Genomic DNA, 143,464 nt, shown 5'->3' on the forward strand with positions numbered 1-143,464 from the left:
GAAAGGTCTTTCTGTTGGTTCACTCCCCAAATAGCCACAATGAACGGAGCTACGCCGATCCAAGGCCAGGAGCCAGGAGCTTCCTCCCGGTCTCCCATGCGGGTGCAGGGGCCCAAGCACCTGGGCCATCTTCTACTGCTTTCCCAGGCCACTGTAGAGAGCTGGACTGGAAGAGGAGCAACTGGGACTAGAACCAGTGCTCATATGGGATGCCAGCGCCACAGGCGGAGGATTAACCTACTGTGCCATGGCGCCAGCCCCATTTCACTGCTATCTTTACAACAGTGAGCTTACGCCACTGTGTCCGTATCGTGGAAACCCGGGAGTTGGTCAGCTCCTGATCAGCTCTTCCCAGCTCTGCATTCAGTGGTATCACGGTGGAGCTTGATCCTGGCCGTGGGGCTTATATTGTGGAGAACAGCAAACACTACAGCACTTCCGTTTCGGAAGACAGCAAACACTCTAAATCAGAGCTCTCTATCTATGCCCGGGGAAGTGGGTTGTTAAACACTGCCAAGCGCACCCCGGCAGCAGCCCAGCCGATCTGCAAGCTCCTCCTCTTCCTCGCTGAGCAAGCATCTGGGGTGTTCTGTGCTCCCCACTGAGCTGCTTGTGTGCCTTCCCCACCAGCGCCGTGGTATCCCTGGCATCCACAGTGGTGCCTGGCACATAGTAAGCCCTCAATAAACAGCAGTACTCACTGAGTGCGTGTGGCCGTGAACGGGCAGCCAGCATGCCTGCATCGTCCCTTGCCTGACTCCTGCGTCCCCTGAGGTGCTGCACACTACGGACCCAGCCTGCTGTTCAGCCTTTCCTGTTCTCCCTGGGACCGGGGCTATATTTCCCCACCTCTATTCTTGTCTGCTAGCCATGGCCCTCTGCCCCGTGGACCCTCCAGAAAGGCTGCACACACACACAACCTGGACCTCACCATTCAAATCCTCTGGGGCTCCTGCAGCAGCCCTAAGAAGTCTTGTGCCGGGCCCTGCACCTGGCTCTGTTTGTACACAGGTGGGTGATCCTTTGGGAAGAATACAATGTTGGTGGTCACCTGAGGCTCTTTAGAGATGCTTCAGGGGTTTAACACCTGATGTGCAGGTGGGAAACAGGTGCTCAGAAGCTCCCTCTCTTTCTCACATTTGCAATGAATTAGCTCTTATCTATTTATGTTTTCTGGTGTTGTATTCTTGCAATCCTGCCTGGTGGTGCTATAGACAAAAGTCTGTTCAATTAGATTCTCCTCTTGACGCCCTGGATCCATGCCACCCCTCCTCTCTGCCGTGCTCTGCATGTAGGAGGCTGACCCGAGCACTTCCCCATCAGGACCCCTTGTCTGCTCTGTTCCCCAGGTGCTCAGTGAACGGGAGGAGCCGACAGGAGAGGGGAGAGGGACGAGCGACAGTCCAGGTGTCCTCGCCCTGGCTGCCTCCCTGCCGGGCTGTGCTCTTCCATCTGCGGCTGCCTCTCTCTTCCAGCCAGGGTTTTCCTTTTCCCTCTTGAGTTCCCTTTACCTGGCTCTTCCAGTGGTCACAGTGGTGACGGCTTCCCAGTGTTGCTGGCCCATAGACCAGCAAGCACCCCCCCTGTTTCTGGTGCCTCCGAATGCTGCCCAGTCTGCCATGGAGGTGTGCCGATGCCTCTCGGCACTGCCCCAACCCTCACAGGCTGAAGGGTATTCTGACCACCCCATTCCCATGCTGAGATCCTAACCCCCAACGTGATGGGAGGTGAGTAGGTCAACAGGGTGGAAATCACATGGAATCGGTGCCTGTGTAAAGGAGACACAAGTGGAAGCTGGCAGCCAGCACCCGGAGGGTGGCCCTCACCAGAATCGACCATGCTGGCACCTGATCTTGGCCCTCCAGCCTCTGGACCTGTGAGCCCTTTTGACATTGCTGTTGTTATTATTTTAAAAAAGATATATTTATTTATTTGAAAGGTAGAGTTACAGAGAGGCAGAGGTAGAGAGAGCAAGGTCTTCTATCCACTGGTTCACTTCCCAAATGACTGCAATGGCTAGAGCCGGGCTGATTTGAAGCCAGGAGCCTGGAGCTTCTTCTAGGTCTCCCATATGAATGCAGGAGCCCAATGACTTAGGCCATCTTCCACTGCTTTCCCAGGCCATTAGCATGGAGCTGGATCAGAAGTAGAGCAGCCAGGACTTGAGCCAGTGCTGGCACCGCAGGTAGATGCTTGACCTACTACACCACAGTGCCAAAGGACTTGGGCCATCTTCTACTGCTTTCCCAGGCCATAGCAGAGAGCTGGATTGGAAGTGGAGCAGCCAGATGTTGAACCGGTGCCCATGTGGGATGCCAGCACTGCAGGCAGTGGCTTAGCCCACTATACCATAGCACCAGCCCCAATATCGCCCAGTCTTACTGGGACACATTCCAAGGCCTGCAAGGCCCCTGGGCATCATCCCTGCACCCTTGCGCCCTCCAGTGTGTCCTCCATCACCTGGGACCCCTCAGCACTGTCTACCACACTCTGAGCCCCTCACACCACAGCACTGGCCTTGGCTGTGCCTGCCCTCCTCCAGACCCCTGCTGCTGCATTCAGTAGGCAGCTGGTTGCATGGCAGCTCTCTGCTGAGGTGTGTGGGTGCCTTTGGGTCTGGCACAGAGCCTGGCACAGAGCCACGTGTTGCATCAAAGTGATGATGGAAAGGCAGCTCTTTCCTTCAAATGCAGCAGCCTGTCTCCCCAGGATGGTGAAGTCCCCGGGCACATGGGACTGCCGCTGAGGACGGTGCTGCTGGGAGAAGAGGAGGTCACTTTCTCTGATTCCCCGACGTGGGCTGACTGGCTGGACACTCAAACAGGGCCAGGGCCCCTCATGGGAAAAGCCCATGCTTATCGGTAGACAGAGCAGTGGGAGTTACTGCCAACACGTCAGGGTCGGCGGTCCCTGGCTTATTATTCCCCAAAGCCAACAGAGTCGTGGACAGGAGCAGAATCGTTATTTGTCAAATGCGTTATCTTGTTTAAGGGAGCAAGGTTTGGAGATACTAGGAGACAAGCCATTCTTCTAGGAGGGTCTGTCTCAACTTCTATCCGAAGCAGCACATTCCAGGACAAACCATGCTCAGTCTGCTCTGATTCCTCTATGGTTACTCAGTTGCTCCAGTTTATCCTCTCTGGGAAATTCTGCCCACACTGTGGTCCTCATGGGGCAGGGAGTGGTTGGAGCAGGAGCCAATCTGTACTGCAGAACTGTGTAGCATCCGGGCAGCTAGCTGGTCCCCCTCTCCGCTCAGCACCACCGGAGAGGAGGAGGAGGACTGGTGAGGACTTGCTGGGATGGACCTGGCCACACTGGCGTTGGTCCCTACTTGGCATCCTCCCATCTCTGGGTGTGCGGGGTGGACTGGGGTGGCGTCCTCTGCTCCAGGCGGTGTGGTCTCACTGGTGTCGGCAGCTGTCCCGAGACCATGGCCTGAAGAATCTCCAGGGAGGGTTGGACAGCAGCAGGCCCAGTCCCACCCAAGAGGCCCTGGCTTTCCTGGCCTGGGGAAAGGCCCGGCACTGGGACTGACCACACAGCAGCTCTGGGGATCTGTCACACCACCCGGCTCTTGATGAGGGGGCCAGGGAGCTCCTTCATTGTTCTCCAGAGTTCACTGTCCAACCAGGCCCACACATGGTATCCCGAGTGTCAGTGACTGGTTTGAACAGCAGCGGCCAAGACCATGAGGTCCTTCAAAGTCAAGTGCAGAATGAACAAGCGGCCCCTCCGCCCGAGCCCAGCCTCAGTGAGGCTGAGAGTGTAGTTACCACCCAGGCCGTGTACTACATGGATAGTCCAGAGAAGCCAACTGGGAAGCCTGGCGCAGCCCAGGGAGCTGGCGTGAGGGAGCTGCAGAGAGCAGCCCCGTGCTGGGGGGTGGGGTGGGGGTGGGGCTGCAGCTTTCAGTGCTCAGCTTCCGTCAACATCACCATGACCCAGCCTGACTTTTCTCTGCTGGCCTCAATTTTATTAACACACGCACAAGAAATAAGGTAATAAAACACATGTGGAGGGGCTGGAGTTATGGCACAGCAGGGTAACCAGTTGTTTATCGTGTCGGCACCCCACATGGGTCCCACCTCCCCTCTTTCCTATCCCACGCTCCTGGGAAAGCAGCAGATGACGGCCCAAATGCTTGGACCCGTGCCACCCACGTGAGAGACCCGGATGGAGTTCCAGGTTCCTGGCTTCAGCCTGGCCCAGCCCTGGCTGTTGCAGTCATTTGGGGAGCGAACCAGCAGGCAGATCTCTCTTTCTCTGCCTTTCAAATCAATCTTACAAAGCAAACACATCTGACCCCAAAGCCTGAGGCTGTGCCCCTTCAGGAACCTGCCTGCTGCAACCAACAAGAGCAGACACAGGAGGCTGAGGTCCGAGCCGAGGTCAGAGGGGGGAGCGCTGCCGTGAGGACTGGTGCCACAGCTCGGTTTTCTTGTCCATCCTCAGGCAGGCTGTGTTCCCTGCAAATCGTGGGACTGGGGGCCAGCATCCCATTCCAGTGCTGGGTCGTGTCCTGGCTGCTCCACCTCCAACCCAGCTCCCCCTAACGTGCCTGGAAAAGCAGGTAACTGCTTGGGTCCCTGCCACCCACGTGGGAGACCTGGATGGAGCTCCTGGCTCCTGGCTTCAGCCTGGCCCAGCCCTGGCAGCCTTCTCATCTTCCCGCACCCACTCCGAGGGCTCCTTCTCACTTTACCCCGCCGCACTACAGATGTCTCTCCCAGCCAGTGCCGCAGCAGCCTGCGTGCCGACTCTGACCCCACTGCTGACTTGCCACCTGCCCTCAGCCCCTCGAGGGATCGGTGCTGCCCCTTGTGGCAGGGTGCGCGCACCACGGCCCCTGCAGTTCCACCTGGAAAACAGCGCCCTGGAAGGATGGCCCTGCCTGGCCCCAGCCTCCCACGGCAGTCTCCCCTTGGGCAGCGCGGCGTGGCCCCAGAGAGCGACTTGTGCTTCCACCATCAAGGACGTGAGGACAGCCAAGGGAGGCCAAGCGTGCCGGCTCCAAGGTCTGAGACTGCGCCGAGGGGCGGCAGCTCTCCCCACAGAGCACGCGGTGGACGGCGGGGGACCGTGGACAGACTTTATTAGAAACGCTCCTCATTCGCGGTCAGATTCACATTGAGGTGGGGGCAGGCAGCGCTGCCTGGGGCTCTGGGATCTCACTGCTGTGGCCACGTCCGGCCAGACGCGAGTGTGGGCAGAGTGCGCCCGGGGCATACAGGAGGCGCCAAATGGTGGCGGTGGCAGCAGTAGCGGCGGCGGCAGCAGCAGCATTCCCAGGAGAGGACCAGGCTCCCGGGCGGCTCCCGGCGGGTGGAGGATGTGTCCCCACAGCCCCCCTTCCAGCGACAAGGCCTCCCCCATGGCTCCCAGGCTGATAAATAAACAGCACATCACACACACATTTGAAACAAGGAACAAACTCGTACAAGTCTCCTAAAGTGAAAAAATAATTCGCTCAAAGAAAGCTTTGTGACAGCCAGGCTGCACCCTGAACGGGCCCCGGAGGGCTCCCCAGGGTGAGGACACGGGGGCTCGGCTGTCACGGTGCCCCAGCCCCCTCGCCCCTTAGCACCTTTGGACTTCTGTGCTCCTCACACTCCTCCCTGACAATGCACACACTGCTGAGAATCCCCTCACCGAGCCGCGGGCCCTGGCGCCGGTGGCCAGGGGGCCAAGGCCGGGGGCTGGGGCAGGGCGCAGGGAAGGGGTGAGTAAACCATGTCCAGAGTCCAGAGAGGGAATCCGCAAGGCCTGAGCGGGGCTTTGTCCCCTCGCCAGTCGGCGGCTGCCCTGGCGAGGGCGGGGCCCCTGAGGCCATCTTCCCCTGGCCCTGCCTGCGACCGAGCGCCCAGGACAAAGTCTCCTGCCCCAGCGTTTTGTTCTTTCTCTCGAGTGAGGAAACAGGGTCTGTGGTCAATATGGGCGGCCGCCGTGTCCCTGCCGGGGTGCAGGACTTCCACAGGGAGCAGGCTCCGGCCTCAGCTGCTCCGTGGCTTCCACGCAGGAGTCCGCCTTCCGGGCGTCGGCACTGAGCCGGCAGGCTCCTCCTCCTTCCCGAAGTGGGTAGCAGGCCGCGGCCTCTCAGAGCGCTGAAGTCCTGGGACAGCCCTTCCGGAATGCACCGTGTGGCCCTGAGGGTCGGGCCGTGGCTCACTGGTACTGCAGGTAGTTTTTGAGAGACTGAGGCAGGGGCAGGGAGCTGATGTCCCGCAGGCGCGGGCGGCCCAGGGCAGAGCGGATAGATCTCCGGCACAGGTCCATCAGCGGCAGGGGCTCGGCTGCAACGAGAGGGCAGTGGTTAGAGTCTGCCCGCGCCTCCCCAGCCCCTTCCGCTCTCACCGCCCCCGCACAGGGTCCCGGGCTTCTCCTCGGCCTAGGTCAGTGTCCTGTCCGTCAGACTGAAGAATCCGTGAGTCAGATGGGCGGGGAGTGGCCAGCAACAGTAAGGAAAGAAGGGGCGCCCACAGTACGGATGAGCGCGGTCCATCAAGAGTTGTGTCTGACACAGGTGCTTCGGGCAGCTCGGAGGAAAAGTATTGACCAAAAGGTTTCAGCTGCGGCCTCGGGCGGCTCTGTGGGGGCCTTCCTCTTCCTCAGGTCAGGCCCTGAGGGGGCTGCCGGCGAGCCCTGCGGTTTCCCTGGGGCTCCCTTGCTCTGCCAGGGGAAGGACACGTTTTCTTCCAACACCCAGTTCTGGAAACACTCATAAATTAAGATCTATAAGCAATGGCGCCTCTGGTCACAGGACCGGCTGCACAGAGCCCCCCTAGCTTCATCGTGGACGTGCTTCCTAAGCTCGCTCTCTTCCCAGTTTCCGACTGGCCCTGGAGACACAGAGATAACTAGGCCAGGGCAGGGGAAAGCTGGAAGTGGGGCAGGGCTGTCGGGCCAGAATTTTAAGTAGGTGAATACTGTTAATAGAGTATAACAGAGGCGGAAGGCCCTGCGTGCACGGGGACAGACCCTGGCAGCTCCTGTACGAGACAGCTGGGTGAACTCTTCAGAGAGAGGCTGCCCAGTTGAGTTTTAAAGGGTGAACAGGAGTGCACAGGCTAGTGAGTGGAGCTGGCCTCCGAGGCAGAGAGGCACACACTGGGACAGGCCAGGGGTTTGGAGGGAGAGGGGCAGTGGCCAGGTGGCATCCGCTGCATGAGGAATGAAGGGCGGTGGTCACGTGTCCGCTGGTTTCCCTCTGAGCCTCCAGGAACATCCTGGCACCCAAACCTGCAGCTCACTACTTGATGACAAAAGAACCAGTGATATTATTTATTTATTTATTTATTTATTTTTTGACAGGCAGAGTTAGACAGTAAGAGAGAGAGACAGAGAGAAAGGTTTTCCTTTTCTGTTGGTTCACCTCCCAAATGGCCACAAAGGCTGGCGCGCTGCCGATCCAAAGCCAGGAGCCAAGTGCTTCCTCCTGGTCTCCCATGTGGGTGCAGGCGCCCAAGCACTTGGGCCATCCTCCACTGCACTCCCAGGCCACAGCAGAGAGCTGGCCTGGAAGAGGAGCAACCGGGACAGAATCCGGTGCCCCGACCGGGACTAGAACCCAGGGTGCCAGCACCGCAGGCGGAGGATTAGCCAAGTGAGCCGCTGCGCCGGCCAGAACCAGTGATATTTTAAAAGCATTCTATGGGGCCAATGTGTGGCACAGTGGGTTGAGCTGCTTCTTGTGATGCTACATCCCGTATCAGAGCACCAGTTTAAGTCCGACTGCTCTGCTTCTGGTCCAGCCCCCTGCTAATGTGCCTGGGGAAGCAGCAGAAGATGGCCCAAGGGCCTGGGCTCCTGCCATCCATGTGGGAGACCCAGATGGAGTTCCTGGCTCCTGGCTTTGGCCTGACCCTGCCTTGGCTGTTGTGGCCATCTGGATAGTGAACCAGCAGATGGTTCTCTCTCTCTCTCTTGCTTTGCCTTTCAAAAAGTAAATCTTAAAAAAACTCTAGAATATTCTAAGATACAATAAAACTCTAAAGTGGTAAACATTAAGAGCTGCGATAGCAATAGGGAAGGGAATGTGCTCCAGAGTGTGTTTCACAGGGGCTTTCATTGACTTGAGCCATGCAGTTAAAAGTAGAGCTATCAAAATTCAAGTCGTACTTGGCACATGCACGAGAGTTTCTACTTGAGGTGAGATCCCCAGGCTATGTGCATGGAGCATTAACAACATCACTTTTACCTCCATAGCCTCCCTTAACCCTCACAGTGAGGTTGCAAGGGGAGGCCTGGCCATCCTCTGTTTTTAAAAAAATGTTTGTTGATTTGAAAGGCAGAACAATGGTAAGAGAGGGAGAAACATACACTCTCTCTCTCTCACACACACACACACACACAGAAAGAGAGAGAGAGAGAGAGAGAGAGAGAGAGAGCAGTCTTCCATCCATTGGTTTACTCCTCAAATGTCTGCAATAACTAGGACTGGGTCAGGCTGAAGCCAGAAGCCAGGGGCTCCATTCTGGTCTCCCACATGGTTAATAGGGAGCCAAGTACTGGGCCATCTTCTACTGCCTTCCCAGGTGCATTAACTGAATTAGAAATGAAGCAGCTGGAACTCAAACAGGCACTCTGATATGGGATGCTGGCATCAAAAGTGGGGGCTTAACTGCTGAGCTACCACACTGGCCCCCCCCCATCCTCTTTTTTCTTTTCTTTTAAAAGATTTTATTTATTTATTTGAGCGGTAGAGTTACAGAGAAAGAGAGAGGGAGAGAGGTCTTTCATTTGCTGTTTCATTCCCCAAATGGCTGCAACAGCCGGAGCTGTGCCGATCCAAAGCCAGGAGCCATGAGCTTCTTCTATGTCTCCCATGTGGGTACAGGGGCCCAGCCCATAGCAGAGAGCTGGATCGGAAGAGGAGCAGCCAGGACTCGAACCAGAGCCCATATGGGATGCTGGCGCTGCAGGCAGAAGCTTAGCCCACTGAGCCACAGCACCAGCCCTATCCTTTTTTTCCTAGGTGAACCCCTGCCTCCACAAGTCACACAGTCAATGTGCCCAGGCCAACACTTGACCCCTCCTTCAGGCTGTCCCAATCTCTCCTCCAGAAGCAGCCCTGCTTGGACCCCCTCCTCTCTGTCTCCCATCTAGCTCACTACTGGCCACAGGTTTTCACCCAGTAAATCAAGCATCTGGGATCCCCTGGCCACCCCTCGGTCTTCGGTAACCTGACAGAAGCTGATCCAGCTTCCATGATCTCCTTTTAGTTCCTGTTGCACCAGCGCTTGCTTCCTTGTCTGACTGAGTGTGAGGAAGAAACTTCTTTAATGAGCAACTATTATTCACCAGGCAAGGTGAGGATGCAATACAATCGTAAGTACTCTTTGCTGAAGGCCCATCTTTCTTGTCTGCATCAACTCCCAAGCGCGCAGGCAGCAAACTCATCACAACCACCCCTGGGGTGGGAACTGCTCTCACCATTCCCAGCTTAAGGAGGAGGAAGGTGAATCAGGCAGGGCACGCCACTTGCCTACCGACACGCAGCCAGGAAGTGCGCCAGGTAATTGGAAGCTGGAACTGTCTTACATGCGAACCACATTTATTGGGCATCTGTTCTGCCATCCTTGCTAGGTTAGGTTTAATCTCACGAAATCTCTAAACAATCGCCTGGCAGAGATTCCTGCTTTAGAGAAAAGGAAACTGAGGCTCCGAGAGGCGGCGAGGCGTGGGAGTCAAAGAGCCCGAAAGCCTGCACTGAGGCTGCCTGCTGCCTCCCTGAGACGCCCTGGCAGAACTGAAGGAGTCTGGGGGCTCGGCCTCTGACCTGTAGCTCCGACCTGTCCCAGCTCACCGCTGCCCACCGCTCCCACACTGCTTGTCACGGCATCCAACCTGAGCAGCAAGTCCACTGTCCATCTTCACGCAGGGGAAGCCCCATCAGCCGTGAGCAGGATGGAGCCACGGCTGCATGAGGAAATGCATGCATCGCCCAGACGTAATTCTGAGCGGAAGAAAAGTACATCTGGTGTGAAATCTCTACTGTACAGCGTGCAAGGGCAGGAGATGAAGTTAGGGCAGTGGCAGGGGGGGTGCAGGGGAGGGACACAAGGGCCCCCGGGGAGTGGGTGCAGCTCTGCCTCTTGCTGTGAGTTCTGGCTCTATTAGCGTGCCCCATGTGTAAACACCACCTAGATCCTGTGCCTTCTGCATGTGGCTCACACTTCAAAACCAAGTTTCCATGAAAGGAAAGAAGTCACCGAGTGAGGACCTCAGCTTGCTCCCACAAGCCAGGCCCCCGCCTGCCTGTCCTGGTGCAGCAGAGTCGGGCAGAGGGGCTTGGAATCCCAGTTCTGGCTCCCACCAGTGGTGGCCCAGTCCCACTGGCTCATCTGCGTGGAGACACATCCGTCTTGTCTGTGTGACCAGGACAGCCACACCTCCGTCCCAGGCTGCTGTGACAACGCCACAACCACAGCCTGCTCCTTGCCTGACGAGTGTGCCTTGTCTCAGGCCGTCCACCCGAGAGGTCGCTTTAAAAATAGCCTCATCCACAGACGGCGGCTCCCGATCTGCCTCGGCTCATCATCCTAGCTGACAACACTGCTCTGCTCTCGATGAAGATTCAGCGGAGCCAGGACGCTATGTCTGGTTCTGGGCTAAAAATATCACACGGCAATCATTTCTCCAGTGACCTGAGCGTTCCTTAATTCCACAGCATGACCCTGGGTGAGCCACAGGACTTCCCAGGGACTCTGTTTTGCTGTCAATGAAAGGGAGGTTAGCTCATCTGGCCATGACATCTGTGTCTGTGACGGAAACGGGTGGAGGGCTGGGCACAGGACTGGAGGCTCGAGCTGCCTCCCTGGCAGGGGTTGGGGGACACCAGGACACCCTCACCCTTCATTTACTTTTTGAAAAACAAAGCCAACGTTTTAGGTCAGGAAGTGAAATTCCTTGTGATAGTTTTAGACAAGGGTTGGCAGATGGAGAAAGGTCTGAGTGACAGCCCTGAAGCCTGAGCTGCAGGAGACCAGGGCCTGGCTTGTTTTCAGGAAGAGAGGTGAGAAGTTACACGTGCGTGCAGTCATGGGCACATTCACACACGGTGCTCACCACTCACCCATGTGGCCGTCGGGATATCACATTCACATCTCTGGCCCCATCTCATGTGGCTCCTCTCGCCCCGAACTCCCTCCCCACACTGCTTGCCAGGAGCACACCTCTGCTTCAGGACTCGAGGCAAGTGTCAGCTCCTGCCCTGGGCCTGCGGCTGCCCCGTCAGGTGTGAGCCCATGGACAGCACACCAATGGACGAGCGTATCCGACCTGCAGTGGTACGCTGCCTGGAAGACTCCCAGCCCTGCACCGAGAAGCCCTCCCGGCCAGCAGGGACCTCGGCTCACATGAATAAAGCAGCTGGAATCTGGGAGTTTCCTCTTGACAAGTTTTACTGCTTCCCCAGCAAAAAGGGGTTGTGACTAGGGCTGGGACAGAAGCAGCATCTTTGGATGAACTTGGCGCCAGGGACATTCATCAGCACAGACGGTCCCCACAGCCCAGGTGGGGCCGCATTCTTTCCTGGGACAGACGGCTATCAAGTTACTTCGTGTGCACAGAGGAGTGTTGCTCGGGAAAACAGCCCTAAACAAGGCCCGGCCTGCCCTAGCAACGGCACAGAGCGAGGACGGGGACCTCCGGAGGGGAGAACCCAGCACATGCGGTGCCAGAAAGACTCCAGCTCAGTTTCTCAGTCGAGCTGGGCCCCTATCTACTCTCCCTCCCAGCAGCTCCCTGAAATAGCAGGAGAGAGGTGTGAAGGACACGATAGCAGCGCTGGGAAACAAGGACAGCGGTCAGCAGGCTGGACATTTGGGTAAATTCCAGGAGGGCAGAAAGCAGGCGGCCAGGTGGTAGAGAAACTAAGCAGAGAACCTGGTAGCCCTGGCTCTCACCAGATGAGCTCCAGAGAGGCCCAGGCTCCATGGAGCAAATACTGGGGGACCTTTTCAGGAGCTGTCATCCCAACCCCTGGGGCAGCTGGTTCCCACCTCTGCCCCAGCAGAAGTCTGAGTCCAACCTTGGTAAAGGTGGGCAGCCTTTGCGAGTCACCTGGTCAGTACTGAGGTCCAACAGAGAAATCGAATAGGATTCAAGCAAAACCTTCTGTGCAGCACTGGTGGGAAAAGAGAGACGCTTCCACTTGGATGACGAGCCGAGGGTCCGGCCCACGCACCAGCTCCTTGACTCAGTGAAAGGGGTCAGAGAGTATTCTCACCTAAAGCCTCCCACGCCTCTAGACAGCCACCTGTTTGGCTGTGCAAAAGAGTGCCTGCCTACCTAGTGTGACAGTTCCTCAAGGAGGCACGACGACAAAACGAGAGAGCCCACCAACAGGACAGCACACGCTCCCAGAAACAGAGTAAAGGGAACGCTGAGGGGAGAGAAGGAGGATTGGGGCCCTGCGTTTCTCTGGCAGCCCCCGGAGTGCTCGGGGCCTCCTCACTGCCAGCCTCAGCCCTCACACAGTTCTTCCCCCCCTGCAGCCGCCACTCCAAACACGGGAAACTGCATCCCAGCGTCTTCTCTGAGAGCTGCCTCCACCTCCAGCCTCAATGGAACACAGCATGCTCTCCCAAGACACCCGTGCCCTGCAGCCTTCTCTGGGCCCCTCGCCGCTGCCCCTGTCACAGAGGAAGCTCTGTCCTGCCAGCTGCTTGCGGGAGAGCCTCCTGCCTGTGTGCTCCCAGCACACGCCTTGGCTTTTCCTCTCTCCTTGCTGGTCATCTCCTGACTTCAGCCCCTCGTCTGTTGGGGCTTTGGCTTGGCCTCCCGGCCCCCTCTCCACCCATGCCTGCCACCCCTGTTGACACCTGTGAGACAGCTCTCACCACGCAGTCTAAGCCTCAGGGACCCTTTCCTCCTCCCAGCTGCCCACCCTGGGCCACACATACGCCTCAGCATCACCTCTGCATGCCCATCCCCCCATCTGAGTCTCTATGACTCCCCCTCAGGAAACCTGCAGGCCTCAGAGCCCTCCTTCTGCTCACCTCGCTGAGAAGGAGCCGGGGTATGGGCTCAGGCAGCATGATGGTGCCACCAGTGAGGGCCAGTGGAAGTGCGCGGCTGGAGACTGGGAAATGGAGTGAGTTCAGCTCAGCTCTGCTCAGCTCTGCTCAGGGCCTGCAGTGGACCTGGCCTCCCTCCTGACCCTGCTGTACAACTGAGCAGCACGTGCCTGGACCGCCAGAAGCCCGGGCTCAGCCAGCAGCGGGCAGAGTGGCCTCACCTTCCTCCCAGCCCCAGCGTCTATCAGGGTGGAAAAGGACTTGGCAGGATGCCTCAGGCGCCCTTCCACTGGTTTATGTTTGGCCAAACAGAAATCACAGTTCATCCTGGCTGGACCAAATCAAATTAAGTTTGATAGAAAAAATGCACACGAAAATGTGAATGGGAAAGCAAGTGATGCCTGTGAGATAAACACAAGATGAGCCTTGGAGACAGAGCCCACGTTGTGCCTCCTGAGCTTTGGACTGAGGCAAGGTAGGCTTCCTGGGGGAGGCAGGGCTGGGCCGGGCCCGGAGGACAGGTTGGCTCTTGCTTGCTGCTATTATCAAAGGCAGTGCTGGCTGCTCAGAGGCCTTACTCAGGTTTACCCAGTGAGGTTCACTTTGGCTGTGGGTTCACATTAGCATTGTCAAAGGAACAAGGGATCTGGCAACCTGAACCCCACATCTAGAGCCTTCCTGGCCAAGGTCATGGCAGGGCTGGAGCTGCAGGTTTGCTGCTCACTTTGCTGCCACCCCTCCCCCCCCGTTAAAGCCTGATGAGTGACTGCTACTGACCCTCTCCCAGCTGTGGGGAAGAATGGTGGTTCCTGGTGGGTACCAGGAACTCAGAGCCTCCTGGGGATTGGAGGCCTTGGCACCTGTTGGGCCTTCTGAAATCCAAGCAGACACAGGTTTGAGAAACCTCTGTGTTTGGGTTGGGGAAGGAGCAAGGAGGGGACAAAGGTCCATTCCTGGCCAGCCTCTGGGGGCCCAGGCTGGGGACTGGGGAGCTGTACTGGAGGTGAATCCTAGCTCAGCCTCTCTCCACTGCAAAGTCAAAGCCAGGCTCCTCCAGCCATAAACGCTTCTCCAGGAGAGGCTGGAGGGATACCAGAGGTCCAGGGCTGTTTCAAGGATAGACTTCGGATGAAATCCCACCTGCCTGCTGCTCATCACACAGGCTCAGTCTCCTCCTGTTGCTATAAAAAATACCTGCGACTGCACGGCTTATAAAGAACAGAAGTTCATTTCTCACAGTCCTGGAGGCTCTGCAGGTTCTGTCTGGTGAGGGCCTGGTCTCTGCCTCCTCACATGGCAGCAAGTGGAGGAGCCAAAGGAGGTGAGCTGGCTCCTTGGAGCCTTTGAGGCAGATTCCTGGATACATTCACCTGGCAGAGCCCTGTGACCTCATCACTTCCCCAAGTCCCTCTCTTCTGATGGCTGCACTGGGGATCACGTTTCCATGTGGATGTTGGAAGCACACACACACAGGCACCATCTCCTGACTCAAGGCTTGCCTTGTCCTGCGGGAACATGGGTGGACACACAGGGCCCCAGGGACTGCCAACAGGCTGGGGCATTAAGAGAAGGCGTTGTGAGGAACTGTGAGAGCCAGGACAAGGGCAGCTCACCCAGCCAGGCATCCAGGATGGCTCCCTGGAGGAGGCCAAGGAGGAGGAATTAGCTCAAGCACAGGCACGGGTGTCTACTGCTCCCCAAGCATGTCCCTAAAATGAGTGTAACACTGAATAAAAGTTCAGAATTTCCCCAAGTGATGCTCTGAGGAAGGCACAAGCCACTGCTGGAGAAATTCTAGTCTATTTAGAAGAAAACAGCGAGGCTCCCACTTCACTGGGAGCAGGCCCTGCACTCTAGGGGTCTCAGCCCGTATCTGCTTCAGCCACAGGATGTTCATGGGACAAGTCCACTGCATGCCACACTGTGGTGGACAGGACAGGGCTGCGGCCTCTGGGGACACTGGACCCTGCAGTACCAGACGGAACCACCCAAGCCGGGACCTCACTCAGAACTGTATGATCCCCATCAGGGGCCGGAAGGGCTGGGAGGAAGCGAGGATGGGGCCACTTCCCAATGACCCCATCAGCCTCCCCTCTGAGCCCATGAAGCCTGGGGCATGGTCTGCTGTGGAAAACTGGTGGCCATCGGGACAAGGCTGCACAGGAGAAAACGAAGAGGCTGAGTTCTGTTTGGGGGCTGACAGGAGGGGCACACGGGGTGTGGGCAGCTTGGCGGGACAGGTGCCAGTGAGCCATCGGGGACACGATGGGGGAAGAGGCTCTTCCTCGGCGTGCCACAGTCTGGGCCAGGGGCTCTTACCCGGCTCTCTGGTGTCGAGAGGCCCCATGGCCTGCCTCGGCCAGCGGGGTGGGAGCTGGGTTCGGGTTGGGTCCGTGTGGCTCAGGGTCCAGCACTTCCACTGCTCAGCCAGTACAATGTGTGATCGAGCACAGAGCCCAAGCTTCGCTTTCACTTTCCCCTCGGGAGGCCTCATGCAATTTCTGTCCTGGTGGGGAATCCTGTAAAAGCCTCTTCTGGTGCTCCCTGATGCCCCAGGAACTAGTTCCTTGCTCTCCTAGTGCCCACCCTGGGCATGGGGGCAGCAGCCCCCTCTGGCTTTCTGGGAGTCACCACTTCTTTCAGAACGAGATGGAACCAGGAGTGAGGGCTCTGTCCTGAGGGTCCAGCTCCCTGCTCCACCCTCTCTGCCCCAGCTGTGACAAGCCCCAGGACCTGGACCTCGCTCCACTTCTGCCCCACCAGAGGCCGGCAGGGTGGGGGTGGCCCTGGCTAGGGAGAAGGCGGTGGGACATGGGCACCACAGAGACTTGGAGGCAGTGGGTTGATGGTAGCAGGCCTGAGGTCCTGGGTAGTAGCCAGGAATCTTGTGGTCTCTGGAGCTGCGGTCTCAAAGCTGAGCACTACCCTTCAGGCAAGGGAAGGCAGGGAGGTGACGGGGCTCAGGAACCAGCAGGCAGAGCCTCGGCTCCTCTCTCAGCCCCTGGCACCCCGAAAAAGTCCTTCCTTCTCTGGGCTTCTCTCTCCCAGCTGAGGCCACTGAACAGCCATCTGGCTGGCTCTGAAATGTGGCAGCTCATTTCGTTCCCTTGTAGTGAGCCATGGAGCCCCAGTCTCGGGAGCATCTTGGTGGGTAGCAAGAAGGAGCCAGAGCTCCCTTCTCAGCCGGTCTTTCAAGGCTCTCTGGGGGCACCCACCTGCTCTCCACATGACCTCCGCAGCCACATGGAGGAGGAACTGGAATGTTTCTTAAAACCCTCAAAGCAAACCAAGTCACATCAAAGTTCAGAGGGAGCTCGATAACAGAGGTAGGAGTGGAACCCCAGCCCTTGCTTGCTGTGGTCAGAGCAGGGCCAGTCCCTGGAGAAAGCTCTGGACAGGACCCAGCCTGTTGACTCCTGGAAGGTGGCATGAGTTGACTTGGATTCACACCAAAGGGTAGACTGAGTACACCTCAGGTGTTGTGAGGAGGCGGGCAGGGAGACCTGGTTTCTAGGATTTTCAGCCCTCTGATTTGGAAAGACACAGAATAGTATCACTGCGACTTCAGCCACTCAGGCCTGATGGCACGTCCCACAACACTGCCCAGGTAAGTGCACAAGGGAAAAGCAGAGAAAGAGTTAACTTCAAAGAAAATCCACTTCAGGGGAGAAAGAAAGAATATGGCTCCACCCGATCGTTTACAACCACAGGTGTACCTGTGAAAGGTAGAACAATTAGTTCTTTAAATGGAAACATTAGGGCCAGCGCCATGGCTCACTTGGTTAATCCTCCGCCTGCAGCGCTGGCATCCCATATGGGTGCTGGTTCTAGTCCTGGTTGCTCCTCTTCTAGTCCAGCTCTCTGCTGTGGCCTGGGATAGCAGCAGAAGATGGCCCAAGTGCTTGGGCCCCTGCACCCGCATGGGAGACAAGGAAGGAGCACCTGGCTCCTGGCTTCGGATCGGCGCAGCACCGGCTGTAGCGGCCATTTGGGGAGTGAACCAACGGAAGAAGACCTTTCTCTCTGTCTCTCTCTGTCTATAACTCTACCTGTCAAGTAAATAAATAAAAAAAGGCTTTCTAACTCAATAATCATAAGATCAAGTAGATAAGAAAACTGACCAAGTAGAGAAAAGATGGACATTCATTCAGTGAAAAATTAAAAATAAATAAATAAATGGGAATGTTATGAAAAGGCCCATCTCCCCTTCCATTTTTGTACCCCTAAATTATGATCACAATGTTCAGTACTGGTGTTCCTGACACTTAAGGTATTTTTATTTTGGGGAGAAACTAAAAGGACACAGCACAGCCATGAAAATTGTCAAAATCAAAATACAGTCACTTTTGTGCAGCCTTAACCAAAAGTAAATAAAATCAACAAGTGAATGAGCTGAGAAAAGAACTTTGCACAAAGACTGTCAGGAGCAAAACCTTATACAAAAACCACTTTCACGGGCATCTGCCCGGAATGGTCTGTTCCACTCAGAGAGCACCTGGTTATCACACCTGGTAGCCAAGGCTCACTGTGTCACAACAGCTCATGTAATCCTCCTCTCCTGCCTTTAAAAACTTCCCCTTGCGTGAACCTGTTTGAATACGCCCATAGTTTATCATGACTCCCGAATTCCCATTGCTCTGGTATTCCCACACAATTATCATGATTCTACAGAGAGTCTCCAACTGTTTTGCAAGTTGACACGCTTCAGTTCAATATGTATGTCCCCAAATTGGGGACACTGTCACACGTGATCGATGTCTGTCCTCTGTTCCGGGGCCTGCGCAACCATTGGCTTTGCCTAGGAACCTCCTGGAAATGCAGGATTCTGGGGCCTACCCAGGCCTCCTGCATAAGAATCAGCAGTGAGGCTGGCGCCATGGTGCAGTAGGTTAATCCTCCACCTGTGGCGCCAGCATCCCATAGGAGTGCCGGTTCTAGTCCCGGTTGCTCCTCTTCCAATCTGGCTCCCTGCTATGGCCTGGGAAAGCAGTAGAAGATGGCCTAAGTCCTTGGGTCCCTGCACCCACGTGGGAGACCAGGAAGAAGCACCTGGCTCCTGGCTTCGGATTGGCACAGCTCCGGCCGTTGTGGCCATTTGGGGAGTGACCCAATGGATGGAAGACCTTGCTCTCTGTCTCTCCTCTCACTGTCTGTAACTCTACCTTTCAAATAAATAAAATCTTTAAAAAAAAAAAAAAAAAAAAAAGAATCAGCAGTGATTCTGGGCCTATAGGCCCAGTTCAACGGGTTGCCTCAAAGATATTCCAACACTCAGCAATGACATCAAGTTCTTCCTCCTTCTCCATTAGGATCCCTGTCCTTGGGGCCATGTCACCAGGCTCCCAGGCCTAGACTTTCAGACACACTCATGACCTCCAAGCCCTGCCCAGTCCTGAGCCCTTTCAGGCCTGCCTTCTGGACATGTCTGCCCTATCCCGGCTTTCTATCTCCACGCCCAGCCCTCTAGCGCCTTTCCGACTCTGTTAGGAAGGACAACTGCCCTCCGTCTCCTTGCCTCTTCCCTCCCTGCCTGGTACAGCTCACTGCAACCCAGCAAAGGCCTTTGAGGGGTTTTCAACATTCTGATGAGGAAACCTGAGAATTCATGGGACGACCCCAGTTTGAAACATTCTCTTCTGCCAGATTTCACTGCCCTAATTTGAAGTTCGGGGACCATGGCCTCCCTGCCCCCAGCCTCTGAAAAATCCTTGGCCACCCTGAATTGCTATGGAATCACGTCCCTGTGGACCATAGACTCCTGTGGGCAGGCACTGGGGCTTGAGCTTGCTGCCCAGGCATTACTACTCGAGGTCCATGGGAATGAGAAGTCTGGTGTCCAGGACAGAGGACCGGCAGAGATGAGCCCCCATCTCTACAGAGGAGCTGCAGCCCAGCTCTTGGGAGGCTGGCGAGAACTTTTTAAAAAAAAACTACCCCTTTCACTGTGCCCTACATTGGCCAGCGAGCCCTCCAGTGAGGTCCCCTCAGGCACCCAGAATTAGGAAGATGCTGTACCAGTTCCTTACTCTGGGAGAGGGATGTTCTTGAAAATCCTGAAAATCCTCCCAGAAAACTGTGCTCAACTTGGAGCTGCTGCAAGAGCTGTGTGATGGCTAGACACCCCGACCCTGGACGGGGCCAGCCCCTGGTCATGAGGGGAGAGCCTGGACCAGTGTGCACCGCAGCATGGAGCTTTCCAGCATCCCCTGGCTGCTTTGCCCCTGCGGCCCTGGGACAACCTGGCTGCCCTACAGATATATGGGCAGAAAGACATCCAAATGGGGTGAGCAGCTGGGGTGTTGCAGAGACAGCCCCACCCAAGGCAGAGCTGGGGCCCTCTGTGATTGCCCATCCTCTGGGCACAACCCCTTTTAAAGCAGAAGATGGAGTGTGGGGGCAGCAGGACTTGCCTGCCAGGTATCAGGTTACTTAAAGCTGCAGCAGTGAATCCAGGAGGGTCCTGGCACAGGTGCAAAAAATTAGGGCGTTCCACAACAACCAAAATGAAACAAGGCAGTGTTCAGGCACACATCTCTATGTGAAAAATCTACTGGCAACAGAGCAAAAGAAAACACAAACTCAGAGATATTCAATGGTCAAGGTTCTGGTCCTTGGGCTGGGTGGTGGATTGAAGGGGGTGCATTAAATTCTAAAGGAGTCAGCACATAAATAAGCAAATTAGAACGAAAGAGGGTTTTCAGAGGACTCATGTAAACGACTGTGTCTTACAACTATGGACTGGTTCTGATCCATTTCTGCGTATCACAAGTTCAGTGAAAAACAAAGAGAGCAAAAGCAAACATGGCAAGTTATGAACTGGCCTCACTCTAACTCAAACAAGAGCCTGGCCAGATGATTTACAGTTAAGTTCTAGCTGGAGAATAATAATACAGTCCCTCTTGCTTGCTTACAACTTGGCACTGCCTAGGGGAAGGTGGTGCTGGAAGGAAGAAGGAGCCCAGGCCTGGGGCTGTAAGTCCTTGATGAGGTCCTGGCTTCACAGGGTAGGGGGCTCCCGGCCTCTGCAGTCAATCAGTGACAGCTGTTGTTAGTGTTTCAGAGCAGGCAGAGTCCTTGTGACAAGGTAGAGAAGGAGGCAGCTGGAGTAGAGCCCTGAGGAGTGGACCCTCAGGTAGAAGGCCTCTACGCTGATGGCCACAGGCATCTCCCAGCAGAGGTCTGAGTGACCCCAGGCTCCAGCCCTATCCACCTGCCTGCTCTATGCTGCAGGACCGACCTTCCCATCTCACCAGGAAACCCAATAGTGTGGACATATCATCAACGTCCATTTGGGTGCTCTTACTGGACTCTCGGCTGTATTTTGGCCATAATAGCAGCAATAATGTGAAGAGTTGCAGCAAGGACTTCCACAGCCCCTTCAATGCCATGTGCCCTTCCAAGGACTTTACAGCAGAGTACTTCAAAAAGTTCATGGAAATGCAGATTGTGAAGAAACTACGCACGGATTTCAAAGTTCTTTGGTGCCACCATAAATTTATCTTTTAATTCAATTTACCAACAAACCTGTGAAGTGACCTCTTATGCCTCACTATACTTAATCTCTACAATAACCCAATGAGGTAGCTACTATTATGAAAGCCAATCTATGGGCAAAGAGATATTAAGCAACGAGCTCAAGGCCCAGGTAAGTGGTGACAATGGGATTGGAAACTGGGCAGTTCGGTTTAGGTGCTCTCTATTGCCAACTCTTCTGGGGCAGGGAGGTGATGGTCACTGCAAAAGAAACCTCATCTCAAGTCCTACTGACTCTGATACCTGGTCTCAGTGGCCCCATGTCATGACCCTCAGCCCTGCCCAATGTGGTGGTGCTGGCCCATTTTCTGTGCATTGGAGATGCCTGCATGGGCTGGAGAGAACCCTGATGCCACAAAGCTCAGCCACAGACTGGCAGGGAGACGGTGAGGTGGCCCAAAGTGAAAGGCCCTGCAGAGTAGAGGAATTTCTAAGGGGTCCGATTTGCCTGGTATCACCTGACTTTTTGGCCTGAAGAACCGAAGAGAAGGAAGCCAACACGAACTCCACAAAAAGATCTTCTCCACCCAGGCTCCGTACCAGAACAGCCCCCGCCCCCGGCCCCATGCCCTCTTCCAAAGCAGCCAGTGCAACGCTCCTCACTACCACTGAGGCCGACTGAGGCGGACTGGCTCCGCTGACTCCTGTTTGTGAGTAAATCACCGAGAGCAGGCAAACTTCCTTCCACTTGGGAAATGTCATCACCTTAGCCTCTTGCTAAGCAGCATAAGCCCCAGGGGTTTCATATGAAGGCCTTCTAATGGATTTATTGTGTTTGTTTGACCTTTCCAAGTGTGAGCTCAGAAGTAGGCCCAGAGGAGGGTGGTGGAAGCTTGTTTTTTCTTGACTTAAGCAAACTGATGAGTAAACTGGATTCTTGGATGGAGCCTGCCTAGTTTTCTCACCCTAGCCCCCTCCCTCCTTTAGTCAAAGGATCCAATTAGGCCCAAGAGAAAGCCAGTATTTATGAGATAGCTCCAGAAGAGGAAGGCTGTGTCTACTTAGTGGTAAAGGAGGAGGGCTGCAAATAAATATTTTCAGTGCATGAACTGCCACAGTACAGAATAATTCAGGCATTTTTGGAAATGATAGCTCTATTTGCCCTTCTGGTTTCAAGGCAAATGCTTTCTTACTTCAGGTAGCTTTTTTGAGTTAATAACCAGTGTATGCATAAAAACCATCTCAGTGCCATAAATATGTTTGTATTTTATTTTCAAATGTTTTCTTTTTCATTTTATTTGAAAGGCAGAGAGAGGAAGAGAGAGAGAGAGAGATCACTCTTTCACCTGTTGGTTCACCCCCCAAATGCTTGCAAAATTCACAGCTGGGCCAAACTGACTTTAGGAGCTTAGAACTCAATCTGGACCTTCTACATGGGTGACAGGGACCCAAGAACTTAAGCCATCATTGCTGCCTCCCAAGGAGTGCACATTAGCAGTAATCTGGATAGGAAGTGCGGGAGCTGACACTCAAACCAGGCACTGGTACGGAATACAGGTGTTCCAAGTAGCATCTTCACCACTGCACCCAATTCCTGGCCCTATATGTGTGTATTTCACATGTTACACTGCAAACGTCAAGGCCTACGGGGCCAGGCAGTAATCTAAGTGCAAGACAAGGAGCAGGGGTGAGCAATGGGCAGTGGGAGTGGTGTGGTCTATGGAAGCCTGAGAGAGTGCAAGGAGACCCCTATGTAGTCCTGGCCTGAGCTCTGAGCAGGACAGAGGGCCCAGTGGTACCAGGTTTCCTGCACATTCAAAAAGAGCTAGAAGTCTGGATTCTTATCTTACATTTCCACATAATTTTAATTTAGTATGACCAAACAAAATATTTTCAGGCCCAGCCCCAGCCCTGAACTCTGCTGGCAAAGCTCACGCACTGCCTCAGTAAACTGTCACCCACCCTCAGTAAACTGCCACTGCCAGAGCTCAGACCCGCCACAGAAGCACAGCCTAGATGGGATGCCACCAGTGACTGTGACACCAATCACGACATGGAAACAGCTAAAAAACCCACCTTCTCTCTCGGTGGTCTTGCTGTGGATTCTAAGCGTCTGACTGTGAAGTTCCAGCTACCTGCTGACCAAAAGCAGCTGTTTCTTCACACCCACTGGTCCATGCACGGGCAGTGAATCAGGGAAAGTGTGTAACCTAGGTGGTGGCGGGGGGGGGGTGGTGGTGGTGGTGGCCACAGAGTGACAGTCCACTGCTGCCACCACCACCCAGGTAATGTCCAATTCAGAGGAGCTCTGTGCCAGCAGCCATGCTGAACGACTGGCCTGCAGTACCTTGTGTGTTCCTCAGTGCCCTATGTGGCAGGGACCTCTTCCACCCTCACTTTGGGGGTGAGGCCGCTCAGGCACAGAGAAGTCACGTGGTTTCCGGGGTCACCCAGGTAAGGGCAGGCCATCGCCCCCAACCCCTGCCCCGGTGTATTCATCACAAGACAGTATCTGACACCAAAACGTAGAGGGATTTGGTATAAAATGCCAACAACATCTGGTTTTCCATGAAATCAGATGCTTTATTTCTTATTTTACTCCACATGATAAGGGGTAGCAGATGTTAGAGGTTAATAAACAAAAATGTACTGGTAGAGAAAAATAATGACAGAGGAAAATTAACTCTTTTTGTACGTGTGAACTAGGTAAAGGGGGAAAAACACCTTAGTTCATTCAGGTAGTGGGAAAACCAGTTTCCCAAAGGAACAAGTCCCCTTGACCTGGTAACAATAATTAACTGCCCAAGACCAGCAGCAGCTGTCCTGGCCGAGCCTGGTCATGTGTCCTGCTGGCCCTACCTGGCCCAGACGCAGCCTCTCTCCCAGCACTACGGCCCCATGTTACTTTGCAGCAAGGAAAACTAAGCACAGACGGTAAGCTACTTGCATGGTGTTGCAAGGGCGCACAGGACTGATGCCATGTTTTGTCCATTACCTGCAGGAGCCCTGATTTCTTGAGGATCTGTTATGTCCCAGATGAAATGCTAGGGGGTGGGGTGGAACACACTCAGACGCCCTCTGTTTCATAAGCATGGTTTCCTGAGGGTCACAAGGCACAGAGTGCTCTCTTAGTGCCGTGCTCAGAGTGACCGAGTTCACTGCTCTAATAGCTTTCTCCATGACACAATTATCCTGTGGGCTCAGGTCTGGTGACAAACCCCTTGCATTGAATTTTCTTATTATTTTTAAATTGAGAGGAAGTTTAAGTAACATAAAATTAACTGTTTTAGGGGCTGGTGTTGTGGTGCAGAGTGTAAAGAGGTGGCATGAGACACTGGCATCCCATATCAGAGTCCCAGTGAGAGTCCTGGCCTCCCTGCTTCAGATCCAGCTTCTTGCTAATGTGTCTGGGAAGGCAGTGGGAAGATGGCCCAAGTGTTTGGGGCCCCACAACCCATGTAGGAGATTAGGATGACGTTCCTGGCTCCTGGCTTCAGCCTGGACCAGCCCTGACTTTTGCAGCCTTTGGAAAGTGAACCAGTGGGTGTAAGATCTCTCTCAATTTCTCTGTAACTCTGCCTTTCAATTTAATTTAAAAAATAACTATTTTAAAGAATCTAATTCAGGAACATTTAGGGCATCCATAGGCTGTGTAACCATTACTTAACTCTGTCAAGTTCCAACACTTTTCTGTGACTCCCAAAGGAAACCCTGCATCTGGAAGCAGTCACTACCCATTCCCCATTCCTCTAGTCCCTGGAAATTGTGAATTTGCCTCTGTGATTTCACTTGTTATAGATATTCCGTATAAGTGGAATCATATCGATGTACACGTGACCTTTTGTATATGGTTTTGTCCTCAAGATGCATCCAAGTTGCAGTGGATATGAGAACTTCATTTCTTTTTGTGGCTAAAAAGTGTTTCATTGTATTGATATGCCACATTTGTGTATCCACTGGGGGCTATTTGTGAATGGTGTGCTGGGATACTCCCATCAAGTATTTGAATGCCTGTTTCACTTCTCTTGGTGGGACTGCTGGGTCAAATGGTGAATCTAGGTTTAACTTTCTGAGGAGCTGCCAAACCGTTTTTCCACAGTGGCTGCCTCATTTTACACCATCACCAGCAATTTCTCTCCATCCTCCCCAATGGCTGTCACTCTCTGTTTTGCTTTTGTTTCTGTCACGGCTGTCCCACTGGGTGTGAAGTGGCGTTTCACGGTGGCTTTGATCCTTACACTGAATCCAAATCACTGCTTCCTGACCTTTTGTTCAACAGAAGACACCCAGAAAATGAGGGAGCAATTGAGTAATCTGGAAGGGCTTTCAAGGCATCTATGGAGGGTTGTGAGAAAGAAGGCACTGGCCCATCATTCTAACTACCTGAGGAGGCCTTGGAGGGCCCTCAGAACCCCTCCAGTGGAGCCGCCTGCTGAGAAGCTAGAGAGAGGCTCTTTGAGGCCAGAAGCAGTCTGCTGCAGGCTCTGCTACTCCAAGCATTGCTTGTCCACTGTGGGGCTGGAGAGGAGCAAGGTCTGGTACCTCTGGAACTCACTGTAGGTCACTGATAGGATGGTCCAGGAAGTGCAGAGGCGACAAATCCACCGAGTAATGGCACAAGACTCAGAGTGAGAGACGGAAGGTCTGGGAACTGGCTCTGCAAAAAATACTAAGAACCTGCGCCTACACCATACTTACTGCCCCAAAACTGTTTCAACAACTTCCTGCAAATTAACTCACAACAACTCTTAGTATCTTCATTTATAGATAAGGAAAATGAATCACAACCTATCTACAGGGCCCTGGAGCTAGTGAGTGAGTCAACCAGGAGCTAGTGAGTAATCAGCTGGGTCTAACCTCACTTACCTCCTAACCCAAGTCCTAACCACCACTCTGGCACAGCTCTGAGAGAAAAGGGCTTTTTTTCCAAAGCATTGAAACCCTTTTAATAAATGAACTTTTACCCGGAACTCCATTCTACTTAGCGCTAAGAAGGGAAGCTGATCAGAGAGGAGGGTGGAGGGGCAGGTGTGTGGCACAGCAGTTAAGCTGCTGCTTGGGACAAGCACATTCATATGGGATGGGAGGGACTACGTTTCAGACCTGGTCCTGCTCTTGATTCCAGCTTCTTGCTAATGTGCATCCTGGGAGGCAACTGGTACTTGAGGCTCAAGTACTTGTCTCTGCCAGGCACGTGGGAGACCCAGATTGAGTCCTGTGCCCCTGGCTTTGGCCTGGCCCAGCCCTGGCCATTGAGGATATTTGGGGAGTAAACTAGAGGATAGGAGCTCTCTCTCTGCTTTTCAAATAAACAAATGCCAATAAGTTATTTTAAAAACAAAAAAAGTGAGGGTGGGGTCTCAAGTTCCAATGGCAAGGTAGGGCTCTGAGGTCCTTGGAGGCACAGGGTTTTCGAAGCCCCTCTCAAGTTCCATGATTCTGAGAAGTGATAAAATCTCAGACTCTTGTGCCAAGGAAAGAGCGTGAGAACAATGCCTTATACATACAAAGCACTTTGCCATTGCTGAGGACTTTCACCAACACCCCATTTGCTGTCAGAATGAATCATTCCAAAAACACACTCCAGGCTTAATGAGGCCCTAAAGACCCTCTGTTTACTAGGATAGAATACTTGGAGCCGCTAAGCTCAGTTCTGCATAGACAGGAGCGCTCCCATGCCTTGCTGGCCGCACTTTCAGCTTGGGGGCCCTCTCACAGCCCATCCTCGTTCCTGCCGTACCAAAACCACCAAGCAGGGAACACTCTGCGCTGGGCCCTGGGCTCAGAATTTTTCACCCATCATCTCCCTTATCCTCGTGACAACCCCAGGAGGGAGGTGCTACAGGTCCATTGTCCCTTATCCTGAAAAAGAACATTCCAGAGCTGATCCAGAGCTTAGTTAATTAGGTTGAGTATTCCCTGCTTTGCATAACATCCCCAGAGGTCCTGGGCAGCACCTGCAATAAACACATTAATATTTCCATGGTGAAGCTTATGAATATTCACACCAAGTAAACTAAGGAATGACTATAAATAGTCTCAGTCAGGTTGAGTCTGGCTGCTGCAGCAGTTTGCCCCAAACATAGAAATACAGTTTGGGTTTTTAGAACTCAGTCCTGCACAAGTATCTCTGTCTCCTGGATAAACTCTGCGAGGTTAAGTGACTTGCTGAAAATGGGCAACAGAGCTGCTGAATACTGGAGATAGGATTCAAGCCAGAAGTCTGCCTGCCTACACAGGGAAAAGGAACGGGTTTCTGGGGGAAGCAGCCGAGAGTTCAAATCCTTGCTATGCCACTTGGAAGGCGGCATCTGGGCGTATGGCTTCACCTGCGGGACTCCCAGCTTCTGTGGAGGTCATTAGGGCTACTCTCAGACATTCTAGCTGTGCCCTCTGCACACACTAGCTTGCCCTTTCTTATTCCAAGGAAGTTTGGTATGGACTTAACGCCTGCCTTGGCTGAGGAGATGCAGTGGCATTGATGTGTGTCACTGGGAGACAGAAGCCGCCGCAGTCAGCAAGGACTTGGCTGCCTTCTCTTTTCCGCCAGTGCCCACTGGAGCTGCTCCTTCTGCCCTGGACCTGAAGCGAGGACACGCACCTTGCGGCAAAAGCCTCCAGCCGCCATGTGACAGGTACCCAGTGTGGGCTGGGCCAAACCAAGCCGGGCTTGTCTACAGTCTGCTGAGACCTGGGGTATCTGTTACTGCAGGGATGAGGCTGATCCTCTATCAGACACAGCATGTGAAGACTGGATGAGATGCACATGTAAAAGCTCCAAGACAATGCCCAGCAACAGACAGCTGTTCATTCCCTCTCCTCTCAGCCTCAGTTTCCCCAGCTATAAGACATGAGGGTGTCAGTGAGTGAAACTGCCTGTTAACTCATCAGATCCGAGTAGTAACAGGATTTCCCGAGGATCCACCAAAACGCAGATTCATTCACATTCACGTGCGTCCCTCATCCCACCCTGGCTGGGTGGGTAGGGAGGCTGGGACACAATCCCAGCCCTGGGACAGATGGCCTCCTGAGGACTCCAGGTTCCTGATGGAAGTGACAGCTGTGGCCCAAACATCCCCAAAGGCGGGGCTGCAAGGGGCTGGCCAGTGCCAGGAGGAGGGCAGAAGGGCCAGGCAGCCTGCAGACAGCTGCTGCGCACAGAGGCCCCGTTCCCCTCGGGCTGACAGATAGAAGGAGTGTGGCTGGAGGAGATTCTCCAGGATGAAAAAGCACAGTTGCCACGGGACTTGCATTAAGACCCCATTTAGCAACACCGATTAAGGAGCTATAAATAGCACCTGGGCTCTCTCACAGGCCGTAAAACACACTTCCCACACTGCTCCCAGCCTGCGGCCTGCCCTGCTTAATTGGGGCCCAAAATAAAATACCTGGAAGGCCACTTTTTGACAGAAGGCCCTTGTTGCCATAGTGACAGTTGCCGGCCCAGGGTGGGGTGGAGGCGGAAGAGGAGGAGGAGGAGAAGGGGGAAGAGGCAGCTAACACTAATATGAAGATTACCAGGGGAGACTGAAATCACACGCTGGCTACATCAGCTGCCTGCACACAACAGCTACAAAAAATGGCAGCCTGACCTTCACCACCTTCTCCAACCCATGGGCTGACACAGTAGAACGCCTGAGGCCAGGAAGCAGGCCCGGCTGGCCGAGGGTAGAAGCAGGAGGTGGATTTGAGTTTCAGTCCTGGCTTAGCCCCAGAGCAGCTGGTTGAACTTGGGTCTGCTTCCCACCATAGCTGGGCCTTGGGCTCGTCCACTGTCATTACAGCAAGGAGCTGCATGAGAAGGCAGCTGGGACTCTGCAGCAGAGTTCCCACCACGGGGACAACAAAGTGGACGCTCTCCACGTGCCGAGTCACCTCCAAGACAAGTGAAAGAAGCCCGGCCTGCACCAGGTGTGCTGGGAACGCTGCTGCTTGGCTATCTGTGCGACACAGCTTAGGAGAATGCACAGGGTCAGACTCCATCGGGTGCCTCTGGGGAGGGTGGCTGGGAACAAGGGCAAGCAGGAGACTTATCACTATTACATTTTAATTAACCTAATGAATGTATTTAAAACAGTAACATCTAAATTTTGGAGAACTGGACTCCAAAGGCCTCAGTTCCAACCAATGACTCTATCAATAAATGATCTGTTAGACCAATGGGGCAACCCTCCGTGATCTGGACCTTTACTGGCTACGCTCTCCTTCATGCGCACTTTGGACTTCTTGTCATCTCCTGAACTCTGCTACGTATTTGAAAGCCTCAGTGCTTTTGCACATGCTGTGCCCTCCCTTGAAATGCTTTCTTGGCCTTCTCCATCTCGAAACATCTATAAATCTCACCTCCAATACCTCTCTTCTGTGTGTACTTCCCCAATGCCATAGCTGGCCCCAACACCTGTTGTTCTCTCTCTCTCTCTCTCTCTGCTGTACGCCTACTGCACTTGTTACAGCCCTTTATTAAACTCAATCCAGGCCTTCCACCTGTGTTATCCACCAGAACTCTGCTCTCTGCTCTTATACTACTTCTCCTTTTGGCCTCTTTTGAATGCTCGGCAAGTTAAATTTTAATATTAGCTTGAGAAAAATACATTAGGAAGGGAAGTGCTGCAGACAGAAGTAATGTCAGTGGAGGCGCCCAGCCACACACACGCAGGGCCTGGCCCAGTGCACTGCCTGGCTGTGCATAATTGATTTTGTGGATTATTCATGGACAGGTGTCATCTGGGCCTCCACCTTGGCTGCCAGCCTGTCTGCCTGGGAATCCTGTGGCAATGGGGCGCTCATGGGAAGGGGTTGTCAGGCAGAGGCTCCTTAGCCCTGTCAACTTGGCAAGACCTGCTGGCAGGGCAGAGATCACAGTCTCCAAGGCCTTGTCCACTTGCTCATTCCATCTGGAATTTTAAACATTAGCCCATGCAGAGTAGAAAAATGAGAATCCACTGTTGAGAAAAAATGGAAATCTCCAAATGAACCTCAAAATCTCCAAATGACCCAGAGGAGGGGCTGTAAGGATGCCCCACTAGTTAGAGGTCCACATTCACATGCGGGACCCAGTCCCAGAAACCCAAGAACTGTCTCCCTTGTTGCTGGCCTCTAAGTTGGGGATACCACTGGAGATGTGTCTCACCCAGACTGCCTACCCCATGGATGGACACGCAGGAGTACAGGATATCAGTTATGCTCGACCCCTCTCTCTGCCACAAAGAAGCCTTTCCAGTGAATGCAGAAATGGTACCACAGAGACAGCCTGCATTTTCCCTCAGGTTTATCTGAAAGATAAATCGCTGATAAGCTTACTAACCCTTACATTACTTACTAATGGATTGCTGACAGTCTTGTCTCCAGGAACTTTCACCCTTGTCTGGTAAAAACCTCTGTAGATTTGGAGAGTGTGTGTTTGTTCCTGAAACTTTGCCCCATCCTAGTTCAAGGGGTGAATCCTGTGAAGGGGTTGGGCCAGTCCACACATCCTAAGCCAGTGGCTGCAATGATTGGTTCCGATGTGGGCATATGACTCAAGTGAGGCCAATCAGCATGCATTCCAGGACTTACACTGGGCAATGCTGGTACAAACATTCTGGTTCCTGATGGATAAGAAGGAGGCACCCCAGGGGCTCCATCTTTGAAGTCATTTCAGGCCGCTAAACCATGGGTCTCTGGGATATCTGTGTAGGCGAGGCTCTGGGGTGGTGTTCTGTGTGACGGGAGACCTCGAGGGTCAGGGTGGAAACACTATTTAGATCATATTAATGTAGGTTGAAAGTAAGTCTAAGACTCCATAGGATACCCCTAAGGTACCACCAGACTGGAAGGAAAAGGAGCTGAAAATGGAGAGAGAGAAACCATATCGCAGTTGTTTTTAAGATTCTCCTTGTGTCCTAAACTTTTGACAACTTGACTATGATATCCCTTGGCAGAGCTCTTTTGGTTGAGTCTGGCTGGGGTCCTTTGAGCTTCCCATATCTGGCTGTTCATAACTCTTTCTAGACTTGGGAAGTTTTCAACTATTATTTCATTCTCAATGCCTTTAAAAAAAAAGATTAATTAATTAATTAATTAATTTGAAAGTCAGAGTTACACAGAGAGAGGAGAGGCAGAGAGAGAGAGAGAGGTCTTCCATCCGATGGTTCACTACCCAACTGGCCACAACGGCTGGAGCTGCACCAATCCGAAGCTAGGAGCCAGGAGCTTCTTCCATGTCTTCCACACAGGTTCAGGGGCCCAAGGACCTGGGCTATCTTCTACTGCTTTCCCAGGCCATAGCAGAGAGCTGGATTGGAAGTGGAGCAGCTGGGTCTCGAACTGGCGTCCATATGGGATGCTGGCGCTTCAGGCCAGGGTGTTAACCCGCTGCACCACAGTGCCGGCCCCAATGCCTCCCCCCTCCACCCACCCAGATATCCCTATCAGTATTTGTTTGCTTAATAGTATCCCATATGTCTCATAGGCTAAGGACAGTGAGAGAAAAACATTGTTAAAAATAAAGGAAAACCCATTACACTAATAGCAAACTTATGGGAAGAAACCCCATGGGCTAGAAGAGAATAAAAAGAAACATTTGAACTTTTGAAAAGAAGGAAAATTTCCAACCAAGAATACTATACCCAGAGATGCTATGCTTTAAAGTAAAGAAAAAATCATTCACGACCACCAGATCACCCCTACAAGAAATCCTGAAGGGAGTACCAATTAGAAGTGAAAGGATTGTGGGGCCAGAGCTGTAGCACAGTGGGATAAATTGCTGCCTGCAGCGCTGGGATCTCATTCTGGTGCTAGCTCAAGTCCTGGCTGCTCTGCTTCCCATCCAGCTCCCTGCTAATGTACCTGGGAAAGCAGTGGAAGATGGCCCAAGTGCTTGGGACCCTGCAGCCATGTGGGAAACCTGTATGAAGTTCCTGGCTCCTGGCTTTGGCCTGGCCCAGCCCCAGCTGACATGGCTATTTGGAGAGTGAACCAGTGGATGGAAGATCTTTCTCCGTCTCTCCTGCTCTCTCTGTAACTCTGCTTTTCAAATAAATAAATCTTAAAGGTGAAAGGATCATGAAAATACATGCAGGTACAAAATTCACTAACAGGTTGATACACAAAAGAGAAAGAGAATCCAACCTTATTGTGACAGAAGACTACCAAAATGCAAAGATAAATAATAAAAGAGGAAGAAACAGACAGAATATACAAAACAATCAGCAAGCATTCAACAAAATGACAGGAGTAAGTTCTTATCTGACAATATTAACCTTGAATGTAAATGGATTAAACTCCCTAGATAACAGATAAGTTGGCTAAACAAATAAGAAAAATGCAGCTTTATGCTGCCTATAAGAAACTCACTTCACAGCTAAAGATATACATAGGCTGAAAGTGAAGGGTTGGAAAATGATATACAACTCAACAACAAACAGAAGCCATCAGATCAGATCAGACAGACTTTAAATCAAAAACTGTAAAAAGAGACAAAGAAGGATATTATATATTGATAACAGGATCGATTCAATAAGAAGAGAGATCAAATAGGGGCCGGCACCGTAGGTTAATCCTTTGCCTGCAGTGCTGGCATCCCATATGGGCACCGGTTCTAGTCCCAGCTGCTCCTCTTCCAATCCAGCTCTCTGTTGTAGCCTGGGAAAGCAATAGAAGGTGGCCCAAGTCCTTGGGCCCCTGCACCTGCATTGGAGACCAAGGAGAAGCACCTAGCTCCTGGCTTCAGATTGGCACAGCTCCAACCACTGTGGCCATTTGGGGAGTGAACCAACAGAAGATAGATCAAATATATATGCATCCAATGCAAGACCACCCAAATACATAAACCAAATATTAATAGACCTAAAGGGAGAGAGACAGACTCATACAAATATAGAAGGGGATCTCAACACTCCATTGTTATCCATGGACAGAAAACCAACCAAGATATGTCAGAGTTGAATGATACCACAGAGTAAATGGATTTAACAGACATTCACAGAATTTTTCATCTAACGGCTATAGATTAAATTTCTACCTCTTACCATGTACAAAAATCAACTCAGGATGGATCAAAGATCTAACTGTAAAACAAAACCATGAAACAGCTTGAAGGAAACACTGAAACATCACAGATACACCTCGATACTGGTGTGGGCAAATATTTTTTGGAGAAGACCCCAAAAGTGCATGTACAAAACACAACTAGGCAAATGGGACTCTATCAATCTCAGAAGCTTCTGCACAGCAAAGGAAATTATCAACAGAGTGAAGAGACATCCAACAGAATGGGAGAAAATATCTGCAGGCTATCTGTCCGACAAAATATTAAGATCCAGAATAGCCGGCGCCGTGGCTTAACAGGCTAATCCTCCGCCTTGCGGCGTTGGCACACCGGGTTCTAGTCCCGGTTGGGGCGCCGGATTCTATCCCGGTGGCCCCTCTTCCAGGCCAGCTCTCTGCTATGGCCCAGGAGTGCAGTGGAGGATGGCCCAAGTGCTTGGGCCCTGCACCCGCATGGGAGACCAGGAGAAGCACCTGGCTCCTGGCTTCGGATCAGTGAGATGCGCCAGCCGCAGCGGCCATTGGAGAGTGAACCAACGGCAAAAAGGAAGACCTTTCTCTCTGTCTCTCTCTCTCTCTCTCACTGTCCACTCTGCCTGTCAAAAAATAAAAATTAAAAAAAAAAAAAAAAAAAGATCCAGAATATACCAGAAACTCAGCAAATCAATAACAAAGAACAGCTAATCCGGTTAAGAAATGGGTAAAGGACCTATTAAATAGCTCTCAAAAGAAGAAATACAAATGGCCAATGAAATATGAAAAAATGTTCAATAGCCATCAAGTACAAATCAAAACCACATGACCTTGGCCGGCGCTGTGGCTCACTTGGCTAATCCTCTGCCTGCGGCGCCGGCACCCTAGGTTCTAGTCCCAGTTGGGGTACCAGGTACTAGTCCCAGTTGCTCCTCTTCCAGTCCAGCTCTCTGCTGTGGCCTGGGAGGGCAGTGGAGGATGGTCCAAGTGCTTGGGCCCTGCACCCACATGGCAGACCAGGAGGAAGCATCTGGCTCCTGGCTTCAGATCGGCGCAGCGATGGCTACAGCGGCCATTAGGGGAGTGAACCAATGGAAGGAAGACCTTTCTCTCTGTCTCTCTCTCTCTGTCTATAACGCTACCTGTCAAATAAAAAAACAAACAAACAAAATAAAAAAACACATGACCTACCACCTCACCCCTGTCAGATAGCTGTTACCAAAAAGAGAGTAACAAATGCTGAGGAGGACATGGAGACAGCAGAATGCTCTTACACTGTTGGCAGCAATGCTAAATGAGTATGGCACCATGAAAAACAGTATGGATATTTCTTTAAAAGCTAAAAAGAGAGCTGCCATGTAGCTCAGGAATCCCACTACTGGGTATATATCAAAAAGACTGTATCCAAGAGGTTCCTGCTCTACCATGTAGTAAACAGTAAGCAACACTGTCCACAATACCCAAGATATGGACTCAACAAGGTATCCATCATCAGGTGAACAGGTAAAGAAAATGTGAGATATATACCCAATGGAATACTATTTGGCCATAAAAAGAATAAAATCCCATCATTTGCTGGAGGACACCATGTCAGGTGAAATGAGCCAGACACAGAAAGACCAATATCACATGTTCTCCTTCATATGTGGGAACTAAAATAAAATAAAATAAAATAAAAAGAATAAAACCAATCACATAATCACATAATGGTGATTACTAGAGGCTGAAAGGGTAGGGGAATAGAGGGAGTTCGGATAACGGGCACCAAATCAGTCAGATCAAAGGAATAAAATAAGTTCCTAGTGTCATACAGCATACTGAGGAGACCGTAGTTCATAGTTCAATACTCACTACATGAATAAATAGAAGAAAGAAGCTTCATGGCTAAGATTATGGCACAGCAGGTTAAGCTGCTGCCTCCAGTGCCAGCATCCCACTGCTCTACTTCTAATCCAGCTTCCTGCTAATGCACCTGGGAAAGCAGCAGAGGATGACCCAAATGCTAGGACCCCCTGCCACCCAGGTGGGAGAACAGATGAAGCCCCTGGCTTGGCCAGGCCCAGTCCCAGCCTTGCGGCCATTTGGGGAATGAACCAGCAGATGGAAGATTCTCTCTCTCTGTAACTCTGCCTTTCAAATGAATAAAGTGATCTTTGGGAGAAAGAAAGCAGCTCCAAACCTCCAATCATAAAAAAAATATCAAGGAGGGGAAATGCTGACCGCCCTGTTTTCATCAGTACATGTCGTATACATGTGTTAAGGCCCATACATGTGAAATTAGTAATAAAATAAAAAATCTTAGTAACCCCCAAAATAAGAAATTGAGTCAGACAGGCCCCCGAGGGAGGTGAGAGTCCACAGTGGGCTGCACGGGGCCCTCTGAGGCAGGGCGCACCACGCTCACAGAAGAGGGGGTACTGCTTTCAGGGAAGGCCTGAGAGGCTCCCGAGACCCTCCTTGCCCAACACCACTTCCTGCTGCTGCTCAAAGCCCACCTGAGATTTTTCCTTGGGTTCAATGCAACACAGGAAGGAAACAATCAGGGAATGGCTAAGTTAGAAGGGTATCTTTAGGAATTCAGTTTATACAGGAATTCAAAGCCAAGGATATGCTGCCTACAGGGCTAAAATGACCGATTCAAGGCCAAGGTGGCCAGCCCAGAGCAGAGCTGAGACTAGAAACCCTGTATTCTCACTTCCAAATTGGAGTCCCTTCCATGGGTTTATCTGGTTAAAACCTGGCTCTTAAAGCAATTTATATCCCGTTATGCAAAACCTCTGCCACCAGGTGGTGATGCAGAGTTACTGAATGTGGTATAGCATTCTAAGGAGACATCATGGATTCTGTTTTGTGAGAACGTATGTCTTCCTTCCATCTCAAAAGGTAATTAGCATATGAAGCTATGATCAACTTTATTATAATTCTGAGGGGAAACCAAAGAATTATAGTCGGGGTCACAAACATGGTCTCTTTATTAATTACTTGCCTCTTTCTAACCCTGCCAAGGAGGGAGTGGCCTGGCTTTGAAAACCCGACTCTGCCCTGTGTTAGCTGTATGCTCTTGTGAGCTCAAATGATGCTGTGCCGATGGGGTCATTACTGCTCTATATAATGCTGCTGTGCCGATGGGTCATTACTGCTCTATATAATGCTGCTGTGAAGAAGGATTTCACTGTTGCCTTTGATCAATCTCAGCGGAACAAGCTGAACGAATGAGGTACCTGGTGGACTGCTTGCCATTATACAGCAGGTATCCAATAAGTGGAATGTAGTACTATAGGCAAAAAGGAAGCAGATCTACCAATGAAATTATAGGCCTTGGCCAGTTAGAAAGGGGGCCTTGCAGGGATACTAAACTCGCGGGGCGGCCATACGTCCCAGCACGGGGGTGGCTGCCCCACTGATTTATTGATGCTTTATACTTCCACCATCCCACGTCCCCTTCCTGCCATGCGTGTGGCTCAGCTCTGAAATGCTCGCAGCACCCCTCTGCCTTGTGGGGAGGATCTGTTGGAGCACTCTGAGTCACCCTCTGTTTTAAGGTTGTTGCCTCGCCTGTGAACAAAAGGCTAAGAGGGTCCCCGGAAGAGTGGTGCTAAGAGTCCAAGGAATCCGCCTCCTCTTCTAACATGTCCGCCTCACAGGCTGGCCTTCCTGGCTCAGGGCCTCTTCTCAGCTGCAAAACCTGCAGCTGGCTGGCTGGCGCCCACATCCCTTCCAGAGGCAGGATGCTGCATGTATACCCTCCCCCGCAGGCTGCAAGGCCGTGCCAGGGGCACAGAATTCTCCCACAGGAGCACTGGCTCACTTCAAACCTCCAGGACTCTAAAGGCGCAAAGTGACGCTTTATTTTTCCCAGCTTGAATGGGCAGAGCTAGCACCTCATAAAGTGACAGGGAAAATATTTGGCTGGTTTCGTAAACCGGGGCCACAAAGGCTCACTTGTGATGGGCTGGCCATACAGCCCGCACTAGCTCCCAGGATGCCCTGGCGGGCCCTACCCCAGCCTGGCCGGTGGGGTCTGCACACACCACTGCCCACCCGACACCGGACACCTGTGTGCAGACCACGAGGCCTGGCAGCCCCTCAGCTCTGCTGAGCCATCTCCTCCCACAGACTTCTAGAACCTGAGCTGCCAAAACCACCAGCAGCCTTGAGCTGTGCAGAGAGGATCATGGGGGGCATGCCTGGCAGGCCCTCAAAGCCGCCTCTGTGGGCTGGTCAGCAGGAGCCCCTGAGGAGTCTGCATTGTGTGCAGGTCACGGCTTGGCCCCAGTTGGCTCTCAAGAGACCCACTCACAAACACGCCTCCCTCTGGACTCAGACTTTCTTCCCCGTCCCCAGGAAACCAAGAGCTTTGTGGCTTCACTGCCTTCACCGCCACGGCCCACCTGGAATGCCTTTCTCCTGGTCCTTCCCTCCCCCTGCCCAAGGTCCTTCTTCCCACCCAGTCCCTCCGCCATTCTGCACCTGCAGGGACTGTTCCTCCCCATGAACTGACAACACTCATTGCCATAACCCTCATTAGACCACCTAATCAGACCCTGCTTGGGGGTCTTCATTATTTCATATGGACATTATTTTACTGACACTTCATCTATTTGAAACTACTGGGGAAAGAACTTCCCCCAATATTAATGAATTTTTCTGATCATTATCTTTTTTAAGTGACCAAGTTACTTTTAGTTTGATCTTACTCAGTGGGAATTTTTCTTTTTTAAAGATTTATTTATTTTGAAAGAGTTACAGAGAGAAAGGGAGAGACAGAGATCTTCCATCTGCTGGTTCACTCCCCAGATGGCTGCAAGGGCCAGAGCTGGGCCAGGCCGAAGCCAGGAGCCAGGAGCTTCATCCGGGTATCCCAAGTGGATGCAGGGGCCCAAACACTTGGGCCATCTTTTGCTGCTTTCCTGGGCACATCAGCAGAGAGCTGGATCAAAAATGGTGTGGCTGAGGGGCCAGCGCTGGTCTGAAGCGTCGGCATCCCATATGGGCACCGGTTCTAGTCCCAGCTGCTCCTCTTCTGATCCAGCTCTCTGCTATGGCCTCGGAAAGCAGTAGAATATGGCCCAAGTCCTTGGGCCCCTGCACCTGCATGGGAGACCTGGAAGAAGCTCTTGGCACCTGACTTCGGATTGGCGCAGCTCTGGCCATTGCAGCCTTCTGGGGGGTGAACCATCGGATGGAAGACTTCTCTCTCACTTTTCCTCTCTTTTCTCTGTGTAACTCTTTCAAGTAAATAAATAAATCTTTAAAAAAAAGTAGAGAAAAGAAAATGGTGTGGCTGGGACACGAACCGGTGCCCATACAGGATGCCAGCACTGCCAATGGCATTTACTTGCCACACCACAACACAAGCCTCGGGGAATTTTTCTTAAAATGCATTTTTCTCCTGTTTTAAACCAATCAGCCTAAACATAACTGGATCCATTTTGAGAGAATTAGAAAACAAAGTCACTTTTGGTGCCTTGAGCCTGCTCAGCCTGGCTTGGGGGCTGCTTGTCCCTTTGCTGTGCTTGGAGACTTCTGCCAGCTGTCACTATTCCTGGCCCCTCAAGTGCATAGGTAACCAGTGGGCTGCTTCTGGCCTCGCATACCACTCACTCTCACTTGCTGTTGCTGCGCCATTCTGGAGTGGAAGGCAGATGGCCACGCTGGTGCAAAACTTGAAGAGGGTGTAAATGAACTGCACACAGTATCTGAGAAGGTCTTTAATAAACTTCAGACAGAAATCAGCTCCTTCCAAGGCCCCAAGTGAGTCTTTTCTAATCATTCCCAGAGTTGGGCTGGGCAGAGCTGAGGGCACCCGATAAGTGAGCCAGCCGGTGCTATGTGCATGTTTCTTCGTGGTGGTGAGGGAATGAATGGCAGGAAGCTCCTTGCTTCCCTGTCACAGGCCCCACTGTGCCCATGCTGTGCCTGACCTGCAGAGGCCCCGATGACTCGCTTTGTGGGTGTGGCTTACCCTACAGCTCTCCTTTATTGGTTCTTGCTTTAGAGTTTGTTGCATCGTGAAAAGGCCTGCTGGGCCTTCAAGAGGAGCCAGCTCTGAGCAGGCCACGGCTCTAGGTCTGTGACGGCTGCTGCCTTCAGAGGATGTACACTTGGGACTAGCAGGGATTTCTAAAGTTCTACTGTAAACAGCTGTCGTGTCTGACCTTCAGTTCTTGGGAAATCAGATGTCAAATAGCTTTATGTGGCACACTGGACGGGTACAGCCACTTAGGAAACCTTCTTGGGGCAAGCGTTTGGCCTGGCAGTTAAAGGCCTGCACCCCACATCAGAATGCTTGATTTCCAGTCCCCGCTCCGATTCTGAGTCCAGCTCCCTGCTAATGCACACCCTGGGAGACAGTAGTTGATAGCTCAAGTGCTTGGGTCTTTCCCACCCAGTTGGGAGAGCTTTTAGAGCTGGGAAGAAAGGGGCTGGGCAAAGAGTGTGGCTAGGTGCAATGACTGCACAGCCAGTCAGGACCCTGGGACAGCAGGCAGGAGAGCCATGAGGCAGAGGTGTGGCCCCTTCCCCACCAGCAGGGCAAGGTATGGCTGCTCTGAGGCTTGATGAGTTTTGCCAAGCAGAGTTCTCCCTGGTGAGGCTTTCCTTGGATAACCACTTTGCCCATGAGGCATCTCAAAGAGATGCCCCTTACCTGGCCTTGAGTGCTGTTCACACAATTCGTAACCTCATAAACGGCCCAAATTATCCCTACTCAAAAATTCTCACATATACAGTTTGTACCTCCAGCTTGCTTGTGTTTGCCTTTGTAAGACAATACCTACCTTGTCTCCTGCCATGCTCCTTGCAGGTGCCACTCACCGCCTGAATTCCTGAACTGTACCAGGTCCTTTCTTACCCAAGGCCTTTGCACATCCTGTTCCTTCTGCCTAGAATACCTTTTGCTCAGCCTCCAGTCTACAACAGACACCTCACTAAGTAATCCCTCCTATTAAGTACAGAGGTTCCCTAGACTGGCCTCTGACTCCCAAGGTGGACCAGGCCCCTGGAGCTCTCCCTAAACCCTCTACTTCCCTCATGTGCTGCCCGGCACAACAACGCCAGCTTACTCCCCTTGATCAGTTGTGACAGGCGTCCTTCCTGCTGAGCTATGGGGTGGGGTACCTGGCTGCCTTCTCCACAGCCTTATTTTCAGTGTCTAGCACAGGGAATGGCATATAGGAAATGCTCACTGACATTTCTTGGTCCATCAACGACTATATCCTCCACTCCAACTCTAGTCACACCGTGCTGCCCGCACGGCCCAAGCCTTTTGTAACACTTAGCTCTTACTCCTTCTGCCCAAATAGACTTTTCTTGCTTGAGTAATTCCTGCTCTTTGATGAAGAAATGAAAGCATCACCAGAAAGCATGAACTGAGCAAACTGAGAATAGCAGGTAATTTACATGGGAAATGGCCCAACTGGCGAGGCGCCCAGCATGCGGCTGGAGGAGCACTCAGAGGACAAGGCCCAGGAGCAGGAAGGAGTGTTGTCTGCAAGAGGCATGGTGAGCTTAGACGGTCCCATCTGAAACACTTGAGGGAAATCCTAGAAAGTCTCTAGTGAGCAAGCACTGGTGAGTGGAAATGAGCAGTGAAGAATTTGTCACAGTTAGTTTAAGACAGGCAATGTGTTTAAAAGATTTTTATTTATTCATTTGGAAAGCAGAGACAGACATACAGAGATCTTCCATCTCCTGGTTCACTCCTCAAATGCCTGCACATCTAGGCCTGGGCCAGATGGGAGCCAGGAGCCTGGTAATTCCATCCGGATCTCCCAGCTGGGTGGGAGCCATCACCTGCTCCCAGTGTGAGCATCAGCAGGAAGCAGGCACTCCAATATGGGCTGTGGCATCTCAAGGGACATCTTCACAGCCAAGCCAAACGTCCACTCCGGCATTACTGATACATCTTCTATTTAGTGTGCCGTCAGGTATTTACCCTTAGGGAAGGGGAAAGTACTCATCACGTGGGAAGAACCCAGGTATACCTCCTTTGGGGAATACCATGAAGATAATACATGCAGAGCCACATGGCAGTGATCACATCTATGTGTCAGCACCGTGGTAGCTTGCTTGTATCCCCATATTATGTTTTATAATCTCCAGGAGGATGTTGATGGGTAGTAATATTGCCTCCATTTCACAGATGAGAAGACAGAGGCATGGAGAGGTTGGGCAGCCCAGTCAGGGTCCCAGAACTAACACGTGGTGGAGCTGGGCTTTTCCTCTGGCAGTTGGATTCTTTATAGTCTCTGCCCCACTGCACAGTGAGTGTGGGCTGGCACCCCCGAGGAGCAGAAGGTGAAAAGTGCTGTGTGGACAAAGGGTCCCAGCCGCTGCTCTGGGGTCTGTTTCTCCGTCTACAGCCCGGTCTTCAGTGCCTCCTAGACAGGGTGTCTGCAGTCCTGAGGACAGGGGCCGGGGTGGGCTCTCAGGCCACATGGGCCAAGCCCCTCCAGCAAGGCACCATCATCCTGGTGTGGGACGTGCACTCTCTACGGGGACAAGAGTTGCAGAGTTCTCCACAGGGAGCTCTTCCACTGCCAGTCTGTGATGGCCCGGGGGGTGTACTGTAGGCTGATGACATTCACGATGACAACTTACACGCCGTCTCAGGGGAAGCCAGTTCTCTGCCTCCTGGAAGCGCCTGTTCCCCGCCTGGCTGTCGTGCATGTCCACCAGCAGAGGAGCAGCTATCTGGCGTAGCTCCTGGAAAGCTGACCTGTGATCGCTCCATAGGACACCGTGGTGGGATTATTCAGAGGGCTAGAGGCATCAAGGGCACCTCCCCGTCTCTCTCTCCTCTCTCCCCTGAGCACAGCCAGGGCTATCAAGCCCAGAATGCAAGGTGACTTTTCCACTCAGGGCTCTCCTTGCCCTGGCCCACCTGTGTCAGCCTCCTGACACCGGGCACCTCTGCTTCACCCCTGCTGTGCCCTCATCCCATCACAAAGTGCCACAAACCACTAAATAACAAATTCACTGTCCCAAATCAGAGCATCAGCAGGGTTCCTTCTGCGGGCTGTGACAGAGTCGGGCCCAAGCCTCTCCCCTAGGTTTTCCTTCCCTAGCTTGTGGCTGCATCACCCTGGCCTCTGCTCCCACGGTGCTTCCTCACTGCCTTCCCCCATGTGCACACCGTGTCCACAGTCCCCGTTCTCATAAGGACACCAGTGGGAGTAGATTAGGGCGTGCCCTAATGACCTCATCACATTTGCAGCTGCTTCATTTCCAAATAAGACCACTCAGGGTACTGGGGTGACCCCCACACATGAATTTCAGAGGGGACAACTCTTCCATCTCCTTTAGGCAAGGAAGAAGAGGGAGAGCTCCTGGGGAAGAACAAGTTGCAGCCCCGCAGCTGACCCCATGTAGCTGGGCTGAGCACACCCAGAACACCACCGAAGCAAAGGAGGAAGAGTGTGCCAAAGGAGCGGCACAGCGGGCAGGGCATGGGGAACAGGAGGAGGAGGCCCGTGGCTGCTGTGTGTGCTGCACAGCCACCACTGCCCCAGACTGGCCCCAGACATGTGGCTTCCTGGGCCTAGACAAGAGCAGTGAGGACAACACTGGGGCATGCGTCTGATGGCTGGGCGGTTCACAGTCCCTCCCAGAGGGGATCCTCAGAGAGAGGTAAACAGAGGCTCTGCTTGACTGACCTCGGCTCAGGGGCCCCCAAATGCCAGACGTGGCCTCAGTACCAGCCCATCCTGATGCCACCTAGTCTTGTTCTGAACTAAATCTAAGTTCACAATAAACATCTTCCTGACAAGGCTAGCAACCCGGCTTCTGCCAGGCACTTGGCAACACCTGAAGCTTTAAGTAGAGAACACTTTCCGGATGTCAGCTGCCATTCACTGCCAGTGATCTCTGGAACAGCTTCTACTTCTTGACCCACCACCTTTCCTCCTGCCCACCTACCACACTGATACAAATAAAAAGGACAGCAGTGGTATATGCAAAAACATTCCCTGCAATGCTATTTATAAAAGGAAAAAAGAAAAGTCCTAACGGTATGAAATAGAGGATAGCTAAATTACAGGCAACACATTATCTAGTCATCAAAAATGGTCATTATCCCACCATCACCACCATTACTTATTGTTTTGGAAGTACTGGCCATACAATTAGATAAGAGAAAGGAGGCAGAACTGCTAGTATCCACAGATGATATGATCTTATGCCTAGAACAACAATTAGAAGCCAAAAAGAACCTACCAGAGAACTAAAAACTCACTGAGGCAGATAATTACAAAATTGGTAATCAAACATCAATAGGAAATGGAATGGAGGACAGAATGCTTGTCATAATAAAAACATAAATGATGAAACCCTAGGAATAAAAGTCAAGAACTGTGTAAGACTTCTGGGAGTAAAAATTTAAATTCCCAAAAGGACGCAACACAAAACATGTTGGGACTGGCATACTGAAGAGCTCAAAACACCACTGATCTGGGGCTGGTGCCGTGGCTCACTTGGTTAATCCTCTGCCTGCCATGCCAGCATCCCATATGGGCACCGGGTTCTAGTCTCGGTTGCTCCTCTTTCAGTCCAGCTCTCTGCTGTGGCCCGGGAAGGCAGTGGAGGATGGCCCAAGTGCTTGGGCCCTTTCTCCTGCATGGGAGACCAGGAAGAAGCACCTGGCTCCTGGCTTTGGATCAGCGCAGCACCGGCCATAACGGCCATTTGGGGGGTGAACCAACGGAAGGAAGACCTTTCTCTCTCTCTCTCTCTCTCTCTCTCACTGTCCATAACTCTACCTTTCAAATAAATAAATAAATAAACACACCACTGATCCCCTAAAATTATCTACAAGTACAATGTCTTCTCAAAATACCAACAGGATTTGTCGTTTTACCAAAACGACAAACTAAAGTTTATCTGGAATAGTAAACACAAAAGCTTAAATAGGAAAACACTCAGACAGTGATGAAGTGAAGCAGTCCTATCGGCTATAAAAAGATGTAACCACGGCACTGCAGTGACTGAAGCCTCTGGGGACTGGTAAAGGCAGGACAGAGGGATCAGTGGAGTACTGTGTTCCTCCAAAATCGGCACACACTTGCTGGTTAGTAAGAAAACGGTCCGGGGAAGCAGAGAGGTCAGGATTCTGAGAGCCATACGGGTCCGGGCTGCCCTCCCGGCCCAGGTGACACTGGGTAGCTCCAGTACCTGCTCTGAGCCTGGTTTCATTTCGTGTGAGTATTGTGTGAATAAAGTAATATATGTAAAATGCTCAATAGGGTCTCCAGTGTAATGGATGCTCAGCAAAGGGTCATCATTATTATTGATAATTATTTTATTACAGTGGTTCTCCCTTATCCACATGGGGTACATTCCAAGACTCCCAGTGGAAGCCTGAAACCACAGAGAGTACTCATGTCATTCAATGCCTTTTCCTTTAAGACTTATTTATTTATTTGAAAGACAGAGTTAGAGAGAGAAAGAGAGATACCCTCCATCTGCTGATAGTCGTAATGACTAGGGCTGTGTCAGGCCGGAGCCAGGAGCTTCCTCCAGGTCTCTTGCAGGGCCCAAGCACTTGGGCCATTTTCCACTGCTTTCCCAGGCCACAGCAGGGAGCTGGACTGCAGTGCTCACAGGGGATGCTGGTGTCACAGGTGGCGGCTTAACCAGCTATGCCACAATGCTAGCCCTGCCTTTTCCATTTTAATCAGCCTCTTGCCACCACTGTGGCCATGACTTTTGCCGTCTGAGGTGAGACAGCAAAACTAGCACAAATTTCTTTTTTCTTCTTCACAATTTTAGAAATAGAAGATTTATTCATTGATCTTGGCATCTCCAGCATACTTTTTTTCTTTCCTTATTAGCTGGAAACTTTTCCTTATTAAATTCCCTTTTCACTTAAGGGAAGCATTTTATGGCTACTCTTCTGTATATCCCAAAGCCAGCATCACAGCCTGTGGTTTGGAGTTACCTGGAAGTAAGATAAGGGTCACTTGGACTGGAACAGTCAGTTTGACAACTGAGGTGGCTACTGAGTGACCACCAGGAGGGAAGCACACCCAGAGCTGTGATGCTGGACAATGGGACAATCCGCATCCCAGGTGAGGTGGGGGCAGGATGGTGCGAGACTTCATCGTACTACTCAGAATGGTGCTCAACTGAAAACTTACCAATTATTGACTTCCGTAACTTCCCATTAATGTTTTCAGACTACAACTGACTGAGGGTAACTCAACCCATGGAAAACAAAACATGGATAAGGGGGAATAACTGCATTGGTTACCAGTCTTTCTTTTAAAATGATTTTAATTATTGAGTACCACCACTTTGCCACCCAATCTAAGGCTCTGTAGCAGCCACAGGTAAGTAGCTCCTTGTCCGCTCTCTCTCCCAGACACCGCTGCCTCAAGATCCCAGGGACCCCGTTCTTTACTCCTCCACGGGAGACAAGCAGGAAGTAAGAAGAGGCCTTGGAAGATACTCCTCAGGAAGGGTCACCAGTGAAAATGGGAGTCTTTGGGGGGAAACACAGGCAGACTCAGAAGCAGGGGGCAGCATTACGGAAGCTAGTCCCATTCTGAGGCTGCATGACAGCAGAGGCAATGGTGGAAACGGAGGAATCTGCAGGGTGCGTCCAAGGGCCCATGGAGGCCCTGCCCAACTGCAATGGACTACATGGGGCAGAAAGGTGGGAGTCACATTGGCCCCGGAGCTGGGAGCTGTTCGTGGAAAGCCGCCTGACACAGGCTGAGCAGCATGGTCTGGCTCCAGTCTCTATCATGGATGGTCAAAGATAGACAAAAAGAAATGGTACTTCAGAGCCACGAGTCTAGAAGTCACGTATAAAAGACAAGAAACCAGGCACAGGAAGGTCATTCAGCAGATCAGCAGAGAAGGGGACAAGGTGATGGGCCTGTGACAACCACGGGGCACTCACTCATGTCAGACACAGGGCTCTGGACTATAAGTTTCTCAAGTTTTGAGTCCTGGAGTGAACTTTTTAGTTCAGAACTACTGAAATAAATTGAAAAATTAAAATCAACCCATGCTTAATTAAACATCTGCCTCCAGAAGACCATTCTATCAAGAATGTGCAACCCAACACAATTCAAATCACAGACCGACATGCCCATTACATCTCAGGTCCGCTGTTGTATGTTTTAACGTGTTCATGATGGTATAGTGTGTGAGCAGCTCAAGCTGGAAAAGATAGGTAATACAAAGAATATGGAACTTAAAACCAGAATGTTCTCCACACTCTAGGAAATTTGGCACAGTGCAGTAAGATGGAGCCCATTAAGGGCTCCTACAAAGTCCTGCTTCATCTGGGCCTTGGAAATCAGTCCAGCTGGCAGCATAGAGAGAGCTAGCCTCGAGATACATCCTGTGAAAGAGCCACAACTCTCCGGCACTGGGCAATGTGAGCTGGCTGCTCAGTTAGCGGAGACCTGCAGGAGCTGCATTGGAAGTATGAGATCCAGATGAAGGGAGGCGAGGGTTCCACCACAACCAGAGTTTGAGGAGGCCCGAATGTCTACTACACCAGCCACCTTCTCTGGACACCCAACTCACCTGCCATCTTACTAGCCTACTTAACTGTGTCCACCTATGTATAGGCAGGTGACCATCACATCTCAGGTTTGGCTCCTCTTCTGGAAGGAAGCATAGGGGTTTCTGGGTGAGGCAGGAGGTACCCCAGTTCTTCTGTACTATTCCGAATCTCTCTGCTCTTCTTGCTCAAATCCAGGTCCTGCTCACTCCCAGTCCAGACTTGCTCACAGGACTCTCTTGGCTGTCCCTTGGCCCCAGGAGCTCCAATAATGGCACATCTGTTCCTTCATCTTGGAGAGCATCTCTGCCCACAGAGCCAATTCCACTACGGTCAGCCCCAGGCCCAGCCTCTCAAGCAGACAGCACTGGGACAGATCACCTAGAACGTTGCAAGGGGACGGGACACAAAGGGTCCCGAGTCACCCCTGTGTTCCAGGGCCTTGCTGCTTCCCAGGAAGTTGGGATGGGCACAGGCCCTCTGCAGCCAGCCCCAACCTTGCAGAGAACAGTAAAAACTCCCTCCTTTCCTCCTGATGTCTGGGGCTGTGCAACAACAGAGCCAGATGACATGAGGATTTATGTGAGTTTTGACAACATCAAGTCCTAGCAAAGTCTCAAGGGAGCAGGGAAGGCAGCAGGTGGGTAGCGAGGAATGAATAAGTCTGCTCTGAGCCCAGGGCGGCCTCTTCCATTATGCATTTGTATTCATTCCGTAGCCATGGTGCTCCAGGCAGCGGCCCAAACAATACAGAGGACACAGCTGTTGAGGAGCTTATGGTCTCAAATTTTCCGCCTCAGAGTAGCCCGGAAATCCCTTCCTGAACATGCCCTCCGCAGTCTGGGCCCGGCGCTCTCCCGGGGCTCTGCGGAGGGTTGCAGCATCACCTTCACGCCCTACACCAGGCGCAGTTCCCTGCAAGGGCCAGGGGATGGCCTGCAGCACCTCCCACCCCAGCCTGTGCATGGGACTCACACAGGAGGGGCTGAGTTGTGCCATGTTGGGAGCCTAGCATAGTGCCAGCTGGTCAAGCCTCTGCTCCACACCTTTGTCCCTGTTAGGAAATGCCTCCCTACCCCATGTTCTTGGAGAGGACCAGCGCAGGCACACAGAAGATGTGTAGGTGTGCAAGGTGGGGAAAGACAGGCAGGAGATGGGCAGTGACACTACGAAGGGTGTTCCTGTGCTCCAGAAAGTTGGGGCAGCCTCTAGGAGCCAGAGCCATACCTCAGAGTGACCCTGCCAGGGCCAGGGTCAGGGGACTGGGGCATGGCAACAGCAGCCCTCCCAACAGCAACGGAGGGCTTCTTCTTGGGCCCCTGCATCAACATGGGACACCTGGATGAAGCTCCTGGCTCCTGGCTTCGGTCTGGCCCAGCCCTGGTTTCTGCTACTTGGGGAGTGAAGCAGAGGACAGAAGACTTCTCTTTCTCTGCCTCTGCCTCTCTGTAACTCTGCCTTTCAAATAAATAAGTAAATCTTAAAACAAAACAAAAAAGAAAAACAAAGAGAAAAGAACCACTTGCTCTGGGAGACTTCCCTGCTGCAGCAGCCTCCATAGAGCTCAGGGCACAGCAATGCACAAGAACAGCTGCCCGCTCAGTTCCCTACTGGGCAGGTGCTGGGGACATGGAGCTGTTTCCTCTCGCCACGTTCATCTGGGGGAGGGGAGGAGGCTCCCCAGGATGCCTCCTGGTTGCCAGCACAGATCTCAGTAAAGCCACAGCAGAAATTCAACCATTCATTCACTCATTAATTTGCCGGGTTCCCAGGCACCTACTCTGTGCTGGCCCAATGCTGGATGCCAACAAAGCTCACAGCCAAGTGGGCAGCGCCATGGCAGAAGAACAGGGGCCGCCTGTGGGAGCCAGAGGAAGAAGGGGAGGATAAACATGAGCAGCACTGGCCTCAGCAGGTGACCACTGACCTCCCACCAATCCCAGGGGGCAAGGCTGTAGCAAAGGTGGCTCCAGAAATGCAGGGAGCACTCCACCCAAGGTCATGATGAACTGGTTAAACGCCAACCGTGTGCTGGGCACCTGACTGACTTTTTACAGATATCCCTTTTTACAGGGACCTGGTCCTGCTGGTTTCTGCCTCCCAGAAGAGAAAACTAGGGCCCCAGTATGTGGCAGGGACCAGATCAAGGTCACAGAGGAGACTTACATGATATTGGGGAGGGGACTGTTTGGCCAGAGATCAGCAAGGTGTGGCTCTAGATGGGAGTGGGCACATAGTTCTTCATGCCCATCTAGACAGGAGGACCCCAGACTTCTGGTCTGAGCAGAAATTAAACTGCTCATATACACACGTGTGATAAATAGGAGTGTGGGAGGGTCAGGGAGGGAGAGTGCAGCCAGGCCCCGGCAGCCGGCACACAGCCCTTCTCCCGGCGTGCGGAGTGCTAAGGTGGCTTCGGAGACCTGGAAGCTGCCCAGTCTCGAGCCCAGCTTCACCTCTCAGGACCTCCTCTTTTAGTCACCCGAGACTGAACAGCCCAACGCATTTAATTACTCTCAGGTGCTCTAGCAGACTGGACACGTTTTTATAATGAGACAGGCTTGGGTTTGGATCGTGGTTCTGCTACTTATGAGCTGGGTGACCTTGGGCAAGTTAAGTGGCATCTCTGAGCCCCAATTATTTCATCTAAAAGTACAAAATAAAGTAACACCTACTCTGCAGATTTGCTGGGAAGATTTACAAGACAAAAAGTGCTTACCACAGTACACGGCGTCACTGGGTATTTTATTATTGTTGTCATCATGTTCAGCTGGCAATTTCAGTCTAAGTTCCGAGAAGCCTTCATTACCAGCTACAGCCTCTCAGGGAGGAGACAGCTTTGTCTCTGCAAGCGTTCCCATCCCCCTGCAGCAGCCCTGCTTGCTGCCTCCTCTTCCCTCCCTGAGTGGGGCTCCTGACACCTTTTCACCTCAGCCAGGTCAAGTTTGGCCCTACTGCCATCCCCTGCCTACAGGCGGTCCCTGAAGCCTGCAGTGCAGGCCAGCAGCCACAGTGCAACCACAGCCTCCTCTAAGCAGGGCCAAGCCGGGGTGGGGGTCGGGGGGGGGAGAATAGAGCCCAAGCATTAGATTGACCTGGAAACAGCTGTGTGACCTTGGGCACATCAATTAACTTCTCTGAGCCTTGTAAAATGGGAAGAGTGTCCCCTCCCTGCAGTGGTACAGGGGCCAAGGGGAGGATAAGGAAGTGAGCGAGCACTGGCACACAGGAGGGCTCCCTTCCTGTGCAGGGAGGTGCTGCATCCTCCCCTTCTCCCTCTCCCTCTCTCTCTGCTTTGGGACAGTGCCCAGGCCACTCCTATAGCTTCAATTTCCTTCTCTACCCAAGGGTGCAGAGAGCTGGAGGCCTGCTCCGATGCAGCCAGCAAGCTTGGGGGAGTCCCCAAAGGAATCTGAGCCCCACTGCCCGTCATGCCTCTGGAGGGCCTGCTGCTGGGGCAGTGCAGGAAAGGGTGCACGGGCAAGGCCAGCAGCTGCCCGAGGCTGCCCCAGGTGGCTTGGGAGAGTCTGACTGCATCCAGCCTCAAGGAGCACCCCTGTGCCGAAAGGCCCACAGAGATACTAGTTCTATCAATGACGAAGGCCTTGAATGCAGCGGTTCTAATCGGTACTTTTGGACTAATCATCTGTCCATGGTCCAGAACAGTAGATCAGGTCAGTGAAGGAGAAGGGCTGATTCCGCCCTTTCGTGTGCTAATGCAAATGCTAATAATACTATACAGAGAAGGCTGAGGCTCAGAGAACTTGCACCAGGTCTCCAAGTTGGGCATAGAGGAAGCTGAGGTTTGAACCCAGATTGGTATGACTCAAAAACAACATTCCGCTCTGGCACCCCAGGCCTTCTCTGTGCCCATGCTGCAAGCTCTGGGTTCACAGCTTCTTTCAGAGTTTGTTTCCTGCTATGTTCAAGGCTACACTGACAACTGAAAGAGGCAGCACAAGGGCCTGGCAGCCTCCAGACCATGCAGGTGTCGCTGAATTGAGGTGGTGTGTGCGGGACCTCGGTCTGCTCAGGGGCTTTGAAACAGAAGGCTGGCGGACAAAGGCATGCTGCTCTGCCCCATCGCCCTCTCTGTAGTCTCAGCATGGACCTAGGCTTCTTTGGGGCCTGTCCCCAGCAGGGCTGGCACCCACATTGTTGCTGGTGAAGTAGCACCTGCTCCACTTTAATTAAGTCATTTGTCAGCATTAACAGGCTGTGGGAGAAAGATCAGGGAGGCAAGAGTCTGGGGTTCCTGCAGGAGCCCTGGCTCTGTCTCTAACACATGGTGGAGACCTAGGCATTTCCCTGAGCCCCTCTGAACCCCAAGTTCCTCATTTGTCAGAGGGGGATCATTATGTCCTGTCTCCGTGCTTCGGACAGTTATCACACTCAGAAATAACAGAAAGTGGATTTAACTGAAAGGACTCACAAATGGAAGGCATTACACTTGACAGACGGTAAGTTCTATCATTAACAGTAACTCATGTTTATGGGACTCTTACTCCATGCACTTTATTATCAAATGCTTTCCATGGACTATCTTGCATATCTGCAAAATAGCCCTTATGAGACAGTTATGGGTTTGTGTGTGTTTAAGTTTCTATTGCGGCTGGCGCTGTGGCATAGTGGGCAAAGCTGCCACCTGCAGTGCTGGCATCCCATATGGGCACCAGTTCATGTCCCGGCTGCTCCACTTCCGATCCAGCTCTCTGCTATGGTCTGGGAAAGCAGTCGAAGATGGCCCAAGTCCTTGGACCCCTGCACCCACGTGAGAAACCTGGAAGAAGCTCCTGGCTCCTGGCTTCGGATCAGTGCAGCTCCGGCTGTTGCGGCCATCTGGGGAGTGAACCAGCAGAAGGAAGACCTCTCTCTCTCTCTGCCTCTCTGTAACAACTCTGTCTTTCAAATAAATATATAAAATCTTTTTTTTAAAAAAAAAAAGTTTGTATTTACTTTTCTGTATGTATTTCAAAGGCAGACAGACAGACAGAAGCAGATGCTTTCTACAGCCATGACATGGTAGCAAGCCTCCATGGTGGGGCACAGCTGCTGGAGATCAGGGCTCTAAGGATTGAGCCTCGCTTTCTCCTCCTGTGAAATCGGGCTAAAAACAACCGCGGTGGGCATTTGGTGCAGCAGCTAAGACACCACATGGAATAGCCCGTCTCATGCCAGAGTGCCTGGGCTCAAGGCCCAGTTCTGCTCTCTATTCCAGCTTCCTTCTGATGCAAACCCTGGGAGGCCGCAGTGATGACTTGAGTACTCAGGTCCCTCCCACCCCTGCGAGAGAGCCAGACTGAGTTGCAGGCTCCTGCGACTATGGCTATACCTAATCTCTGGGGCCTTGTGCATTATGTTGTGGCTATAACAAAAAGTCCACGTGCTGGGCCTCTGTCTGCACAGCACCTCCTCTTGAATGCCCAATGCAATCTCACACTCACACGTCCAAAGCGAGCTCCTGGTCACAAGCTCCCCATGGTGATCCTCCCTGTCTTGGTTAATGGCACCTCTGTCCTCCCAGCTGTTGAGTCCAAAACCTTTGGGTCACCCTAGGCTCCTCTCTCGCTCCCTATACTTCACAAATATGCCCAGCCTCTGACCACTTCTCACCACCTCCACTGCTGCCAGCCAGAGTCAAGTCACCAGCATCTCTCACTTGCGGCAAAACAGGCTCCTAGCTGGATTCCCTGCTTCTTCCCTGATTCTTCCACCATCTGTTTTCAAGACTATAAAGTGATTCCCCTAAGACTTACAGCAAATCTCATCCCACTCAAGAGAAAAAGCCAAACATCACACTGATCTGCCAGCCCCCATGCCTAGTTCCTCCCTGGCCTCATCCCCTGCTCCTCTTCCTCTCACCCTTGGGTCCAGCACATGTACCTCAGGGCCTTTGCAACTGCTGTTTCTTCTGCTGGGATTGCCCTTCCCAGAGATACCCACACGGCTTATCCCTTCTCTGTGGGATATTGCTCAAATGTCACTTTCTCTGGGTCTTCCTCAGCCACCTGACTTAAAACTGTAAAACTCAGTCTCCCCCAGCATTCTCTAGCTGCTTCCTACTTTATTGTCCTCCATAATGCTTATCACTAACTAATACTTTATTATTTGTTTATTGCCTGATTGCCTATTTCCACCTAATAAAATATACACATTGTGAGACAGGGATTTGCATGTGCTTTGTTCCTGCTGTTTTGCATGCCTGGAGTCTGGAATAGCGCTTTCACACAGTAGGTATACCATTAATATGTGTGCAGAACAGCTGAATTAAGAACTGACTTGGTGGAAGAGATGGGGGTTTAAGTTCTGGGCTGACTCCAGTCTGAAGCATGGAGAGGGTGGAGAAACAGTTGTTCTGCTTAGCTTTTCTCCTAATTTCTAAGCAGTCTGGAAGGTGGGCAGGAGAAGAAAAAAGTGGTGAGTGGTCAGCACTGCCTAAGACCAGTGTGTGTGTGGATTTCCCTGTCCTCCTGCAAGCAGACAGACCCAAATTTGACCAGCTGATTTCACAAAGCACAAAGCGATTCCAAAGCCAGTCCTACTAGGACTTTCCCAAGGTCACCCAGCTGATTAATAGCACAGCTGTCAACACCCACAAATTCTGGAATGATTTCTGTGAAATCCTTGAAAATAGTTTTTTCAAAGATAACTGGCTTTTGATAAATTCCCTCAGAGAATAAGGTAAAGACTTCTGTCCAAACGCATCCATCACCTCCTCTGTTTCCTGACCCTGAGGCTGCTGGCAGACACGGGCCTGGGTGCAAACGTCTGGGATGAAAGACTTCATTGCAGACCAGGGAAACCACAGCTAAGTCCTCAGTTTCACCTCATCTGCTCCCCATCTCCCCTGCCCCACACTAGCTCACACCTCCACACCTGTGCTCAAGCTCTCCCCTTGGCCCGTCCACCCTGCCCCGGCCAGGCCCTCCCTGCCTTGGCAACTACCCCCATTTCAGGACTCAGAGTGTCACCTCCTCTACAGGGCCTTCCGTTCCTCACTGCCTCCTCCTCTGGGTCCTGTGTCCTTTCTCTGAGACTCGTGGGCATCTGGGCTCCTTACTGGACTATTCTATTCCTTCTGGATGTACTGGATGCACTGGGGGAACTTGGCAGGGGCAATGCCCAGCCCAGATCTGGCCTCCTAGTGGGGAAGGCTCAGCTCAAGTTTGGAAATGAACACTCCCTGCAGCAAGACAGGAACCTGTCACACACAGAACCCTCTTCCTTGAGGACCCGTGCATCCAGAGGCAACCTTAGGGCAGGTAGACAGGAACCTACCAGGGAAGGTTCCTTCACCCAAGGACAGCCCTCAAGAACCTCCTGAGGGCTTCCTTCATTCAGTCAGGAAGGAAGCAGGCTGCAGCAGGGCACAGCGTGGTACATGTGTGCCTGTTAGGGAGAGAGTCCCTCAGGACTTAGATCCACACATGCGTTTGTAAATGCCCAGCACATGGCCACAGAGCTCTACAAGAAATTGCTCAGAGTGAGCCTATCTTAGCTTGGGTTCCCCTGAGACAAAGATTTGGACAGGTAGTTCAAGGGTGCACTCTCAGGAGACAAAAATGAAGGAAGGAAGAATGAGACAAAAAAGGAGGAGGACAAGAAAGGGCGCATCACTGAGCCAGATTCTGATGTGGGCAACTGGGGCCGCTCCACGGGGACCCTCTGAACACCCAGCAGAAGGCACCTGAGAACGGTCCTACTGGAGGCCGGGGGCATTTATCCAGGACTCCTGTCCTGTCCCCAAATGGCAGAAGGGTACCCCCAAGGGTGTTAACTTTTCTGCACTTCCAGGCTGCACCTGTGTCAGCTGAGTGGCAGTTTGCAGCTTGGGATAAAGCAGACCAGAGATGCCAAGGCACTGCCTGGAGATGTGGGGTTTGCACCCCAAGAGTCTGCAATGGATGGGGGTACTCTGTATTCTCCATGGTAATATCTTTTGCACATGCTGAAATGCAAAGTACATACAGGCACAAAGAGAGGGGAACATTCATCTTCTACCCTTGGATAACCTGTTGGCGTACAGCATCATGTTCGGGAGTAGATTTATGTGGCACCTGCGGCTTTGTGTCTTGTTTGTGTGTCTCAATGTAATGCTGGCAACACCTTCCCTGACACCAGCACTAGTGGCTGCTGCAGTCCAGTGGAAAGTGGTGGGCAGCGACTGGGTACATTTCCAACATGAGCCTTGGGGAAGGAGTTTCAGGTTCAGATAGAACTCAGAAAGCAATGAGACTCCAGTTGGCCACTCCGTACCTCACAGCACAAAGTGGATTTATCACTCCAACACTGTGGTCTCAGTTCTGCCTAAATGGTCAACAGGGCTTTAAATTGCCACTTGAGGGTCACTTCCATTTTCCTGCCCACTGAGCACAATCAAACTTTTACCTTCTAAAGGAAAATCCCCCACTCAGCCACAGACAAGGCCAAGTGCATCACGCAGCAACTCCTCAAGTGGGTATGAGAGATCTGCCATCACCTTACCTCTCCCCTGGCATATCAGCTTCAGTACCCAAGAGGGAATGCAGGGCCCTGTGGCACACAGCTCAGCCCCAGCCCAGCACCCAGCTCCTTCCTGGCCACCCCCTTGCTGTGCAGCCCCAGGCAAGTCACTCCATCTCCTGAGCGTATGCCTCCTCATCTGGAAAATGGGTACATCACATCCATTTCCCAGAACTATTTGGGAATCAAACATGAACACAATTTAAAACAGTTGCCACCATGTTTGATGCTATCGGGACCCCAAAACTAGAGGCTCTCCCAGCATACCCTGGGCTCCTCACCTGCTGCCAGCTCCCTCTTCTTGGGTTACCTCCCTGGCCCTCCCCATGTGGCCTGCCACCTCTGCCAGCCCATGGTGCCTTCCAACTCGCCGCTCAAGAGGAATCCTCTAAACCCTGGTTTTCATCACACTCCTGCTGCAGCCTCAAGCTCCCAGCCTGCCTCACCCTGGCCCCGGCCTCCACCAGCAGCCACACTGTCTACCTTGGCAGCTCCAGGAGGACAGCTCTCCTGGGAAACAGGCTCAGAGGCTATCTTCACAAGCAAGTGGCCAGGACGTGAAAGCCCTGGTCCTCGGTGTTATGTGCATGTCACTTTAAGGATAGCTTGTTCCAAAGTTTGGGCCACCTCCAACCCCTGCCCTTACCCTCTAAAGAATCAAAGGACAGTCCCAAGCTGGACAGCACAGGCTCTGGGCCAGCTGAACCAGGAGATCAAATCCTAGCTCTGTTTCCTCCCAGGTGTGTCACCTTAGACAAGTCTCCATGCCTTAGCTTCCTTGGAGAAATATCAAAAACAACCTACTTCTAGCATTGGGTGGCAGGAGGCAGACAGGCCAAACCATCTTACTGTGGGGTCAGGTGGGAGGGCATGGTTGAAGAGGCAGCGAAGGTGACAATGAGATCTTCCTGACTTCACAGTCCCAGAAAGCTCTACAGCACATTCAAGAAGCAAAGCAGACAGCCATGCAGGGCCTGAAAACAGAGCCTGGGCCCAGGATCAGGATTATGTCGCGGCTGCTGGCGTTCTGACTTACGGGGTGTGACAACGCATCAGGACTCCGCGGCTGTCATGTAGTTCACCCTCACTCTGCAAGCCAAGTCACAGGGCCCTGGTTTTACAGAGAGCAGCAGTCTACCTGAGGTCACAGCACCCCTCCTGTCTGATCCCCAGAACTGCGCTCCCACTCACAGGCACACACCACGTGCTGGTCCCAAACCCTTTCTACGTGCTACCACATCCACGGCAGCCACAGCAGCTCTGTGGTCAGGCACTAGGAGCATCAGCCCCTTCCACAGATAAGGAAACTGGGGCTCGGACACACAGCCCCAGTGGAACTAAGCCAGAGGACAATGCATTTCTAGTGATGAAAACAAAATGGCTCTTAGGGCCGGCACCATGGCTTAACAGGCTAATCCTCTGCCTTGCGGCGCCGGCACACTGGGTTCTAGTCCCAGTCGGGGCGCCGGATTCTGTCCCGGTTGCCCCTCTTCCACGCCAGCTGTCTGCTGTGGCCCAGGAAGGCCGTGGAGGATGGCCCAAGTCCTTGGGCCCTGCACCCCATGGGAGACCAGGAGAAGCACCTGGCTCCTGGCTTTGGATCAGCGCGGTGCGCCGGCCGCAGCGGCCATTGGAGGGTGAACCAACGGCAAAAAGGAAGACCTTTCTCTCTGTCTCTCTCTCTCTCTCTCACTATCCACTCTGCCTGTCAAAAAAAAAAAAAAAAAAAAAAAAAAAAAAAAAAGAAAGAAAGAAAGAAAAGAAAACAAAATGGCTCAGACTTTTCCTCAAATTCTTCCTGCATTACGACATTCTGCATGAACTCTCACCAGGCAGATGACACCGGGCTTTTACAGCGTCCTCCTGGTCCATGTTCCAACCACACAGACCATTCTGCGGATGCTGGCACAGCTGAAGGTCAACGGATGCCCAGAGGAGGCCACAGATCAGAAATAAAAGCAGACTGCAGAGCACCAAGAAGTCCTTCACCTAAATTCTGCTCGGCTTTCAGGCTTCGGAGAGTGGCTGGCCACACGCCCAGCTGTACTGCAGGAAGTACACCAAGCACCTTGGGACTCCCTGGGGAGAGGACCTTCTCGCAGTACCAGTGAGACAAACACTCGGCCCTACACTGAAGACAGGTGTCACTGACAGCACGGTGCTTCCTCCCAAGAGGAAAGACAGGCTCGGGATGCTTTGCAGAACAGTGCCCCCGGCAGCTCCTACTGATCAGAACTGAATTTCTCAGCTTCCTTGCACCTGAACATGGCCATGTGCTAACATTCTAGCCATTAAGCAACAAACAAACGTGTAGTATGGCATTTCTGAGACATCTTTTAAGGGAAGAGTACCTTTCTTCAGATCTTCTGTCCTGCTACCTGGGATGTGAGTACAATGCCTGGAGCTCAAGTAGTCATACAGGACCATGAGGTACCTGTGGGCATGGAAGCTACAAGCTAGGGATATGCAGCAATATGTAGAAGGGACCTCATGAAGACCCAAACATGCTTGGATTTACTGCTTTCAGACTTCTTGTTTGAGAGAGAAAGGAATGCCTATTCCTGTTTAAGCTATATTATTAAGGTAATTGCTGCTGCATGGAAGCAGACCTAATTTTTCATTTTATTTATTTGAGAGGCAGAGTGACAGAAAGACACAGAGACAGATCTTCCATCTGCTGTTTCATTCCCCAAATGGCTACCATAACTGGGGCTGGCCCAGGCAGAAGTCACGAGCCAGGAGCTTCCTCCAGGTCTCCCATGTGAATGCAAGGGCCAAGGACTTGGGTCATCTGCTGCTGCTTTCCAAGGTATATTAGCAGAGAGCTGGATCAGAAGTGGAGTAGTGTGACTCAAATTGGTGCTCATATAGGATGCTGACATCACTGGCAGGGTCTTAATCCACTGTACCACAATGCTGGTCCCAAGCCTAATTCTTAGTGATACACTTCCAACCCCTCCTTTAATCCCTCATTCTTCTAGGATGCTCTCCAATCTGCAGGTCTCTGAGTACATCACGTTGATTCATACCTTGTGCCTGCACCTTGTACATGCTACTCCCTCTGTCTGAGGGAAGCACTAATGGCAACCTTCAAGTCAATTCAGGCACTCCTACCAGAAAGTTGTTTTAGTACATCTATCTTCTGGGGCTCCTGCTCCCTTATCACCAATCCTATAATCATCTATGTGCCTAGGTATCTCTGGGAGCTGCTGGGCCTTCCCCGTAGGCCCAAGCTGTGGAAGCACAGTGAATGTTTGCAGAAAGAGTGAACAGTGTACTAATGAGCGCCCAGAGGGCCAGGCATCTTGTGCTCCAGAAGCTGCGGTAGCCAGGGAAGGCTTCCTAGAGAAATGGTACACAGTGGCACAGGGCATACCAGCTTGGACTACTGGGCTAGGCCGCCATCTGTGCCACAGAAAGCATACACCACAAACCCTCAGAGAACTTTATATGACTTAATGGAATGTTTCCAAGACATCCCTGAGCGCCTTGGAGAGGTCACAGCCCCCAGCTGCTTCCAGGGCCTGGATCACCAAGTGGCGGTGATTGACAGGGCAGCTGCCTAAAGGAGCTCCAAGCCCCAAAGCTATGCAGGGGAGGAGGTCAAGCCCTGCTGGAAGCTGAGATTGTTCTGTGCTGGCGCAGTGCAGCCATCTGGTTTGGGGCAAAGGTCTCCAGGGAGCCCTGTGATTTATGGGCCAGTATAGCCACCCAGGCAGCGGCAGGAGGGCTCATGAGGCCAGGGCAGGAGAGTGGGGGCAGAGAAAAGGGCTAGTGAGGGGCCCCTCAGAGACTGAGCAAGCCCCAGCCTCAGGTGGTTTTTGATACAGAAACATCAGAGCTAAGATGCACTTACAGTGCACCTACCATCTACCCCGTTGTGTGTCGGATGTTGTTATTACATCGGAGAGGAAACAAATCCATGCCAACCATCCAGCCATGCCTGGATTTTCACACTGACTGGGTCACAGGCCACTCTCTGCCATTGTTGGCTGCATTTTACAGTTGATGCTATGAAAGCACAGAATCCCATGGGACTAAAAGTCAACTCCAGGCTTCCTAGCCCACCACGGGGCCTTTCTCTCCACTGGGCAGGGCCTGCAGAGGAAAGGGAAGTCAGCGGGGCCAGAGTTAAAATGAGGAGGAGGGGGTGGAGGCCCAGCGCCTCTGCATCCCCAGCAAATGTGCTCCAGCAGCACAGGATCAAGTAGCCACAATGGACTGGGGTCCTTAGAGGACTCTGAAAACCAAGCCGGCACTGCTCGGAGCCTGGAGAGAGGAAAGCTCTAGACAGATGGGGGAGTGGAGCTGGCAGCAGGGAGCACAGCACAACAAAAGCGTGGAGACAGAAATCTGTCTGGTGGGATGTGGATGCAGGCCTGAAAGTGAGGTAGCCACACTGGTGATGGAGGAGCCAGAGGAGTGGACTCTGGAGAGGGAGGCCACACACAGGCCACATCTCCATGATCTGCCACTCTCCTGACAGGAGACCATGAACATAGGCTCAAGTGGGGCTCAGGTCTTTCCCATGTCCCATGTCCTCTGCTGGACACGTGTCAGGATCATAAGAGGCACTACACCATGCTCTACCAGGGGTGGATGAGTGGGCAGTGAGGGGACAACAGTGACCCCCTACTCTGGGAAAGCACAGCGCATAGTCCCCAGGGTCTTTTAAACCAGCTGGGAGAGGCCATGACCCTGGCACTACGCTACCCTGTCAGCTCAGACATGTACATGTCAGCTGGGCACCCACTGTTGGAAAAATAAAGTTAGGTGTCTGGCTCACTGTGGCTGGTCCAGGTCACAGAGCCCAGCAAATCCCAGTCCAAATCTAGAGAGGTCAGATACCCATGTGGAGGGACTAATTTCTCACTGCCAGTTTTGTCAGGAAACACCTCAATTCTGCACCAGACAAGGTTTCCCTGGCAGGATTCAAACTCCCTTCTCAGTGTCCCGCAGTGCGGCTGGGACTGTGTGGAAGCCCAACAGCCAGATCTGAGCAATGAACCGGTCCAGGGCTGGAGTGCAGCAGGTGATCCATCAACCAATGGCCAGCCAGAAGTTTCACCTCCCGGCTAGGAATGCAGATGAAAGGTGACACCAGACTACTTCCTGCCAAGCACCCCAAGGGAGCTGCTGGCACAGCCCAGCACTGGCCTTTGACCTCTGCCCTTGATTTGTTTACATATGGCAAGCCCGGGGTCAGAGAAATGGGCCATGAGTTCAGAAAATGACAACCAGACCCAGCCAGATATATACATGTCAGGGACAAGGAGAGCCTCAGGGCATGAATATGTGCTGGTGAAAGGCCACCAGGTCAGGAGGAAAAGAGAAAAGGCTGTGTCAGCGTGCACCCTCCCACCTCCCATCTCCCACCCCGACCTGCCTGGCAGCTACCAGGGCTGCTCTGTTCCAATGCAGCTGGACATATGGACAGGAAGTTGCCTGCATGTTCAGACATGTGGAGACCACAGCAGGAACACACTTGCTCCTAAGAGTCTTAAGTCCTACTGGAAAACAGAGTACAGCACAGTAGCCCCAGAGCCCTAAGATCACACTAAGGATGGGCCACGATTATAGGTCAAGATAAAAACAGCGTTACATGAAGATGTCTCTAACACTACAAGGGCCTCGCCATTTACAAAGGCTTCCATGGGTCTTCCTGGACGTCACTTCCGTAACAACCCTTTCTTATTCTTCCTATTTCACCCACCAAAAAAAGAAGCTCACTAGGCTCAGGGACAGAGCTGGACTCCCCAGACAAATGTCACCAACATAGAGGTGAGATATCACCAGGACCAGACTCTCACCTGTCTCCCTTAGCCCAGGGTTTTCCTGCCCATCCTTTAGTATTAATCAGAAGGAATTCTGATTAATCCTTTAGTATTATCAGAAAGAATTCACTGACTTGAAAGAATGGTTCAACTGGAATTGTTAGGTTTTAATCACCAGACTCAAAGAGCCACTTGCTTCTCCAGTAGATAAAACCTAGATGGCCAGTACTGTCCAGAGGGGGTTTATTTAGGGGAATTCCAGGTCTGGGGCAGAATGGAACTACCACTTCAAGCACCCCTACCCCCACCCCCCAGATCAGTGGCAGCCCATCTGGCCATCCCAAAAATTCCCTGAGGAGTACAGCATAGCTGATCAATCAAAGGAAGGCCACAGCTTCAGTGACTAACCAGGAACTTGGACATGAGCTGATGGTGCAGTTCAGCTCCATCTGCAATCCCCTTTGGGAGTCCCGGAATTAAGTGCTAGCTGCCCAGCTCTTTGCTTTGTACTTTGCAAATAAATACCTATTTTGTTGCCCTACCTTGAAGTCAGTAATGGGATTTCTGCACGTTGGATGAACAGACCCAGGTTTGGGGGTTGTATAGCAACTCCTCCAATTAGTTTCTGGGGTTGTTCTGCAACAGGACTTGCCCAAGGACACAAAGCTAATAAGGGGCTCTGCTGTTGCTCATCAAACTAGGAGTCTGCTGCCACCTTGGGAGCTGCCCCTCCCCCAGAGGGCTCCAGCCCCCATGGTCACAGAGGCCTCCCCTTTGGAATTCCTGGCATACCTCCTGCCACTGCCCTGCCCCCACCAGGCCCTTTGACATTCTCTAAAGTTTCCTGATTCAGCTGCCCCACTCTCCTTGGAGGGAGGGATATCTGGGTAGAGGGTTTTTCTAAAAGGGTCCCTTTTGTACCACAAACTGGCTCCTGGGAACCGGAAGGGCTGACCCCAGAAGTAGTCCCCAGGGAAAACAGTGGCCTCTCTCCATTGGCTCCCCAGTCCTCCCAAGTGGCTCCACAGCAGCTCTACTTACAAGAACTTTGTGTCATGGTGGAAAAGGTCTACTTCTGCACTGTCCAAAATGGTGGCATCTGCCGCATGTGGCTATGGGGGACCTGAACGTGGTGAGTGCAACCAAGGGGCAGAGTTTTTAATTTAATTTTAGTTAAACAGCCACATTCAAGTGGCTCATGGCTACCATACTGGACAGCATGCAGAGTCTGTCACCCTATGTTCAGACAGCCTTTCAAGATCAGAAACTTCAGAAGAATGGAGACCTCTTAAAGTCATTTCATCTAACTCCCTCCTTCCTGTGACAGAGACACACAGGCACGGAAGAGATGGCCTGCCCCCGGCCACGTTTCTTGGCTCCCAGTCCAGTGGTCTTTCCAGGACTTCTCCACCACCCTCTTAATGTACCCAACCCCAGATTCGGGGCACATTAAGCCAGATCAGGTTGAGAACGCTTTTTTTTTTTCCCCCACTTTCACACATCTGAACAAAGCACTCTGTCAACAACAAAAACCAAACCTTGACTAGCCCAGGGAGGTTGCCTGAGTTAACCAAGGGAAGATAAAGGCTCAGTCCAGCACTTCCATTTATGTGACTTGCCCAGCCTGTAGGAGATGAGCACCCAGGTCTGCCTTGGCACTCTGCCACACCAGAGGATACAAGGAAAAGGCAGAGCTTAGCCAAGCAGAGTCCTGTCCTGGTGCTGCCTTTCCAGGTCCAGACAAGAACATGGAGAAGCCATAGCACAGCGGACAGGGGTTCCCCCACCTACCAGACCAGATAGGGTAGTCTCAGATGTGAATGCCCTGACAAAGAAGAGCACTGGACCAAGGTTTATGGAGGCTGCCAGTGGGCTTCCCTTTCCGTGGCTGACCTGCCACATGGAACTTTAGGTCTAAGATATGCTACATTTGGTAGCAAGGTAGAAGCAGAGGTTCAAATCAGCTCCACCCCTCACAGTGTGACCTCAAGAGTTTCTCAACTCTCCTGGGCCTCAACCAACTTGTCTATAAAATGGAAATGGCCATATCCACCTCAATCAAAGGCACCCTCATCAAAGGTCCAGCAACAAATAAACTTATAGAACCAACAGAAATGTCTCAGTGGAAAGAGACTGGAAGGCAGAGTGTCAGAGAGGGAAAGAGATCTTCCATCTGCTGGTTTACTACCCAAATGGTTGCAATGGCCATGGCTGGGCCAGGCCAAAGCCAGGAGCCTGGAACTCCATCTGGGTCTCCAACATAGGTAGAAGGAGCTCACATACCTGGACCATCATCTGCTGCCTTCCAAGGCACGTTTGGAGGGAGCTAGATCAGAAGCAGAGTAGCCAGGACTGGAACTGGTGCTCAGGTATGGGATGCTGGCACCGTAACAACTTAACCTACTTAACCACAATGCTAACCCATCATGTGTGGCTTTTTATGAAAAAGTGGAGTCTGCAAAATAGAAGGAACTGTCACAGGCTGTAGGGTTGCTCACCTTGCCTGTGTCTAGCGTCTGCTGACCCTGAGCCTCATGGCTCTCATTCTCCGCCACTACACCCAGCCTTGCTGGCTGCCCTGCTGGCCACAGGCTTGCCCAGCTCACCCCCACTGACTCAGTCTTCCCCTAAATCTTCACATGGTTGCCTCTGCCTCATCACTGAGGTCTCAAATGCCCCTCCTCAGAAAGGGGCCCAACACAGAAAGCCAAGACACTGTGGCAAAAAATGACCTACATGAAGGATCTCTGTGCGTGAGATCCCAGTGGAAAGAAGGGGCTGTCAAAGAAGGAGGTACCTTTCTCTGATGGGAGGAGAGAACTTCCACTTTGCTTATGGCCCTCTCTAAATACTGGTGGAGTCTGTGGACTCAAAAGGCTTCTATAGCCTTGGCAGCTCAAGACAAGAGCCTCGGGTGATCACTGACATCATAAATAAGAGTGTCAACTGTTAAATCAACATCAGGAGTCACTGAGCACTTGCTCCACATGTAGGACCTCTATCCTTAATGAGTTGTACTAAGAGAATTAATGGTGAAACTTGTTTTCGAACAGTATTTTATACTTTGTGTGTCTGTGTGGGTGCAAACTGTTGAAATCTTTACTTAGTATAGAGTTGAATCTTTATGAAGTATAAGTTATGCAGTTGAATCTTTATGAAGTATAAGTCTTTACTTAGTATAGAGTTGAATCTTAGTATAAGTTGAATCTTCATGAAAAATGGGATGGCAGAGGGAGTAGGAGGTAGGATGGTTTGGGGGTGGGAGAGTGAGTATGGGGGAAGAACTGCTATATTCCAAAAGTTATACCTATGAAATTTACATGTATTAAATAAAAGCTTTCTACTAATAAAAGGGGGGGGGGAGGCAAAGCAGCAGCTGACAGCCTTCCCCCATCACAGTATCCAATTTCATTTTCCTAATCACATTTATCTGTCTCTAGATTTCTGCCTCCCCTCCGCCCCATCTCTAGCCCTAAGTTGTCATCATCGTGTCCCTAGGTCCCTAGTGCCGGACACAGATGTTCGGAAACTATTCCCTGCAGGACAAGCTGGCTCTATCATCTTGACTGTGGCTCCCTGGAACCACGGGCTCCAGGAGAGCGGGAAGCAGCCTTCATGCAGCTGGGCTCCCGGGCTAGGCTCAGCAGGTCCTCCACAAACTCTGGTGAACAGAGAGGTGACCACGAGCCACCATTCCTCCCCACGTTACCAGGCATCTGGCCCATGCAGGATCACGTGTGGCTGAGGAAACAGCCAGGGCTTCTTTATACACAGATCAAATTAGTAGCTGCGAAGATGGTGCGACTACTTTTCCATTTAATACTTGTAGCTAACAGGAAACTTCTCAGGAGTCTCTTCCCTGGAGTGGTAGTGAGAAATTTGTATAAAAGCACTTTAAAAAGTTTGTGTAAAAGTGGAAAAATAAGTTTATTTTGGTGCAAAAAATTTTTGAATTCCATGTATAAAAGGGAATCGTCAACAAGTCCACAGAAAGAGCATATTATGGAACAATGATGGATAGATTTCAAAACTGTTTTGCACCAAAGTAAGCTTATCTTTAAATTTCATTTTCCCATGAATTTTCTGAAGTCCCACCAGGTTGTGGACTTTGCCCTATCTGGACAGTCAACAAATGCTTGCTGAAAAGGCACTATGGGCTGGGTGCTAAGGACACATGGCAAATAGGATGGCGAAGTTCCCACTGGCAGGGAGAGACGCAGGGACATGGGAGGACTTGAGACTATACCTAAACAACCTTGAGGGCACAAAACTGGTATACACCAGAATGCCATACCTCCCAGGGCCATAGCAAGTCACCCCATAGGCCCCAGAGGCCCTGGAAGAAACAAGCAGAGGAAGCAGCCTTTTGGAACCAGAGCACTCAACACTGACACTTGGGCTGCATGGACACATTTTCCCTGTGGGAGCGAAAAAGGCTGAATTCTGCCAAACACACATGTCTTTGGCGTTGGCACGTCCCTCAGGCATGCTCCAGGGAAAACTGGAAGACCAACCCCCGCTTCTGCCTTGGATGCACTCTTCAGCCAGTTCCCACAAATCTAGCACGTCACTGCTTCACTCAAACACTTTCCCCTGTATGACCCTGTACCTGTCCGCATCCCCCAATCCTAGCAGCCTCTATCCCCCCAGGGGGCTGACTCATGTCTCATGTTCGGACTGATTTCACAATGGAACTCAGAAGCAGGTAAACACATGTGTGTGTTCCAGGGCCCATTACAAGCATCTTTGATTCAAAAGGTGAGAACTGGAAGAATTTGTGCTTTCACATACTCCCTAAGGAATGTTGAGGTCCAGGCAAAAGTGCTAAGTGACCAACTGCAGAACTCCACAGCATTTCCCCAGCAGGTGGCCCAACCCACAAGCAGCCAATCAGATGCTTGGCAGGAGTATCTGCCTGCACTGAGGAGACCAATGGGGACATGAGAAACTGAGGACTCTAAGCCAAGACCCAGGCAAATACCACTCCAGCAGAGCACATGATTAAAGTGTTGGTGTACAAGGTTGGGGCAGATTTGGTGACCCAAAGCCAAGGGGAGCCTCAAGTTAATAGAAGATATGGGAGAGCTCAGGAACAGGTTTCAGAGAGCTAGGGCAGACATTTAGTCGAGGTAGCAAAGGGAGACCGGAGTGCCTTCCCATTCCTGCAGTGACAGCCATTCCCCATCTTCATGCAACCCTGTATGTGCCTTTTCCTGAAGTGACTTGGGTCTGGACTTCCACAGGAGCCCCAACTATCCCTGCCCCTTAGAGCCTGGCCTGGCCTCTGTGCCAGCTTGACAGTAGCCCTTACTCAAGAGGTAGCTACCCTCTGGGGGACCCACAGAACCCAGAGCCCCTCTGAGTGATGCCTAGGCATCAGGTAATGAGCTGTCATCCCTCACCAACCACCAGGAGCCATGCTGTGCTAGTCAGGGGACACCCCTACATTTCGAGGGGGAAACAAACAAATTGGGAATAGGTGGCAACTGGCTAGGGTTCTGAATGGATCCACCCAAAAGCACCTCCTTAAAAGACTCTGAAGCTGGGATGTCAAGGTCTTTGCTGGCAGTTCCAGCTCCCAGCTGCTCCCAGCAGGTCCTGGGCCAGGGAGGCAGGAGGTACCCCATGAAACACGGTCTCAGGGGCCCACACTGAGGCAGCCCACCTCCCTTTGGGGCTCCCAGCAGGCGGGTCACGAAGCAGGACTCACGGCTCTATTTATAGAAAGCAGCCATTGAGTAGCATAAGAACTGGGGAGAGCCGGTGCGGCAGTATTTTCCAAGCTCACGCTGTCTCGGCTTAATTTCATCCCAAGCAAATAAATCATTAAGGAGGCACCAAGTCCTGGAAGATCTGACGAAGAAGGGCCATTAAGCGGTGCAGCCTTCACTTGAATTATGGAAGGCCTGCGACAAGCAGCCTTATTAGTGTCTGGGCCAGGCTGTAACTCACGCTAACAGAGGGACAAGAGTTAGCGAATCAGCTGGTTCCCTGATGGTTAGCAAGCAAATACCACTGCCAGCCTAGTGGGCAGTTTGCTCTCCTCACTCATTTAAACAATCCTCTTCAAACATGCTTGCTCTATTCATCAGTTACTCAGCACCGCCCACTCAGAATCATCACCAGTGCCAGCCAAGATGCAGTTTGCCATACAGTATTTAAGGGTATCTAAGTGCTTTAACAGTGGAGCTGCCTGGCTTCAGTAGGCTCTCTTGTTAAGCCAAGGCCTGGGACCACCAGGACACAACATGACCCCACACGACATGCAGGTTAGATGCTCAGGTGCTGGCAGAAAGACTGGGTTCCAGCCTGGGGCCAGTCCTTCCCAAGCAGGTGCTGTGAGCTGGCTCTTCGTCTTCCTCAGCCCCCATCTCCTCATGTGTGAAATGGGATACCAGCAGCTTGTCCTCCTCTGTGGGGATTCAGAGAGCCACCGTGCACAGGGTGCTGACTAGCCTTCAGACAGGGCTATGACGTTTAAATAAGATGTCTGAGCAGCGCTAGGCAGGGTTTGGCCTTTTGTGAGTGCTGACTCAACGATGGTTTAACAGAGCTGTTTCCTTCTGCAGTACATCCCTTCCCAAACAAAGTGATGCAGGGGGGAAATGTGCCTTGGTGGCCACGGAGAATTTGGGTTCCAGGCCACATAAACTGAGGCACTTGGCGGGTGGGGAGGATGAGAACAAGAGGGAAGAGTGGGCTGGACAGAAAAGGGAGGGGATGCGGAAGACACAGCTGGGCTGCTGGAAGGAGGCCCAGGAACTGGCCTGGGGTGGGGGGTGGGGGGCACAGCTAGGCTTAGCAATGCTAGGCTTTGCTGGGGTGATGGAAGGAGGCCATTTCCAACAAAGGTCAGCACAGACCAAGGCACAGAGAACTACTGGAAGAGTTTGGCTGCAGGACCATTTGGCCTAGCACACGGACAGGTAGATGGTGGGTGTCAGATGCGGTGGGTGTCAATGAGGATGAGGCAATCCTTGCTCCCAGGAGCTTGTTGGAAAGGCAGAATCCTGGCCATACCCAGACCTTCTATGTCAGAACCTACACTTTAACAAGACCCCTGGGGGCCTGAATGCACACTGAGGTCTGAAGGACATTTCTGACAATGGCTGCACAGGGAATTCCATCCTTATATCCACTTCACAAGTGAGGACACTGACGAACTGACAAGTGAGGAAACTTAGATCCAGGTAACCCAGGCAGAAAAGGGGCAGAGCAGTTCCTAGCCTGTCTCTCTAGGACTGTGCAAACTCTTGGGTTCTATGGCCCGAGTATGGGTTAGGGCAGGGTCTCTGACACACAGGGGGCACTGGGAGGTCACGGAGGTGTATGTGAAGGGAATACACCTGTGTGAACTTGGTCTCAGCACCAAAAGATTCTACCAGGAAGTACTTCCTGCCCCTCCAGTCCCAGCCATCATTGTGCCCACAAGCTCCTGTGTCCTCCATCACCTAAGTTGGGTTTTTTCAACACAGGTTCATAAACTGCACTGACTTCTCACTCTCTTGTTTCTGGTGAGGAACACTTTCAAGGGGAACTGGAGGCCTGGATTTTGGTTCTGGTTCTATTCCTAACAGGCAGGCGGCCTTGGGCAAGTCCCCCAGCTTTCCAGTCTACTCAGCTCTTACCTGTAAAGCGTGGGTCTTGCACTGGCTGCCAGATAGCATCTCTGCTAACCCCAATGCCTGGGTCTGCCTTCACCTCTTGTCCTTTCCTTACCCCACGGGTCCACTAGTGGCCGCCATGGCCAGGCCTGCTAACTGTTGTTCAGAGGCAGGTGTAGCCCCTCGGCCTATCACCACAACGGCTCATCCCTGACAAATTTATCCACGGGCACATCTGGCGAGGGCCCCACTCGTTTGGGTATCTTTGTCAGGCACTGTCAGGAGCTACAGCCTTTCAGAGACGCTGGAACAAACATTTAGCTGGAAAATTTTGAACCCTGCTCACAGAAAGGGCCAAACACTCCCAGTGGCCTCTGCACCTCAGCTGCTGTTTCCATCATGTTAAAGAGATCAGAGTCAGAAACCTCCGGAAACCAGTGAATTCCCTGTGTGAAGCCCCTCAGAATTCCCAACATGGACCAAAACATAATGATAATTAGTATTTACACGCTTGCTAACGCAGTAATTTCACAATCCATGGCAACAGTACGTCATAATTAGAGATTTTTAAAATTAGCATTCTTCCAGTAGGTCCAGGCAGTCCCCCAGTCGCTTTCTATATATTATTCATGGTCCTAGCACCACTTGGAAAAACAAATTTCTATTTTCAGAGGAGGAAACGAGAGGTCCAAGGTGAAATGACTTGTGAAGGGGATGGTTAATTAGAAGCCAAGTCAGCACTGAATCCAGTGCTGGAAAATCCTGAGTTCTGGCTCTCCCCACAAGTCCACACTGGGGCCCACACTGACACTCGTCCTGACCAACCCAGATTTCAAATGCTGGCACCTCCATGGTGAAGTCCCCAGGACTTGCAGGAACCAGCTTGTGACTAGGTTAAATGGGAAAACTCCTACAAGCAAGGCCATGAGACTTTTTTTTTTTTTTTTTTTTTGGCCAAAAGTCTATTCCTTTTGTGAACAACAAACGATAGAGGCCAGTTTTCTGCATCCTGCAGTGGCCTGTGTGGGGGGCAGGTGTGTTATGCTCAGCACACAATGAGAGGTGGGAACAGTCACTCACTCAGGGGTCAGGCTTCAAGGGAGTGACAGCTCATAGGCAGCCCTCTCTGTTTCCAACAATTGTAACTCAGGTGTTGCTGTGTTGGAGAAAAGAAAGCTATTTGGTGACGGGAAGCCAGTATATTAATATGCATTTATTTGTTTATTTATTTATTTATTTTACAGGCAGTTAGACAGTGAGAGAGAGGGACAGAGAGACAGAGAGAAAGTTATAGACAGTGAGACAGAGAGAGAGAGAAAGGTCTTCCTTCCATTGGTTCACTCCCTAATGGCCACTATGGCCGGCGCTGTGCCGATTCGAAGCCAGGAGCTGGGTGCTTCCTCCCGGTCTCCCATGCAGGTGCAGGGACCCAAGCACTTGGGCCATCCTCCACGGCCCTCCCAGGCCACAGCAGAGAGCTGGCCTGGAAGAGGAGCAACCGGGACTAGTACCCGGCACCCCAACTGGAACTAGAACTCGGGGTGCCGGCGCTGCAGGCAGAGGGTTAGCCAAGTGGGCCACGGCGCCGGCCTTAATATGCATTTATTAAGCACTTACTTTGTACTCTGTTCCAAGGAGTGATATCTGGAAGTGGTGGACAAGGTTGAGATGCAATCCCCAGGTGGGCATTTGGCACAGCAGTTACAACACTTCCTGAGACACGTGCATCCCATATCAGAACACCTAGAATCAAGTCCTGGCCTGGCTCTGCCCCCTGATTCCAACCTCCTGCTAATGTGCACCCTAGGAGGTAGCAGGTGATGACTCAAGTACTCGGGTCATTGCCACCCACACTGGAGACTCAGATCAAGTTGTAAGCTCCTGGCTTCAGCCTGGCCTGGCCCAGCCCTAGCCATTGTTTGCATTAGGGAGTAAACCAGTGGATGGGATGCCTTTGTCTCTTTATCTCTATCTGCCTTTCAAATAAAAATTAATCAATTTTGTGAAAAGGCAGTCTCTATCTGAAAGAGACCCTACCTTCAGTGTTAGTAGCAACAGCATAACACATGTATTACAATGTGGTGTGGGAGGTATTTTACCACATATCCTTTAGTAGTGGTTCTGTTACCAGCGGTGGGAGTTTAGCTTAGTGGTCAAGATCTCATATTGGAATGCCTGAGTTCCACCCCTGGCTCCAGTTCCCAACTCCAGCTTCCTGCTAATGCAGACCCTGGAAGGCTCAAGTCACTGGGTTCCTGCCACTCATGTGGAAGACCTGGATTGAGTTCTGGGCTCCTGGTTTGGGTCAACAGTCCTGGCTGTTGCAGGCATTTGGGAAGTGAACCAGTGGATGGAAGCTTTTTTTTTCCCTCTCTCTTAAATAAATTAAAACCAAAGAACCAATACAATCTTTACCATATACACGGTAAAGATTGGAGCCAGTGCTGTGGTACAGTGGACTAAAGCCCCAGCCTGTACCACCGGCATCCCATATGGACATAGTTTGAGTCCTGGCTGCACCTTTTCTGATCCAGCTCCCTGCTAATGCGCCTGGAAAAGCAGTAGAAGATGGCTCAGGTCCTTGGGCCCCTGCACCCACACAGGAGATCCAGAAGAAACTCCTGGCTCCTGACCGTTGTGGCCATTTGGGGAATGAACCAGTGGATGGAAGACCTCTCTCTCTCTGTGTATGTCTCTACCTCACTCTGTAACTCTTTCAAATAAGTAAAATAAATCTTAAAAAAAAAAAAAAAGCACCTACTCTTCCACTTCCTGAGCATGCCTCCCAAGTCGTCACCCTTGCTCTGAGGAACCTCGTATCTGGGTGGAAAGAAGGCATCTGCGGGTGGAAACCTGGGTGAATGGGACAGGAGGCAAGAACTCAGCTCTGAACTGATGGTACAGAGACAGAGATCTGGGCTGAGGGCTGGCGGTGAGCTGAGGTCAAGACAGACTGATGCAGAAGGGAGGTGACAGGGGACCAAGCCAGGAACTCCACGGAGGAGACAAGTCCGGATGTCAGGGAGGCTGGGCAGACCTTGCTACCCCATGGGGATGTGTGGGGGCTGAGCGGAAGGGCTGTGAGTTGCCTCCAGACTGGAAGGACAGCTCTGCAAGGGACCGGCGTCCTTGTAGTCAACCTGGCAGAAAATTCTCTCTGGCCTTCATCAATACCAGAGCCTTGGATGGTCGCCAGCCTCCTCTGCTGAGCCACGGCGCCAATAAATACTTGTTGGCAGATCGATTAAACCATCTAGGAATGACATCTGGAAATACAGCTTTCCCCACTCAGTGCAGGTGCACAAGCCCACACAGGCAACAGCCTACTCTGCATGCCCAGAGCACCAACACCCTCCCCGTGGAGTCAGGCCATGTTTGGGGTGGGGCCAGCAGGGGCAGAGTAGAGGCAGGGCTGGCCCAGGCAGATGTGCGGTTACCACCTGGGTGTAAGCACAGCCCTGTTGCTTGTTAATTGTGTGGCCTCACTCCAGCAAATTCCTCACCTTCCAACACCCAGTTGCTCCATCTACAAAATGGGAGTAACAACAAAAATACTGCCACGAGAGAAGAAATGAATAGAACACTAGGCCCAGAGGTCAGCGCTGTGAGGCAGAGGGTTAAGCCACGAGAGACCCAGCTGTTCTGCTTCCAATCCAGCTCCCTGCTAATGTGCCTGAGAAGGCAGCAGAAGATGGTCCAAGTGCTTAGGTCCCTGCACCCAAAGTGGGAGACATGGATGGAGTTCCAGACTCCTGGCTTCAGCCTGGTTCAGCCCTGGCAGTTGCAGTCATTTGGAGAGTCAACTAGTGGATGCAAGATCTTTCTGCTCCTCCTCTTCATCACCCTGCCTTTCAAAGAAACTAAAAACAAAACCAAAAAAACCCCACTCAGCTCTGGGCCCCAAACACAGGCAGCATCCAGCAAAACGTGTGACTATTAATAGTGCCGCATTAAGGCTGCTCTGCCCAGGGCTGCTGTCTCGCTGGGGCTCCTCTCCCCTTCCTGTGTCACTCATGCACCACTCACCACCACAGAACTCCAGACTGGAGACAGAGCCGAGCTGTCAGGCCTCCCAGCAGCCAGCCTGTGGAAACAGGAGCCAGGGGCCAAGGAGCAATTCAGGAAACCAGGCCCAGGCAGATTCCAAAGGCCTGGCCCACCCTCGGGGCCCAACCTCACAGCAGTGGGGTGTTTTCAGTGACATTCCCTCATTAGAGATCAAGAATGCCTGATTCATGGCCACCGCTGGAGCCGTCTTTACACAACTTAGCTTTTCAGAACATCCTGCAGAGCTCTGCGCTGAGCCAGGAGCTTTGAGGGCCTGGAAGAAGCCTCTGGGGAGAGGGGGAAACTACAGTGACAGAGTCTCAGGGTTTCGCCCAGACTCACTGCTGAAGGCAAGGGTCAGGTACTTTGCTGCCTGGCCTCCCAGGCCGGTAGGGCAGACTTTCCTGTGCACACTCTTCCTGCCTCAGCGCTAAACCTCCCCGCAGGGCCTGTCTGCCTCTGAATACAGGCTCCCTGTACGACCTTGAGCAACTGACTCAAGCTCTGTGTGCCTAAATCTCTTCATCACAAACGGAATATGACAATGCAGTAGTCCCTCTTTGTCCAAGGATGTAATCCAAGACATTCCTGCCTGAAACCAAACACCACAGGTGGTACCAGACCCAACATATGCTGTTTGTTCCGACACATACATACCTATGATGAAGTTGAATTTATAAATTAGGCATAGTAAGAGACAAACAACAATAACTAATAGTAAGATAGAAAATTATACAATATACTATAATAAAAGGTATTTATAAGTTATGAATTGCAGGGCTGGCGCTGTGATATAGTGGGTAAAGCCACTGTCTGCAGTGCTGGCATCCCATATGGGTGCTGGTTCAAGTTCTGGCTGCTCCGCTTCTTTTTTTCTTTTCTTTTTTTAAATTTTATTTATTTATTTATTTTGACAGGCAGAGTGGACAGTGAGAGAGAGAGACAGAGAAAGAAAGGTCTTCCTTTACCGTTGGTTCACCCTCCAATGACCGCCGCGGCACCGCGCTGATCCAAAGCCAGGAGCCTGGTCTCCCCCTGGTCTCCCTACCTTTGAATCTACTGGGGCCTAGAGCAGGGGCTCAGGAATGACCCGCATGCTATCTTCATGGTCTGTCCCAGGGGTACAAGCATCTCTCTTTGAACAGGGAAATGACCCAAGATTGGACATAGCTGCCTTTGTGTATCAGGTCCTGAGGCTTGGGGCATTAAAAATGGTCAGGCTCCCTCCTCATCCCCTGCCACGGGGAAACACTCCCTTATTTATCAGTGTCGTTTCCCTGTCCTTCCCCAAGTGCTCACAGGAGAGTGTTTGTTTTAGAAGCCCCATCGGTACAGGTTTTCAGTGACTCCGAATGCTCTACTGCCTTTTCTTTAAAAAAGGATTGAGATATACTCCTACCATGCCCCCTTCCCTCGAGACTCCTGCCTGTGTTTGTGTGGACCCCCAAGCCCCAGAGCCACGCTGTTAGATGGACACACTGTAAACCCCTGGGTGACTGTCAAGTGATGATAAGGACTTGAGGTCGTTCTGTATAAAATACAAAATAAATGTTTTTATTAACAATGAAAAAAAAAAAATGGGATCTGAAGCCAGGAGCTAGGTGCTTCTCCTGGTCTCCTGTACAGAATCCGGCTCCCTGACCGGGACTAGAACCTGGGGTGCCGGCACCGCTAGGTGGAGGATTAGCCTATTGAGCCATGGCGCCAGCTGTTCCACTCCTGATCCCACTCTCTGCTATGGCCTGGGACAGCAGCTGAAGATGGCCCAAGTCCTTGAGCCCCTGCACCCCTAAGGGAAGACCTGGAGGAAACTCCAGGCTCCTGGCTTCGGATCGGTGCAGCTGCAGCCATTGCAGCCAACTGGGGAGTGAACCAGTGGGTAGAAGACCTCTCTCTCTCTCTCTCTGCCTCTTCTCTCTGTGTGTGGCTCTGACTTTCAAATAAATAAATAAATCTTTAAAAAAAAAAAAAAAGCTAGGAATTATTATTTCTGGAATTTTCCAATTTAATATTTCTGGACAACAATTGACCACAAGTAAGGCTAGAAAAGGAAAGGATAGAAAGTGAATCAAGGAGCTGGCACTGTGGTGTAGCAGGTAAAGCCTACAGTGCTGGCATCCCATATGAGTGCCAGTTCTAGTCCTGGCTGCTCCACTTCTGATCCAGTTCTCTGGTATGGCCTGGGAAAGCAGCAGAAGATGGCCCAAGTGCTTGGGCCCCTGTGCCTATATGGGAGACCCAGAGGAAGCTCCTGGCTCCTGGCTTCGGATTGGCGCAGCTACGGCTGTTGCAGTCAAATGGGGAGTCAACCAGGGGATGGAGGATCTCTCTCTCTCTCTCTCTCTGCCTCTACTCTCTCTGTGTAGCTCTTTCAAATAAATAAATCTTTAAAAAAAAAAAAAAAAAGGATCCAAGGGTGGAGGACAAATGCAGAGTTGTTCCACGGATTAAAGGTGTACAGCACTTAGAACAAAGCACAGCACAGAGCACGGACTAGGCACCACGGAAGTGCTGGTTACTGTTGGCTGTTTTACTGCTATCATTACTGTAACCATGACAGCAGTAGTAATAGCAGCCTGCCCACTTGCCCAGCCTTGATTCCACACTTTTCAGCTCACTCAGATGTGCATAGCCCATGGGTATCCTGCAGCTCTTTGCAGTAAACTCTGAGATGCTGAGCCATCTCATTCTGTGATGTAGCAGAGTAATTTCATGTGCAGAAGGCTCGAGAACATTACGTGTTTGCAATAGGAAATCACACCTTCAGGACCTCTTACTCCCAACAAATACACGCCTCAGAGTTACATGCAGTAAATCCTTTGTAAGTCTTGCTTTTAAAGTCATAAAAGTTCAAAAATTGACACTATGATACCCATTAACTTACTCTGTCACATTAGAGGAAAAGCCTAGATGAAGGGCACTTTTGTTTTAATCCAGGGTTAACCTCTAACCCTGCCCCAGCTCACTCAGCTAATCAAAGCAACAGACACTAATTGCTGTGTGTTGCCCTGTATCAGAGAGCTTTTTAAGCTCCATTTTATAAGGGAGAACACTAAGGGTGAGAAGGAGGTAAGAATTGCCCACGGCCTCCTGGGGTGAGACTGACCTGGGTCTGTGAGGGGCCTTGAGCAGAGTTCTGTCTGGCCATGAACTTGTATGGAAGCAACAGAGAGAACAGCCCTGCTCCCATTCCCCAGTTGGATCTGAGTTTGGGAACCTGCCACGGTGTCTACAACCAACACTGGTTTAGAATTCTTCCCACCCATAGATCCCCATCTTGGGTCACCTTCCTGCTTGGAGACTACCTAGCACCAAACAATGTCCCAGTCCTCAGGGATTCATGGTGGACTTTAGCCCAGATCACTGGCTACAGTCATCACACAGTCCCTTCTCATCCACTGTCAACTCTGCCAGACTCCATGGCAGTCTGTCCTATGGCCCATCCTGTAGTCAGGGATTGTCCCAGGCTGACCATAGGTCTTTCAGGCCCAGAGAGGCTGAGCTTCCCCACTCTGTTACCCTCTGCCTGGGATAGAGAACACTTACTCCCACCTGGAGAAGAGGCTGGTGCCATCACTGACAAGCCCCCTGCTACCAAACAGAGATGCCACAGGCTTGCTCCCATGACATCCCGGCCTCCCTTGCCTCTGGAAGAGTCTCTTGGATTCCGTCAACCTGAGCATCCAGCCCCAGCGGGGAGGAGGATGGAACACACTGACTCCAGTCTCCAACCACCCAGAGGACCCATGAGCTCAGAAGGCCTCCCACACGACCGCCTATCCCCACCCAGCCTCCAAGCTGTACACCAAGGAGCAGACGGCTCTCCTAGGTCCTAATATGCCTCAGAAGTCACTGGCTGAAACCTTGCTAGAGCCTGAGCTTGGAACCTGAAGACGAAGCAAGAGACTGGTGTGAATTAACAGCCAAGAGGAAGCCTACACAGGGGGCTTACCTGCTGGCTCTGGTAGCTCCCAGTGGGTGTCAGCATGAGGCTCTCATCCCAGTGCCCATACTACTGGTGCTACCCTATGAGATCTCACAACAGCTAGGAAAGATACCGCCCATTTCACAAATGAGAAAAATCCGTCTTAAGGAGTGAGACTCACTCGCCAAGGGTATAAAACCACCGAGCACGTCAGACTGCAGAGCCTGAAGCCACCCCTCTGGTCCAGTGAGGAATCCCAGCGAGTAAATGTTCTAATTCCATTCAACAGTGTTTGCTCTTGCTATTGGCTTTCGCACCACTGGCTTTGCCTGGTCAACCATGCCTAAGAGGGCTCCAAACACTTTCTACAAGGCACTGTGATGACTAAACTAGCCCCACTCAGGACATACTCATTTGCTCCTAGATTTAACTAGTTAAACAGAGAAAACAGAATGACATGTTGCCATGCAATGACAATCATAGTCCAACACCAATAAAAATGGAGCAGGAGCAACAGTGCTGCCAAAACACCAAGGTGGACCCCAGTTCTGGCTCTGTGGCTGTGCCCTGCAGTTTTTGTATCTCTACGATGGTGTATATCTCTCTGTTAAAACGAATAAACTGGAACTCTCTCATCCAAAATGAATAAACTGGGATTGGATTCTGGCTTTAAGCACCCACCTCTACAAGCTTTGTTACAAGGCTATGGCTGATGTATAGGTGAATAAGCCCTCCAGGGTCTGACTCAGCTGAGGTTCAACTGGGGACAGGCGGCCACATGCGCCTCTGTCTGGAGGCCACCCTGCCTCCCCAGTGACTCCCGCCTACCACCAATAACCGCTTTTATTACTGATTTTTAAGCTGCCTGGAAGTTGTAAGAGGCCTGCCTGCAGCCTGCAGGGGCACTTTGCTTCCCCACATAGTTTGCAGCAGTTGTTACCTTTTAAAAATTCGGACAGTTCATACAAATCTAGATTTCTGGGTTCTCTTTGGAAAACATACACACACACACACACACACGATTCCACATCTCAAAGTTCTCATTCCCACAAGGCAACAGTCAGTAGGCAACGAGAGGAAGTGGCTCTCTCTAACACACAGCTTACCAGTAAGAGCTGGAATCTGAATTGGTCAATATATAACAATTGTTATCAGGACTTAATAACATTATGTGTCGGCAACCTAAGGCCATGGCATGCAAGTGTGGGACCGTGCCTTCTTCATGGCCGCCTCCTCCTGTTGTGTGCGAAGCTTTGGCCATTTTGTACAGATCAGAAGATTCGCTCAACGCCCTTATCAGGAGCCAGGCGCTGTTCTGAAGCACCCACCCAGCTCCTGTGGGCCTCACAGCAACCCTGAGCTAGACGGCTGTCAATGGATCCTTTGTGCAGACGGGAAGACTGAGGCATCACGCCAGCAAAGGAGCAGGAGTAAAACCCACATGCCAACCCACAGGGCCGCCCCGGGCGCTGAGCCCCGCTCTCCCGTTCCCACAGACCCCGCACACTCACGGTCCAGGCCGTTGATGTAGCGCATGGTGACTTCGCAGTGGCCCCACACGGCGCTCACCACAGGGTACAGCTTCTTGCCCTTGAGGCCACGGAAGGCCACGCCCAGGTACTGGCCGTCCACGATGAAGCTGAGCGTGCCCTCATCCATGTCCAGCACGACGAGCAGCGAGTCTGGCAACGCGAAGGCCTCGTCCGGCCCCAGAAAAGCCGGGTAGGCGACGCCGGGCCGGTTCTTGCCGTCGTGGTAGAGGCGGCTGCGGCCCAGGTCCCAGCCCCACGACTCGGCGTCGCTGCCCACCAGCGCCGTGTAGCCCACCGAGTGCAGCGGTGCGCGCGCAGTGGCCACGCCCACCACGGCGTGCGTGCCGCGCTGCCGCGCAGGCCACGTGATCTGCCAGGCGTGCAGCCCGCGCGCGTGGCCCACCTTGCCGCGGATGCCGTCGGTGCTCTGCGCCACCGGGTGCCGGTGGAACGTGAGCCGGTCGTCGTCCTTGACGAACACGTTGAGCGAGCGGTCCTCGGGGTTCCACGCGTGCCGCAGCTGCACCGCCGGCCCGGCAGCCGGCATGTCCAGCAGCTGGTCCAGCCGCGCCGGCCGGCCGGGCTCCACTCCACGCGGCTCGCGCTTGGCTGGCCGCAGCGCCGCCTCGCGCACCTCCACCGACTTGAGGCTCCCGGAGAGCTTCTGGCCCATGGTTCACGGCGGAAGGGGGCCTGTGCAGGCCGCTGCTACCTCGTAGGAGCCTCCACTCCCGGTAGCCAGGGACGGGCCCCGGGGCGGGGAAGCAGGCTTCGAGAACTTCGACCGCCACAGCCTCCACCGGGCTGGGACAGGGGCCCAAGCTCCTGCAAGGAAGCAGAGGGCGAGGGTTACAACAGCAGTGTCTACAGCTACCTGGCTCCTCATGTACGCGCAGGCCTTGGCTGAGCCCTTTGATGCATGATCACATAAATTAATAGACTCATGCCTGACACTGCCGTATGCTAACCATTGTTCTAAGTGATTTCTGCTAGCTCCTTGAATCCTGAGGACCTCCCTGTAAGTCATACATGTTATTGTCCCCAATTTACCGAGGTGAAAAAACTGAGGAGTAGAGAAAAGGTAGTTAGCCAAGGGCTCAAATCTAATTAGTGATAGAGCCAAGATGCCGAGCTAGGTCATCTGGCTTCAGTCTTGTGTTCTTCGCTTAGAGCAATCACAGATAATCTGATTTTAAAAAGCAGGACTGAGCTCAGAGAAGTTGTGATTTGTCCAAGGGGCAAGCTGTGTGCCAAAGCCAGGAGACACGGCTGCCTAGGACATGGGCCCATCCAGGTAGGGCGTGGATCATTGGTTCCTGAGCAGAAGGCCCAGGGGAGCTTCCATAGCACCCTAAACTTCAACCAGGCTTGAGAGGTAAGAAACAGCACAGGTCCAGCAAGATCACCCCGGGGACATGGGCGTAAGGGAGCTGTCAGAGGCTGGTTGGGATATGGTTTCCTTGGGAAAGTGAAGGGGAAGGATGAGGGAGCCTGTGTCCAGGCCCTGGGGATATCCACATCACTCCATCTATTAGTTCTGTGACCATAACAAGGTCTCGGACCCTGAGACTCTATACTTCCCTAATCTGTAAAATGGGCACCTAAGAGCCGACATAAAGGGCCAGGCTAGGACTCTGCAGTGAGTTTTCCTCTCTGGCTGCGTTTCCTGGGCATCCCACATTGGCCCCCTTTTCTTGGATGAGTGAATTCTTTCTCTAGGTGTATAAACACTGTTAAAAACAATTACTCACAGATTTCCCTGAGGTGGGCTCCTGGTTTTCAGGGAAGAGGAATTGGCCACTAGGAACCCCCTAATGTGCTACATAACCCAGGCCCTGAGTGTGGGGAGAGGTGGAGGGTTGAGCCTCGCTGCCTGTCTAGAACAGAGGCAGGTGCCTTCCCTCCCAGGCCCGACAGCTACTGGATGGAGAGCAACTTCTCTGAGACAGATGACCGGTCCCTATCCCCTGCCTTGCCTGGCAGTGACCTCCGCCCTAACAGTGGCATACCCCCAGCCAAAATCTAGGTGGGGAAGGAAAGCACTCTGCTGCCACTCAGCACAGATAGGCGGATTGTGGGCTTATTTTTGAACCCTCCCTTTTATTCTAAACTCACATTTTCTTTTGTTTCCGTTGTCAGATCCCAGCTTCAGCCAATGTCAACCCTATTCAATGACTTCTGGCTAATGTCTGATCTGAGGCAATACCAGAATACATAAAAATCCGCAACAATAGACAGTTTTATGAGAGCAGAGTAGTTGCTCCTTTTCAAATCTGCAGTCACCCAAAATCAAGGAGAAAAAGAAACAGAACTGCAAACTCCCTCTTCAGCAGAAATGGAGCACAATTGTAATCCGAACCACAACTCGCCAGGAAAGGCTGCCAAGAACAGCAAAGGGCTGCCCGAAGAGTGAGGATGGAAAGCCGTGGGAAACACCTGGCCAAGACACCTGTGGCTCCAGAGCTGGGATAAAGTCGGCAGAGCCAGCCAGGAGCTGGCACTCCCTGAAGAGAAGAGAGGCAGTGATTCCTAACGCGCTCTGGCAGGAGGAGGAGAGAGGAGAGCAGAGCTAGCAGGCCACGGCCTGGCCATTTTCAGGGGAAGCAGTGTGTTGGGGGAGGCGGGGTGGGGGTAGGACCTGAATTGGGAGAAGCCCACAGCTGCGGGTCTCTGCTGACTGAGTGGGAGCAAAGACAAAATCACTACCGCAATCGTGTGAACCAAGTTTCTGGGAAGCAGGCGGCAATCTGCTCTCCGAAAATACTTCTGGCACCTCCTCTATACGCATTGCCTGCAACATGCTGATCCAGGGAAGATTCACCTCTTTCAAAGAAAAACCAGCCCAGGAGATAGTGATGCAGTAAAAGAGACAAAGGGGTAAAAGAACGGGGGTGGGGGTGGGGTGGGAAGAAAATCAAGAAAACTCACCAAGAAAAAAGCTATCACAAAGCAGACTGAAAATTGTGACCAAATCTGTAGACTAATTTTGTAGTCATTTAATTCAGATGGGAGACAACTCAGGCAGTCCATGAAAAGATTAGGGGGCAGGGCCAGTGCCATGGCCACTTGGTTAATCCTCTGCCTGCAGCACCAGCATCCCATATGGGTGCCGGGTTCTAGTCCCGGTTGCTCCTCGTCCAGTCCAGCTCTCTGCTGTGGCCCTGGAGGGCAGTGGAGGATGGCCCAAGTCCTTGGGCCCCTGCACCTGCATGGGAGATCAGGAGGAAGAATCTGGCTCCTGGCTTCGGATCGGCGTAGCTCTGGCCGTGGCGGCCATTTGAGGGGTGAACCAACAGAAGGAAGACCTTTCTCTCTGTCTCTCTCTCATTGTCTAACTCTATCTGTCAAGGAAAAAAAAAAAAGTTATATTCTTGTCAAATACTCAGAGTACTTGTAAATGTTTTCACCATAAAAAAAAAAGATACTGTGCTAAGAATGCATATATAAATCAGTTAGGCTTAGTCATTCCATAATATGAATATATATATGTTTCAAACCATTATGCTGTACGCACTAAATAAATAAAATGTTATACATTGATTTAAAAAAAAATAGGGGGCAGGTGTTAGTGGGGCAGCAGGTTAAGCCGCTGTGGGGTTAAGTCCTGGCTCCATCCTGATGCTAGCTTCCTGGGAGGCAGAGGTAACTGCAGCCCTACTGCCCACACAGGAAACCCAGATGGAGTTCTGGCTCCTGGATTCCACCTGACCCAACCTGGGCTGTTCAGGGCATTTGTGGAGTGAAAGTGGGTAAGAGATTGCTCGCTGTCTCTCTCTTGCTCTGCCTTTCAAATAGTTAAAAGTTTTTAAATAAAAAAATTAAGTCCATTTTACATTAAATCCAAAGGTAACCTCCACAACTAAAAGTAAAATACAAACCTTTCAAACCGCCAGAAGGAACAGCACACAAAATAGAATGGGCCATACAGTCAGCTCTCTGTATCTGCAGGCTTTACAGCTGACGATTGAACCATCCGGGCATGGGAAATACTGAACAATTTCATCTAGACTGAACATGTACACCTCTTTTTCCTTATTCCCTAAACAATATAGTATGACAGCTGTTTACATTTACAAAGCATCAGGTCTCCTAAGTAACTCAGAGATGATTTAAAGTATGTGGGAAGATGAGCATAAGTTAATATGCAAACATCTGTAGATTTTGGTATCTGTGAGGGTCTTAAACCAATTCTCCACACATAGCAAGGGACAATTGCATACTGAAAGACTTAATAAGTAATAGCAGCCAAAAGGCATAGACAAATTGCTAGACTAAAGCTAAGACCAAAATAGTACCTATGTCAATGAATGGCCGTAGTAAACTATTAAAAAGAGACGTTAAGACCAGCAACAAGATGAAGTCCCTAATCATTTTTTTTTTTTTGAGATTTAAAAAGATTTATTAGAGTCAAAAGACCTCAGCCAGAGTGGCAAGAAGGGGGTCTTCCAAGAGAGGAAAGAACCCAACGGACCCCACAGCACTGGGTTTTTTAAGTACAATTTCAAAGGGAAAAAAAAAAAAACAAACTTGACAATCAGACTGTCATTCAGTTCCCAGGCGGGGACAAAACCCATCCAAAGACCTCATTTATAATCCTTTATCCTATCTGGCTTGCTCCAGAAGGGTGGGATAGGTCACTTGTTTTCACAACAAACTATGAGCTCAGATGCAATCACACTCCTTTGCTATTCTCATGGAAGTCCCTAATCATTGTTACAGATAAGAGACATCCCCAAGCAAAGTGATTCAACAGTGTTGAAGATAACAGAAGGGTTGGGTCTGGCTTTGTGGCACAGTAGGTTAAGCAGCTGCCTGCGATTCCAGAATCCTATGTGACTGAGAGTTTGAGTCCAAGCTGCTCCACTTCCTGATGGGAGCAGCTCCCTCTTAACGCACCTGGGAAAGCAGAGGATGATGGCCCACGTGCTTGGCCCCCTGCCACCCACATGGGAGACCTTGGTGGAATTCCTGGCTTTTGGTTTTGACCTGGCCCAGCCTTGGCGGTTGCTATTTACAGAATGAATCAGTGGATGGAAGATGGATCTCTCTCTCCCCTCCCCAATTCTGCCTTTCAAATAAGTAAGTAAACCTTTTTTAAAAAATAAATAAGCAAAAAGAAAACTAAACACATACAAGGTAAGTGGGAACTAAAAGTAAGCAGGTGCTGTAGCCTTGATAGTAGGCAGGTAAAGGTGGTTTTAGGAGCAAAAGGTTTTAAATGAGACAAATTTAAGTGAGATTATAAAAAGAATTCTTGCTAATCAAGAAAGTGATCCACAATTGAAGATCTAGTATGCCAAATACCACCAAAATTCTGAGCAAAAGCTAGAGGAAGTACAAGGAGGGATGGATAGAGGCAGGTGATCTTAATTTCCTTACTCTAGCTCATGACAGATAAATGAGCTAAATTAAGCAACTACATAGAAAAAATCAAACTTACATAATTAATAAGACAGCTAACTGATACATATATCAAACATACCTTGAAAACAAGGAATATATGTTATTTCCAAGTATTCATGGAACCACCCAAAAAAAAAAAAAAAAAAGACAAAACAAAGCTTTCCTACATACTAAGCCATAAATAAAATCTTCTCAAAAAAGCAAAAACAATCTGATGGCACAGAAGAAAAATTAAAAACTAATCGCAAAATTATGGATCATGAAATTCTAGCACATGGGAAAATTTTAAACTCTCTAAACACCTCAGACCAAAAAAGAAATCCATATAAAAGTTGCAGAATATCTACAAAATAACATTGTATCTATCAGAATCTGCAAGATCTCTCTAAAGCAGTGCTTAGGGGAAATCATGGCTGGTGCAGTCATATTAATAATTTCTTTAAAAGTGAGAATATGTGAATTACACATAATAAAATAGAAAAATACTAATCAAATGTATTTATTTCAAAGGCAGAGAAAGAGAGAGCACCCATCTGTTGGCTCACTTGTCCCATACCCTAACAGCTGGTGCTGGGGAGATTGAAGCTAACAGCTTCAATCCATCCGGTTCTCCCACAGTGGTGGCAGGAACTCAGTGACCAGAGCCATCAGCACTGCCTCCCAGGGTGCGCATGATCGGGAAGAAGCAGTCAGGAGCTGGAACCAGGAACGGAACCAAGTACTCCAGCATGGGACACGGGTGACTTAATGGGTATCTTACCGCAAGAGCTACCAAAGCCACCAAACCACAAATGGCAAAACATGTAAGCCATTTAATCTACCATATCCTGTTATGTTACCTTACTAATTATCATATTGTTACTGTATCATGTTGATAGTATGTACTGTCCATATGATAAAATGAAGTGCCACTTTTTCTCTATGTTCTTCCTCCCTGAAACCCATAACCCCGGTCTAACCGTGAGAACACAGGACGAATTCCAGTAGAGAGGCATCCAACAAAACTATCAAGGTCAGCAAAAACAAGGGAGGTCTCAAAGGCAAGGGGGCCCTAAGGGGACATGGCAGCCTAATGGACTGTGGGGCCCTGTGGTCTCCTGGGTCAGAAAGAGGACTTCAGTGAAAATGAGGGAAATCTGAGCAAAGCATTGAGTGTAGTTAATAGTAATGTATCACTGTTGGTTCGTTAGTTACGATGAACGTACCCTACTAATGGAAGATGTTAAGAATAGGGGAAACTGGGTATGAGTGTATGGGGCAAGCATATGAAACCTCTCTGTACTATTGTTTCATTTGTCTGTAAATAACTATTCTAAAAAAAAGAAACCTATTAATTAAAAAAATCTTCCTAAGTTTTAGGAAATGCACAAAGAAAAAAATGCACAACTAAAAGTTACCCTTTATTTCACTAACCAGACATAAGCTTCATTAGCATTTGCTTGTAATTCATTTTATTCTTTCTTATCTATAAAATATTAGTATTTTTTAAAAATTGGCATCGTGAGAATTATTGAGATTATTTCACCTAAAAGTAAATAGTTAATATTTTCATATATTACTAAATGTACTGTTTTTTCTTTAAAAGCTCCAGTAGTGACCAGACTACTTTTTAAAATGTTGTTTATTTATTTATTTGCAAGGCAGAGTAACAGAGATCTCTTGTCTACTGGTTCACTTCGTAAATACCTACAGCAGCTAGGCCTGAGCCAGGCCAAAGCCAGGGACCAGCAACTCCACTGGAGACTCCCATGTAGGTGGCAGAGACCCAGGTGCCTTGAGACGTCCTCAGATGCCTCCCAGGGTGCACCTCAGCAGGGAGATCAGAAGATTAGCAGGGATCAGAAGCAGAGGCAGAACTCGATCTCAGGCTCTGATACAGGATGCGCTCATCCCAAGCAGCAGCTTAACCCACTGCATCACAACTCCTGCCCCACGAAATACACTTAAAATGTATGATTTCAATAACTAAGTTTAAAAAGAAAATAAAACACCATATAAATAAGCCAGGACAGGAATTCGCAGCAGTTAAGACTCTACTTGGGATGCCCACATCTCATATGGGAGTATCGGTGAGTCCCAGCTCCATTGGGGATTCCAGCTCCCTGCTGGTGCATACCCTGGGAGGCAGCAGTGATGCTCAAGGGGTTGGGCCCCTGCCACTCCTATGGGAGACCTGGATTGACTTCTGGGCTCCTGGCTTTGGCCTGCCCCAGTTCTAGCTGTTGAGGGCATTGAGGAGTGAACTCTGCTCTCTCTGCCTTTCAAATAAAAATAAATTTGGGACTGGTGCTGTGGTATAGTAGGTTAAGCAGCCACCTTCAGTACTACCATCCCATATGGGCACCAGTTTGAATCCCAGCTGCTCCACTTCCGATCCAGCTCTGGTCTGGGAAAACAGCGGAAGATGGCCCATGTCCTTGGGCCCCTTGAACCCATGTGGAAGACCCAGAAGAAGCTCCTGGCATAGGATGGGTGCAGCTCTGGCCGTCGCAGCCATTTGAGGAATGAACCAGCAGATGGAAGACCTCTCTGTAACTCAGCCTCTCAGGTAAATAAATAAAACTTTAAAAAAAAGAAAGAAAAAAAATCCTTTAAAAATAATAATAATAAATAGGGGCCAGTGCCGTGGTGCAGTAGGACAATCCTCTGCCTGTGGCACCAGCATCCCATATGAGTGCCGGTTCTAGTCCTGGCTGCTCCTCTTCCGATCCAGCTCTCTGCTGTGGCCTGGGAAAGCAGTAGAAGATGGCCCAAGTGCTTGGGCCCCTGCATCTGTGTGGGAGACCCAGAGGAAGCTCTGGCTCCTGGCTTCGGATTGGTGCAGCTCCTCCCATTGCAGCCATCTGGGGAGTGAACCAGCGGATGGTAAACCTGTGTCTCTCTCTCTCTCACTGTCTGTAACTCTACCTCTCAAATAACTAAATAAAATCTTTAAAATAATAATAAATTTAAAATGATAATAATAAAAGATGGCAGAGCTGGTCCCACCCTGGGTAGACTAAACTCCAAGTCCCCTGTGCCTCCACTCCCTGTGCTTTCTCCATTACTAACCTCAAATAGCAGCACTTACTCAGGGCCAGGCAACCAACCGCTTCGCAGGCACTCTGAGCAGACTTCATGGGCCCCTTCATTCAAAAGAAGAAACAGGCCGCGAGAGGTTGCAAAACATGATTTAGGAGTCAGACGGCCAGTAAGTGGCTGTCCTGGGATGCCTGCAGAGCCATTGCACAACAAGCCCGAGACTCATATTTTCCTCCATCCAGCTTGGAACCATGTCCACTCCACGGTGCCCACTGTAACCAGCTGTGCGGGACCCACACAGGAAATTGCTAAGGGAAAATGCTTGATCTTAGCACACAGCCAGGCCAGCTCTGGAGTTGCTGCTGGGGAAGAGACATCTTCAATATATATGACAGTGACAGCCAAGCGGCAGCCCCAGGGGACACCTCTTACTAGCACTTGGCTGCGGCCCATACTGGGCCAAGGAGGGCGCAGTGCTCTCCCTCCCGACCGTCATTTTAGTCCCCAGTAGTGGCACGCAGGGATCCTGATGGGTGCTCACATTGGGGTGGGAGGGGCACAGAAACAGACAGCCCCTTTGCTGCTCCCCCCCACCAGGGCCCAGGGCAGAGTGCAAACAGAAAACCTTGCCTGCCTTTTTAAGGATGGAAGCAGATGCCTCTAACATCTGGCTCAGCACAGGACACCTAGGAGGCGTCCAGTAAGTGCTGAAGGTTCCTGAGACTTTGCCATTTCATCACCAGAATGCATCCTGTGCTGTAGACAGAAAACATTTGTGTCCCTCCAGCATTTCCATGTTTCATGAAGGAGAGCTCCACCTCCTCCAGGAAGCCTACCCTGATCCCCTCTACTCCACGGGCCTTCCCTATACCTATGAGCCTGCCAGGAGGGATGTCTTTTTGGCCCTGCTGATCTGCTGTTTTCTACCTTGTGGGTGTTTCTCTGAGGACAGGGAGTTTTGCCTACACTTCTGCTACCCCTCCGACCCCAAGTTCTCCCCCTTAGAGACCCAAGTCCAGTGCTTTCCTTGAACACAGGGCAGGATGTGCTGGGCTCCAGGAGGGCTCACTATCTCCAGGGGATGGAGACCCAGGGCCTCGTGAGCAGATGACTCTTGTCTGTATCTAGGCTGCCCCTTTGTTACATAATGCTTTGCATGCTCCCCTGCTTCCAGCCCTCACTCACTTATTCAACAAATGCTTGGTGGGTAGCTGCTGTGTTAGGCTCTGTGACAGCAGCAGCCAAGCCAGCCTGAGTCTTGTCACATTTCTTCTCTTCTTGCCTCCACCACAGTACATGGCTCTGGGCCAGGCATGGGGGCGTCCAGCAGAATCTCTCTCTTCCTGGTAGGAACAACACCTTCGCCCCACCCAGCAAGCAGTGTGCACGCAGAACAAGGCTGGAGGGTGCTTCCGGCACATTCCCCCCCCCCCCCCCCAACCAAGCCAAACTTAATTTCATGCACCATGCTTGGATGGGGATGCTTAATGACATTATCCAGAGAGATCCGCTCTGGGGCTTCCATCGTGGCTGAGCAAGAACATACAAACTCAGCTTACTCATGGCCCTCCCTAGGACCCAGAGACTGATACTACTCGACAGGGAAGTGAGGAGACAGGAAGTGGTGGTGCTACAGGCTTGAAGGAACTGCCAGCAGTTTGCAAAATCTAACAAGCAATTGTCATCACCCCGGGACCTGAAATCATGATCTCAGGGCGTAACAGACCCAGGGTCTGCAAGGGGATGGGACCGCTGCAGGAATTGGTGGTGCTGGGGGAAATGCCCTAACTTCAGTGCGGCTGCCAGCTTTGGACTTGCTCCAGAGGGTGAGGACAGTTTCCACACCTTCTTCAAATAACAGTACTGATGCGGCCCCCCCCCCCCCCCGCCCTGATCTTGGGGGATGTGGGGCAATCACTTCCCTTTGGGGGAGCCCACACCCAAGGGATCAGAGCTGGTGACAGGTCTGAACAATGACAAAGACCGTGAAAGACAAGCAGCTGGATACCACTGGAGTTCCTTTCAGACACACACGCAGCGCTTCAGAAATGCAAAGCTGAGCTCCTCATGCTCCCTGCTTAGAACCCTTCAGGGTCTTTCCATGGCATTCAGGATAGAGTTTGCGCAAACCCTAACCCTCCCCAAATGCTCCAGACAATCTCCATCAGCAAACCTTCGAAGTCCAGCCTCCCAGTCACCCCGCTGCCATGGTCCCTTGGCTGTCCCACACCCTCCCCCTCCCTCATGTCCACACATCTGTGCACTTCCACTGGGTTTGGGTATCCACATCTTGGGGTGGGGGGGGTCCCCAGCCCCTGTGTCCTCAGCATAGCACTTAGCCCAAGGGGCCAGAGCAGAGACGACTGGGGAGCAGGGGCTGGGTCTCCCTCCCCAGGACCCCTCGTGGGCTTCATTTAGAGAACATGATGGATGACTGTCTACACGGTGCAGAAGCTCAAACAAATGAATCAAAGCAACACCCTTCCTTAGGAAGAAATTCCGCACTCCACCAGGGAGTGAACTGGGATGGCAGAGCTCTGCGGACTCGGACAGTTCCTTCAATGACTTTATTCCCCAGCATTCAGCTCTGAACAATGGTTCCAGTGATACCTGCCTGGCCCTGGTCTGACTGAATGTTTTTGGGATTTTCTTGGTATGAACATGGAGCAGAGGAGCTGTTTTATTATTGTCTCCTTTAGAATGGACCCCACCACCACCACCTCCCCAGGCTGAATGAAGCCAAGAACCCTCACGGCTTTATTCACAGATGCCCATCAGCTATTGCCCCCTGTACACACGTGGAGCTCAGGCGGCGGTGGCTGGCCAAGCCTCCTCTCCCGCCATAGCTCACAAAGAGCCATCTGTCCAGTTCCAGGGAGAGCCGTCTTCCTGCAGCGACAGTCAATGAGGCTTTCCCCGGCCTCCCCGCCTCCTGGGGTTTCCATGGGAATCCTCCCACATGTGACTGAGCCAGGGACCCCCAGGGTGGATGCACAGCTGTCAGCCAGCCAGGAGGGCAGGCAGTGGACGAAGGAGACCTGCTGGGCAGCCACCAGCCCAGGATGGGCTGCAAGGTCGTTTGAAAGAGACACACCTCTAAGGCAGTGAGGCCACACGCAGTCCTGGCAGTCCTGGTCGCCCCACAGCTGTCCCCAGGCCCAGAGGACTGCCCCAGGCCCGCCGTGAGTTCTTCTGCAGGACCGCTGGCCTCCTTGCAGGCAGGCAGGGCTAGGGCCAGAGCAGAGTACAACAAGGCTGATAGGGAGGGTGCTGCTTAGCAGGGCCCTTGGGGAAAGCTTCTAAGAAGAAAACCCAGTTGTCTTCACTTCTGGATCCCCTCCCCCATTTATCTCCCAAGATGACCCTTCCCAGTTGGCTCATTGGTTGTCTGAAAATAGGATGCCTGACAGCAAAGCACAACCATTATTCTCGCCTCAGGCTTAATCCAGGAGACCATAAATGAGTACCTGCTGGGGTTTCCCAAGGTCCCTGTGCTGAGCCTGAGGTCTCTCCGCAGGCAGGTTGGAGACACCAGGGAGGAAAGGAGGAAGCGAGTATGACTTGCATATCTCATAGGATCCAGCTCCAGGTGGGCTGTCCCTGAGGCCTGGCAACCGGCCCTACCCCAGCCATTTCTGCGGGAGGCAGAGCTCGGGTTCAGCCTAAATGACATTTTGCACCATTAAAAGCCAGGTGGGTGTCTCCCTCCACACACACCAGCACATGGAGACACAGAGCTCACCACAGTGGCTTTCCTGCCTGCTCCATAAATGGCACGTCCCCAAGATCATAACACACCCCCAAGGTCATAGCTGCAATTTCCACGCCCACGCCTCACGCATCCCTGATGACCAGCCTCCAGCCTGACCGCATACTCCGAGGTGCTCTCCTGCCCTGCTTTTCACTCCTGAGCCCCACACGCACCGACTGGAACCTTTGCTGCCGGGACCAGGGGCTCTTTCACAGGACCTTGCAAAGGCAGCTGGCTTCTCGCCACCCTAAGCCTCCCACCACCAGCGCATGCTGTCTCAGGACAGCACACCTGCTGGGTCCGCTGGCAGCTCAGAATCCACACACCCCAGGCAGAGTTCGGCCTCCTCCCCATCCTGCATCCCCACTTCCACTGGGGGTCTCCTGCCTCTACATCTCTCTACTCAAGTTCAAACCTTTTGTCTCTAACCTGCCCTCCACGTTGTCAAGGGGATAAATGTCACCGACCTGACCACCCACCTGCTTATGCAACCCTCCAGGTGGCTTCTCCAGAGAAGCTGGGCCCCTCAGCTTGGCACCTGCTCTTGTTCATTTCTCCCACACTCAGTCTCTCATTATGGCCCACCTTACACCAGGCACGCCAGACACTCCTCACATCTTCACACCTGGTCATCCTGGGCACCATCCCAATCTTCCGTGCCTCACCGATACTCCCTCCCTCTCACCTCCCTGTACCAGCCCTCCAAACCACTACAGCCTTGTCCTAGCTTATCCATTCCAGCATCATATACTGCATTTCTTGGTGAGGGAGCCAGTGCCCAAGCAGGCCCTGTCTGTCTCCTGCACTAGCACCTGTTACTTTTGGCAGCACTGGGAAGCGCCTGTCTGATTGAAGAAGAAATAGCCACTCTACATTTCCTGGGTGATTTCTAACAGCAAACATAGTTTTTCATAATTAAATTATACAGTTCAACGCTCAATGTGTGACTCACAAGTCACATGCAGTCAGTACTGCCCAGCAAACTTCGGAAGGTCCACAAAGTTTCTGATGGCGGATTTGGAGTGTGCCATTTTCTTTCCCAATAGGTGCAACACAGACAACTATTTTTCCTAAAGCCTCAGAACAACTCCTTATTTCTCAAGCTGAACAGAAGCAGATAAACCATGTGTTATTAAAAGTATGTTGCGGGGCCCAGCGTTGTGGTATAGCAGGTTAAGCCTCTGCCTGCAACACCAGCATCCCATATGGGTGCTGGTTCAAGACCTGGCTGTTCCATTTCTGATCCAGCTCCCCTGCTGATGCACCTGGGAAAGCAGGGAAGGATGGCCCAAGTGCTTGGGCCCTGCACCCAAGTGGCAGACACAGAAGATACTCCTAGCTTTGGCCTGGCCCAGCCCTAGTCGTTGTGGCCGTTTGGGGACTGAACCAGAGGATGGAACATATCTCTCTGTCTGTCCTCCTTTATCTGTAACTCTGCTTTTTAAATAAATTTTTAAAAAAATTCTTAAAAAAAAAATGTTGCTGACTTTTGAATTATTGACCCTCCCCCCGGCCTGTATATACGGTCATGTTCACATAAGCTAAGTGCACACAATACATTTTTTTTTTAATGACTCCAAGGCAGACATTCCTGATGACCTTGATCTAGGTCCCACTCCAAGGTCTCTCCCCCAGGTGATTTTCCACAATGAGTGGCTTCTTGTAGCTGGGAGGCAGCCTGAGACCCTGTTCTTGTATCAACAGAGACAGGATCTGCCAAGAACCAGGGTGTGTGACAACAAGCCAGCCAGCCTGGAGAGAATTAGGTAACTGGCATGGGGAGTTGTCCTGGGTCTTGCTGCAAAAGAGGGACAAGGGACTCTGCCCTGGCTGGGCCTTGGCCACATCCCAGGATGGGGATGAAAGCCCCCAAAAGCAGGCCTGCATGAGTGATGAGAAGGTTCCAGTCCTATGAAAGGCTGGGGAGGGGGGAGGGAATAGCCTGCACAGGGAACGGCAAGTGAATAAGGCTTTGAAGTGCTGGAGCAAAACCAAGAAGGCCAATGGGTGACAAGAGAGAAAAACAATGAGAAGGGGCAGCGACATATCCAGCGTCCTCCGAGGTGTCTAGACTTGACTCCAGCAGCCCTAAGCTAGGCAGGAGTTGAGCCTGTTTACATTCTTAAAAGATGCTTCTGATAAATTGTTATTTGCTGATCTGATACGTGAACAACTGAATCATAGTTTTTACTTGCAGTTGTCTTATTGAGTGAGGTAGAACTTCTTGTCACGTACTTTGGTTCCTTATCTATCGCATTGTCGTGTGTAAGCTGCTTTTTTTTTTTTTTTTTTTTTTTGGTCAATTTGGCATCCTTTTTAAAGGTTTCAAAATTTTTTAATTTGAGAGGCAGAAAGACAAAAAGAGCTCCCATCTGCTGGTGAACTTCCCAAGGGGCCACCAAGGCAGGAACGGGGCTAGGCTGAAGCTGGGGGCAGGAACTCCATCATTTTTGCCTCCCCCCCCCCCCCAGCGTCCATGTTAGCAGGAAGCTGGAATTAGGAGTGGAGCTGGGACTCACCCAGGCATTCTGATGCGAGATGCAAACATCCCAACCAGATGATTATGACTGCCCCTCTACTGGGTCTTTTGCATGTTTATTTGAAAAGTCTTTAACACATTTGAAAAGCCCAGGCCATTGTAATAGAAGTGGCAATTCTGTCTCTTGTCATACATCATTTAACGGTTTAGAAAGATTTCTCCTACACCCCAACCTCCCTGGTCCACTTCCTATCTATTCGTTGAATTGATCTGTCTTTATCATAAAAAAGTACAGGGACTGGCTCTGTGGCGAAGCGGGTTAAGCTGCCATCTGTTAACGCCAGCATCCCATATGGTAGCTGCTCCATTTCGGATCCAGCTCCCTGCTAATGGCCCAGGAAAGCAAGGAAGATGGCCCAAGTGCTTGAGCCTCTGCACCCACGTGGGAGACCTGGAAGAAGCTCCTGGCTTCAGCCTGGCCCAGCTCTGGCTGTTGTGGCCATTTGGGGAGGGAACCAATGGATGGAAGATCTTTCTCTGTCTTCTCCCATTCTCTCCCTTTCTTTCAGGTAAATAAAAACAAATCTTAAAAGAAACAAACAAAAAAAGAAATACAAACTCAAATGAGGTTAGAATAGAATAACCAGTTAAGGTGAATTTCATCTATTGCTTGTAGTGTCTTACTTTGTACTGCCATGTGAACGGGACCCCTGAGAGGAGGAGAGAAAGGCTGTGCTCTTGCCCCCGGGGCAGGGTGGGCAGAAGCTGCGGTCTCCTTGTAATACCCTGTTCCTGAGACCGGGGTTTAACATTCGCCCTGTGGATTCAGGCTCATCCAAGGGACAGGGGCCTCGGAGCCCAGGAGGAGGGGATTCCTGCCTTCACCCGCAAGCCACGGCGGGGACGTGGGGCGCAGAAGAGGATCCTGGGCTGGGAGAGGTTAGAGAACTTGCTCAAGGTCACACTGCGGGCTGGCGCTGAAGGCAGAATTCGAGTCTTCCACCTCCTGGCGACAGCGGCACTAAAGTGCCCCCCTTGTCCCTCCCTGTCCGCCGCAGCCCGCGCTCGGCCACGGGGCGGCAGAGCTGCCACTCCCCCGGCTTCCCCAGCCAGTCAGAGGTGCGGGGCTCGCGTCCCCTCCTGGCTCCGAGCCCATGGCGCGTCCAGGACGGACAAGTCAGCCACACGCGAGTCTCCAGTCCCTTCCTTCCTCGAGCCCCCAGGCCTTCCTGATTCAAGCGATGCCCAGAACTGGCCCGAGCTGCGGCGGGCGACCAGCCTCGCTGCCCGAGTCAGGAGCAAGTGGTAACAACACTCGCCGCTTCCCAGCGCCTACTGCGCGCCGGGCGCCTTACTTTTCCCCAGTCCGAATCTTCGCGGCGAGCAGACTCCGCAGGGATGGCCACCCCCGATTACACGGACCAAGGGGCCGCTGCAGCTCGGCAAAGTTGGATGACACGCGTGAGCTCCCACAGCTCATGAAAACGGCAGCTAAGAGGCGGCTGAGTGCTTCCTCTGTGCCAGGCATCCGTGCATCCCCAGTGGCCCGGCAAAGCGGTGACCGTTATCATCCCCATCCTACGGATGAGGAAACTGAGACTGGGCGCCTTGCCCAAGGTCACCAGAGTGACGGACCTTGGACCCAAACCCAGGCACGGGTGCCTCGGAAGCTAGCATTTTTGTGCCCTCTTCAAAGCACACAGAAGAGCCGGGCTTCGAACCCCCGGCACGAAGGGCCTGCCCCCAACGCCCCAGCGCCGCGCGCAAAGCCACCGGGTTGGGTTGCTACCATCCGCAGAGGCTTTCCGGGGACCATGGAGCGAGCGGACCGGCGCCAGGAGCGTAGGCTGCGACGAGTGGCGGCCCGCACCAAGTCCGCCCGGCAGGCTGTCGGCCCCCCGGCCCCGGCCCGGGCCCCGCGCGCCCCTAGCTCCCGCGAGCTCAGGCGTACTCACCATAAAAGAGAAAGCGAGCGCCTGCCCTGGAGGAATCCTCAGCGCTAGCAGGTCCTGGACCGCTGCGAAGGGCGTCCGCAGCCGCCGCCGCCCACTCAGAGGTGCCCGAACGACCCAGCAGATGCTGGCTGCCTCTCCGGGACCAGTGGCGCGTCCTCGCGGCTGGTGGCCGGCAGCAGTGCCCCCTCCGCCCGGCAGGGTGGCCCGGAGTTGGGAGCGTTCTTGGCGAAGTTGGCGGCCCGGTGTGGGAAAGCGTCTGACCGCGCCGATTCTAGGCGCGCACCGAGGCCGCGCTCCAACCGCTCCAAAGCCTGGTCTGACCCGGAGGGCGGCGAGTCCCGCGCTCAGGGCGCACGGGCCGCACCTCGGCCACCCGCCCCGGGCGCGCCCGGCGTCTTTCCCTCCTCCCAGGACACACGCAGTAGGAGCTGCAGCCGGGGCCCGGGTCGGGGCTGCGGTGCGCTCATCGTCTTCGCCACGGGCAGGGCGCCTTTGTGCGCTGGGCGCGCCGGCCGCCGCGGCCAGCTCTGGATGCTGCAGCCGCCGCCGCCTCCCCCTCCTCCTCCGCCGCCGCCCGCTCCCCGCCTTCCCGGCCGGCCCGGAGGCTGCAGCTGAAAGCCGATCCGGCTGAGCTCATCCCTGAAGGCCACTAATCCAATAGCCGCGGAAGGCGCGGCCGCCGGGAACGCCCCTTCCCCCACCATCCCGCGCCCCGGCCGTCCCAGTTCGGGCCGCTGCCGGCGCCGCCACCTTCTAGAGGCCACCAGCTGGCGGGAGAGGGAAATGGAGCCCGCGCCCGCGCCCCTGTGCCGAGGCGGCGGCGGCGGCGCGGTCGCCATTCACTCGCCCGCGCGCTCTCTCCCTCACGCACTCATTCATGCGCGCAGGCCTCCCCCATTCATTCAAGTGCGCCCGGAGCGCCGGGGTGGGTGCCCCAGAGCGGGAGGAGACGGCACAGTCGCCAGGCAGCTCGGGAGCCAGTACGGAACGCACGTGGGAAATCGTAAAGAGGGAGGCTTGCTCAGACACACACAGGTCCGCGCTTTATGTTGGGGATCGGGCTCCAAGTGCAATTTCTTCTTCCAGCGGCACCTGCTTGGCGGAGCCCTCCCCGCCCACCCGAGGAGCAAGACCGTGGGCTGCTTCAGCGCCAGCCGCAGCCGGGAGAGAAGCAAGAGGGCGTGGCCAGAGCACAGGCGGGGAGCGTGCCTCTGGGAGATGGAGTGTTCCTGGGCTCCGCTCCCTGTCTGCGCTCCCGGCGGTGACTTCGGGTCCATTCCACAGCCGCTGACCGACCCAGACCCTCTTGTGACGGGCGCCTAGCTGCAGAGTGCTCATTTCACGAGGGATGACGGTGACCAGGAATATACTCCCACCAGGCGAGGCAAATGTTTCCATAGAGGCTCTGGGGCTACTTTCCCTGCCTGCCGGGGAAGAGCAATCTGGGGAATGTGTCCTAGAGAAATGACCATGTGGATTATCTCGTGGGGTGGGGTGGGAGGGGTAGCCTTTCGGGAGAGATGCACACTGCCTGGGGTGTTGGGGACCGCCCCAAGACCTTGGCCCTTCTCTAGGATCAGCTGGGGAGGCCTCTTGGATCTTTGTCCTCACGTGGAAAATGGAAAATGAAGGAATAAGATCTACCACAAGGTGCTGTGAGGTTGAAAGAGGGTGATGTATCCTAAGGCTTGGAACATGTTGGTTCTTCAAGCCCTTATCTCATGTAAGTTACCAACTGTCTGGGGAGTTCAGTGTCTTATTTTTTAAGAAGCGGCGCTATGGCCCGGTAGGTTAATCCTCCGCCTATGGCACCAGCATGCCATATGGGTGCCAGTTCTTGTCCTGGCTGCTGCTCTTCCGATCCAGCTCTCTGCTGTGGCCTGGGATAGCAGTGGAAGATGGCCCAAGTCCTTGGGCCCCTGCACCAGCGTGGGAGACCTGAAGGAAGCTCCTGGCTCCTGGCTTCAGATCTGCCCAGCTCCAGCAGTTGAGGTCATTTGGGGAGTGAACCAGTGGATGGAAACTTTTCTGTCTTTCTCTCTCACTGTCTGTAACTCTACCTGTCAAATAAATAAGATCTTAAAAAAAAAAAAAAAAGGCAGAGAGAGAGAGTTCTTCTATCCCACTGGTTCACTCTCCAAATGGCCCCAACAGCCAGGGGTGGGCCAGGCTGAAGCCAGGAGCCAGGAACACCATTCAGGTTTCCCACATGGGTGGCAGGGGCCCAAGTACTTGGACCATTTTCTAGTGCCTTCCCAGGCACATCAGCAGGGAGCTGGATCAGAAGCGGAACAGCCAGGACTCGAACCACCACTCATATGGGATGCCAAAGTCTCAGGTCGCAACTGCGCCACAATGCAGGCCTCAGAAGTTCAGTTTTAACCCTGAAAACGGAACTAGTAGAAGTACCTTCCTCTGCACATTTGTCAGTTTGGGACTTGGAGCCGCTGAACCGTGTTCCTAAACTCAGTGAATTTCCCAGTTGATGAATTTGGTTAGGAAGCACAGTGGCTTCCCATTAATGAACAAGATGCCGAACACTCAGACATGGCTCCCTCAATCTAAAAACCCTCTTCACTCTTGGGTCTCGGGACAGTCAAGCCAAGCAGCCCTTCATTTCCCAGGCTCGCCCTTGCCACTGAGTACAGCTTAACATGGATTCTGCTCAACAGACATAGCCCTCTGGTTCAGAAGTGAGCGAGCCAGGGCCGGCCATTCTGGCGGGTGGGGGAAGTAAAGGCAGCTCTTTGCTGGCATCCTGGGCAGGTATGACAGCTTCCTGGCCTCGGCTGTGGCAGGAGCTCCCTGACCTGGTGGCTACAAATGTCGTCTTGACAGTTAAGTCCAGACCCCAGCTTCCCACAGTCTCAGCGATTCGTGAGACGCATCGTCTCCTTACTGAGTCCCTCTCTGAGGGAAGTAGCTGGAGTACATTCCATTGCTGGCAACGAAGAAGGCCTGATCTTCCCTCCCAATGCCAGCCTGGCTGGCATCTTGGCCAATCCACACCCTGCTCACAGGTCTTGTACAGAGAAGCGAAGACGGTGGAGAATTCCTTCAGATGCACAGTGGCCTCCAGGACTGGAGCAGCGTTAGCTGTGGTACCCATCTCTGTGTCCAGTGACTACTGCTGGGTGCCCACAGGGTCCTCAGCGGTTTGGGTTGGAGGCGTGACTTCAGCTGGTGAGCTGCTGCCCTCCATTGGTTGCTCTTCCTGCCTGGTTTTTTCCCAGGATCTAGTTCTCTAGCTTCCCCAGTCAGCCTGTGAATTTCTCAGTTTCCTTTCTTCTTGAGTCTGTTCATTCAGTGAATTCTGTTGAGCTTTGAAAGTAGAGCTAGCAGGTAAAGCCGCCACCTGCAGTGCTGGCATCTCATGTGGTTTGAGTTCCGGCTGCACTACTTCCAATCCAGATCTCTGCTATGGCCTGGGAAAGCATAAGATGGCCAAGTCCTTGGGCCCCTGCACCCACATCTGAAGGTCCTGGCTTCAGATAGGCACAGCTCCAGCTGTTGCGGTCATCTGGGGAGTGAACCAGCAGATGGATGACCTCTCTCTCTCTCTCTCTCTCTGCCTCTCCTTCTCTCTCTGTGTAACTCTGACTTTCAAATAAATAAATACATCTTTTAAAAAAGAAAGATAGTAGAGCTAGCATTGCACTCCTGGTACACACCGCACCACTGTTGGTGCATTATCATTCTAATGAGTTCCATGTGTGTTCATGAGGGACACTGGTGCATACTTTTTGGTTGCATCTTTGGCAATCGCATAAAATATTTCAATTTCTTTAACAGAAATTTAAACAGAGCTATGCTAGCTATCCATTTCTTAAAAAGATTTATCTATTTATTTATTTGAAAGAGAGAGGGAGGGAGGGAGGGAGAGAGAGAGAAATCTTCTTTCCACTGGTTCATTCCCAAAATGTCTGCAATAGCTGGGGCTGGGTCAGGCCAAAGCCAGGAGCCAGGAGCTTCATTCAGCTCTTCCACATGGGTGGCACGAGCTCAAGTACTTGGACCATCATCCACTGCTTCCCAAGTGCGTGGGCAGGAAGCTGGATCTGAAATAGAGTAGCCAGGACTGAAACTAGCACTATGAGTATCCCAAGCAGTGGCCCAACCTACTGTGCCACAATGCCCACCCCCCGTCATCTGCTTTTGAGTGAACTATGATAGTTGATGCCTTTCAAGAAATTTGTCCATTTTATCTAATTGTAGAACATACTGGCATAGGCTGACCATCCTATTTTCTTATTATCCTTTTATTATATGTTGATTTGGTAATAATGGCTCCTGTCTCATTTCTTTATTTTCTTGTTTTTTAGACAGATTTATTTTTATTTATTTATTTGAGAGGTAGAGTTGCAGACAGCGAGAGGCAGAGACAGAGAGAAAGTTCTTCCATTCACTGATTCACTCCCCAGATAGCCACAACAGCTGGAGCTGGGCAGATCTGAAGCCAGGAGTCAGGAGCTTCTTTTGGGTCTCCCACATTGGGGCAGGGGCCCAAGCATTTGAGTCATCTACTACTGCTTTCCCAGGCCATAAGAGAGAGCTGGATCAGAAGAGGAGCAGCCAAGACTAGAACTGGCACCCATATGGGATGCTGGTGCTGCAGGTGGATACTTAACCTACAGTTACTTATTTATTTTGAAAGAGTTACGGAGCAAGGGAGGTGAAGAGACAGAGAGAGGGAGAGAGAGAGAGAGAGAGAGAGAGAATCTTTCATCAGCTGGTTCACTCCCCAGGCTTTGGATAGGCTCAGCTCTGACTGTTGTGGCCATTTGGATGGAAGACCTTTCTCTCTGTCTCTCCTTCTCTCTGTCTGTAACTCTACCTCTCAAATAAATAAAGTCTTAAAAAAAAAGTAACTTAACAGGGTGTTTCCATTTCTTGTCTCTTGACTTTTGTGTATAGTTGCCATACATTTTACTTCTCTATGTGTTATAAATCCCTAATACATTATTTTTGTTATAAAGAGTCAGTTATCTTTGAAAGAAATTTAAACAGCAGCTTTCGTCTGTCTATTTATCTGTTACCATTCAAATATTTTCATTCCTTTATGCAGATCCACATTTCCAGCTGGAGTAATTTACCTCCTGCTTGAAGGATTTCCTTTTAACATTTCTTAGGGTGCAGATCTGATGTTGATGAGTTCTTCCAGCTTTTGTATATCTGAAAATTCTGCCTTCATTTTTGAATGACATTTAAAAGAACTCTAGGTTGATGGATTTTTTTTTTTTCAGCCTGTTTTAGATTGAGTGTGTCCCCTCCAATATTCAGATGTTGCCCATGCAATAGTATCAGCAGGTGGGGACTTTAAGAAGCGACGCCATCACCAGCATTCTTTCCCTCTTGTGTGGGATTCTGAGCTTTATGGAAGAGCTGCAGAGAGCACTCGGTTCTCCTGCCCGTCTGCCCTCTGCCGTGTGAGGACACAGGGTTCTCCCCTTTGGAGGACATGGTCCTTGCGAGATAAGAAATCTTGTCAAGGTCCTGATCTCTGTCCTCCTAGCTGCCCTAATTGGGGGAGAATGAATTTCTCCTCTTTATAACTCACCCAGTCTCCAGCACCTGCTGTAGCAGCATAAAAGGAACCAAAACAAGCACTTTAAAGACGTTACCTCCTTGCTCCTGACAATCTGCTGTCACTTCTGTAATATATCCCCCCGCCCCAGTCTACTTCCATAATTTTTCTTTTTTTAATATTAGATTTATTTATTTATTTAAAAGGCAGAGTAACAGAGATAGAAAGAGATCTTGCATCCACTGATTGACTCCCCTTATGGCTATGACGGTCGGGGCTGGGTCAGGATGCAGCCAGGAGCCAGGAACTCCATCCAGCTCTCTTGGGTGGGTGGCAGGGGCCCAAGCATTTGGGCCATCTTCTGCTGCCTTCCCAGGCACATTAACAGAGAGCTGGATTGGAAGTGGAATAACTGGGACTTTCACTGGTGCTCTGATATGGCATGCTGGTGTCTCAGGTAGAGGCTTAACCTGCTGCACCATGACAGTAGCACTCCAAATTTTTCTTTATTGGTTTTAATCAATGTGATGACAGTGTGTCTTGGCATAACTTTTTTTTTTTTTTTTTTTGACAGGCAGAGTTAGACAGTGAGAGAGAGACAGAGAGAAAGGTCTTCCTTCCATTGGTTCACCCCCCAAATGTCTGCTACAGCTATGTGCTGCACCAATCCGAAGCCAGGAGCCAGGTGCTTCCTCCTGGTCTCCCATGCGGGTGCAGGGCCCAAGCACTTGGGCCATCCTCCACTGCACTCCCGGGCCACAGCAGAGAGCTGGACCGGAAGAGGAGCAACCAGGACAGAATCCGGTGTCCCAACCGGACTAGAACCTGGATGCCGGTGCTGCAGGCGGAGGATTAGCCTAGTGAGCCGAGGCACTGGCCCATGTAACTTTCTTTGTGTCTCCTGTCTTCAGGGTTTCATTGAGCTATATCAATTTCTCTGTTTAGTTTCATCGTATTAGGAAACTTGGGGGTTACTGTTTTGTCAAATGCTTGCTTGTCCTTCCATGTTTTTTTTTAAAGAATAATTACACATATGACAGCACAGGCTGCTCAAAGCTATTCTGGAGCTATTATTCTGCTCACCTTCTTTCCCTCTATGTGCTTCAAGCTTAACAGCTTCTGCTTTTATGTCTTTTTTTTTTTTTTTTTTTTTGACAGTCAGAGTGGATAGTGAGGGAGAGAGACAGAGAAAGGTCTTCCTTTTTGCCGTTGGTTCACTCTCCAATGGCCGCTGCGGCTGGCTCATCACACTGATCCGAAGCCAGGAGCCAGGTGCTTCTCCTGGTCTCCCATGTGGGTGCAGGGCCCAAGCACTTGGGCCATCCTCCACTGCACTCCCGGGCCATAGCAGAGAGCTGGCCTGGAAGATGGGCAACTGGGACAGAATCCGGCACCCCAACCGGGACTAGAACCCGGTGTGCCGGCGCCGCAGGCAGAGGATTAGCCTAGTGAGCCGCAGCACCGTCTGCTTTTATGTCTTCAAGTTCAGAACTGCTGCTTTCTGCAATGTCTAACCTGCTACTAAGTCCATATAATGTATTTATTTTTTAAATTTCACATGTTGTTATTCTTATCTCTAAAAAGTCAACTTGGCCTTTATTCTATCGTCTATGTCCATTTTTCCTCAATCATCTGGAGCATATGTAATTCAGCAGTGATACTTTTTAAAAAGAAGTCCTTAGAGCTGGTGTGGCCCAGTGGTTAACATCCCATTTGGGCATCAGTTTGATGCTCCGTTTCTGATCCAGCTCCCTGCTAATGGCCTGGGAAGGCAACAGAAGATGGCTCAAGTGCTTGGGCCCCTGCCACCTATGTGGGAGACCCAGATGAAACTCCTAGCTCCTGGCTTTGGCTTGGCCCAACCCTACCATTGCAGCTATTTGGGGAGTGAACCAGTGGATGGAAGATATCTCTCCCTCTCTCTCTCTCTCTAACTCTGCCTTTCAAATGAATAAAAAAACCTTTTTATTATTATTTTTAAAAAGATTGAAAAAGTTGTTCTTGGGGCAAGTGTTTGGTATGGCAGCAAAATCGTTTCTTGAGACAGCCACATACTTACTGGAATGACTGAGTTTTGAGTTCCTGTTTCACTTCCAATACACCATCCTGCTAATGCATCCTGGGAGGCAGAGGTGATGTCGCATGTACCTGGGTCCCTGCTACCCATATAGGAGACCTTATGTTCAGGCATTATGTTCCAGACTCCTGGCTTCAGCCTGGCTCAACTCTGAATGTTGCAGGCATTTGGAGAGTGAACCAGTGGATGCAAAATTCTCTCTATCCCTCTGTCTCTCTCTCATTCTGTACTTCAAATAAATAAAAATAATAAAACGTTTAAAAAAGGTTTACTTATTTATTTGAAAGGTAGAGTTAAAGACAGAGAGAGGCAAAGACAGAGAGAAAGGTCTTCCATTCGCTGGTTCACTCCCCAAATGGCTGCAACAGCCGGAGCTGGACCAATCCAAAGCTAGGAGCCAGGAGCTTCTTCTGGATCTCCCATGCTGGTGCAGGGGCCCGAGCATTTGGGCCATCCTCCAGAAAGCTGGATTGAAAGAGAAGCAGCCAGGACATGAACTGGTGCCCATATAGGGTGCTGGTGCCACAGGAGGAGGCTTAGGCCATTGTGCCACGGCACTGGCCCTAATAAAAATTTTTAAAGGGTCCTTGCCTATGAATTCTATTATCTGTGTTATATTTGGGTCAGTATGAATACAGCCCCTCATTTTGGGCTGCACATACCTGATGTCTGGCATACTTAGTGGTTTTTTTTTTTCCCTCTATGGAGCAAGATCCTTCAGAAAATTCCATCCAGTGTTCACTCTGGCGGGTAGGAATCTGCACTATTTTGAGTTCTACATAAGCTCCACAGATTATTCTGATCTTTCGGGTTGTTATTTTCCAGTCTTTCAGCAGTTTCCCCTCATGCGCATGCCGTTCTGTACCCAGCTGAATCCTTTGCAAATCTCTATTGTCTTCTCGCTGTGTCGTTTCTTCCTTTGTGATATCCCACTCTGCACACCGCAGTCACCTGGGCCTGCTGCTCTGAGCACCGTTGCCAAGCTCTTCCTGGCTTCCCATCTCTCATGTCACAGTCTGGAGACACTCTCTCGGTGGGAAGCTCGGTCAACTGCAGGGCTGGGCAGCTTGGCTGCTATCTCTCCGAGATCACCGTCCATCACTGCTTATCGGTCCATGTCTTGAGACACCTTGTGTCATATATTTGTCTGGTGTTTCAGCTCTCTCAGATGAGAGAGCACATCCAGATCCCGTTTTTCCACTGTGGCTGGACGTCCAAATCTTTCTCTTGTATTTCCTTTTGCACACAGCCATGATGTTTTCTGATGTTTCCAACTGAGAACTCTGGCTGAAACACTACCTAAAATGATGAATGTGAGGATTAAAAGAGAGAACACATGTAAAATGCCTAAGATATTGACAGCATAGAGCAAGCATTAAGTTAATGTTGATGCATTGGTCAGCTTTTGCTACGTCAACAAACACCTCCCACAGCTTGGTGGCTTAGAACAACAAACATTTCTAGCTCCCGAGTCCGCCGGTCTTGTTGGTCTGCTTGACTCTGCCTTTCAGGGCTCAGCTATGCTTGGCTCACTTTTAGCACAAGGCTTCCTCATCCTGGGAGCCAGGCTGAGAGTTGCATCCCTGAGATATGCTGTTCTCAAGGTAGAAGGCAAGAGTGCGAATGCATTTAATGTTTTTGTTTGGATGTAGTACCTACTGCATCTTCTCTTGTATCACGGGCCAAAGCAGGTCATGTGAACATGAAGACTGATGAGATGCACTGCACTCTCCCATGGAGAGACCTGGCAGCCCACGGATGGATGTAGGAATCTCTTACAGACGAGGGAACTGATAACTAGGAATAGTAATATAATTGACAGCTGATGAGTGTCGATAATAGACTCTTGAAAGTCAATTACTATGGGGCTTCTAATATGGTGGAGTAGGGAGGGAGCTTACAGCTCTAGTCTAGGAGAAGATAGTTTAGAAAAAGTGGAGAGAGTGCAGTCTCAGGGAAGAATTAGGGAGGAAAAATGGGAGAGGAAACTCCACACAAATTAGAAAGACACAGTAGACCTATGTGGAGGATGTGGACGTGCACAGCTCAGGACCCCAGCAGCTGAGAGCCTCTGTACTAGCTTTGGAGAGTGAGGTGAGATGAGACTGGAGCAGCCCAAGTCATTGGTGATAAAGCAGCAGAAAGAGCCTAGAGGGAACTCGGCTTGGAGCCCCATGGGGAATAGTGTACCTGCCAAACTAGAGGAGGGGAAAAAAAGGAGGGGCACGTTTCTTTCCCTGATCATCCTGCAACAGGGTTCTGTAACAAGCTGAAAGAGTGGGTGCCATTTTGGACATATGCACCAGCTCATGTCTGCGCCAAGCAACCAGCCCTGTAGAGATTCCTGGCTCTGGTGGGGAGAACCAACAGGGGACTGTGTGCTCAAGATTGTGGGAGGCTTGTGTGCTAGGACTGTGAAAACATTGAGGCTGTGTGGAAGGGCTCACAGCGTGACTGGGACTTTGAGCAGTCACTGTGGAGAGTCCACATGCTCGGGGCTCCCTGGTTACCTGGTGAGGGACATTGCTGGGGAATCTGAGCTTACACTGTGGACTGCACAGATCCTTTGTGTGGTCCTTGTGGCAGAGCAGACGAATATTATACACACTGGGGCTAACGCTCAGGCACTGGTCTCCTTTGAGGAAAGGAGCTCAGCTGAGTAGAATAAATCTCCCTTCCAATTAAAAAAAAGAAAAAAAAGAGGGGATTTACCATGCCAAATCTGGGTGTGTCACCTTAGACAAGACCTTCACCCTGGAGCACTGAACAGAGCTCCCTGGCCACACCCACTATAAGCCTCTAGATATTCACTGAAAGCAGACATCCACTAATTTACAGAGGAAAAGTACAAAGATAAAAGCCACCACAATGAAAAAACAAAGAAACCAATGAGTATTTCAAAGAAATGCCAAATAGCAAATGCACTAATTCAAGAAACAAGAATAAGGAAGACAACATGATGCCCCAAAAGAACACAACACTTCAATACTAGATTGTGAAGATGAGATGGAAGAAATACCAGAAATGGAAATAAAAAAATTGATCATAAGATTACATAGAAGTAACCAGAAGCAGTGCATAAACTGAAATCTGCATATAACATGAAAGAAAATTTCTCCCACAAAATTGAGATCTTAAAGAGGAATCAAAATGAAATAAAGAATTCAATAGAACAAATAAATGCAGTGGAAAGCCTTAACAACAGAATTGGTGAAGCAGAAGAAAGAATATCAGACTTAGAAGACAAAGCACAGAAAATTATATAGTCAGACCAAAAACAAGAAGAGGAAATTAGAAAACTAGAAAATACAGTGTTAACCTAAAAATTAAAAAACAGCAGTGTTAAGAGGAAAGTTTATAGCAATTGGTGCCTACATCAGGAAGTTGGAAAAGTACTAAATAAATGAGCTATCAATGCATCTCAAGGATCTAGAAAACAACAGCAAATCAAACTCAAAACTAGTAGGAGAAAAGAATTAAAATTAGAGAAGAAATCAACAAAATTGAAACCAAAATAAACAATACAAAAGTTCAGCAAAACGAAGATATGGTTTTTTGAAAAAATAAACAAAACTGACATGCCATTGGTGTAACTAACCAAAAAAATAGTAGAGAGAAGACCCAAATCAATAAAATTAGAGATGAAAAAGGAAATGTAGCAACAGGTACCACAGAAATAAAGGAATCATCAGAAATTACTACAAAGAACTGTATGCCAACAAACTGAGAAACCTAGAAGAAATAGATAGATTCCTGGACACATAAATTGAGCCATGAAGACACAGTAAACCTAAACAGACCTATTACCAGGTGGAAATTGAATCAGTAATAAAGTGCCTCCCAACAAAGAAAAGCCTAGAATGGATGGCTTCACTGCTGAATTCCACCAGGCATTTAAAGAATAACTAACTCCAATACTTCTCAAATTATTCACAACAATTGAAAGGGAGGGAATCCTTCAAAATTCTTTCTATGAAGCCAGCATCACCTTGATTCCTAAACCCGGAAAAAATACAACAGAGAAAGAGAACTGTAGACCAATTTCCCTGATGAACCCAGATGCAAAAATCCTCAGCAAAATTCTAGCCAATCAAATCCAACAACAAATCAGAAATATCATACTCCCAGACAAAGTGAGATTAATTCCTGGTAGGGAGGGATGGATCAACATTTACAAATCAATCATTGTAATATATCACACTAGCAAACCACAGTACAAAAACCATATATTTATCTCAATAGACACAGAGAAAGCATTTGCTAAAATACAATACCCTTTCATGATGAAAACTCTAAGCAAATTGGGTATAGAAGGAATATTCCTCAATGCAATCAAGATAATTTATGACAAACCCACGGCCAGTACCCTAGTAATGGGGAAATGTTGGAAGCATTCCCACTGAGATCTGGTACCAGACAAGGATACCCACTCTCACCATTGCTATTAAATATAGTCCTGGAAATTTTAGCCAGAGCCATTAGGCAAGAAAAAGAAATCAAAGGGATACAAACTGGGAAAGAGGAAGTCAAATTATCCCTATTTGCAGATGACCTGATTCTATATATAGGGGATCCAAAAGACTCCACCAAGAGACTATTGGGACTGACAGAACAGTTTGGTAAAGTAGCAGGATATAAAAATCAATACACAAGAATCAACAGCCTTTGTATACACAGACAATGCCAAGTCTAAGAATGAACTTCTAAGATCAATCCCATTCACAATAGCTACAAAAAAAACCTAATACCTTGGAATAAATTTAACCAAAGATGTCAAAGATCTTATGATAAGAATTAGAAACCATTAAAGAAAGAAATAGAAGAAGATACAAAAAAATGGAAAAATCTTCCATGTTTATGGGTTGGAAGAATCAATATCACCAAAATGTCCATTCTTCTGAAAGAAATTTACAGAGTCAATGTGCTACCAATCAAAATACCAAGGACATTCTCCTCAAATCTAGAAAAAATTATGTTGAAATGCATATGGAGGAGCCAGCACTGTGGCATAGTGGGTTAACACCCTGGCCTGAAGCACCAGCATCCCATATGGGTGCTGGTTCTAGTCCTGGCTGCTCCTCTTCCAATCCAGCTCTCTGCTATGGCCTGGGATAGCAGTAGAAGATGGCCCAAGTCCTAGGGCCCCTGCACCCGCATTTAAGACCTGGAAGAAGCTCCTGGCTCCTGGCTTCAGATCAGTGCAGCTCCGGCCGTTGAGGCCAATTAGGGAGTGAACAGTGGATAGAAGATCTCTCTCTCTCTCTCTCTCTCTCTCTCTCTCTCTCTCTGCCTCTCCTCTCTCTGTGTAACTCTGACTTTCAAGTAAATAAATAAATCTTAAAAAAAAAAAAAAGGAGAAATGCATATTGGAACACAGGAGACCTCAAATGGCTAAAGCAATCTTATACAACAAAAACAAAGCTGGGGCTGGAGCTGTGGTGTAGCAGGTAAGACCGCCGCCTGCAGTGCTGGCATCCCATGTGGGCGCTGGTTTGAGTCCCGGCTGCTCCACTGCCAATCCAGTTCCATGCTATGGCCTAGGAAAGCAGTGGAAGATGGCCCAAGTCCTTGAGCTCCTCACCCAGGTGAGAGACCTGTAGGAAACTTCTGGCTCCTGGCTTCAGATTGGCACAGCTCCGGCTGTTGAGGCCATCTGGGTAATGAAACAGCAAATGGAAGACCTCTCTCTCTCTGCCTCTACTTCTCTTTCTGTGTAACTCTTTCAAATAAGTAAATAAATCTTAAAAAAAAAAAAAAAAAAGCTGAGGCATCACAAAACCAGATTTCAAGACGTACGGCAAGGCGGTTGTAACAAAACAGTCTGGTACTGGTACAAAAATAGATGGCTAGACCAATGGATCAGAATGGAAACACCAGAAATCAATCCAAACACCTACAACCAACTTATATTTGACCAAGGAGCTAAAACCAACCCCTGGAGCAAGGATGGTCTCTTCAACAAATTGTGCTCAGAAAATTGGATTTCCACATGCAGAAATATGAAGTAAGAACCTTACCTTACACCTTATACAAAAATCCACTCAACATGGATTAAAGATCTAAATCTATGACCCAACATCATCAAATCATTAGAGAACATTGGGGAAGCCTGCAAGACATTGGCACAGGCAAAGAGTTCATGGAAAAGACCTCAGAAGCACAGGCAGTCAAAGCCAAAATTAACAAATGGGGTTACATCAAATTGAGAAACTTCTGTACTGCAAAAGAAACACTCAGGAAAATGAAGAGGCAACTGACAGAATGGGAGAAATTATTTTCAAATTATGCAACTGATAAAGGATTAATAACCAGAATACATAGAGATCAAAAAACTCCACAACAGCAAAATAAACAACCCAGTGAAGAATGGACAAAGGACTTAAACAGACATTTTTCAAAAGAGGAAATCCAAATGGCCAACAGACACATACAAAAATGTTCAGGATCACTAGCCTCAGGGAAATGCAAATCAAAACCACAATGAGGTTTCACCTCACCCCAGTTAGAATGGCTTTCATATAGAAATCAACAAGTAACAAATGCTGGCAAGGATGTGGGGAAAAAGGTACCCTAATCCACTGTTGGTGGGAATGTAAACTGGTAAAGCCACTGTGGAAGACAGTATAGAGATAGCTCAGAAATCTGAATATAGACCTACCATATGACCCAGCGATCCCACTCCTGGGAATTTACCCAAGGGAAATGAAATCAGCAAATAAAAGAGTTATCTGCACTCTCATGTTTATTGCAGCTCAATTAACAACAGCTAAGACATGGACTCAACCTAAATGTCCGTCAACCGAAGACTGGATAAAGAAATTATGGGATATGTAAATATGGAATACTACACAGCGGTAAAAAAAAAAAAATGAAATCCAGTCAACGGTTGAATCTGGAAAACATCATACTTAGTGAAATAAACCAGTCCCAAAGGGACAAATACCTTATGTTTTCCCTGATCTGTGAGAACTAATAGAGCACCTAGAAGGAAATCTGTAGAAGTGAAATTGACACTTCGAGAAGGGATGACTTGAGCTGCCTTGTCTTGACTGTTAAGGAACAGTTTTTTTTTTTTTTCCTTTTTTTCTTCATACTTAACATAATCATATGTAATCAATTGAGGTATATATTGAGGTATATATGTAATCATATAAAATCAATTGAGGATGGATCTCATTAAAAAATAAGAGTGGGAATAAAAGAGGGAGGAGGAAGTTTGCAACTATAAAGCTGTATAGTTCTGCATACATTCCTACAGACTTATTTCTAAGGGTTCAGTTTAAAAATTTGCATGGGACCCCAAATCCCATTAATCTGGGCGGTAAAAATGCCATCTTAAGTGTTAAAGTGATCATATTAAGTGTTAAAGTGAACATATAGATAATATTAATTGTTTTAGGGATCATATAATTAGGATCAAGTGTCTGGTAATAATAATAGATAGAATTAAAAAGGAGAGAATGTTCCAACATGGGAAGCATTCCACATAGCTGACTCATAGAATGACAATCGGTTAAGTAGCTCTCTGACCTCAGAATCAGCCCTTAAGGCATTCTGATCTGGCTGAAAAGCCCAAGAGAGTATACCAGGCATGGAAAGCCAAAACACTGTGGCAAGAAATGTTCCACATGAAAGATCTCTGTGAATGAGAACCCAGTGGAAAGAAGCAGCCACCAAAGAAGGATGTGCTTTTCTCTGAAAGCTTCCATAGCCTAAACAGCTCATGTCAAGAGCCTTGGGTGGTCACTGACGTCATACATAAGAGTGTTAATTGTTAAATTAACAATAGGAGTCACTATGCACTAACTTCCCATGCAGGACCTTTGTCCAATATTATGAGAGTTAACTGTAAAACTTGTTCTCAGTTTGTGTGTATGTGTGCACATTGTTGAAATTTTTATTTATTACAAGTTGGATTCTGTGTACAAAGTTAATTGAAAATGAATCTTAATGGAGAATGGGACTGGGAAGAGGAGAGAGGGGGAGGGGGGGTGGGAGGGCTGGTATGGTGGGAAGAATAACTATATTCCTAAAGTTGTACTTATGAAGTTTGAATTCATTAAATAAAAGGTTTTTTTGGGGGGGAAAAGTAAATTTCTCTCTCTTTTTTTTTTTTGTTGAAAGCAGTACTTTGTTAGTATCTCTGTTGACTAGCATTTCCTGTATCCTAGGCACATACATGGGTACTTCAAAAAGTTCATGAAAATTGGAATTAAAATGTGAGTTTACTTGGCTGCCAAAATATTTTGAAATCCATGCACAAAGAGGCCTTCAAAATTTTATTTAAATGCATATTATGCATTTTAAAAATTTTCTATACCCAAAAAAACATTCATTCCACTTTCCAAGGATTGTTGAAGTCCCCTGACATCTGGACAGTCATGCAGCAGAGGAGGGATGTTTGTTCATAATGGTCTGGAAGGCCTTTGAGGCAGGTGGGTGGGGAGAGCGCAGTCTGAGGAGGAATGGTGTCAGTGGTCTGGGCATGGAGGGATGGATAACTGAACCACTCTCTTCAGTCTTTGTAGCTCCACTTCTATTATGCATGCCCACCTCTTTAAAAAAAAAAAAAACTATTTATTTGAGAGACAGAGAGACACTCAGAGAGAAAGAAGAGAGGAGATGTCAAGAAGAAGAGATACCATCCACTATTTTACTCCTCAAATATGCATAATGACTAGCACCTGGGCTAGGTGTCGGGCATTCAATCAAAGTCTTCCACGTAGACAATAGGAACCCAATTATTTGAGCTATCACCACTGCCTGCCGAGGTCTGCCTTAGCAAGAAGTTGATATCAGAAGTTTGAGCCAGGAATTAAACCCGGGTGGGGGAGGTAGGTTGCTTACTTGCCATGCTAAATGTCTCTTGCTCATGTCTTTCTTCCTTATCATTGGTGCAGGGCAAGCTGTTGGGACATAGGGTACCAAGATGCACCTTAAAAATCAGGCCATCATTGCAGGCTGCCACTCACTTCCCCCCTTCAGGATCATTAGCCTCAGGGAAATGCAAATCAAAACCACAATGAGGTTTCTCCTCACCCCAATTAGAATGGCTTTCATATAGAAATCAACAAATAACAAATGCTGGCAAGGATGTGGGGAAAAAGGTACCCTAATCCACCTGCCTCAGCCTGAATGGCTCTGCCCTAAACTAAACACCAAGAGCCTTTATTTCAAGTCATCTCACTCGGAAATAAATTATAGGCTATTTTACCTTTTAAATTATTATTTAACTATCATATGATTTGGGAATAAAGGAGCTCAGATTTTCTAATTTTTTGTGCTAGGTCCCTTAAATATGGTAGCAATGAAACTACATAGCAACCTAATGATGTAGGTGCTGGTAGTCTGGTTTCACAGGTGAGAAGACAGAGGTGCAGAGAGGGTAAGCAACTACTTAAGCCCACAGAGCTGGCAAGTGGCAAAGCCGGGATTTAAACCCAGATCTGTCTGCTTTGCATTGTGTTTAGCTTGGATCCTCATGGGTATTGTAAGTTCTTGGAAATATATTACTCTTCTTTGTATCATGCACAAATTCCAATACAGAGACTGGGAAGTGGGTAGGTGTTTCAAAACACTGATTAACGTTTCTTTGAAAAGAGAGAAGTAGGTGGCTCAGAACCTCTTGAGCCTGGAAGGAATACAGGGTGTGGTGTTGGCAAGAGTGTTGCTCCTCTTGGGTCTCTTTCCTCTGGAGCTCTGATCCTCATGCAGATTGGCCACTGTGTGGCCTAGAAGACACACAGTCACACAGCGGTGGGAGAGGGTGGGGCCTGTCGGGGCCCAGAGCCAATCCATGAAGTCACAGAGGGAGAAGGGAACTCAGATTTACTCTCCCCATGAGCTCGGCTTTCAACGTCCCTTTTCTCATCCAAGAACAGAACATCTTTTGGGACGGGATGTCTTACCTCCCATTTAACAGCCCCGCATAGCACAACAGTAAATAACAGAACTGAGTAACTGCCGCTGGGTCTCCTACGGATTCTCAGAGCCCTGCCCTGTTAGAGGAAGGCAGCTCAGGCCAGCAGTGAGGACGAATGGCCTCGAACCCTCGGGGAATCCACAGCTGGAAATATATTCCACCCACACAGCAGAAAGTTGCCGGCTCTGCGATTACCCGATCTGTTACCACTGGGGACTTTGCTGTCAGCTATTACCTGTGTGCTAGTCAAGCTTTTCATCTTTTTCATTGAATTATCTCATTTGCCCTTGATGTGGCTGATTGTTCCCTCTGAAAATAAAGTGGTTTAAGATGAAAACTGCAATTATAATGTCATCCATAAAGGGATCTGGGATCCCCATAGCATTAAAAGGAATATGTAATTACCAATTAAAAAAAACAAAACAAAACAAAAAAAAACAAAAAAAAAAATGCTACTGGCCCAAACCAGTGCTTAGAGGTAAAATTGGAAAATGTAACTGAGCAACATCATGGACCGGCTCACAGCCTTCCTCCTAGAACCAAAATGACTGTGTGAGGCTCAGAGAGGTTATTAAGTTGTCCAAAGTCACGCAGCTAGTCCTCCCTGGGCACTAGGGAAGGCACAGTTGACAGGTATGGTCCATAGGGCTGGTAGAGACTAGACTGAGCAAGGCTCCAGCAGGGCTCAGCTGCTTTCCCGGGCAGCATGCCTCTAGCAACGCCCATGGCTGAGGCCTTTAGTTTCTCAGCCCTAGACCTTGGCAGTCATTATCTCTCCCTCCCCTCACTTCTTTCCCCCAGTATTCTCCGGTTAGCACCCTGAGTGATGTGCAATCACTATTGGCAGCTCTCTAAAAATCCCTCCCACATCCGTTTTAACCCACTGTGCCACCATGCTGCCCCCTTCCCCATATGTTTGAAATGCATTAACAGAATGAGGGTTTTATTTTATTTATTTATTTATTTATTTTTGACAGGCAGAGTGGATAGTGAGAGAGAGAGAGACAGAGAGAAAGGTCTTCCTTTGCCGTTGGTTCACCCTCCAATGGCCGCTGCGGCCAGCGCATCTCACTGATCTGAAGCCAGGAGCCGGGACTAGAACCCAGTGTGCCGGCGCCGCAAGGTGGAGGATTATCCTGTTAAGCCATGGCGCCAGCCCAGAATGAGGGTTTTAAATGTAGGCCAGGGGCCTGAGCTGTGGCGTACTTTGAAGCCGGCATCCCATATGGGCGCCGGGTTCTAGTCCCAGTTGCTCCTCTTCTAGTTCAGCTCTCTGCTGTGGCCTGGGAGGGCAGTGGAGGATGGCCCAAGTGCTTGGGCCCCTGCACCCACATGGGAGACCAGGAGGAGGCACCTGGCTCCAATCCACCAGGATCAAGACATCGCAGCCATTTATGGCAACAGCATTTCCCTTTACAAGTGACTGACTTAGGAGCAGACAAGTTGTTCGATTTTGGTCAATGAAACTTAGAGGAAAGTCTACTGGGGCTTCCTGGGGAAGACCATCTCTGTTGATAAAAAGTGGCATTGAAGCGAAGACCCAAGGCAGTGAAGGAGTGTGTCATTTCCAGACAGCTTGCGCCAAGGCCCTAATTTGGAAATGTGCTTATGTTCAAGACCAGCAATGAGACCAGTATGGCTGGTCCCTACTTTCGAATACTGAATGGGGCAAACAAGGGTGGAAACAAAATTAGGAAGATATTGCGGTAACATTTTTGTTAGGAATTTTTGTTATTAAAGGAAAACTGGTACTTTTTTCTACTAGAGTCATTGACAATGGAGTAGCTTATTATTTGCTATAGAAACGATTCCTAAATGTGACCATAATCTTACTAGCACATAAATCTAGACGGGTTACTGCCTTGCTCTTTTGCTTAGCTTCCCATTGAAGAAAACACCAACTCCTTGGTGTGACACAAAGGTCCTCCATGGATGAATGTCTTGCCTCACTCAGACTTAACACCTTTTCTCAGGTCTCTTGAATTCTAATCAAAGTGGCCCTCCTTCCTATACACTAATGGACTTTGGCTCTGAAGAAAACTTGCTAGATTTGCTTTCATTAAGAATAAGGGGTGAGGCCGGCGCCGTGGCTTAACAGGGTAATCCTCTACCTTGCGGCGCCGCTGGAACACCGGGTTCTAGCCCCAGTCGGGGTGCCGGATTCTATCCCGGTTGCCCCTCTTCCAGGCCAGCTCTCTGCTATGGCCCAGGAAGGCAGTGGAGGATGGCCCAAGTCCTTCGGCCCTGCACCCCATGGGAGACCAGGAGAAGCGCCTGGCTCCTGGCTTCGGATCAGCGAGATGCGCTGGCCGCAGCGGCCATTGGAGGTTGAACCAACGGCAAAAAGGAAGACCTTTCTCTCTGTCTCTCTCTCTCACTATCCACTCTGCCTGTCAAAAAAAAAAAAAAAAAAAAGGAATAAGGGGTGAAAAGTTACTTTCATACATTGCTGGTGGGAATGCAAAATTATACGACTCCTAGGAGGACAAATTGACAACATCTTATAAAACTTCATAAGCGTTGACCGTTCGACCCAGATAATAATCCTTCATTTAGCTATTTCTATGAAGATATCTCAATAATTGGGAAATACATCGGCATTAATGTTGTTGCATTATTTTTATTACAAATTATGAGACACTATCAAAATGCTAGAAAATTGGTTGAACAAATGGATGCACCCAACCAATGGTGTTATTATGCAGCTATAAAAATGAATGCAGGAGATTTTTATGAACTCATATAGGGTGATTTCCAGGATATATTTTCCAAGAGAAAAAAACAAAGCACAAACGCTAGGTTTCATGTAAGAAAGACAAGTAAGTAATAAAGGAAGCATTCACCTGCTCATTTTTCTTTTAAAGCAATACAGAAACGATTACTTAACCGGATTGAACTTTGGCTACTTACACAAGTGAGAATGGAGAGAAAAGGATGGGAGGAAGGAGGAACACCTCACTTGAGTTTAACTTCTGGAGTAGTTTTGGATTCTCCAAGTGTCCTAGTGTTTTACATATTCAAATGAAACCTATAATGAGGGGGTAGGGAACTAAAATGGAATACAAACAGTTAAACGAGCACAACTGTGTGTGTGTGTGTGTGTTTAATTTTTTTAAAGATTTGTTTATTTGAAAGAGTTACACAGAGAGAGGAGAGGCAGAGAGAGAGAGATCTTCCATCTGCTGGGTCACTTCCTGATTGGCCGCACTGGCCAGAGCTGCACCAATCTAAAGCCAGGAGCCAAGAGCTTCTTCCAGGTCTCCCACGCAGGTGCAGGGGCACAAGCACTTGGGCCATCTTCTACTGCTTTCCCAGACCATCTTAGAGAGCTGGATTGGAAGTGGAGCAGCCGGAACGTTAACTGGCACCCATATGGGATACCAGCATGGCAGGCAGCAGCTTTACCCGCTATGCCACAGCATCGGTCCCTACAACTGTGTTTCACAAGAACATCTAGTGGCCGGCACTGTAGTACAGTAGGTTAATCATCTGCCTGCAGTGCCAGCAGCCCATATAGGTGCTGGTTTGAGTCCTGGCTGCTCCTCTTCCAATCCAGCTCTCTGCTAGGGCCTGGGAAAGCAGTGGAAGATGGCCCAAGCACATGGTTCCCTGCACCTGTGTGGGAGACCCAGAAGAAACTCCTGGCTCCTGGCTTCGGATCGGCTCAGCTCTGGCCATTGCAGCCATTGGGGGAGTGAACCAACGGATGGAAGACCTTTCACTCTGTCTCTTCCTCTCACTTTCTGTAACTATGCCTCTCAAATAAATAAAATCTTTTTAAAAAGAAAAAAAATCCATAGTGAAGAAAAAAATTACGTGATTTTTGAGAACAGTATTTTGGCTATAAAGCTTCAGTTAATCAACAACAAAATCTCAAAAGTAAATAGTTAAATCTTTCTATAGATTTAAAAGATTTGGTCTTCTGTAGGAGCCTAAGAATTCTGAAACCATCTCTGTGAATTTGAGATCTGACTAAATAAGTGAAGATACAGATGCTCCACAACTTATGATGCTGTTGCCTCCCAGCAAAGCCATTATGAACTGAAGAGCCACGTAACACACTTGACCTACCAGACATCCTGGCTCCGTGACCCAGGAGGCTGTAGAGTCTATCACTTAGCCTCACAAAGGTACAGCTGGCTGGGAGCTGCACCGCCCCTGCCCAGCACCGCCAAAGAGCATCATACTGCCTATTGCAAGCCTGGGAAAAGAGAGAAATCTAGCATTCCAAGTACTGTTTCTTCTGAATGCATATTGCTTTCATATTATCCTAAAGTTAAAAAAGTTGTTAAGTTGAATTAGCATTAAGTCAGGAACTATCTATATATGACCTTGGATTGGATCCTGGACCAGAAAAAAAAAATGCTGTAAATGGTATTATTTGGATAATTGGTGATAGCTCAAGTAGTTGGGTTCCTGCTGAGCGCAGGGGAGATGTGGACTGTATTTCTAGCTCCTGCCTCTGGCCTTAGCCCAGCCCTGGCCGTTACATGCATCTGGGGAGTGAGCTGTGGACGGGAGCACTCAGTGTCCTCTACCCCCTGACTCTTTACCTCTCAACTAAACAAGTACATAAATTAAAAAGTCTTTTTTAAGAATAATGATAAAGCATCTGTGGCAAAATGTGGTCGATTGGTCAATAGGGATACCATAAATGAGGTCACAGGTTTTATTGCTACTCTTCTGATTGATCGATGGAGTCCAGGTCCCCACCATTTAAGCTAAGCTGGCCTTGGTGACTTGCTTGACTAGAGGAGGAAGTGACGCTCTGGGACTTCCAGCGCTGAGTGCTAAGAGGCTGTGCCCTTGCAACCTGAGCCTCTTGGACTTCTTCCTCTGGGAGCTGTGAGAAGTCCTTCATGGTGAAGCAGTCACCACCATGACCTGTTCCACCATGCTGAAGGAGTCGTGTACGGTCGTTCCTATCAACAGCTCCAGCTGAGCCCAGCCACCCAGCCACGCTCCCCACGACACCAGGCGTGTGAATGAAGCTCTCCTGTACTCTCCGGATCAGAGTAGCCATAGCCGAATGCCAGCCCATGCTCTCTGTCAACACCACTTGGAACGGAAATCACCCAACTGCACGCTGCTCAGATTCCTGGTACAGAAAATCACAATGTGTGAGCTAACACTGGTTGTTTTGAGTCATCAAGTTTTGTGGTTATTGATAAAAGGGTGCTGTTTGTTCTGCTCTGCCACTCATCTGAAAGTTCGGCATTATTTTAAAGTCAGAAGAAACATGGTAGAGCCATAAATTCCTAAGTGTGCATTCCTGTTCTTTCTCCCAGCAGGGAGATTGTTTAGCAATCCCCTAAATTTGTGCCAACCCCTGGACCCAAGTTGACCTCTCTGAGTGAAACACTGTGTCAAGACCAGGAAGGGGGTGTGTTGGGCTTTGACTGCCAATGTGGGAAGCCAAGATTCATGAAATAGAAACATACCTATCAAAAAGACTGGTCTCTGGTCCCCAACACCAGGGAGCCAGCTACTTCTCCTCCACCGGATGTCTCAGGGTGTCTGGCTCACCATGTCCTAAACAAAACTCACATGCTTACTTCCTTGAGCTGCAACCCCCGCCCAAACAGACGACCACCTGGATCTTCTCTGGTGTTCGCTATGTCAGCGAGTGACTGTTGCATGATGTTTTGTTATTAGAACCAGAAACCCAGGAGTCACTCTTGAGGCCTCTCTCTCTCATTCTCCATCATCAGTTATGTTGCTGTTGTCTCCTGATGGCTCTCCCGTTTGGACCCTCTAGCCTAAGCTCTCACCTCCTAGCATCTTGCTCTACAATGATTTTTTTTTGCTCTTAGACTTCAAGAAGCCATAAAGGAAAATTTCAGTTAAATCAGGAAAAATGTATAAAATTCACCAAGGCAAAAAATTTGATATATTTATAAATACATATATATAAAATATATGATATAATATGTATATAAAATAAGGCAGGCTGAGGCAGGCGCTGTGGCTCAACAGGCTAATCCTCCGCCTTGCGGCACATCGGGTTCTAGTCCCGGTTGGGGCGCCGGATTCTGTCCCGTTTGCCCCTCTTCCAGGCCAACTCTCTGCTATGGCCTGGGAGTGCAGTGGAGGATGGCCCAAGTCCTTGGGCCCTGCACCTCATGGGAGACCAGGAGAAGCACCTGGCTCCTGCCTTCAGATCAGCGCAGTGCGCTGGCCGCAGCGGCCATTGGAGGGTGAATGGCAAAGGAAGACCTTTCTCTCTGTCTCTCTCTCACACTGTCCACTCTGCCTGTCAAAAATAAATAAATTAATTAATTAAAATTAAAAAAAAATAATAAGGCAGGCTGGGCCAGCGCTGCGGTGCACTGGCACTCCAAGTTCTAGTCCTGGTAGGGGTGCCGGTTCTGTCCTAATTGCTCCTCTTCCAGTCCAGCTCTCTGCTGTGGCCCGGGAGTGTAGTGGAGGATGGCCCAAGTGCTTGGGCCCTGCACCCACATGGGAGACCAGGAGAAGCACCTGGTTCCTGGCTTCGGATGGGCGCAGCATGCCGGCCGGCCATGACAGCCATTTGGGCGGTGAACCAACGGAAGGAAGAGCTTTCTCTCTGTCTCTCTTTCTCTCGCTGTCTAACTCTGTCAAAAATAAATAAATAAAATAAAATAAGGCAAGTTGAAAAAAGAAATTGGAAGTAAATATTTATAACTCCACATGACTAACAAAAAGATACATTCCTAATTATAGAAAAAGATCTTCATCAAAAAGAAAGGGGCCAGCACTGTGGCACAGCAGGTAAAGCTGCCACCATCATCCCTTAGTTTGAGTCCTGGTATCTCTACTTCAATCCAGCTCCCTGTTAAAATGGGCTGGGAAAAGCAGTAGAAAATGACCCAACTGCTTGGGCCCCTGCATCCACATGGGAGATCCAGATGAGGCTCCTGGCTCCTGGCTTTAGACTGGCCCAGCCCTGGCCAATGCAGTCATCTAGGGAATGAACCAGTGGATGGAAGATGTCTTTCCCTCTGTCTCTCTCTGACTCTGATTTCAAAATAAATAAATAAATCGTTTTTAAAAATCATCGAGAACATGATCAATACTCAGTAGCAAAATGGATCTAGAATACAAAAATTCAGTATATAATAAAAAAGAAAAATGACACAAACACATTCACCAACAGAGGCTCAACTGCCCTCGGAATTACATAAATGGGAAACTAAGGCAAGCAAAAAAGTTTCCTATTATATTAGCACATAGAAAAAGTTTTGGAAATACACAAAGTCGGCGAGGGTGTGTATAAGGACACTGAGCACTTCCTGCGTGGCTGACACACGCAAGGCTATTTCAAGAGTTCCGCAAGTCTCAAGTGCTCTTAGTTTTGGAAACCACGCCCTACAGTAAATAAAATACAATAAAACACACACCTAGGGTGTCCATATTAGGAATACCTTTTGCTGATACTAGAATATTGAAAGGATTTTCTTTTAAAATGACTAAGCTATAAGTAATTATTTTTTTATTTATATTTTTAATTTGAGAGACAGAGAGAGACACAGGGAGGCCAAGTGAGAGCTCCCACGCCCACAGTGACCTGGAGTCTGGAGCTGGAGATTGAATTCAGGCACTCCAGTGTGGGGGGAGGGCTAACCACCTGCTCCAATAAGCACCTTTTACGATCGATGAAGTTATTAAGGCTATTTAACTTATGGTTGGATATTTCTCAATAGGCACTATACAGACTTGTGAAGTCTTAGAAAATTAGAGAAATATATAACCTACAAATTGTTTCTTAGTCTAATGAACTTTTTATGAGTAATAACATTACAAGTAATACATTGTAGAGGGATCTAATTAAATATTTATTGATCTCAAATTTGCAGTTTCCCTTTGTGTTAGGAAAGCTCAGATCTACTTTTCAGCCCCCATTTTCCTAGCCAACAAACCATGCTCACGAACAGGTTAATGACGGAAGGATCCTGTGCCACCGTCTCTGGCAGGATTTGGCAATTAGGAATGTGCATACCTTTTCCCCAAGTTCCAAGAAATTCCACAGAAAAGAAACTCATTGATCCCATACAGATATGCACACGCACGCCTAAGGATGTCTTTTTTTTTTTTTTTTTAAGATTTTATTTATGTGAGAGGCACAGTTACAGTCAGAGAGAGAGAGAGAGAGAGAGAGAGAGAGGTCTTCCATCCACTGCTTCACTCCCCAAATGACAGCAACAGCCAGAGGTGACCCAATCTGAAGCCAGGAGCCAGGAGCTTCTTCCAGGTCTCCCACGTGGGTGCAGGGGCCCAAGCACCTGGGCCATCTTCTACTGCGTTCCCAGGCCATAGCAGAGAGCTGGACTGGAAGAGGAGCTGCCGAGACTAGAACCGGCACCCATGTGGGATGCTGGCGCCACAGGCTTAGTCCATTACACCACAGAGCCAGCCCCAAGAACATCCTTCTAAGAGTGTTCATCACCACTTTTTTGGAACAACAAACAAAAAGAACATAAAACATCCATCAATCAAGGACCAAGTAAATAACCCTGGCACCTCCAGACATCGGAGTATCTATGTAGTCTGACTGTGCGGTTGTCAAGTGAAACAAATGAGGGTACAAAACACTGTGTGTGGAACCCCATTCCCCCTCTCCTGTATTTATCTACCTATGTGTCTGTCCGAGAAATAGTTCTGGAAAGGCATTCAAGAAACCTCCTCGAGCCAGTATTCTTATGGAGGGGGAGGGGTTGGGGTAGGGAGGGTCTCTGAGGGTTCCTCCAATTCAGTCCGTGAGTTATTTGCATGATAATTACACAAAGGAGTAAGTGGAGAAGGAAGGGGAGAAGAAAAACAAATCCTGACAGTGGATGGCCAGTGCACGCCCAGGACCAGTGCTCCAAGGCGTCGCCTGTGCTTCCTGGCTCTCCATATGCTCTCCGGGTCGCTCCTCTGCTCTCTGTTCCCCAGGTTGCCAGTCCGCTTCCCGCTCCGGGGTCTTCACGCATATGATGCTCCTTCTGCCTGGAACCACCCCCTTCCCTCCCCAGTACGCGCGCACACTTGGTTACCTTTTACTCCTCTTTCAGATGACGTCTGACTGGGCCAAATTGCCCATGGCGCATGCTCACAGCTCACGATGGCGTCAAGGCTTGGCACTAATCACAGGTTACAATTCTATATTGTTTCGTGACTGAGTCTCCCAGTACATGGCTGACAAGCCTATCCTACTGCCCAGCTCCCAGTCTGAGACGTAAATAGCCGTGAGTAAATAAATGACTCAGCCAAGGGTAGCAGGGGACAGTCCCGTCATGGAGAGAGGCACTGTTCGTTCAGAGTGGCCTCCTTCCGGCTCTTCCCGCACAACAGCCTCCTAGTACAGCCCGATGGCTTTGCCTTCCTCCTAGAACAGCACTCTGACAAGGTCTCTTGCACGGAGGTGTTCGTCACACAAGAATGAAGGCGTTGTTGTGAGGAAGAGGAGGGAATGTCAATAAGTTCTACTTTAGAAATCCTACATTTTTGTTGATTTCATGGTTCTTAGAAATCAGCAAGGGGCTGGCACTGTGGCGCAGTGAGCAGTGCTGGCATCTCATATGGGTACAGGTTTGAGTCCTGGCTGCTCCACTTCCAATCCAGCTCTCTGCTATGGCCTGGGAAGGCAGCAGAAGATGGCGCAAGTCCTTGGGCTCCTGCACCCACGTGGGAGACCCAGAAGAAGCTCCTGGCTTCTGGCTTCAAATTGGCGCAGCTCCAGCCACTGCGGCCAATTGGGGAGTGAACCAGTGGATGGAAGACCTCTCTCTCTCTCCCTCTCTCTCTCTCTGCCTCTCCTTCTCTCTCTCTCTCTCTCTCTCTCTCCTTCTCTCTCAGTGTAACTCTGACTTTCAACCAATGGACCTGACTTTTCCAGGGAAAACAACACAAACTTTTGATAAGCACACAAACAAAAAACCCAATGATTCAAAGAAGAAATGAACAAAAGCAGGTAGATTCTGCAGATGAGTCTACATGTGGAAGAAATAAAGTGCACAGAGTGAGTTATTCACTTATTCACAACTTTTAGCTTTTGAGTAAGTTTTAGCCTTTGAATATTTCTCTCTCTCTCTCTCTCTTTTTTTTTTTTTTTTTTTTTTTGACAGGCAGAATAGACAGTGAGAGAGAGCGACAGAGAGAAAGGTCTTCCTTTTTCCATTGGTTCACCCCCCAATGGCCGCTGTGGCCAGCGCACCGTGCTGATCCGAAGCCAGGAGCCAGGTGCTTCTCCTGGCCATGTGGGTGCAGGGCTCAAGCACTTGGGCCATCCTCCACTGCACTCCCGGGCCACAGCAGAGAGCTGGACTGGAAGAGGAGCAACCGGGGAAGAATCCGGTACCCCGACCAGGACTAGAACCCGGTGTGCCGGCGCTGCAGGTAGAAGACTAGCCTGTTGAGCCACGGTGCCAGCCAACCTTTGAATATTTCTAAGTTAGAACCATACAAATCAGCTGTAGGGTTTGAATGTTAAATGCCCCCTAAAGCCCATGTGTTAAAGGCTTGGTCTCCAGGGAGACACTATTGGAAGCTGGTGAATATTTAGGAAGTCGGGCCTGGAAGGAGTACTTAGATCACTGGGGGCATGCCCCTGGGTGGTAGTTCTTATGAGAAGGAGATTATAAAGTCCTGTGTTTTCATTCTCTGTCTGTCTCTCTCCTTCATGGCTGGCCATGTAATACTTCCTCTACCTGTGTCTCCATTGCTATCCACTGCCCTCACGGAGGTCAAAGCCAGTGGGGACTCTCTGGTCTTGGACTTGAACCTCCAAAACTGTGGGATAAATAAATATTGTCTCTTTATAAACTTAGTTGCCTCAAGTATTTCATTTAGTAATGGAAAGTTGACTAGTCCAGAAGCTGGACATGTGCTAGAAAGCCTGTAAATGTTCTGGTCTAAAGACTTGGAGGACAGAGATCAGGGGAACATGACCATTGGTAAGTGGGGAGGGGCCCTATAGAGGAGAGAGCCAGGGAGGGGAGTCCGAATTCTGTGAAACACCTTCGCTTAGATCTCTGTGTAACTTCCGATCCATGCATGCCTGGAGACAGTGGGCAGGCTAGTTAAAGAAGCAATGAACTGACATTTGAGGTGCCATCCAAAGGATAAAGTTTTCAGTTTGAATCAAACTAAGGTAACTGTCAGCTAAGTAACAAATAAATATACAAGCCAGTATCTAAAATCTCCACAACACAATATTCAAAATGTTAGGGAAAAAAATCAAACTCATTTGATATATTAAACTCAAGAAAATCTGACCAATCTTCAAGAAAAAAAAAAAACAAAAAAATGAAAATCAGCAGAGACCAACTTTGAGATAATCCAATTGTTCAAATGAGCATATAAGGATTTTCAGTCAGCTATTGTAACTGTGCTCCAGCAAATAAAGGAAATCTACTCATAATGCATGAAAAAAAAAACTCAGCATACATGTAGGCACACATATGTAAACATATACAAAATGAAAATATAAGAGTAAAAAGTACCTGAAGTTCAAAATTAAATACTGGATGAGCATAACAGAAGAAGGGAAAAGAAAACACTTAAACCACTGAATAACAAAAAGAGAAAAAAAGATTGTAAGAGATAAACAAAGATCCAGGGCCACCAAGACCATAAAGATCTACCATAAGTGTAATTCAATTACAGAGAAAGAAAAGGAAAACAGTTGCAAGAAATTGCGCAAATATGGTGAAAGAAATACATGTGAAGATTCAAGAAACTCAGAGAATCACAGAAAGGATAAATATGAAGAAAAGCACATCTAGGCATATCATGTTTAAACTTACGAAGCCAAAGAGAAAATCTTGAAAGCAATTGGAGAAAAATGACAACTTAACGTCTAGAGGAACCATGATTCAAACTTCAATGATTGTCTCATCAGAAATTGGGAAAGCCAGAAGTCAATGGAAGGGGGCTGGCCACTGGGACGTAGCAGGTAAAGCCACTGCCTGCCGTGCCGGCATCCCATATGGGCGCCGGTTTGAGTCCCAGCTGCTCCACTTCTGATCCAGCTCTCCTCTACAGCCTGGGAAAGCAGTGGAAGATGGCCCAAGTCCTTGGGCCCCTGTAACCTAGCAGGAGATCCAGAAGAAGCTCGTGGCTCCTGGGTCCTGGCTTTGGATTGGCCCAGCTCTGGCCATTGTGGTCAATCAGGGAGTGAACCAGTGGATGGTAAACCTCCCTCTCTCCCTCTCTCTCCTTCTCTCTCTGTGTAACTCAGACTTTCAAATAAATAAGTAAATCTTAAAAAAAAAAAAAAAGAGAGAGAGAGAGAGAGAGAGAAGTCAATGGAAGCTCCTTTGCTTAAAGAGCAAAGAAAATTGTGTTATCTCAGAATTCTATATCCATGAAATCATCCTTCAAGAAACGAAGGCAAAAGAAAGATAATTTTTTGATAGAGATAGAAGAAGACTAAAGGAACTTGTTGATGGCAGAACTATATGAAAAAATGCATAGGAAAATCTTTCAAGTTGAAGGGAAATTATACTATATGAAAATTCAGGTGGAGGTCAGCATGAAAATTCAGGTAGAGGTCAGCACTGTGGCATAGTGGGTAAAGCCGCCGCCTGCAGTGCTAGCATCCCATATGGGTGCCTCATTTCCGATCCAGCTCTCTGCTATGGCCCGGGATTCGGCACTGTGGTGTAGTAGGCAAAGCCTACATCTGCGGCGCTGGCAGCCCATATGGGCACTGGTTCGTGTACTGGCTGCTCTTCTTCTAATCCAGCTCTCTGCTAATGGCCTGGGAAAGTGGTGGAAGATGGCCCAAGTGCCTGGAAGAAGCTCCTGGCTCGTGGCTTCGGATTGGCTCAACTCGGGCCATTGCGGCCATTTGGAGAATAAAGCAGCTGATGGAGGACCTCTCTGTCTGTAACCCTGTCTCTCAAATAAATAAATAAATCTTTTAAAAAAGAAAAGAAAAAGAAAATAGGCCACATTCTGGGCCATAAAACTTAACTTCAACATATTTACGCTGGTCTACACCATACAAAGTAAAACCATTTGAACAGGATAAAATTCTGCCAGAAATCGGGAACAGAAAGATATCTGGGACACTGATAAAGACTTGGAAATCAGGCAGCACATTTCTTTCTTTTTTTTTTTTTAAGATTTTATTTATTTATTTGACAGGTAGAGTTACAGAAAGTGAGAGGGAAAAGACAGAGAGAGAGGTCATCCTTCCATTGGTTCACTCCCCAAATGGCCGCAATGGCTGGAGCTGTGCCGATCTGAAGCCAGGAGCCAGGAGCTTCTTCCTAGTCTCCCATGCGGGTGCAGGGACCAAGCACTTGGGCCATCCTTCACTACCTTCCCGGGCCACAGCAGAGAGCTGGACTGGAAGAGGAACAACTGGGACTAGAACTGGCGCCCATATGGGATGCCAGCACCGCAGGCAGAGGATTAACCTAGTGTGCCACGGTGCCGGCCCCGTAGCACATTTCTTAATAACTCATAAGTCAAAGAAAAAGGCACAAGGAAAGCTAAACATTTTATATCAAATGATATTAAAAGCACATACATCATAATCTATGGATTTTCTGATTACAGTAATACTTGGAGAGACATTTACCTTTTTTTTTTTTTTTTTTTTACAGGCAGAGTGGACAGTGAGAGAGAGAGAGACAGAGAGAAAGGTCTTCCTTTTGCCGTTGGTTCACCCTCCAATGGCCGCCGCGGTAGGCGCGCTGCAGCCAGCACACCGCGCTGATCCGTTGGCAGGAGCCAGGTGCTTCTCCTGGTCTCCCATGGGGTGCAGGGCCCAAGGACTTGAGCCATCCTCCACTGCACTCCCTGGCCACAGCAGAGAGCTGGCCTGGAAGAGGGGCAACCGGGACAGGATCGGTGCCCCGACCGGGACTAGAACCCGGTGTGCCGGCGCCGCAAGGCGGAGGATTAGCCTAGTGAGCCGCGGCGCCGGCGACATTTACTTTTTTTTTAAAAGATTTATTTGTTTATTTGAAAGGCAGAGTTACTTAGAGGCAGAGAGAGTCAGAGGGAGGTCTTCCATCCGCTGGTTCACTCCCCATCTGGCTGCAACAGCCGGAGCTGTACCAATCCAAAGCCAGCAGCCAGGAGCTTCTTCTGGGTCTCCCACATGGGTGCAGGGGCCCAAGGACTTGGACCATCTTCTACTGTTTTCTCAGGCTATAACAAAGAGCTGGATTAGAAGTGGAGCAGTTGGGACTTGAAGCGGTGCCCATATGGGATGCCGGCACTATAGGCGGAGGCTTTACCCGCTATGCCACAATGCTGGCCCTGACATTTACTTTTTAAGCTATTTTTAAACTAATGCTAGCTACACCTTTCTTATATATACATATATATATATATATATATATATATATATATATTTCAAGATTTTTTTATTTGAAAGGCACAGTCACAGACAGAGGTAGACACACACACACAATCTTCCACCTGTTGATTCACTCCCTAAATGGCCCTAATGGCTGGGGCTGGACCAGGCCGAAGCCGGGAGCCAGACATTCCATCCAGGTCTTCCATGTGGGTGGCAGGGACCCAAGCATTTGGCCCATCCTCCACTGCTTTCTCAGGTGCACCAGCAGGGAGCTGAATGGGAAGCAGAGCAGCTGGTATTCCAACTGGTGCTTTTATGGGATGCTGGTGTTGCAGGCAGTGGCTGATCCACTGTAGCACAATGCTGGTCCTTAGAGAGATATTCATACTATTAAACGCTTACATTGCAAAAAAAAAAAAAATCTCAAATAAAGAAAAACTCTTCCTGCACATTAAGATAGCAGAAAAAGAATAAAGTAAACCAAAAGCAAACAAAGGAAATAAACAATAAGCAAAATATCAGGAGTCAATGGAACAAAAACAAAGAATATGAAAATTAACAAACACTGTTTTTGGAGAAGATAAATAAAATTGATAAACTTCTTGCCATATTAACGAGAAAAGTGTCGAGAAACAATGCAAATTATCACATTAGAAAGGATGAGGGGCCGGCTTTGGCGTAACGGGTAAAGCTGCGCCTCAAGTGCTGGCATCCCATATGAGCACCTGTTTGAGACCTGGCTGCTCCACTTCCAAGCCAGCTCTCTATTGTGGCCTGGGAAAGCAGTAGAAGATGGCCTAAGTCCTTGGGCCCCTGAACCCACGTGGGAGACCCAGAAGAAGCTCCTGGCTCCTGGATTTGGGTCAGCACAGCTCTGGCTATTGTGGCCAGTTTGGGAATGAACCAGTGGATGGAAGATCTCTCTCTGCATCTCCTTCTCTCTCTGTGTAACTCTTTCAGATAAATAAATAAATCTTTAAAAAAAAAAAAAAAAAGAAGGGAAGGGGAGACATTATTGTTGATCCTATAAAACATTAATAGGGTAACAATGGAAAAATTTTATACAGCTTTTTGAAAAGACTTGTGCCAATAAATCTGATAAGTTAGATAAAATAATAAATTAATAAATGTCTTAAAGGATATAAATTACCAAAGTTCACTCCATAAGAAGCATAGAATACTTAGAATAGCTTTATATCTGCAATGAATCCAAATTCAGAGTTAAAAACGTTTCCACAAAAAAAATTCCAGTTGAGGAGTTTACTGGTGATTTTTACCAAACATTTAAGGGGAAAACTGCTGGTTCTGCACCAAGTTTTCTAGAAAATAGAAGAGGAGACAACATTTCTCAACTCACTCTAGGAGGCCAACATGACCTGGATATGAAAGCTGAAAAAATGAAAAGCAAACCAGTGAGGGCCCGGCGCTGTGACATAGAAGGCTAAGCCTCCACCCACAGCTCCAGCATCCCCTATGGGCTCCAGTGCGTGTTCCAGCTGCTCCACTTCTCATCCAGCTCCCTGCTAATGCACCTGGGAAAGCAGCAGAGGATGGCCCAAGCGCTTGGGCCCCGCACCCATGTGGAGACCAGGAAAGAAGCTCCTGGCTCCTGGCTTTGGCCTGGACCAGCCCTGGCTGATGTGGCCATTTGGGGAGTGAACCAGCGGATGGAAGATCAATCAATCGATCCATCTATCTTTGCCTTTCAAATAAATAAATAAATCTTTTTAAAAAAGGAGAGAACTACTGAGCATTATGAACACACATGGAATCATCTCTTAAATATTTCAAAAATGTAATTCAACAAAATAGTTTAAAAGACAATACATTATGACCAAATGGAGTTTATGCCAGGAATACAAGATTGTCTCAACATTAAAAAAGCCAGCGATGGGGGTGGGCACTGGACAGTGGTTAAGCCTCCACTTGGGACGTCTACATGCCATATCAGAGGGCTTGGGTTCGAGTCCCGGCTCTGCTCCTCCAACTTCCTGCTAATGCACACCCTAGAGCCATTGGTCATGGCTTCAGTAGCTGGGTCTCTGCCTCGCACATGGGAGCCCTGCACTGAGCTCCTGGCTCTCAGCTTTGACCTGGCCCAACCCTGGCTGCTGTGGGAGTGTATCAGTGAATGGGAGATCTCTTTGTCTCTCTGGTTTCTTCTCTCTGTCTCTTTGGTCTCAGATAAATAAAACAAACAACAATAAAATTAAACCAACAGGTATCAGCAAACTAAAAGAGAAAGCTGTGTGACCATCTCAATAGTTATGCATCTCAACCGCTAGGTCCTTTGTGATGCTTAAGGAAAACAGGGTCTTGACAGCCTGGAGACTGTCACTTCTGTAGGGGCTGGGCTGGGAAAGCACTGGTGCCTCTGGGATCCCGTGTGCCTCCTTCCCCACGGAGGGGGCACAGCGCCATCCCGCAGGGCTCAGTGTCCCTGCTGAGACAAGGACAGGCTCTGGTCTGCCCCTGCCATTTGCCAGCTGTGTGGCTCCAGGGACGCCACTTGTCTTCTCTGAGCTTTCATTCCCTGTGTCCGCCTGCGGTGATGACTCCCCACCTATTAATGAAGACAAGTGCACACTGAACATACTCATTGACTTCCTTTTCCACGAAGACAAATCTATTTGTGACTTTTAAATGTATGAGTGTCCTCATTCCTGTGGCAATATTACAACCTAAATGAGCAAAAAGGAGGAAGAAGGGGCTGGTTGGCAGGAGGCGCAGTGGAGGCTGGGTATATTCTCACAATCTACACAGACCTGAGCCTCCGGCCGGAGGTCGGCACCCACCCTGCGGGGAAACCCCATGCCCGGATTAGCAGTGTGCAGGATGCTGGGCGTCCCCGCGGCCCGCCAGCCTGTCCTCCTGGCTCCCACGTCCCCATGCACAGAGGCCCCCGCTCTGAGGGAGAGAGGCTGACAGGCGGACAGAAAGCCCAGTCCTGCCCCCGGGGCCCCGCAAGGTGCCCTGGGCATTGTTCTGAGGCTGGGGGAGGAGGAGCAGGCGGGGCTCAGATGGCAGGCGGCCCCTGGGCCAGACAGATGGTGGACAAAGGGGACAACAAAGGAGGCAGAGCGGCTGGCTAGTCCCACGCTGGGCCCCCGGCCCACTGCCCACAGGCTCAGGGAAGGGCCCTGCCCAGCACGCTGGCCTCCTGCGAGTGGGGGTGGCCTGGTCTCCTCGCTGACCTTTCACGGCCACACTCAGAACTCCTGTCTCATGGGTGAGGAATCTGGGTCTCAGGAACACGCGTCCAGGGTCCCCCTTGGGGGTCGGAGCAAAAAGTCTGTGGCCAGAGCCTCTGCTCCCAATCCCTATGCTCCCCATCCCTCCGCTGGACTCCTGGGGCGGGGAGTATTGTACGTCAGGCCTCCTGCGCTTGGCAGCCCCAGGGTTAGAGAGGTAGAAACCCACCACTGCCCAGCCTGGCCGGACCAATGCCGGCGCGCGGTAGAACCCCACAGCAGAGCGGGTCTTCAGAAGTTTGGACCCCACAGGGACCACGCTGCGCCCACTGAACACGTCTGGCACATACAGGTGGCCACACCAACTTTTGTGCAGTTTCTTTGGGGGCTCCTGGCCAATTCTAGGGCTTCTGGACCTGGTTGGGGGAGGAGGAGGGAAAGAGGAGAAGGGGGAGGGGGAAGTGGAGGGGAGAGAAGGAGAGGAGGGGTGGGGAGAGGAGAGGAAAGAAGGGGGAAGGGAAGGGAGGGGGAGGGGAAGGAGGGAGGAGGAAGAGGAGGGGAGGAGGGGAAGAGGAGGGGAGGGGAAGGGACATGCATGTGATGTAACACCTTGACAGTCCACACTCCATTTTGGAGCACCTGAGAGTCCCATCTTGAGAAAGCACCCTGCGACCTGAGATTCTGGTCTGAAACTATGATCTGGGGCCTGCACTGTGGCACCGCACTAGGTCAATCCTCTGCCTGCGGCGCCAGCGTCCCATATGGGCACCGGTTCTAATCCCGGTTGCTCCACTTCCCATCCAGCTCCCTGCTATGACCTGGGAAAGCAGTAGAAGATGGCCCAAGTCCCTAGGCCCCTATACCCATGTAGGAGACCCAGAAAAAGCTCCTGGCTCCTGGTTTCAGATCAGCACGGCTCTGGCCGTTGCGGCCATTTGGGGAGTGAACCAGCGGAAAGGAGGACCTTTCTGTCTGTCTCTTCCTCTCATTGTCTGTAATTCTACCTGCCAAATAAATAAATAATTAAACAAACAAACAAAAAAAGAAACAATGATCTAAAACTCAGACAATAGCAGTCTGCTGCATCCCACTTGGCAGCACAGAAACTCCCTAGCATGATCGCTCAAGCTTAAAAACAGATAGGCTGCACCTGGGCTAATGTAAAGACGGCAATTTGTCTACTGTCAAGATTGTCATTGGTAGTAGTTTCCCCTAGGCCTTAGGTCAACTTGACCCTGGCAAACATGTATACCGCCCTCCCCTCCTTGTGGTTTTTGCCTTTATGAACCCTGTTGCTTTAAGCTTCGGGGTCCAGAGTTCTTTGGGGTGTAAGCCCACGCTATCTATGCATAGATTTTAGCATTTTTGGTACCAAAATAAACCTATAAATTTTTTAAAAATTTGTTTATTTGAAAAGCAGAGAGCAAAAAGGAGGAAGAGAGGGGGAGGGAGAGGGGAAGGGAGAATGAATCTTTCATATACTGGTTTGCTCCCCCAGATGGCTGCAATGGTAGGACTGGGCCAGGCCAAAGCCAGGAGCCAGGAATTCCATCCTGATCTGACCATGTGAGTGGCCTTGGGCCATCTTCTGTGACTTTCCCAGGTGAATTAGCAGGGAGCTGGACTCGAAGCAGAACAGCTGGGACTTAAACCCATTTTTTAATTCCACTTTCCCACACTTTTGAAGTAATTTTGTATTCCACCTGGGCTCCCCTTACCCTACACCAGTTTGCCAAAGCAAATCTCAGACATTGTATTATTTTGCCCTCAGATAAAGACTTTAAAAAAACCATTACAGGGGCCGGCACCGTGGCTTAACAGGCTAATCCTCCGCCTTGCGGCACTGGCACATCAGGTTCTAGTTCCGGTTGGGGCGCTGGATTCTGTCCCGGTTGCCCCTCTTCCAGGCCAGCTCTCTGCTATGGCCCGGGAAGGCAGTGGAGGATGGCCCAAGTGCTTGGGCCCTGCACCCCATGGGAGACCAGGAGAAGCACCTGGCTCCTGGCTTCGGATCAGTGAGATGCGCTGGCCGCAGCGGCCATTGGAGGGTGAACCAGCAGCAAAAAGGAAGACCTTTCTCTCTGTCTCTCTCTCTCACTGTCCTCTCTACCTGTCAAAAAATTTAAAAAAAAAAAAAAAACAACAACAAAACCATCACAGGAGCTGGCTTTTTAAGCTGCTGCTTGGGACACCTACATCACAGATCAGAACGCCTGGGCTTGTGTCATGCCGCTCTTCTAGCCAGTTTCCTGCTAATGTGCACCCTGGAAGGCAGCAGGTGATGGCCCAAGAACATGGGTCCCGGTCACCCAATGGGAGACAAACCTGGAATGTGCTCTGGGCTCCTGCCTGGCTTCTGGCTGGCCCAGCCCAAGCTAATTGCTGGCATTTGGGGGGTGAATTAGATTGAAGATTTCTGTGCTCTCTCTCTTTCTATGTGTGTCGACTTTCAAATAAATAAAAATAGACTAAAAACCAAAATTACTACAGTACAATCATCACACCCAACAAAATTATGATAATTCCTTAAAATAATCTAATACCCAATCTATGTTCATGTTTTCCCCAGTTATCTTGAAATGTCTTTTTGTAGCTGGTTTGCCCAAATCAGAATCTAATTACATTCCTTACATTGCATATGATTCATTGTCTTTAAGGTCTTTTACATTTATTTTATTTTTTAGAAAGATTTATTTATTTGAGAGGTAGAGTTATAGACAGTGAAAGGGAAAAGACAGAGAGAGAGGTCTTCCATCCACTGGTTCACTCCCCAGATGGCCACAACAGCTGGAGCTGAGCCAATCTGAAGCCAGGAGTCAGGAGCTTCTTCCAGGTCTCCCACGCAGGTGCAGGGGCCCAAGTACTTGGGCCATCTTCTACTGCTTTCCCAGGCCACAGCAGAGAGCTGGATCAGAAGTGGAGCAGGCCGGCGCTGTGGCTTAACAGGCTAATCCTCCGCCTTGCGGCGCTGGCACACCGGGTTCTAGTCCCGGTTGGGGCGCCAGATTCTATCCCGGTTGCCCTTCTTCCAGTCCAGCTCTCTGCTATGGCCCAGGAAGGCAGTGGAGGATGGCCCAAGTGCTTGGGCCCTGCACCCCATGGGAGACCAGGAGAAGCACCTGGCTCCTGGCTTCAAATCAGCGAGATGCGCTGGCCGCAGCGGCCATTGGAGGGTGAACCAACGGCAAAAAGGAAGACCTTTCTCTCTGTCTCTCTCTCTCTCACTATCCACTCTGCCTGTCAAAAAAAAAAATAATAAATAAATAAATAAAAAGAAGAAGTGGAGCAGCCGGAACTTGAATCGATACCCATATGGGATGCCAGCACCGCAGGCGGAGGCTTAGTCACTATGCCACAGCGCTGGTCTCATTTACATTTATTTTAATGTATAACTATATCTTATTTCAGTCCACTTCATTTATTCATTGAAGAAATGGCATCATTTATCCTCTGGAATGTCCAACATTCTGGACTTGGTGGATTGCATCCCCAGAGTGTTTCTGTTTTTAATTAAAGATTTATTTTATTTATTTGAAAGACAAACTGACAGAGAGAGAGAGAGAGAGAGAGAGAGAGAGAGAGAGATCTTCCATTTGAAGGTTCACTCCCCAATGGCTGCAACAACAGAGGTTGGGCCAGGTGGAAGCCAAGAACCAGGAATTCCATCTGTGTCATCTTCTTGGGTGGCAGAGGCCCAAGCACTTGGACCATCTTCCACTGCTTTCCCGGGTGCATTAGCAGGGATCTGGATCAGAGGCAGAGCAGCCTGGGCTAGAACCCAATCAGCACTCTAGGATGGGATGCCAGCGTCACAGGCAGTGGCTTCACCCGCTGTGCCACCACACTGGCCACAGTGTTTGTTAACACATTCTCTAGCCCTGTCTTTGTTACCTACGTGGTAGGAAGATTTAGAAGCTTGGTTCAATTCCGGTTCAATTTGGCTTGGCCAGGACACCTCCTGGTGATGCCGTGCAGTTTCTCTGCCACCACACCTGGAGGTACTTTGCATGTGGATGCTACACTTTGGGCAGTGTTAAAGCTGAACAGAGTTCAGGTGGGATCATCCAGATTTGAGCATCATAAAGTGTTCTCACCTCTCACCTGCTGGTTTAGCAGCATCGATGAGCGTGCTCAGATCCACTTTTCAAAGTGGTGGTTTTCTAAATCAATACTGGTTCTTGCTTTTATTATACGTGATTCTTCTGCAATGATCAAATGTTTATTCTGAAAGATAAATGCCTTTACTTGAGTCTTTTTTTAAAAAAATTTATTTATTTGAAAGGCAGAGTTACAGAGAGGCAGAGGCAGGGAGAGAGAGAGAGAGAGAGGTCTTCCATCTGCTGGTTCACTCCCTAATTGGCTGTAATGGCCAGAGCCGCAGTGATCCGAAGCCAGGAGCCAGGAGCTTCTTCCAGGTCTCCAACACTGGTGCAGGGGCTCGAAGACTTGGGCCATCTTCTGCTTTCCCAGGCCACAATAGAGAGCTGGATCAGAAGTGGAGCAGCCTGGACTCCAACTGGTGCCCATGTGGGCTGCCAGCACTGCAGGCGTCTGCTTTACCCACTACGCCACACCTCCACCCTGTTGATTTTCTTTTTACCTTTTATTCAGAAGAATGACTATTCTGTTAATCTTAAAAAAAAAAAAAAAAAAAGCAAGAAACCCACAGTACGTTTTTAATGAACATCAATTTAAAGATTTTAAATATATGCTATTTCAACACGTTATAATCATTATTCTATCTGATGCTCGTATCCTCTTTGATCACTGGAAGCTCCCTAAGTTGGATTCTGGGAGTCCTGGCGCAACAACGCCAGGCTGTTCTGCACGTAGCCTGTCCCAGCCCTGGAGTCGGTCACCTCTCCAAGCAGCCCTGGTTTCTCGTGGTGGGAAATGGTGCTTCATGGAACATGGTCATTGTAGGAGCACTTCCGCTCTGGAAGCGAGGCAGAGGAGCAGCTCGCACAATCGCTGGTCAGATCTCCGGTGCAGCCCGGGAAGGCAGATGCTGCTGGGAGACTTGACTGTGCTCAAGGTTTTGGCCTCTGGCTGGCCTGCCGGAAAGGATCATGGAAAAACGCCCAGAAAAACCAAGCCCAGCTGTCTTCACATCCTCCCCACAGAACGGCGGGCCAAGAGCTGACAGGTGTGAGGCGGGGGCTTCCTACTGACCCTCTTCCTCGGCTCACCAAGCTGACATGTGACACAAAGTGTGCCGGGAGGCAGCGGTGCATTGCTAAGTGTGGGACTAGGGGTGGCGTTGGGGGTAGGGAGGAGAGGTGGGTGGTGACTAAGGGTCTTTACAAACATTTGAACCTCTCCATGACCCAGGAGGTGGGTACTAGTTCCAGCCCCACTGTGCAGACCAGGAAAACGACACCCAAAGAGGTTAGGTCACTTGGCTAAGGTCACCACCCAGAAAGTCGGGGGAGGGGCCGCAATGTGACCCAGGCCTCTTGGACTTCACAGCTTTTGTTCTTTTCAGAACAATGGGCTCCTTAAGCCTGGAGAGGGAGGGAGTCCCGTGGTGTCAACAGCCCTAGCAGCAGTGAGAAGTGAAATTGCTAAATGCCAGGCCAGTATCTTTTCTCCCTGCCTTTCTTATTTTCAGGATTCCATCATTGCAGGGACCCACGAGCTCAGCTCAAAGACCCCATCCCCCAGCAGCTATGGCAGCCCCGCAGGATGTGAGCAGAGTTGTCGGAGGTGCCCCAGGCAAGCTCCATGTAAGGGGATGGACAGCTGCTGGGAACCCCATGGCTCTCCTCTTTCTCCTAGCTTCCTGCTTAGACTGTGGGCGTGGTGATTGGAATCCCCGCGTCATCTTGGATCACAAAACAGTCTTGAAAATGGAACCGGCATTAAGGAGATAGAGCCTTGGGTGACTGTTGCACAAAGCCCCGACCTTTGGACTTCATTTGCGTGAGAGAGAAACAGACCTCTGTCTTGTTTAAGCCATTTGCTTGGGTATTTTGTTCTGATCCAGGCAGATATAAGCATCAGCATTGGGGTGGCATTTGGTGTTAACAGGTATGCCTGCTGCTCCGATACTGGCATACTGGCATTCCGTATCCGAGTAACTGGATTCGAGCCTCAATTCCTCTTCCAGTTCCAACTTCCTGCTAATGCGCACCCTGGGAGGCAGCAGATGATGGCCTACATAGTTGAGTCCCTGCCAGCCATGTGGGAGACCCGGATGGAGTACCTGGTTCCTGGCTTCAACCTGGCCCAACCCTGGCTGTTGTGGCCATTTGAGGAGAGAACCAGTGGAAGGAAGGCCTTTCTCTCTGTCTCTCCCTCTCACTGTCTGCAACTCCGCCTCTCAAATAAATAGATAAAAGATCTTTAAAAAAAAAGATAAGTTTGTTTTTAATGACTCGTCAAAGGCAGAAGCAAGGCAGAGTTCTGGGGCTTCAGTGACCCCGGTTCAGAGGTGTTCAGCGTCCTGCGTAATGACCCCTCAGTGTGGCAAATGCTTTGCCAGGCTCCCCTTATCATCTTGAGATAAATAGCCCCTGCAGATTATCCAGATCAATAGAATGTCCTCATTCTGACACAAAGGAGACATGAGAGGAAAGTAACTTGTAATAATGTATATTTCCAGATGTATGTTCCCCGGGCACAATTGCACCAGCAGACAACAGTGAAACAGCCAGACACCCACGGGAACAGATCACGAGTGTGGCAGCTTCAAATGTGGGCTGACAACAGAGACGTTGTATTTGAGACTCAAATAGTGGGAGCTTCCCTAATCCAAGAATCCAAAAAGCTCCAAAATCTGAAAGCTGTTGAACTTTGACATGATATCACAAGTGGAAAATTCTACACCTGATTTCATGCGAGGGCTTGAAATCAAAATAAAATGATTGTACCAGATTACCTTTATGCCGTGTCTGTTGGTGTGTGTGTGAAGCAAACTGCCTGTTTAGACTTGGCTCCCATCTCAAGATAGCTCATCCTGTATATGCACATATTCCAGAAACTGCACCGTGAGACACGGTGCTCTCTGGCACCTGAACTTGTGACTTTTTGAACTGGCAAACACTCTTGGTAACATTTTTAAAGTTAATTAATTTGAAGAGCTGGCTTGTGACATAATGGGTTAAGCTGCCACCTGCAAAATTAGCACCCCCATCTGCAAGCTGGTTTTAAGTCCCTGCTGCTCTGCTTCCAATCCAGCTCCCCGCTAATGCTCCTGGGAAAGCAGAGGAAGATGGCCCAAGTTGTTGGGCCCCTGCACCCTAGTGGGAGACCTGGATGAAGCTCCTGGCTCCTAGCTTTGGCCTGGCCCAGCTCTGGCCATTGCAACCATTTGGGGAGTGAACCAGCAGATGGAAGATCCCTCCCTCTTTCCCTCCCTCTCTCTCTCTAATTCTTTCAAATAAATAAAATAAATCTTTAAAAAAATAAATATAATTAATTTGAAAGTTAGAGCATCAGAGAGAGAGGATGAGGAAGAGGGAGAAGGTGAAGATTTTCCACCTGCTGGTTCACTCCCTAAATGGCCACAAAAGCCAGGACTGGGCCAGAGTGAAGGCAGGAGCCAGGAACTCCATCCTGGTATCAGTGTGGGTGGCAAGGGTTCAAGTACTTGAGCCGTCATCTGCTGCCTTCCCAGGCACATTAGCGGAGAGCTGGATCAGAAACAGAGTAGCTGGGACTCAGCATTGACACAGCAGTGGCTTAACCCTCTGCACCACCATGCCCGCCCCTCTTAGTAAAGCTTTAAGTCAAATGGAGCAAAGCCCCATCCTGCTCGGACTTACACAGCAGATGCATTGCTAGAAAACCCACTGAATATCAGAATATGTTGTGTTGCTACCTGCGACCGAGAGTGCTAGGACCTGCTAATTCTGGGTGCGATGCTCTGGTAGGACACTAAGAGTCTGGGTGCGGGACAGCTGTGTTTACGAGTCTGGCCCACACCTGCCAGTCGGTCGTCTTCCTCTCCAATCATCCTGACACTCACACTCCCCTCACGCCCCTCACGCCGAGTGCAGCCCTGGCTGGGCAGTGCCAGCGGGGCACCGCTCTCTGAGTAGCACACGTCTCCTCCTTAGAGGGAGATCCCACACTGAGAAAGCAGTGGTCCTCTGGGGTGGAGGTGGCGGCCTTGTCTTGTCCTCATTGGCCCAAGGAAGAGGCAGAAGACCTTGGGGGAAGTACCGAGGCACCGCCTTGGTTCTCTTGACGTCAACAATCCCAATCTCTGTGAGTCCTTGCCCTGAGCACTGCCCCAGCTTTGTGTCAACACAAATGCCACACAGCTTTCTCCTGAGACACTTGCCAGTTTCCTGGCGCTGGGTAATTACTCCTCAGACGCGATGCAATTATCATCGGCTGCAGCCTTGCTGGTGGTGTCGGAGTGGAGAGGCAGCGTTTTCATGGCACATGGCTGCTCACAGCCACTCAGGCCGGAAGCCACGTAGCCAGGCGGGCTCCCTCTGCAGGCACTCGGTCCCACAGCCAGTCTGGGCTGATGCCCAGAGGCAGGCAGAATCTTCTGGGAGCTCCCAAGAGTAAGCACAGCAGAGGAATCAATGCAGAATGTAAAATCCCTCTGGTGCTTCTAACAAACACCGACAGCCCTGGCCTGGCTTGGCAGAATGTCTGGCAAAGCCGATTGACATCGAAATCTCTCTTCTGCCCTCGGTGGGCATCGGATGCGCACTGACTTCCTGACTTTCTCTCATTGTTTTCCTAGCTGTTTTTTTGATGTGAAGGAAAATGCTTGCTTGACTCAATTCTTTCCTTTCCAATGTAAGTGTGTTTCTTTTTCTTTTTCCTATAAGAGCCAAGCCCGAGGCTGGGAGAAGTTTGTCTGAACAGAGGTCAGAAAGGTTGGGTCCCAGCGAGGGGACAGTAGGTGGCTTCCCTCTGGCGGGGCAAAGGGAGGGCCCTGAGGCTGCTGCTCTTCCTGGCTCTCTGCTGTGTGCCGAGCCTTCTCATGGTGCCTATCACATGGTCTGCCCAAAACAGCCCCTGGGTGCAAGTCCCACAATCGCCACTTTGTGAATGGGAGACACAAGAGGAGACGGCTTGCTCAGGCTCCCAGAGCAGCCGCCAGAGCCCGGATTTGAAGCTGGCTCTCTCTCCCTCTCAGAATGAGGAGACCGTGGAGTTTCTACGATGCCATTTGAACAACTCTGTCCTCCGCCACAGCTCACACGGGGCCAGGGGATTTACCGCCTGCTTTGGCGCAGTGGACCGAGTTTTCTGCCTTTGGAATCTGTCTCGGTCCCCAGAGCTGAAACTCCAACCCAAAGTACAAACTCAACCTGCCAGGTCCTTTGGGAAGCCAGGCCTCCCTCTTCCCAGGTCTGTCTCTCTCACAGCTGCAGGGGGAAAACCACTTTAGTAGTCTTTCCCTAGACACAACGAGGAACTATTGAAGGAAGCTCAAAACTCCAGCGAGCTCTGCCAGGATTTCTCCATCACTCGGTAAACATTGGCTGACTGCGAATAAACGAATAAACAACACTGATGAGGGTGTTCTTGCGGCTGGTGCCTGAGAATCCTTATACGTGCCCAGCGAGTGAGGACTGGGGGAAGGCTTGGGACCAGCTCCCGTGGCTGGGGGGTGGGGGTGGGGGGAGCTGGGGGCCTCTTCTCCTCTGCCCACCTGCTTTAAAGGGAGACCCCCAGGGCACAAGGAGGAAATTGCACCAGTAAACGCAATATTACTTTCAATCCTCTATTTCCTGCCTGACATGGCAAAGCGTTTGCTGTAATGCCCACTCAAGTCAGCATGAAAACCCAGCCCCCCCCCCCCCCCAGCGGGACTAGAGGGAGGGACAAACAGGGCGTTTATCTACTGCAGTGAGACCCAGAGTCAGATGGTCTTAAAGAGAGAAAGGCAATATTTTTCAGAGACTTCTCCAGTGGCGTAGGGGATGTGGGAGCACCCAGCTGCCGCGCTCAACTTCATCATCTCATTTTAGCTGCATTATGCAGCCCATCATACAGCTATTAACACAGCACAAATCTGGATATGCACAACAAACAGCTCTACACAGTGAGTTAAAGGGCCAGCTCCTTATGGTAAATACGCGGATCCAAATGGCATTCAGATGGCTCTTTATCATCACAGAAGATGGTACAATCTTCCATGTTTTAATCGTTGTAATTTACTAGCATCTCAGGGGTCCTAAAACATGAATGGAACAGTCTTTTTCAGGGCACGCCTCTGAAAGTGAATGAATGCTGTTTGCAGGTCCTGGAAGTTCTGTGTCTCTCTGAAGCTGCCGGGCGCCCCCTAGAGGCACGATGCAGCAGCACTATCGAAGTCTCCAGCCAATTACCCTTCTAAAGCCTTTCCAATCAGGAAGATGCTCAGATTGGGGAAGACGTTGGGGTAGATTTTTTTTTTCTAAATTACTTTTTATCAGAGTTGAAAATTGGATTGCATTGGTAATTATTTCCAGCTGTTTCGGGAATATAATTATCAGTTCTTTAAATACTTTACAACAAAACAATATTAGTTCTGCCGTACAGCTTCCCGAAGCGTATAACCTCAAACTAATTACAAAGATAAAATGAGACAAATTTGAGAGTGGGCGTTTGGCTTAGTGGGTAAGACGCTGCTCGGTTGCCTGCATGCCGTAATTGGAGTGCCTGGATTTGAGACCCATTTTTGCTTCCAGTTCCAGCTTCTTGCTGATAAGCACCCTGGGAGACATGATGGCTCAAATACTTGGGTTGCTGCTATACGTGTAGGAGACCAAGGAGGAGTTCCAGGCTCTTGGCTTCGTCCTGGCCCAGCCCTGGCTGTTGCAGGCATTTGGAGGAGTGAGCCAGTGGCCGGACTATCTCTCTATCTCTGCCTTTGAAATAAATTATTTTTCAAAATGAGACAAACCCAAATTACAGGTGGTATAAAAAAAAGAATTGGTTTGTACTTTCAAAAACGGTAGTGTCTTGAAAGCAAAAGGCTGAAAACAACTCCAGATCATAGAGACACAACAACTAAATGCACCTAAACACTTGGTCCTGAGCTAGATTTTCCTGTGGCAGTCAGCCACATGAGAACGCATGCTGTACGTTAGGAGACATCATAGAAATGACACTGGTCCTGAACTTCCTGAACCTGATCATAGCTCTAGGACTATGAGAGAAGCTACTTATCTCTGCAATGTACTCTTAACTGAAAAGGAAAAAAAATAAGCAAAAAAAAAAATGGAAAAGAGAATGAGCATATGTAAATGATGTGCAGTCTGTGTTAAGTTCCTATTGTTGCTGTAACAAATTAGCTCAAACGAAGTGACTTTAAATAACACAACTTTAAAAACATACGGTGATGGAAGCGGAAGTCTAAGCGGGTCTCGCTAGGCTCGGATCAAGGTCTCTGCAGGGCCGCAGCTCTTTCTGGAGGCTCCAGGACAGAAAGACACTCCAGGACAGAGTGTTTCCTTGCCTTTCCCAGCTTCCAGAAGTTTGGCTAAGATCAAGTGCAGAAACGGCCGGCGTCCCTCGGCACACAGCTCTCAGTGGCTGGGGGAGCTGGCCATGTCTCCCCCAGGGGGCGTCTATGTGGCTGTGCCTCCCCTGTCTCTCTTGCCCCCACTCGTAAGGACTCTGTGGCTGCGCTGGGCCCGCCTGCATGACAGGACAATCTCTCTTTGAGTCAGCTTGTTAGGGGCTGTCGCTTCGTCTGCAGCGAGCATGCTCCCAGCTCACGGAACATGATGCACGCGTAGGCTCCGGGGTTAGAATGCGGGCATCTTTGGGAAGTCATTGTTCTAATGCACACATGCATGTGCACGTGCACATATACAGAAAGAGAGACATTTTTTTCCCTTCACTCCTTGGATAACAAAGTCTCACCTCAGCAGTCGTAAGGCTCTGCCCGGCCTTGATGGACAACCTTGCTGGGAGTATGCATGCATTTGCAGTAGCAATGCCAATGTCCTTTCATTCAGTCCATGCTGTTTCACTGGCTGTGCCTCGTGGGCCAGACTCTGAGCCAGGTGCTGGGGAGGCAAGCAGAGGGGCTGGGCCTTGCCCTCCAGGAGCCTGGAGCAGAAGCCCATGCCCAACAGCCAACAACGGGGCCACTCCTGGAGAGGACCGTGCAGCCATTAGGAGGGAAGTTCACCATAGTTGGCCTCTTGCATTTGGGAAAACTCTTGTTCTAGTGGAACTGGACACATCTTCCCTGCCCGCAAGACGTCACCAGTCCCACACCTGAGATTGACAAGAGTTTGAGCCACTGGCGCCTCACATCAGACCAGGGACGCACTGTTCAGGGCAGGAGGCTGGGAGTGGGCCTGTGACCACGAGACTCACTGGTGACATCATCCATTGGGCCACCCAAGAGCTGCTGGCCTCAGAGGGCACTGCAGTGGCCTCCATTGAGGAAGCAGCTGCAGCTCCAGGTCCGGGGGGAGGGAGACACTCGCTCATCCTCCAGGTTGCAGTACAAAGCACGGACTGTCTCGTGGCTTTCTGTCCCCAGTGGGAAGAGTATGTGGGTCCAGCGCATGACACCGCATCTCACTTCCAGCTGGTGAGCTTCGTCTCCTTGTAACTCAGGCCTCTGCGGATCGAAGGTCCTGGTCCCCAAAGGGAGGAACGTTTCTGCACATGGAGTGCACATGGGGTAAGGGTCCCCTGGAGCTATGAGTGGCGGCTTCCACCCAGGCACATCAAGCTTTTCATGTGCAGAGGGCAGCAGGCAGGCAGGGGCAGCAGCAGCCTCTCAAGGGCGGTGAGCCCAATCCTCGGGAGAAGGTTGGGGTTCCTGCTGCACAGTGACAGAGGCGGGACCTCTAGAAGGACCTAGAAGAGCTACGGGGGGGGGGGGGGCTCTTGGCACTCTCTTATCTAATCTGATGGTCACTGCCAAGGGCAGTAGGCCTGTCCTGAAGAGGGCGTGGCATCCAGACCCTGAAGCTCTCCAGACAGTACGTCGCCCCCCCCCCCCCCCCCCCCCCCCGGTGCTGAGATCTGAGATGGAGGGCAGCTGGGATGGAGAGTGGAGGTGCACGAGCCGCAGGTGGAGAGCAGCCGCAGCACTGCGGGCTGGGATGCCCCTCGGGTGTTCCCCGGGAGGAGCAACCCACTGGACTTCAGGAGCTGCCTTCAGAATAGTCGGGGAGAGGCGCAGGGGAGGCCGTGCTGGGCAGGGAGCTGCAGCACACGGATCCCAGTTCGAGAACTTACTCGTCGCCTCTAAGTTATATTTACTGGCAAAGGTTTTCCTCCTTTGCTTACTGCCATTTCAGTATCTGTGCCACTTGTAAGATGTCTCTGCTGAGATTACTCATTTGTGTTTCATTCTTTTTGTTAGTCTGGCTAGAGTGACTGATCTTTCAAAGAACTGGTTTTTGGTGTTATGGATTTTTAAGAAAAGATTTTTCTATTCATTTATTCATTCATTTACTTATTTATTTGAAAAATAGAGTGACAGAAAAAAAGGGAGAGATAAAGAAAGAGAAAGAGATCTTCCATTCTCTGGTTTGCTCTTCAGGTGGCTGCAATGGCCAAGGCAGGGCCAGGCTGAAGCCAGGAGCCTGGAACTCCACCTGGGCCCTCCCACTTAGTAGGGGCCCAGATACTTAGAGCATCTTCTACTGCTCTCCTGGGTGGAGTAGCTGGGAGCTGCATTGAAAGCACAGCATCTGGGACTTGAGCCAACACTCAGGTATGGGACGCCAGTACCACAAGTGATGGCTTAACCTACTGCCCCATGACAACAGCCCCTCTTGTGAGTGCTTTTTGTTTTGCATTACATTGATTGCTTGCTTTGTTATTAACTTTCATTTCTTCTACTTATGCATTCACTTGCTCTCTTTCCAGCTTCTTAAAGTATTACCTTAGATCTTCAATTTTATACCTTTTTTTTCCTATTTTAACCATCCACGCTATTCATTGCCCTTAAAGCGCAGCTTTATCTGCATCTAACAAATTTCAATGTGATGTTTTCAGTAACATTCAGTTCAAAATACTGTATAATGAATCTTGAGATTTCTTCTTTGACCCATGGGTTATTTAAAAGTATGATATTTTATTTGTAAATATTTGTGAGTATATTCTAGCTATCTTTCTGCTATTAATTTTTTTCAAATATTTATTTGTTTTATTTGAGAGAGAGAGTTGGGGAGAGAGAGAGAGAGAGAAAGAGAGAGAGAGAGAGAGAGAGAGAGAGAGGTCTTCCATGTTCACTCCCCAAAAGGCTGCAACAGCCAGAGCTAGACCAATCTGAAGCCAGGAGCAAGGAGCTTCTTCTAGGTCTCCCCTGTGGGTACAGGGACCCAAGTGCTCGGGCCATCTTCTACTGCTTTCCCAGGCCACAGCAGAGAGCTGGATCAGAAGAGGAACAGCTGGGAATTGAACTGGTGCCCATATGGGATGCTGGCACCGCAGGCAGTGGCTTTACCCATTATGCCACTGCATTGCCCCCTCTGCTATTAATTGTTAATTTAAGTACACTTTAGATGCAGACCATACTCTATATAATTTAAATCATTTTA

At 50.3% G+C, this 143,464-nt stretch overlaps 1 protein-coding gene across 1 annotated transcript; it reads right to left on the bottom strand.

Annotated features, from left to right (window-relative positions):
* Window positions 1-5,088: 5,088 nt before the first annotated feature.
* On the bottom strand, window positions 5,089-94,216 carry SPSB4 (splA/ryanodine receptor domain and SOCS box containing 4). Its single transcript, XM_062178779.1, has 3 exons — window positions 93,999-94,216; window positions 77,369-78,214; window positions 5,089-6,293 (listed from the first exon to the last, which is right to left on the bottom strand). The coding sequence occupies exons 2-3, from the start codon at window positions 78,060-78,062 to the stop codon at window positions 6,166-6,168; spliced, it is 822 nt and encodes a 273-aa protein (XP_062034763.1). The 5' UTR covers window positions 78,063-78,214; window positions 93,999-94,216; the 3' UTR covers window positions 5,089-6,165.
* Between the last annotated feature and the right edge of the window lie 49,248 nt (window positions 94,217-143,464).

Source organism: Lepus europaeus, chromosome 2 (genome assembly GCF_033115175.1).
Source record: "Lepus europaeus isolate LE1 chromosome 2, mLepTim1.pri, whole genome shotgun sequence".
NCBI lineage: Eukaryota > Metazoa > Chordata > Mammalia > Lagomorpha > Leporidae > Lepus > Lepus europaeus.

Coding starts and splice junctions, on each gene's coding strand:
- SPSB4 (XM_062178779.1), bottom strand. CDS start 78,062: ATGGGCCAGAAGCTCTCCGGGAGCCTCAAGTCGGTGGAGGTGCGCGAG. Junction 6,294..77,368: donor CTACATCAACGGCCTGGACC/GTGAGTGTGCGG, acceptor CTCTCGTTGCAG/CCGAGCCCCTGCCGCTGATG.